The sequence below is a fragment of the Tricharina praecox genome (genome assembly GCF_024521635.1).
Source record: "Tricharina praecox strain CBS 144465 chromosome Unknown BZA05scaffold_16, whole genome shotgun sequence".
NCBI classification, from domain to species: Eukaryota; Fungi; Ascomycota; class Pezizomycetes; order Pezizales; family Pyronemataceae; genus Tricharina; species Tricharina praecox.
The window spans coordinates 386127-508478 of record NW_026250418.1 but is presented as its reverse complement, the minus strand read 5'-3'; the positions used below and the strand labels follow the sequence as shown (position 1 = coordinate 508478).

At 53.8% G+C, this 122352-nt stretch overlaps 35 protein-coding genes across 35 annotated transcripts; 18 read left to right on the top strand and 17 right to left on the bottom strand.

Moving 5' to 3' along the window:
• Nucleotides 1–3658: 3658 nt before the first annotated feature.
• On the top strand, nt 3659–5947 carry BZA05DRAFT_454686 (MFS peptide transporter; the record flags this gene model as incomplete). Its single annotated transcript, XM_051487526.1, has 8 exons — nt 3659–3791; nt 3854–3967; nt 4026–4225; nt 4290–4324; nt 4374–4528; nt 4582–4783; nt 4840–5000; nt 5062–5947. Coding segments are annotated over 8 exons (1662 nt in total), but the record flags the coding sequence as incomplete, so codon positions are not given.
• A 1795-nt stretch (nt 5948–7742) lies between these two features.
• BZA05DRAFT_474817 (Pre-mRNA splicing factor-domain-containing protein) lies at nt 7743–9399 on the top strand. The gene is made up of 2 exons (XM_051488147.1): nt 7743–7844; nt 7898–9399. The coding sequence occupies exons 1-2, from the start codon at nt 7836–7838 to the stop codon at nt 9158–9160; spliced, it is 1272 nt and encodes a 423-aa protein (XP_051338455.1). The 5' UTR covers nt 7743–7835; the 3' UTR covers nt 9161–9399.
• An 806-nt stretch (nt 9400–10205) lies between these two features.
• BZA05DRAFT_454676 (uncharacterized protein) lies at nt 10206–11292 on the bottom strand (the record flags this gene model as incomplete). Its single annotated transcript, XM_051487525.1, has 4 exons — nt 10206–10256; nt 10364–10376; nt 10409–10859; nt 10920–11292. Coding segments are annotated over 4 exons (888 nt in total), but the record flags the coding sequence as incomplete, so codon positions are not given.
• Nucleotides 11293–11746: 454 nt separating this feature from the next.
• On the top strand, nt 11747–12384 carry BZA05DRAFT_454670 (uncharacterized protein; the record flags this gene model as incomplete). Its single annotated transcript, XM_051487524.1, has 2 exons — nt 11747–12107; nt 12192–12384. The coding sequence occupies exons 1-2, from the start codon at nt 11806–11808 to the stop codon at nt 12382–12384; spliced, it is 495 nt and encodes a 164-aa protein (XP_051338453.1). The 5' UTR covers nt 11747–11805.
• Nucleotides 12385–15550: 3166 nt separating this feature from the next.
• BZA05DRAFT_474816 (uncharacterized protein) lies at nt 15551–16834 on the top strand (the record flags this gene model as incomplete). Its single annotated transcript, XM_051488146.1, has 1 exon — nt 15551–16834. The coding sequence occupies exon 1, from the start codon at nt 15719–15721 to the stop codon at nt 16832–16834; it is 1116 nt and encodes a 371-aa protein (XP_051338452.1). The 5' UTR covers nt 15551–15718.
• A 1640-nt stretch (nt 16835–18474) lies between these two features.
• On the top strand, nt 18475–19608 carry BZA05DRAFT_401594 (RNA polymerase Rpb4-domain-containing protein). The gene is made up of 3 exons (XM_051484004.1): nt 18475–18635; nt 18700–18846; nt 18919–19608. The coding sequence occupies exons 1-3, from the start codon at nt 18630–18632 to the stop codon at nt 19219–19221; spliced, it is 456 nt and encodes a 151-aa protein (XP_051338451.1). The 5' UTR covers nt 18475–18629; the 3' UTR covers nt 19222–19608.
• Nucleotides 19609–28140: 8532 nt separating this feature from the next.
• Nucleotides 28141–33181, top strand: BZA05DRAFT_77452 (uncharacterized protein). The gene is made up of 11 exons (XM_051488625.1): nt 28141–29013; nt 29070–29501; nt 29580–29607; nt 29680–30578; nt 30647–30718; nt 30776–30787; nt 30846–30897; nt 30980–31102; nt 31164–32445; nt 32516–32624; nt 32692–33181. The coding sequence occupies exons 1-11, from the start codon at nt 28258–28260 to the stop codon at nt 33031–33033; spliced, it is 4107 nt and encodes a 1368-aa protein (XP_051338450.1). The 5' UTR covers nt 28141–28257; the 3' UTR covers nt 33034–33181.
• A 415-nt stretch (nt 33182–33596) lies between these two features.
• BZA05DRAFT_401580 (ubiquitin-conjugating enzyme h) lies at nt 33597–35257 on the bottom strand. The gene is made up of 4 exons (XM_051484003.1): nt 34903–35257; nt 34642–34682; nt 34090–34386; nt 33597–33995 (listed from the first exon to the last, which is right to left on the bottom strand). Exons 1-4 carry the CDS (start codon nt 34965–34967, stop codon nt 33859–33861), a joined length of 540 nt encoding a protein of 179 aa, XP_051338449.1. The 5' UTR covers nt 34968–35257; the 3' UTR covers nt 33597–33858.
• A 53-nt stretch (nt 35258–35310) lies between these two features.
• On the top strand, nt 35311–37077 carry BZA05DRAFT_354896 (3-methyl-2-oxobutanoate hydroxymethyltransferase). The gene is made up of 2 exons (XM_051481373.1): nt 35311–36193; nt 36263–37077. The coding sequence occupies exons 1-2, from the start codon at nt 35810–35812 to the stop codon at nt 36983–36985; spliced, it is 1107 nt and encodes a 368-aa protein (XP_051338448.1). The 5' UTR covers nt 35311–35809; the 3' UTR covers nt 36986–37077.
• A 285-nt stretch (nt 37078–37362) lies between these two features.
• On the bottom strand, nt 37363–38842 carry BZA05DRAFT_419606 (uncharacterized protein; the record flags this gene model as incomplete). Its single annotated transcript, XM_051485601.1, has 3 exons — nt 37363–37722; nt 37774–38024; nt 38077–38842. 3 exons carry the CDS (start codon nt 38840–38842, stop codon nt 37363–37365), a joined length of 1377 nt encoding a protein of 458 aa, XP_051338447.1.
• A 6278-nt stretch (nt 38843–45120) lies between these two features.
• BZA05DRAFT_77325 (uncharacterized protein) lies at nt 45121–46045 on the top strand. Its single transcript, XM_051488624.1, has one exon. It carries the CDS (start codon nt 45249–45251, stop codon nt 45915–45917), a length of 669 nt encoding a protein of 222 aa, XP_051338446.1. The 5' UTR covers nt 45121–45248; the 3' UTR covers nt 45918–46045.
• Nucleotides 46046–46108: 63 nt separating this feature from the next.
• Nucleotides 46109–46394, bottom strand: BZA05DRAFT_401563 (uncharacterized protein). Its single transcript, XM_051484002.1, has one exon. The coding sequence runs from the start codon at nt 46353–46355 to the stop codon at nt 46137–46139; it is 219 nt and encodes a 72-aa protein (XP_051338445.1). The 5' UTR covers nt 46356–46394; the 3' UTR covers nt 46109–46136.
• A 94-nt stretch (nt 46395–46488) lies between these two features.
• Nucleotides 46489–49364, bottom strand: BZA05DRAFT_401560 (heat shock protein 70 family). The gene is made up of 4 exons (XM_051484001.1): nt 48850–49364; nt 48611–48775; nt 46899–48511; nt 46489–46830 (listed from the first exon to the last, which is right to left on the bottom strand). The coding sequence occupies exons 1-4, from the start codon at nt 49005–49007 to the stop codon at nt 46775–46777; spliced, it is 1992 nt and encodes a 663-aa protein (XP_051338444.1). The 5' UTR covers nt 49008–49364; the 3' UTR covers nt 46489–46774.
• A 1659-nt stretch (nt 49365–51023) lies between these two features.
• Nucleotides 51024–54261, bottom strand: BZA05DRAFT_401556 (P-loop containing nucleoside triphosphate hydrolase protein). Its single transcript, XM_051484000.1, has 8 exons — nt 54104–54261; nt 53841–54044; nt 53732–53779; nt 52899–53597; nt 52247–52845; nt 52007–52196; nt 51665–51932; nt 51024–51613 (listed from the first exon to the last, which is right to left on the bottom strand). The coding sequence occupies exons 1-8, from the start codon at nt 54144–54146 to the stop codon at nt 51280–51282; spliced, it is 2385 nt and encodes a 794-aa protein (XP_051338443.1). The 5' UTR covers nt 54147–54261; the 3' UTR covers nt 51024–51279.
• A 153-nt stretch (nt 54262–54414) lies between these two features.
• On the bottom strand, nt 54415–57264 carry BZA05DRAFT_474807 (uncharacterized protein). The gene is made up of 5 exons (XM_051488144.1): nt 56916–57264; nt 56712–56844; nt 56375–56653; nt 55518–56316; nt 54415–55458 (listed from the first exon to the last, which is right to left on the bottom strand). Exons 1-5 carry the CDS (start codon nt 56984–56986, stop codon nt 54668–54670), a joined length of 2073 nt encoding a protein of 690 aa, XP_051338442.1. The 5' UTR covers nt 56987–57264; the 3' UTR covers nt 54415–54667.
• A 714-nt stretch (nt 57265–57978) lies between these two features.
• On the top strand, nt 57979–61970 carry BZA05DRAFT_401552 (uncharacterized protein). The gene is made up of 7 exons (XM_051483999.1): nt 57979–58441; nt 58522–58722; nt 58785–59485; nt 59532–60150; nt 60201–60728; nt 60779–61594; nt 61648–61970. The coding sequence occupies exons 1-7, from the start codon at nt 58313–58315 to the stop codon at nt 61693–61695; spliced, it is 3042 nt and encodes a 1013-aa protein (XP_051338441.1). The 5' UTR covers nt 57979–58312; the 3' UTR covers nt 61696–61970.
• A 279-nt stretch (nt 61971–62249) lies between these two features.
• Nucleotides 62250–63949, bottom strand: BZA05DRAFT_77049 (uncharacterized protein). Its single transcript, XM_051488622.1, has 3 exons — nt 63494–63949; nt 63072–63442; nt 62250–63003 (listed from the first exon to the last, which is right to left on the bottom strand). The coding sequence occupies exons 1-3, from the start codon at nt 63686–63688 to the stop codon at nt 62361–62363; spliced, it is 1209 nt and encodes a 402-aa protein (XP_051338440.1). The 5' UTR covers nt 63689–63949; the 3' UTR covers nt 62250–62360.
• BZA05DRAFT_77052 (putative GTPase activating protein for Arf-domain-containing protein) lies at nt 63950–66083 on the bottom strand. The gene is made up of 5 exons (XM_051488623.1): nt 65731–66083; nt 65545–65667; nt 65446–65490; nt 65286–65391; nt 63950–65236 (listed from the first exon to the last, which is right to left on the bottom strand). The coding sequence occupies exons 1-5, from the start codon at nt 65889–65891 to the stop codon at nt 64211–64213; spliced, it is 1461 nt and encodes a 486-aa protein (XP_051338439.1). The 5' UTR covers nt 65892–66083; the 3' UTR covers nt 63950–64210.
• Nucleotides 66084–68141: 2058 nt separating this feature from the next.
• BZA05DRAFT_338985 (cytochrome b5-like heme/steroid binding domain-containing protein) lies at nt 68142–68728 on the top strand (the record flags this gene model as incomplete). The annotated part of the gene is made up of 4 exons (XM_051480914.1): nt 68142–68198; nt 68265–68326; nt 68381–68581; nt 68662–68728. The coding sequence occupies 4 exons, from the start codon at nt 68142–68144 to the stop codon at nt 68726–68728; spliced, it is 387 nt and encodes a 128-aa protein (XP_051338438.1).
• A 398-nt stretch (nt 68729–69126) lies between these two features.
• Nucleotides 69127–70751, bottom strand: BZA05DRAFT_401545 (uncharacterized protein). The gene is made up of 5 exons (XM_051483998.1): nt 70329–70751; nt 70160–70236; nt 69749–70087; nt 69632–69692; nt 69127–69578 (listed from the first exon to the last, which is right to left on the bottom strand). Exons 1-5 carry the CDS (start codon nt 70524–70526, stop codon nt 69525–69527), a joined length of 729 nt encoding a protein of 242 aa, XP_051338437.1. The 5' UTR covers nt 70527–70751; the 3' UTR covers nt 69127–69524.
• Nucleotides 70752–71462: 711 nt separating this feature from the next.
• BZA05DRAFT_316412 (uncharacterized protein) lies at nt 71463–72315 on the top strand (the record flags this gene model as incomplete). The annotated part of the gene is made up of 3 exons (XM_051480387.1): nt 71463–71921; nt 71976–72107; nt 72163–72315. Coding segments are annotated over 3 exons (744 nt in total), but the record flags the coding sequence as incomplete, so codon positions are not given.
• Nucleotides 72316–72836: 521 nt separating this feature from the next.
• On the bottom strand, nt 72837–74059 carry BZA05DRAFT_76899 (uncharacterized protein). The gene is made up of 3 exons (XM_051488621.1): nt 73984–74059; nt 73490–73902; nt 72837–73430 (listed from the first exon to the last, which is right to left on the bottom strand). The coding sequence occupies exons 2-3, from the start codon at nt 73888–73890 to the stop codon at nt 72881–72883; spliced, it is 951 nt and encodes a 316-aa protein (XP_051338435.1). The 5' UTR covers nt 73891–73902; nt 73984–74059; the 3' UTR covers nt 72837–72880.
• Nucleotides 74060–74118: 59 nt separating this feature from the next.
• Nucleotides 74119–75429, top strand: BZA05DRAFT_76825 (P-loop containing nucleoside triphosphate hydrolase protein). The gene is made up of 3 exons (XM_051488619.1): nt 74119–74826; nt 74890–74975; nt 75029–75429. The coding sequence occupies exons 1-3, from the start codon at nt 74262–74264 to the stop codon at nt 75281–75283; spliced, it is 906 nt and encodes a 301-aa protein (XP_051338434.1). The 5' UTR covers nt 74119–74261; the 3' UTR covers nt 75284–75429.
• On the bottom strand, nt 75160–77786 carry BZA05DRAFT_76839 (uncharacterized protein). Its single transcript, XM_051488620.1, has 5 exons — nt 76174–77786; nt 75918–76118; nt 75816–75866; nt 75438–75765; nt 75160–75375 (listed from the first exon to the last, which is right to left on the bottom strand). The coding sequence occupies exons 1-5, from the start codon at nt 77633–77635 to the stop codon at nt 75315–75317; spliced, it is 2103 nt and encodes a 700-aa protein (XP_051338433.1). The 5' UTR covers nt 77636–77786; the 3' UTR covers nt 75160–75314.
• Nucleotides 77787–86615: 8829 nt separating this feature from the next.
• On the bottom strand, nt 86616–88588 carry BZA05DRAFT_76781 (uncharacterized protein). Its single transcript, XM_051488618.1, has 2 exons — nt 88206–88588; nt 86616–88093 (listed from the first exon to the last, which is right to left on the bottom strand). The coding sequence occupies exons 1-2, from the start codon at nt 88303–88305 to the stop codon at nt 86655–86657; spliced, it is 1539 nt and encodes a 512-aa protein (XP_051338432.1). The 5' UTR covers nt 88306–88588; the 3' UTR covers nt 86616–86654.
• Nucleotides 88103–88790, top strand: BZA05DRAFT_76776 (uncharacterized protein). Its single transcript, XM_051488617.1, has one exon. The coding sequence runs from the start codon at nt 88316–88318 to the stop codon at nt 88706–88708; it is 393 nt and encodes a 130-aa protein (XP_051338431.1). The 5' UTR covers nt 88103–88315; the 3' UTR covers nt 88709–88790.
• Nucleotides 88791–94032: 5242 nt separating this feature from the next.
• BZA05DRAFT_401525 (uncharacterized protein) lies at nt 94033–94955 on the top strand. Its single transcript, XM_051483997.1, has 2 exons — nt 94033–94291; nt 94451–94955. Exons 1-2 carry the CDS (start codon nt 94105–94107, stop codon nt 94591–94593), a joined length of 330 nt encoding a protein of 109 aa, XP_051338430.1. The 5' UTR covers nt 94033–94104; the 3' UTR covers nt 94594–94955.
• Nucleotides 94956–98284: 3329 nt separating this feature from the next.
• On the bottom strand, nt 98285–99458 carry BZA05DRAFT_76725 (uncharacterized protein). Its single transcript, XM_051488616.1, has 5 exons — nt 99402–99458; nt 99065–99342; nt 98849–98927; nt 98645–98752; nt 98285–98591 (listed from the first exon to the last, which is right to left on the bottom strand). Coding segments are annotated over exons 1-5 (621 nt in total). The 5' UTR covers nt 99404–99458; the 3' UTR covers nt 98285–98437.
• A 1849-nt stretch (nt 99459–101307) lies between these two features.
• BZA05DRAFT_76713 (uncharacterized protein) lies at nt 101308–101762 on the bottom strand. The gene has a single exon (XM_051488615.1). It carries the CDS (start codon nt 101673–101675, stop codon nt 101433–101435), a length of 243 nt encoding a protein of 80 aa, XP_051338428.1. The 5' UTR covers nt 101676–101762; the 3' UTR covers nt 101308–101432.
• A 51-nt stretch (nt 101763–101813) lies between these two features.
• Nucleotides 101814–102366, bottom strand: BZA05DRAFT_401514 (uncharacterized protein). Its single transcript, XM_051483996.1, is given in 2 exon segments — nt 101814–101842; nt 101862–102366. 1 exon segment carries the CDS (start codon nt 102145–102147, stop codon nt 101917–101919), a length of 231 nt encoding a protein of 76 aa, XP_051338427.1. The 5' UTR covers nt 102148–102366; the 3' UTR covers nt 101814–101842; nt 101862–101916.
• Nucleotides 102367–104327: 1961 nt separating this feature from the next.
• Nucleotides 104328–105966, top strand: BZA05DRAFT_76686 (uncharacterized protein). Its single transcript, XM_051488614.1, has 2 exons — nt 104328–104604; nt 104678–105966. Exons 1-2 carry the CDS (start codon nt 104545–104547, stop codon nt 105806–105808), a joined length of 1191 nt encoding a protein of 396 aa, XP_051338426.1. The 5' UTR covers nt 104328–104544; the 3' UTR covers nt 105809–105966.
• Nucleotides 105967–109775: 3809 nt separating this feature from the next.
• BZA05DRAFT_76675 (CWC16 protein) lies at nt 109776–111410 on the bottom strand. Its single transcript, XM_051488613.1, has 3 exons — nt 111277–111410; nt 110692–111214; nt 109776–110630 (listed from the first exon to the last, which is right to left on the bottom strand). The coding sequence occupies exons 1-3, from the start codon at nt 111294–111296 to the stop codon at nt 110142–110144; spliced, it is 1032 nt and encodes a 343-aa protein (XP_051338425.1). The 5' UTR covers nt 111297–111410; the 3' UTR covers nt 109776–110141.
• Nucleotides 111411–111455: 45 nt separating this feature from the next.
• On the top strand, nt 111456–113724 carry BZA05DRAFT_354864 (uncharacterized protein). Its single transcript, XM_051481372.1, has 4 exons — nt 111456–111975; nt 112036–112955; nt 113017–113236; nt 113290–113724. The coding sequence occupies exons 1-4, from the start codon at nt 111615–111617 to the stop codon at nt 113325–113327; spliced, it is 1539 nt and encodes a 512-aa protein (XP_051338424.1). The 5' UTR covers nt 111456–111614; the 3' UTR covers nt 113328–113724.
• Nucleotides 113725–114374: 650 nt separating this feature from the next.
• On the top strand, nt 114375–117084 carry BZA05DRAFT_401506 (uncharacterized protein). The gene is made up of 10 exons (XM_051483995.1): nt 114375–114770; nt 114937–115066; nt 115156–115246; nt 115314–115347; nt 115413–115508; nt 115564–115671; nt 115752–115842; nt 115899–116552; nt 116617–116663; nt 116756–117084. The coding sequence occupies exons 1-10, from the start codon at nt 114757–114759 to the stop codon at nt 116775–116777; spliced, it is 1287 nt and encodes a 428-aa protein (XP_051338423.1). The 5' UTR covers nt 114375–114756; the 3' UTR covers nt 116778–117084.
• Nucleotides 117085–118232: 1148 nt separating this feature from the next.
• On the top strand, nt 118233–119856 carry BZA05DRAFT_374958 (uncharacterized protein). Its single transcript, XM_051481775.1, has 5 exons — nt 118233–118605; nt 118678–118873; nt 118929–118984; nt 119040–119496; nt 119550–119856. The coding sequence occupies exons 1-5, from the start codon at nt 118325–118327 to the stop codon at nt 119568–119570; spliced, it is 1011 nt and encodes a 336-aa protein (XP_051338422.1). The 5' UTR covers nt 118233–118324; the 3' UTR covers nt 119571–119856.
• The last annotated feature ends 2496 nt before the right edge of the window (nt 119857–122352 follow it).

Genomic DNA, 122352 nt, shown 5'->3' with positions numbered 1-122352 from the left:
CACCCAGCCCAACCCCGGCGACATCTCGAAAGCTCGCAACCGTGGAGAGCAGAAGCTCGTGTGCTCTCCATAGTACCTACAGCAGGTACGGCAGAGTAGAGTGATGTATAGTAGTGTAGGGCGCCACTCATCCGAACTCTCCCATCCCTCACCCATCCATCCTCCATCCCACCCATTCCTCACTCAAGGCTCACTCGCTCACGCACGCACGCACACCTGCCGAACCCCTTACAAACGGACTCGTGCACCCTCCTTCCCCCGCCCCCCCAGAAACAAACCACACCACCCCACTCCGCTCCGCAAAAATACCTTTCCCGCCGGCCCTTGGAGCTTGGAAGACGCGACTGTCTAGGTATCATAGTGTCCGTAGGCGGTAGGGTAGGCAGTGGAAGGCTGCCGGTGCTGACATCAGATGATACTCATGTATGTACCCAGATAGAGAGGCAGAGACTGGTAGAGACTAGTAGAGACCAGTAGAGACTGGTATTTACGGCACCATCTACGAATCACGACGCGTACTTATGGTATGTATTGTACTACACACGAGGCGTCGAGGCGCCGAAGGCGACGCGAGTCGCGAGTGAGTCGCGACTGTATGCATGGAATGCGCGTGCATATGGTAACACCGTGAGTCTTGGGTCTTGGGGTTTGGAGTCTTGGGTAGGCTGGGTACGTAGGCAGGCACGCTGGGCAGGTGGGCGGGGCGGGTGAGGTGTTCCATCGGCTTCTATCGATAGAGTATGTAGAGTGCCTGTGGTGCCTTCTCCCTACCGTAGACACCGTACATCCTACCGTACCATCCCCCAAGGAGAAACGAAAAAGAAAAAAGAAAACAAAAAACAAAAACAAAAAGCCGAGAAAAGAAAAACAAAAACAAAAAGCCGAGAAAAGAAAAACAAAAAACACCAGAAACCCGCGAACCAAATTCCCTGCCCGCAGAATGTTCGCGGCGGCTATGCTCTTCCTTCTCTTCTCTTCTCTACTATTCTTTCGCTACGTACCAGTAGGCAGTATAGTACTAATTCTGGTACGAGTCGCGACGAAACGAGCCACATTTGGTACCAGTAGTTATTCGGGAGAATGGTGAAACACGCCACACCAGGCCCACCTGTGGAATGGGAACCGGACGCAGGGGGGGGGGGGCTGGTGTGTGTTTTACGGGGCGCGCCGCTGCTGCTCCCTCCCTGGTGCCTGGAGGATGGGGCTGGGTGGCTTCGGGTTCGGGCCATGGCCAGGGGTAGGAACAGCAGTGGGGCTACTATAGGGATGGGGCTAGGTAGGGCCAGGGGTAAGGACGTGGCTGAACTGGTCTGAACTGGACGGAACTGGACTGGGCGGAACGGTGCCTGGAGGCATCGGGATGGCAGGGCTGTTATTGGAGAATTGGCCGCTGGTGGGATTGGCGGGATTGGGTGTGGGCGGGATCGGCCGCTGGCGGGGGTGGGCGGAATTGGTAGAATCGGGCGGGTCGGATGCATAACAATAGGAGGTACATAACTATCGGGATGTGCATGGCGGTTAATGTCAGCACCTACCGATGTACTCTAGCCACCGATAGTTATTCCGGTCGGTATCTCCCTGCATAGGTGCATAGGTGCATACCTAGAGAGGAGGTTTACTCCTGGCCACGGAGAGTCGGAGAGTCGGAGACGGCGATTGCTCGGCGGTTTTTGGAAGGATCGGATCCAGTGATAGCATAGGGCTGCCTACCGCACCTTCCACCGTCGGCACTGGACTTAGTTACCGCCGATCGTCCATCCCCATATTACGGAATTAGAATCATCGGAGGCTCGGAGGCTCGGAGCGTCATTTCACCTGCCACCTGTCACCTGTGGAAGGAGTACATATTGGAACGTGGAAGACTACGAAACATCCCCGTAACCCCGGCCTCGGAATTCTGGATGTGGATACCTATGGTTGTGGGGAATAGGGCGGGTTAGTGTTCTATGTATGGAGAATATGGTAGCGCTCCCCGAGTGCTGCTCATGCACGCATGCACGGACGGTTAGGTAGGTCCGGTGCATCGTGAAGTGGTTGATACCGTAGTGGTCCAATGACGAAATGGAACTGGCTGTATGTAACTACAGCGAGGTTAGCTGCTGGGAGGGTATTCTAGATAGAACGTGGTTCGCCAGTACCACGCGTGGTGGTAGTTACCGGTAACTACAAGTCTACAATGGCAAAAAGTGGGGTGCCTTTTCGAGCTACCTACATTGCCACGAGAGTGACGTCCCGTGAAGCGCTGCGGAAATGTCACGCCGTACCTGTAAATTACGGATATCGACCATTCATCGTACATATCAGGGACTTCGTTCCGGTATTTGTTTCCGCGGGGTGTAGTATGTAGTAGGTGGAGGCTTCCGAAATTTATATCGCCATGTCCTCGGGCCGACCTACTACGCCGGTCGCGGGTGGTGGTGATGATGTTGTTGCGTGTGATCACACGAGCTCACTCGACACATACTACGGTACGGTAGGTACATTAAACTTTACGGTCACGTCAGAGGTTTCGCCATATAGTCTAGATATGCTGCATGCGAAATAAATTGAAGATCTCTCTCTCTCCCACGGCAAAGGCGCGAACTGGAGCTAAGAAATGCCACGAATCGATATGAATGGCGGTACTCATAGTTGATATCTTTCCAAGAGGACCTACATATACCTTGTAGTAGGCAGCGCGGACGGCAACGGCATCGGCAACGGTAACCACTGCCTCCCTTTCACCCTACCCTCCTCAATGCTCGAGTGAGTCATTGAAATGCGTCTCTTCCTCACATTTCAGCCATGAAACCTTAAAGGCTAAGAGTTGCCATACCAAACTCTGCAGCATCACGTCGGATTCTCATTCTCCCACGTGATCGGAACAGTGAGCCCGGGTGAAAAGTTGCAAAGTTAAAACTTAAGGACGGCGGACTGTGCTCGTGCTAGTGCTAGTGCATAGGAGGTATTTGAGCCTGATATCCAGCATCACATCACGGTCAAAGAGCGGCCAGCACGAGAAGTAGAGAAAGAGAGGTGCATCCGGAGGAGTAGGATGAAGAGATTTAGATATCCATACATTGTCCATCACTCGCATCATTGGCTCCGTAAAACATCATGGAAGCCTGTAGATGGTTCGCAAGCAGCTCTGGATGGACACGCTCGGTTGCTTCCATCGAGTCACAGGCTGTAAGCCTCTCCGGTCGCTGAATTTTGCCGTCTCTTGCATGCTGCCCTCCCTCCCTCGCGCCAAAAGGTATAAAAAAGTCTTCTAGTCGAGACTATAGATAGCGGCCTCACCCATCTCCGAAGTTTAAAACGACCAGACTCCTCCAGCAGAATTTTAAACATCGGCCAAAAAAAAAACCTTAAGACAATGTGTTTAAGTGTCGCTCTATCCGCAGGATTCCTCCTCAGCACACCCCCTCTCAGCAGCAGAGCAGAACAGAGTACCTAGAGCATCGCAGCGACACCGATCATGACATCCCGGGACCTCGACCTCGACCTCGAGCAGCGAGAGCGCGATGTAGTCTCGGAAGTGAGTTCGAGCGTATACACCGACAAGATGGCATCCCGGGGCGTCGAGCAGCGAGACGTGGTCTCGGAAGCGAGTTCGAGCGTATACTCGACGCCCTCCGCCCCGGTCGATGTCAAGAGCGAGGCCACGCTAGAGCAGCGAGACCCCACCGAGCCGACGGAGGAGGAGCTCGCTACGCTTCCCAGGGTGCCCGGAAGATTGCCCCTGACGGCGCACACCATCGCGTTTGTGGAGATGTGCGAACATCTGTCGTTTTGTGGGACGATTTCTGTGTGTCTGTTTCTCGATCGCAGGGTAGGATCTGGAAAGAGAGGGAGTGCTGATCGTGGTCAACAGTTGTCAATTTCATTCAGCAGCCTTTGCCGGAAGGCTCGGTGACGGGGGCGGGGTTTGATGGGCAGTCCGGTGCCCTGGGATTGGGACAGAGGCTGGCAACGGCTATCACTACTTGTAGGTTAACCCCCCGTCCCCCTGCTGGGTGAAGGAAGGTACTGACTGAACGTTGGAGTTGACTCGATGTGGGTGTACCTTGTGCCCCTTGTGGGAGGATACATGGCGGACGCACACTGGGGCCGGTACACGACCATTTTGTACGCGTGCTTCCTCTCGATCGTTGGACACCTGCTGCTCATTCTGTCCTCGGTCCCGGTGGTCATCGTCAATGGAAAGTCGTCGATGGCATTGTTGATGACGGGGATTATTGTCACTGTGCGTTCCGAACAAGAGACTGGTGGGGTGTGAGCGTCGGCTTTTACTGATACGTTCTCGGTAGGGATTGGGAACCGGGTCCATCAAGGCGAACGTTGGGTGCGTGGCTTCGGTCCGATACCAGATGGTGAGTGCTGACTGGTGGCAGAACACTCATGGCCGAGCAGAGTGCCGACGCCCGACCAACCATCAAGGTCCTCAAAGACGGCAAACGAGTGATAATCGATCCGGAGCTGACGGTCTCCCGCTCATACCTCTACCTCTACCTAATGCTGAACGTTGCCGCCGTGAGTGGTGAAACCGGTCCGTCCGTCGCAGTCCATGACTTCCTCCTAGCATTCGCTGATATGCCGCAGCAATGGTCTACGCCGAGAAGTACGTCGGCTTCTGGCTGGCGTTCACGATCCCACTGTGCTTCTTCCTCACCTCGCCGTTCGTGCTGTGGTGGGGCCGCAAGCGCTACGTCCGCTCGCCGCCCAGCGGCAGCGTCCTCTCGAAGGCGATCCGGCTGTGGAGACTGGCGACGAAAGGGCAGTGGTCCATCAACCCCGTGACAACGTAAGCGCCATGTCCTTGCCGCAAGCACCTACCTGGGCTGATGGAGTGTCCCGCAGCTGCAAAAACCTCAAAAACCCCCTCCTCTGGGAGCGCGTAAAGCCCAGCAACATCCCGCCGGACCAGCGTCCCGCATGGATGACCTTTGACGACAGCTGGGTGGACGAAGTCGCACGCGGTGTCGGCGCATGCAAAGTCCTGGCCTGGTTCCCCGTTCTCTGTATGTCGTCCACCTCCACCTCCACCCTTTCCGTCCCACCCTTACTGACACCCGTACCCAGGGCTGGGCTACAACCAGATGCTGCACAACCTAACCAGCCAAGCGGCGACGATGCAAACGCACGGGCTCCCCAACGACTTCTACAGCAACGTCAACCCGTTCACACTAATCGTGTTCATCCCACTCTTCGACCAATTTGTGTACCCGTTCCTCCGAGACCACAACATCAACTTCAGTCCGCTACGACGGATGGCGACTGGCTTCCTCCTGGCCGCACTTGCACTAATCTGGTGTGCAGTGCTACAGCACTACATCTACAGCGTGGGACCCTGCGGTGTGCACGCCAACTCGTGCCCACCCGGGCCCCTATCGGTATGGCTGCAAGCGCCGGCGTTCTCGCTGATCGCGCTGTCAGAGATGATGGCGGTAACGACGGGAATGGAATACTGCTTCGCAAAGGCGCCCACGAACATGCGCAGCCTCGTGTACGCCGTGTACCTGAGCATGACGGCGATCGCGGCGCTCGCGGGACAGGCGTTTGTCCCGCTCAGTGACGATCCGCTGCTCGTGTGGAATTATGGCGTTATTTCGGTCTTGCTACTGCTCGGCACCGTGGGCTTCTCCCTGTGCTTTCGAAAATTGGATGGGCTGGAGAGGAGGGCGGGGATTGCGGGGTTGCCCCCGCTGCCAACGGAGGGGGCGGTGAGGGATCTGGAGAAGTGATGGTGATGGAGCGAGTGATGGTGCACGGTGGAGTTGGGGCGGATAATTTCTGGGTGGGCGGGTGGTAATATGAGGCGAGAAGTGGGCGCGGCTTGCGAAGCTGGATGGCGAGGAGATGGAGGGAGGATGTGAGGGTGCCGATTTTGATGGTAGAAATGGTGGTGAGGATCCGAAGGAGTAAAAGTGATTCATTATAGATATCAAATAGAATATCACAGGCATCGTACTTTCTACAATGCAAAATCATCGTTCACGAGCACTTCGGTTCGCCATAGCCTATGGTACTGGGTAGTAGAAAGGGTATGTGAAACGAATTGATGGTGGGAGGAGCACAGCACTCCAGACGTACGTACCAACCATACCACAAAAAATCACTCGATTTGGAATCTAGACTGCATGTTGGAATTGAGAGAAGAACTGAACTCGATTGATGTATTGATACGAGAAAGATGAGAAAGAAGACTGCTTATAAAGAAAAACGAGCTCATATAGACGATGAGGAAGCCGGGCCTCAGACAGAGGAATCAGTATGCGGCGATAACCGTCGCCGGACTGGGCTGAGGGCTCGAAGGGTTTAAAGAGGCTGACTCTGATGAGAAGCCATGGCCAATGAAGTGTGATTGACTCCGATTGACTCTGGGACAGGCCTAGTCAATTACCGCGATTGACTCCGGCACATGTTCAGTCAATTACCGCGGGTGCCGTCTCGAGTCAATAATGTATGATCCTCTTCCTGCGACCCTTTTTGAATCGACTGGGGGGCTCGATGTGAAGGGTGCCTTCACTCTGTAGAGGTAGCACTCTTAGGCCCCAGTTTGGTTCGCAGCTGCAGTTTGAATCTACCACACAAAAAGTGAGCTGCAGTTTCGAACCATAAACTTCCCCGAATGGGTGCCTGTTTGGCACACCACCCCAAGTTGATAACTCGAGAAACTGGAGATTGTCGACTGAGCCACAGTAAGTACAAATATACTCTATAGAAAATCACCAGTAGTACATGCCAGCATCGCCCCCGTAATCAACCCCACCATTGTCCCTCTTCATTACGCCTACGATGTCCGACACCGGCCACGTTCTACGGTTCCTCCGTTATGACTGTCGATAGGAGGAGTCACTTGCTGGTACGGCGCAGAGAGGGAGCCGCCGCTGTGGGATATGAGGGGACATCCCCTAAGTGACAGGAAGGGCCACGTCGCCGCTGTAGAAAGCTATGTAGTTATGGTTTTCTGGCGTAACTAGCCCCGAAGTTAGAGAAAAAGTGTGGCGTGCTGTCGAACATCTGGGTTGCCGAACGGTCACCAGGGGAGTTTGGCAGCTGCGAACCAAACTGGGCCTTATAATGAGCATCAACGTTGGCGGGGCCAGCGAGTCGCCTGCCCTCTCCGTCGTCTGCTTCGTCTGCTTCTTCTCCTTCTTCTTCTTCTTCTTTCTCTCCCATCGTCTACAGAATAGACGACCAACATCTACATCCTCTCTCCCCTTGTGTGTTCTCCTTCTGTCGACTCGCTTGTCGGTCTGGAGAGGCATTGGCAAGTAGACGGGTGTTTGAGTGATGGTGGTTTTACGAGGGCTCTTTGCCAACTCTAGGCCGACAGGAGTCCTCTTTAACTTTCTCCTCTCACCGACATCTCTTCCATCGCTCGCCACTGTAGGTTTGCGGGGTGGGTGGTGGTGGTTGGTTTAAGTGGTGGTTGGTTCAAGTGGTGGTTGGTTCAAGTGGTGCTGGGGTTGAAACGTCGAACAAAAAAACTATGGCATTTTAGATTATTTATTTTCTTCCAAACTATGGCATATTAGACTACGGTGCCAAAAAACTATGGCATTATAGACGTTTGCCGTAGTTCTAATTTTCTGCAGAAGGCTGTAGGATCTCTCCATACATGGCGAGTCACCGTGGAAATATACATCTCTGGATAGTCTTGAATTTCCCGCATACTTTATATAGTACACGTGACGAGTGTGGCTTGGCATGACTAACTACAACTACTCTACTGGGGCGATGCCACAGCGGCTTTCAAGCTTCATACACACACCTTGCGCAAACCACGACCACGACCACCACTACAACCACAACCACAACCACAACCCACCTAAACTCCGACACAATCCAAAATGGGAGGCGTAAGTCACGCCCGATCCCATACCGTCCCGCGCGTGTACTAACACTCCAGCAGGATCTCAATCTCAAAAAGTCCTGGCACCCCCAGCTGCTCAAGAACCAAAAGCGCGTGTGGGAGGAAGAAAAGCGCGCGCTCGACGAGCGCAAACGGACGGAGCAATGGAAGAAGGAGCGGGAAGAGGAGCGGCAGCTGCAGGAGCTACGGAAGATCCAGGAGGCAGCGGGCGGCAAGAAAGTTCTCGACCGCGTCGACTTCCTGTACAGCGGGCCGGCGCAAGGGATGGATCGGACGAGCGAGGAGATGGAGGCGCTGTTGCTTGGCAGGAGGAGGATCGATGGCTTGCTCACCGGAAAGGATAACGATATCCTCAAGAAAGATGCTGGTACGGAGGGGTTTTTGAAGGCGCCCACCGGCGTGGCAAATCAGAGGGATATCGTGGCGAAGGTGCGCGACGACCCGCTGCTGGCTATCAAGAGGAGGGAACAGGAGGCGTTGGAGGCGTACATGAAGGATCCGACGAAGAGGCGGAAGCTACAGGAGGCGAGGGGCGTCGATGACAAGAAGGAGAAGAAGGAACGGAGACATCGACACAGGCATGACGGCGACGAGAAGGACAGACATCACCGCAAGAGGTCACGATCACACTCAAGGAGGAGACATAGGTCGAGGAGCCCCCGGCGGGATAAAGGCAGAGATGATAAGGAGTATCGTCGCCGGTCGAGGGAACGAACGAAGAGAGCTGATTCTCGGGAACGAACCAAGAGAGCTGATTCGCGCGAGCGGTCCAGGAGGTCTGATTCGCGCGAGCGGTCAAGGAAATCTGATTCTCGCGAGAGACGACACCGATCGAGAACGCCAGAGAAGCGTGGAGAGTCTCACTCACACCGCCATGACGACGAGAAGCAGGACCGCACATCTCCGCACTCTTCACGTCGTCAAAACGATCGCCGACCTTCGCCCCCTCCGCGGCGCCCCTCGCCTCCGCCCCGTCCCCGCTACAGATCTCCGCCTCGCCACCACGCCAAGGCCACCTCGAACTCCGTTGCAGACGAGGAAGCAGAGCGTGCTCGGAAGCTGGCAGCGATGCAGAGCAATGCCAGTTCCCTTGACGCGGACCGTGCTAAGCGTCTTGCACTGCTGGCGGAGAAGGAGAAGGCGGCTGCGGCTGCTGAGGAGGACGCTAGGATGCGCAATAATAAGTATGGAGGAAGAGCACAGTTTTTGAATCAAGCTCATCGACAGGCTGGTGAGATGGACTTGGGTGAGAGGGTGGGGAGGTCAAGGCAGGGCCTTATTGTGGGTAGGGACCAGGACTAAACGTCATACTCATTTGATGGACTGGTAAAACTGAGGCCTCTTTTTGCGTCGAATTTTCTTAATAGTGGAATTCAAATTGGAGTTTGCGATTCGCCGGATGGCGGCTGTTGCGAGTGATATGATATGATTAGAACATGTGCGGTCTTCTGTTTCGTTTTTGTTAGAGCCACAGAGTAAATTCAAGACTAGTATCGACACGTAATAAACATCTCCTAGAGAACGACCTACATGTAACCAGCAAAGTCTAGAATGTGTTTCCTTACTACCCTAACTCTGCAGGAAGTTTGGCCCTTGCAAACCGAATCTTAGGCTAACACGGCGATACTTCATCCACAACCCCAAGTCTTACAAGCATAACGGGTGGATGATACCTGCTCCGTCCTTCTGGTCTGAAGTAGACGTCCGTTCAACCCCCTCCCACCAGCGATTCTAACACAGATCACGGGACGGAAGATACCTACCGAGGGGCCTGATGTGAAGTAGTAGTAACCGGAGACATACTCGCGGGATCACTTCGATGTATACGGTACTCGTGCCCAACGCTATGTGCTCGGGATGTGCCCTTGCTTGTCCTGGTTCCATACGCTGGCAGTCGAATACCTAGTATACTGTACCCACTCATCCACATATCAAACCAAGTCCGCCCAAGTGGATCGAGTGCTTGATGGTGTCATCTGACGGGCGAATTTTGGCGAGAGTGTGAACACGGAATTGAAAAAGTAACTACTATTGAAGCACCAGCGGCGGTAGGCCACCGTGGCTACATAGGTTTGTGGCCTCGGCCCCAAGAGATTAGTTTAGCTCGTTATAACGTCCTTTTGTACTCTCTTTTACTTCCATATCATAAACTGTCTTTACAAGGTATGTATAGTAGTCCGTCAATACAATTCTCACTCTCGCATCAACAACTACAGCCTACAGCGCAACGGTTTTCCCAACGCCGAACTTCAATCGCCAATCAAACCCTCAACTTTTTCTGTGGTTGCTACCTCAAGAGCTTGACCAGAGCGAAGACAGGCAATAAAACCATCGGACAGAACGCGAGTCAAGCGGCCCTCGTCATTTTGAAGATGATTGGCCTTTGCACGGCTGCTAACTATTTGCATTTAAAGGACATTATGTGACATTACATGGGTATTTTAACTTTTAAATAGGGTGATCAGCTCTAAGCACCTATTATGGTCCACATGATCAGTTACATACCACTATAGGGTGCCTACTTCCATTTCAGACAGATTGAATACATACCAGTCTGGCTTCGCAAGTTCATAACAAGCGAGCTCGATTCCCTGATCAACGGATCGATACAGTTCCAGCAGGCCCTGGCCTCCCGGATAGTGTGCCTCCTCGAACTCTTTCACTAATCGCCTCGCCTCGGCTGGCATTCTGGGTATCCGCCAGCTCACATCCCAGTCCTTCCAAACCATCCGAAGAAATGATGAGTAACTGCGAGGCACATCGGGGTCGCCGTCGCGGGATTTGCGAACCGTAGCCTGCAACAGCGGATCTATGTCCCTGCTGTTGACAGCGTACAAGTAATCGTATAGCGCTTTCTGAATTGAACGGTGGCGACACTTATCGCTAACACGGCCAAGATTGTGACAAAGCACCCTCTCGATTCGCAGAGCTGCGGTTGCAACGTTTCGCGCAGTGGTGAACATCTCTCTGTATCTTTCACCTCTAGTCATGCCGGAGTCACCTATTTGGAGGCGGTTAGTTCGGGTTCCGACAGTGGATATATCGGATAGCTTGCACGTACCATGGCAGAGGTCGTGCAGCCGGAGCGCATCCTTCCACAAGCTCCGTCCGATGTTGTTGGCGAAGACGGAGTCCTTTGGGGGCAGCATACGTCCGATGGTACCGATATTCGCTTCGTACAGGTACCCGAATCGACGGCAGGTATAGGCTAGGTTGACCGCATTGCCCAACCGCGGCAGGTTTTCGATGATCATCAACAGGAGCTCCGGTGGCATGGTAGTGAGGCTTTCGCGCATTGTTGCGTGGAGAGGAGAAGAAGAATGATGGTTGGCTAGTGAAACGAAAGATCGGTGTCGGTGTCGACTCCGGTTGGTGATCGAAAGCTTGTGTGGGTGGAGCTTGTTGGAGTGCGATGGGGGATGGTGATATCTTGGCTGGCGGTGATGTTTGCTTCAGCGGCAAGGAGGGGCAGAACGAATTTTATAGGACAAAGGTGGGGCGGTGAGCAGTCACAGCAAACAGCACTTCCACAGTACATACTACTCGAGCTCTGAGCTTAAAATTACTGGCCTTGCATATAGATGATGTCTCTGCCGTATCGGGTAATTTTGAGCCTGGCTGTGTCTCGTCTCCGAAAGAAAGCAAATTAAGTGCCTGGCCCTCTCGATGCACTACACCTAACTCACGGCAACCCTAAGTTGCCCTCGTGTAGCCGTCTGTGTCGACGCTAGGTGTTGCTGTGCGAGTGATATCGATGATGTTGTTCCTGGCAGCACTCGAAGTTGGATTGGAATAAGTCATTCTAAACCGCGATCTTTTTATGTACCTTCTTCCGCCTCTCCCCTCTCTCCCCCTCCCACCTCTCTTCCCTATCAGCCCTATCTACTACCATAAACAACCTTTTCCCACCACCATTATCTACCATCGATATAGCTTCCAACGTCAACATGAAGATCTATCTCAACATCTTGGTGGTCCTCTGTACGATCGCCGTCTTCACCTCGGCGGCTCCGACCGCCTTCGGCCCCTCCAGCGGCACCACCTCTGCGGTTCCGTCCACCTTCGACCCTTCCGGCGGCATCACCTCCAAGACCGACGAGACGAGAATCAATCTGGTCAACAGCCCTCGCTTCAAGATCCGGGACGACGACGCCATTAATACTCCATCCAACGATACCGACGACCCCTTCCAGGGACCCGAGGCCCAGCAGCTTACCTGCAAGACCTCGTGGGCCTCCCCGACTTATTCGTAGATCGACGGACTCATCAAGACTCTTAAGAAGGCGTAGAGCGGCAAGGGCTGTCGCTGGCACCAGTACAACGGGATCGGCAGCAAGTGCACCATGCTGGCGAAGTACAAGGGAGGCAATGTCTCGCTGTGTGGCAAGTCCAATAACAGCATGAAATGTGACCCCGTTATCTCGATGGTCAAGATGGTTAGGATGGGTTGTGGAAACGATGTGATGGGTAGGGCCGGAGGCAGCTGGGAGTGGTGGCTCAAGGATCTGAGCCTTATGGTTCATTAGCTGGCTGGGCGAGAGGGCTGGTGCATTGAGTCGGGGGTTTACCTCGGGAATGCTTGAATCCAATACCATTTCTGTCCTCCCCTATTGTTATTTACTGCTGCTGCTGTAGAAGTGGTCGATACATATCGCCATCATAGATGTCACTCGTAGAGTGCGAGTCGTGCGGGATGATCCATAGTTCGGGAGCCACACACACACAAACACGAAAAGCAATTTTCGCATATGGTATGCATAGAGGCTGTTCTGTAGAGTAAAACTGCTGGAGCTGCGCCCCATTACCTCCGTCTTAGCATCGCGGTGTAGAAGAACGGAATGACATTGACGGTGGACGGGAGGTTCGATATGTCACTACCAAAGCCTGTGTTCGGAGATTGCTTCTTTCGGACGGTGGGCTTCCATTCGGTGGAATGACCGTAACTAAACGCAGGCCATGTGTACCCATACCCTACCACGTTCACCGGTAGTCTTGGATATTCCTATCCGGCCCAATGAATAGTGAGCTGTACACTGCATCCACCACTACGTACTAGGAGCTGCCGATAAGTGGTGCCTCACCACCATTACGAATTATAAGCACTAGTCTATGTTAGAAGCGCACTAAGCCATATACAATCAAATGAGTGAGTGGATGTGACTAAGTTGCATGGGCAAGAAACGCTAAGTCGTATGGGGGAAAAACTGGTGAGGCAGCATTTACCCTTACACCAGTGTACATAGTTAGGGTTATCGGTCAGCCACGTTCGGTGGGCCACTTAGTCCAGTCAGTGATTAGGTAGAGTAAGATACAATTTTTTCAGATGGAATAGAGCCATAGCCGGGAGGCTACTTCTCCGTTAAAGGCAGAGAGATGTCATCACCTATCCGTGCATACTAACTTATGGCGCTGCGTATCTGATGTTTACTAGTTACATAGCTGATCCAACAATTCTGCGGACAGTTCGTGGCTGGTGATTACGGCGTTATCCGCAGGATTGTTGGACCAGCTACCTGGTAGCAGTCGGGAGGTAGTGATCAAACTCTGCACACAACAAATGTTATGTGGGACTTCTCATTTTTCTCCTTGCTCTTAACCGCGCGATTCACCACGACTGCCTGCAGATATCTGACCTCGCCTTGCCATCCTGCTACTAACAAATAGTAAATAGTAGGGCTCCTGGACAAACGAGGGCGGGGAAGCTCAATCCAGCAATCGCTTAACTAGAATTAGCTGAGCATTGCCACGGTACGGTATGTAGTGAAACCCACTCCTCACCGCTCGGAGAGATATAACACGTGTACTGGTTTCGCCTAACGCGGGGGCCCGCGGAAACCGGACGTCTGGCGTCAGCCGACGGCTGAAGCGCAGTGGTCCGAGGGTTATCGTGTTTACAAGTATAGTTTTAAGATTCCGACGCCGCATCGTTACATCAGGGGGGGCGTCACACATGGGTTTAGTGCGTGGGTCGCAAATAAGCGATCGGTAGCGGCGGTTCTTCCATGCGACAAGCACTGGCACTGCAGCATGAGGTAACTACCATTCTTCACCCAACGCCTGAAAGCCAGTTGGGAAGAGATCGACACTTTACTCACTGGCAGAACCCGTCGTGGAATTGAGATCTGACTCTAGCTCTTTCGCATGGGCGGCATGTTTTCTTTTCTTTTCTTTTCTTTTCTTACCATGTTCGTCATATCACATCCAACCGAATCCAATCCTGCAAACGAACTACATCTTTTCCGTCCCCTCCTAGTTTGCCCAATCGGTTACTGGTTCCACGGCGCATGGCGGGGGATTCTAAAAGCGAACTGGATCCGAGACACGAGTGACCACCCATGGAACGCATGGAAACCCCCACCCGTACCCATTGATCCGCCAAAAGGAGTTTGAGTCCTGACTCCCAACCTCGTGCGCGTCGCTTCATCAACCAGTCGTGTGGTGATCCATACTTTTGACGGTAGGAGTTGATCAGAGTGCTACTATACAGTAGGTAGGGTGATGCATGACGATCGGTTGTAATGCCCGGCAAGGATTGAGTGCAGCTGAACCGATTCGCATTTACTTCTAGAAAGTCCAAATTTCTTTTTTTCGTCGGATATCGCTCGAACCGATCAATGTCGGTCGTACGTACCATCGCGTTCCTGGTGATGTCTCTGGTTACCATCATGGTCTAACTATCCTCCAACGCCGTGAGACGGAATGGATCAACAGAGTCCCGGATTTCCGAGCTCTCTCTTTCCGTCGGGGAAGAACGCAAAATCCGGGGCATAAAGTGCAAGAATAGCACTGAGACTCCCGCTACAGGCGACGACTCAATGCTGTCGCCAAAGGAAAAGTGCGGTAAAGCAATTTCTGACCGCAAACCCCCAAATATCCGAGTCATGTGCAACGGGGGCCCTGAAGAATGTTCCGCTTGGGGAAGTCGAGAATGTTCGCACTGCAGCAGCCGTGTGCGCCAGCGAAATCCGTTGGGGAGGACCGGAAGGATTTTTCAATGAATCTGCCGCTTGACAGTTCACTCCGTTCATGCTGACCTCGCAGCCGGAAGATCGATCGTGGTAGCTATTCTTCTGGAGATAGCCACGCATCGTGCGACATTTGTAGGGCTTGTTGGAACTTATGCCTAGCCTGGACGTTAATCCTGGTACGCATTGCTGTTCTCCAAAACACAAAGCTAGCAGCATCCCCCAGGTTCCCATGGAAAGTATATTGCGCTCGGAATGCCGGACTCTAGAGTAGTGTGTGTACGGTGGGCACCAGGCCGCGTGAGTTTGTGGCTGAACATGGCGTTGCTTGTTTGTACAGCTACATACGTGTTGACCGAGACAGTCGTCTTGCGCGCCGTAGAAGAGCCCGGAAATTCGGTCCATGCTATGATGGCCTATGCTTTGTTTTTCCGAGTAAATGCATTAGCGGGGAGTAATCCATTACTGATTATGGATGCGTTTGGTGGTGTGGTTGTCAAAAAAAAACTCGCAAATAGCGCCCTACCATAACTTCTCACTCGTCCATCCGCCAGCGTGTACCCACGTCGTCTCGCCCGACTGCCGTGCCGTACAGCTGCGTTGGGCGTTTCTTCATCACCGGAATCAGCAGTCCTATGGATTGTTGATCGGTTGGCTGGTCAAGTATGTATCCTGAGGTATCAAAATGGGGCCATCCCCCACTGTTGTATCCAGGTTAGCTGGCAAACGAAAACAATCCCTTCCATCTGAACACTCTCGGCGGTGTCTACCCGGCGGTCCAAATATTCCGCCCATAGTTCTCATCTACAACAATCTTCCTATCCAAAGACTCAATTTCGGCACTAGCGGCAGCGTCCGAGAAGAGAAGGCTCTTAGGCGGGACATACGGAGCGTAATGGCCAGAACCATCGGCAGCGCAGATTACGACTTGCTCCAAAAGATTCCGATTGACCATAGCCAGTTGGACATGGATATCCGTCCACTCACATCGGAGCTCTTCACGTTTCACTCTTCATCTCCCGGCGGGGGCTACTACGCTCTCCACGAGCTCTGCGACTACGGCACCATGCGCTACCACATCCTCATTACGTGCAGTGACGAGACGGCTTCCTGTATTGAGAAGACGCTCCTACTAGAATGCAAAGCCTCCATGAGCCGCGACCTAAACGACGACGGCCGCGAAGACGCTATATGGAGGGCCTGGCGCGACCTGGAACATCTTTGGCATCCCGTGGTCAAAGCGGACTATCTCTCGCAGATGCGGCAGATGACGTCGGGGGCAACGACTCCGAACCTCATTGCCAGGAGGGGCTCACCCTTCCCCCACGGACGGAAGAAGACTCTTGTCAAGCTCCACGTCTTCACGGTGGATGGCACGATTGCGACCAAGGAACACCTCGAAACGCTCAGATGGCCCCGATACGACCCTCTGCCGAACACCTGGCCGAGCCTTGCAGTGTTTGGCCCCACACATGTCACCCTGGGCCCATTGGTGCACGGGCGGCTCGGCAATCTCGTCATCGCTGGCGGCTCGCGATACCTCTTCAAGTCGCTGCAGGGCTTCTTTGACACCCAGTACTTTATCCGGCTCGTCGACAATCTCGTCAAGCTCCAGGGTTCGCCGCGATTCCCGGTTCTGGCGGGTTTGGCCGAGTCCGAGGAAGGAGATGGAAGGATCGACGGACTCCTACGGGAGTACGTCGAGGGCGAATTTCTGGACGCAATCGATCCGACGGAGAAGGACCGGGCCACCAGACAGAAATGGAAGCGGCAGATCGTCGAAGCGGCTGAGATCACCCAGAGAGTTGGTGTGGCGTGGTCGGATGCGTGCGTCTCAGATATATTCATCAGGAGGGATGCGGATGGAGCGGAGAATGCCCTCGTCTGTGGTGTCGGTAGTAGGATCCTCCACACTATGGGATCCGGACGGCTCTTAGAGCCTGAAATCGGAGAAGTCCGGGGCTTGGAGGAAATCATGAACTACATTGATGATATCAATGGCGCCAATTGACGCCCTGTCAGGGTGGGCCAGACCATATGGGGGGCTGTTTCCTTTGTCATACTTTCCCAAATAGGATGAGTCTGCACGCCGGTCACACGTGTCTTCCACATTCTCTGTTTCTCAGGGGGCTTCACTTTCTCTCACCTTTCATGTTTTCAGTCATAATTATCTCAAAATATGCAAGCTGCCCACTTGTTTTAGCTATTTTCCTGATTAATTTTTAAGGTAAGCCCGAAGTATGGCGGTTGCGGAGTCGCACGTGGGTCGTGAGATGTTGTGGGGCGGGCCGGTTCATCACCCGGCAGAGTGATCCGTCTTATCCTCGACTACCATAATTGTTCTTCTATTTTGTTTCAGTGCTTTGGTTTCGATATGTTTGGCGGCTAACGCCTCATTCGGGCGCCAAAGACGATGCCTCGGTTGGCGGGAGCTTCCTTTTCAAGCGCAATATACCCCCGTTAGATCTTCCTGGCTGTCTGAAACCGAGACGCTCAGAGCATGATGCCAAGGCAGTTTTTTGGGGTTCTTCTTCTGCTTGCTTTCCCCCTGCCCCTGTCAGTCTCTACACCTTTCTTTGGATCTTGTCTTTCTGCTGTACTCTACCTTTGTTTCTGGTGTGAAGAAGTATCACTCTCATGACTAACGATGTATTCTCCTTGTCCTTCTTACTGTCGCTAGCCAATTGATACGGCACCAATGGGGGGTTGACCGTCTAGGTATTCGATAGATGATGATGAAAAAGAAGAAGAAGAAGACCCCGCCACTGCTGCCTGCCAATGTCGATTCCGACCAACGTTGATGCCCACTGCTAACCACATTGGTTTTCTCCCGCCGACAGGTGTCCTCCTTCACTTCCTCCTCTCGCCGACAGCTCCTACATCGCTCCGCCACACTACCTAGCCTATGTAGGAACTTCTCTTGTTTCATTTCACCTGCAACATCGGCGTGAGAGGACCAGTTTGGTGATCAGTGTACATCACGAAGCCAGGCACCACCAAATGGGATTGCATCCGTGCGGGTTCCCAGACATGAGCTTATCTAAGTCCACTGTTGATGTGCAAATACCGGTAGGGTGATGAGGAATAGGATGAATTGAGGCGTTCCCGCCCTCCCAGTTCCCAAGACCAATGGCATCTACATCTACATCTAGGTGGGCCCCGCGCATCACTAACCGCATGTCTCGTTCACCACCCGTGCTAACCTCGCGTATGTAGTGACCATACATACGCACTGTGGGGGCGCCCTATTGGCGGCAGCGACGGAATGCAATGTGCGCTTAACGAACTCATTCCCGCCGCGGTTGCCGATGTCTTCCCTGCATTGAGGTGTCGCCCAATGCTTTTTCCTGCCGGGGGTCTGGTTCCTGCACTTGCGTTCCATACGTTATGATTCGAGCTGTTCCTCCCTCTCCCCCGCTCCCCAGTGTCCAGGAATATTTGTTCTCTCAACGTCACATTTACCTTCGGATCATACACATCAATGGCCTCGCCGGTGGAGAACGTGGATCTCCAGCCTCGTCGCATCATTTATCGCTCCGCCGACACTGTGATTTTGTGATCTGGACCCCACCATGCGGACTAACCAAAGCTTGGAAGTTGATCAAGCGAGCGAAACAAAAATAGGACCGGCAGGAGTGCGTGCGCCGTGGGTAAGGTTTCCACCTAGTTTCCACCTAGTTTCCACCGCGTTTAACGCTACACCATCATTGACTCTGATTCCTCACACACTCCCGCCGTGACAGACACAACAACAGCAACAAAATCCTTACCAAACAACTGAGCACACTCACAGCAACGCATCCGCCATGAAGGTAGGGGGGCTTGCACTCCGGCGCTCCCTCACGGCACGTAACTGACCTGGCCTGCCGAACACAGATTCTCAACCCCCGCGTCGGAATGCTCAGCAACCACGAAGTCCTCGTGCACATTACTGCGATGAAAGCGCGCTACACCGAGATACACCACCGCGTCGGCGGCGCACACGCAATGAAGGCCGAAAACCTCGAGACCGTGATGAAAGAAGTGTGTATCGATCCCGTCCCACATTCGCAGTCAGCCGGTCGATCGCTAACCCGCGGGCCCCCGCCCTCCCAGGTCCGCGACTACCTCCTCGTATCGCCGTGCGCATCGCAAACCGACGGGCAGATCTCGACGTTCATGGAGGCGGTGAGCGCATGGCCGCTAGAAAAGGGTGAGCTGCTGCAGATCGTCAATGAGCGGCCCGAGACGATCGCGGAGCTAGACTGCATCGTCGAGGAGATGGATACGCGGTTCGATGAGAGCGTGCAGGTTGAGATCCTGGCGACGGTAAAACGCCTCCTGCCGCCGAAGCCGCTGGGCGGCGTAGGCAGTGCAGACGGCGGGGACATGGCGGCTGGTGCCGGGGAGGCGCAGTAATGCCCCACTTCCCCGTTTCTGCCGCTGCGTGGTTTGGTACGGAAGGGCTGGGGTATGGGACGAGAGGATATGGTTCGAGAGAGATGGAGCCGTCCACCCAAAATCCGTCACTCCTACTTCACTTTCAAATGCTTTGTTTACGGGCATCTTGGTTCCACCGTCTCTTCCGGGCTTTGGGCATTACTCACAGTGAGTGGCTTCGGGGGGAGGGCTTCCGGGCATCGAGTTCAATCCCAACGTGGCTGCTGCACGAAAAGGCGTGGGACTAAGCGAATTTGAGAGGCATAGTCTTATGTAACCGCCTACCCTCTCACCGCGAGTTCTCCAATATGAAATAGAGAGTTTGCGCTTCTTGCTCTTTTCCAATACACAGTCCATAAGGACCACCGAACATGCATGATATCAGAGTGCGAGATGAATCTTAGGAAGCAAGGCATAAACACATGCAGCCCCCCAACGAGGAATTTTCCAACTCGTGCCATCTGCTGTAGACCATCATGGCTCCCCGCCGCTACTCGGCCACTGGTCCAATGATCAACTTAACATCACAGACCCCACGCTGCAAGCCTGCAACGTCCTCAGCGCCTCCTCCGCCTCCTACAATCCCCAGGCACGACCTCTACCCTCGCCAGCTGCAGCGTCCCCTCGCTGATCCCCCGCTCCAGCCACCCCCAATAAAACCACCTCGTGAACTCTTCATGTTCCGGCTTCAGATAATAATCCAGGTACTGAAAGAACCTCTCCTTCACTCCCTCTGGCAGAGCAACAAACTCGCCCCGCCGTCCTGCGAGGCGGCGGCGGTGTTGTTGTCAGTTTGGGTCCTTTGCGGAGGAGATGCACGAATCCATGTGCGTAGTTGCTCGGAGCTCCCAAGGATAGCCGGAAAGACCAGCGGGATGTCCGATGTCCGATGTCCGATGTCCGATGTCCGATGTCCGATGGGCAGGATGCCGTTTTGTACGATAGCTTTCAGACTTCCAGTCGGCCGGCTGCACTGTGCAAGGCGATGGTGTGGTTCTATTCATCAGTTCATCTGTTCGGTGAGTAAGTTCCGCCGATCCGGCGAACTCATGCATACTATAGGTAGATAAGCGGTGTATCAATCACTAGGTAGTCCCCCTTCGCCGGGCGCGGGATACGGTAGGTATGAGGATTACTTGACCTCCAGTGCTACTGCTGCACGCGTAGGCCGTGGCCAGGAGCCAGCCTTCAGGCGACGATGTTTGGCGCACCTACGTAAGTACTGGAGAATTGTGAATGGCACTAGATGTATCGTGGTATTACATGTGTGGTTTGTATCCTCAGTCTCGGAGGCTGTGGTCATCACCATCAGAGTCCAGACTTACATAACCCCGACAGATTTGTCGGCTCCGATCGATCATGTTGGCAGTTGGGCTCCAACGATGCTCCAACGACGCGGGAGGCCTACATAAAGGTGCAACCACATACATACCATATAGAGCCAGGCAATAAAGTCATCAAGCTTGTGGCAGCCTGGTATGGGCACGATTTTGACACAACCCGCATGAAAATATTTATACTTATATTTGTATAAATTCTCAATAAGCCTATTCATAAAAAATGTTTGGTCAGGGTTTTCAGATTCCAGGGCATTTTGTTGAATAATCCTTCCTCAATCCTGGCGCTGTGAAAATGATTCGCGACTCCAAAGCTTTCTGCAAGGCTTACTCACCGCAAACCTTGTGAGCTCATAAGGCTCTATAAGGATGCCATAAGTCATTTCAATAAATAAGGGATAGTAAGGCTTATACGCTCATAAGGACTTTTTCTGCATCAAGCTTTACGCCATGCGATACTTCTCACTTATCAATGCTCTTCACTTATCAATGGTCTTCACTTGGCGATGCTCTTCTTCCGTACCTTTATTATTTATATACCTAAACTACTCCTTCCCCGCTCCCTCCCTCCCTGCCCCCTTCCCATATCCTCCCCCACTCACCAGCCCAGCCCACACTATCCTGTGAGTATATATACTAGATTCACAAATTTTGTACCGCCTCCCACTCCACCTACTACAAGCAGTAAGCTGCTTTACCATCACCCTGATCGAGCTTACCGAGTCCAGCGTTGACGATGTGTGGGCAGTGCTGCGGCGGGCCGCGGGATGGTAACCTAGTAGCTGTCGGCGAAAGGATCAGATGTAATAGCTAGTGAGGATAGTTAGGGCAGCCAATGAGGAAGGAACGAACCTGGGAAGCTTCTCGAGAGGCCTCTCTCTCTCCTCATCATAACGGAATAGACGATCAACCCCTACCTCCTCTTCATTCTGTGTGTGTTCCTCTCTACCCGCCCCAGCCTAGAGGTGTTAGCAAAAGAGCCGTCTGCAAAAATGTCTTCTCGCAGCGGATACAGCGCTGGCGGCGCAGCGAATTAGTAGTACCTAAAGTGAAAGAAGTGATGGAGGAGCTATAGTAGGCGAGAGGAGGGATGCCAGCGAGAGGAGGAGCTGTCTGCGAGATGAGGAAGTGATGGAGGAGCTGTCTATGGGAGGAGGAGTAGTCAGCGAGATGAGGAAGTGATGGAGGAGCTGTCTGTAGGAGGAGGAGTAGTCAGCGAGATGGGAAGTGATGGGGGAACTGCCAGCGAGATGAGGAAGTAGTGGGGGAGCTGTCTGTGGCAGGAGGAGTAGTCAGCGCGATGAGGAAGTGGTGGGGGAGCTGTCTGCGAGATGGGAAGTGATGGGGGAGCTGCCAGCGGGAAGAGGAATTGTCAGCGAGATGAGGAAGTAATGGGGGGAGCTGCCGGCGGGAGGAGGAGTTGTAGTGTAGGTAGTGTAGTGGGGAGGGTTGTGGGGGGTCGACGGCATGAAAAAGTTGGGAGTGCATACTTAGTGACGACATCCCTTACTCGGAGCGCCAGTGCTAGATGAACATAAGGCCGATGTAAGAAGTTCCGTGTCAAGCAGTCTGATTTTCGCATATGCGCCATGGATCCGTAAAGGCGATAGAACCCATGGTTTCGAATAAGCTCATTAAACGCTTATATCATGCTTGTGAAGAAATCAAGCCTGTGGCGCTCGAAGGGTTTTCTTGGATCAGGCCGAGATAGCTTATAATGCTTCCCAAAACCTGCTAGTCTCACAGTCATTATCATACGTCAGGGCTGTGCATGTCAACACTGACTACATATCCCTTAGGATGGCCTAAGTCTCACAAGGTGAGAAGGCTGATTTATGAACAGTGGTTTCTGTTGGGCCGGCAATATGTAGGAGCCATGAGAATTCTAGAGTTATGGGAACATATGCCTTATTTTGGCATTCCCCTTATAGAAACCCTACGGGGTTGCACGTGCTTATGACTGGCTTATATAAGAATTATCTGAATACCTCCCTTATGATAAGGACGACATAATCTTGATGACTTTATTGCGTGCCTCTATATGGTACATCTTACATACAAGAGATATGCATGCATAGGAAGGCAAGGATCCGCTGTGCCATATGTGACGATGCACGAGCTGTCAGAGCAGTCGGAGCAGTCGGAGCAGTCAGAGCAGTCAGAGCAGTCGGAGCAGTCGGAGCAGTCAGAGCAGTCAGATGTCAGCAACCTTGCTTGCATCGCCGCAACCGTGAGTCGTGACAACCGCAGCGGCTCACGCATCCTCACTCGTCGCAGTTTGCGGTTTGCGGTTTCCAGTTTCGCACTTTACCCGATTCGTTACGCTCCACTGTCCACTATCCAGTCGCCGCAATCTAGTCGCCGCAGTCCAGTCTCCACAGTCCAGTCGCCGCAGTCCAGTTGCCGCGGTCTAGACAGGTAGGTCGCAGTCTAGACAGGCCGGCCGCCGTATGCGACAACAACAGCAACAATTCGATGTTCCCTCATTGCCTCTTTGCCTTCGACCTTCCATCACATTCTATGATATCGATGCAGTGCTCCAATGGGGTCACAGCAATCGCAGCAATATAATCCAGGTAAGGGGCGGAGTGGGGGAGGGGGGAGGGGGGAGGGGGAGGGGCAGGGGATTTCGCGTAACTTCGTACCCGCCTCACCATACGGTACAGGCCCGGGAGTCCGACGACGACGATGGACGATGGACGGTGTGGTTCGCAAGGCTGACCTCCCGGGGAAGGGGGGGAGGCGAGGCTGCGATATTTGTGCCCTCACTCGCGGCGAGACGTGGCGGCAGCGGCTTGCTCGGTGGCCGGCGAGCTTCGGTAGGAAAAGGGCAGAAGACATTTCGAGCCATCCCATTGAGTCAACCAGCAGCAGCAGCAGCCCTGGGCCCTGGGGGGTCCGCCGGGCCTCGGCCCCGGCAGGTGCCGACATGCCGACGTGCTGTACGGTTCCTTTTCACATGCCTCTGGAGGAGATGGGGTGGGGTAGCCAAACAAGCCGCCTTCGCTTTCCGAAGCTCGAACTGCGCCCTCTCTCCTCTCAACACATGCTACCGTGGAGTAAGCTGACCCGTGATGATGGTTGGGATTCAACTAACTCCCCCCTCCCTCCCAGTCGGGTCACCGGGTGGCGCCACCATCACAAAAGCCCTGAGCAGCCTAACTAGAGCATCCATCCCGTGAATAACCCGGGAGTATCCAGAGCTATCTGCAGTTATGGGTGGCGAATGGCGAATTACGGCTCGGGTTAGCACTGCCTACCACCGCCTCCCCAAAGCCGACCCAGAGCCTACCCAGAGCCTATAGTAGTGTAGTGTGTGGAGCCATATTCCCAAGCCCGTTCCAAGCCATAATCCCAAGCAATAATCCCAAGTCACATGTAGAGCAGTCCCGCATTTCTGGATGGATGCGATGTTTCGCTGCGGTGTTGCGGCGTTGCAGCGGTGGCGCTCGAGTGAGATCCTGTGCTTTTACTACAGTTAGGTGGGGGTTCCAGAATCCAGGATCCAAATCTTTCGCGGGATCATCGCACAGTTGGTTGGATAGGTGTATGTACCTATGTAGAGTACATACGCCTGCTATAGAATAGAGAGAAGCATGGTCCGCCCAGTGGTGTTTCGGGCGCACTCGTGACTCGTATGATTTTGCCTACCTGGGTATGTACTTAGATAGTCTCCGTCGTGGGTTTGTGGAGCGCCCGCTACGTACCGTATGGGCGAGCCGCCCGTAACTATAGTTTGTAGGTACCGTATGTAGTTCTCCGATCTGGACGGACGACCTGTGCCTGCGCATCGGGGCGCCTCGGGGGTGTTCCGCTGGGTATCATACCTATCATTTCATACCTATCATGATTCATACTAAGAGCAGTGACAGGTAGGTATATAGACAGTTGTACAGTACAGCGTTTGACCGGCGAGCTACATACGTTCGGTTCGGCATCTGGTTTAGCCGGGGCCCGTGGAAAACTGGCACTGGCACTGGCACTGGCACTGGAGCAGTTACCAGTCCTTGCGTCGGAAGCCTAGAATCGAGGTTGGAAATCGAGCCCGCGGATTACATACCTCCCTCCGGCTTCTGCCTAACGGCGAGTTTTTGGTGTTTGGTCACTGGTGCCGCTCGCTATAGTACCTTGAGTGAGTAGAGTGAGTACCTCGTGCGATTCTTGCTACATACATACGCCAGCTGGGCTTTGGGATCTATCTATGTTGGAAATCTGGCGGGCCCGCCTCTCCGTCGTCGTCGGACATTCCGATTTCGGGGGACGAACGGGGTTGCAGCTGGAGACTGGAGTACGATCTAACCAGCATGAAGCTTCCGCCCCCGCGCAGCGAATCGAGATGTATCTACTCTGCTATAACTATAGCACTACTAATAGTTACTCTATTTACTCTAGTTACCGCCCCCCGGCCCGAGCACCTACCGTACATATCCCCGCACCCACCATCACGACCGCAACCACCACCACAGCAACTCCACCAAAACTGCACCAGCGGCATCCAGACGAGCGGACTGTGGGACGAGTGTCGTTCGTTTGCATGTGGCATCAAAAATAAGAGCGGCAAACCTGGACTTCGGGAGTCGGGACACGGGCGGGGGCATTGGCGTTTTGTCTAGGGATACCTGTATCATGTATCATGTAACTATCGCACGGTACGCCCAACCACTTGAGTACCTACTCCATGGAGGCACATGTCCAACAAGGGGAGGCACCTAGGTAACGTAGGCTGTACCGTAGCAGAGTAGAGTAGACACCGGTATGTAGGCAGCCTACGGACAGAGATACGGATATGTAACTATCGGTGGATGGGGATGGGAATGGGAATGGGAATTTTGTCCTTTTCGATGTCGGTGTTGCGGTGTCTTGGTGGTGCCATGGGCTCTTGGTGGTGCGGTGCCATGGTGGTGCGCCCGCACCCACCCAGCCGGCCAGCCAAGCGTCACACCCTCCCCCCCCGTCGGACAACGGCAATCTGGTATCGCGATAGTTAGGTTAAAGATCAACCACTGCCGATCGCCATCGACAGGGCCTACTGACTGCTAGGTATCATATCTACACAGTATGTACTCGTACATACCTTCTTCCTTTTCCTTTCCTCTCCCCCAGACACCAGAGGATAAACGCACCCCATAGTTCATAGTTAGCGGGATATGTGGGCAAGTGAGTTGGTATGTTTCATCCTCGACCTCCATAAATGCAGGAGGTCGTGTAGGTACTCGGCCTATGGATGGGTGGGACAACCGTCCATACATGGACCGCTCTCCATACTGCAGAGTACGGTGGAGTATGTAAACACGGTACCATACCTACCCCCAGAATAGAGCGCCTACTGCGGTGCATGCAGGTCTCGCTGCTGCCGAAAGAGAAGAGCCAGCCAGCCACCTGGAGTGGAGAGGCGGATGGGATGGGATTTATGTATGGGATGGGCATATGGGATGGGACGCAGTGGCGCGCCGGGAAAGGAGGGATGTGATTGATGGGAGGGATGGGATGGATGGGATGGAGCATCGGAGGCGAGTGGAGAGCGCACACAGCACAGGGTGTGTGCTTGCTCCGGATCGACAGATGCAATCTTGATGGGGAATCTTTGCCATAGATTCCGACTTGCTGGGGAAGTTGTTCGGCGTGTGGGTTCCACTCTATTTCGCTGCTGCGTGACGGTGCACGCTGACGTTGGGCCGGGCGGTGTGTAGGTAGGGTTGGTGCATACCGGCACATGGTAGGGTAGAGTCAGTAAACTCCATGCATCCGACTATCGAGTATCTGCTATGTGCTGCCGAGTCTGCTCAACGCGCCCCTGTGTATGCCGTAGTGCTATATTGTATTGTACGTGTCTGATCTCCATGCGTTTTTATACTGTGGAGTGTGAGGCTTTCGCCAGTCTGCATGGGATAGTCATCACTCTACTGCTAGATATGCTGCTCTAGCACCGGCAGTAGATGCGACGCCACACAAGCCTTGATGGAGATCTTTGCACCATCCACCTCCTCCGCTTCCTCCCCCCGTCCCCGCGTCCTCCTCCTCCTACTGCTCCTCCTACTCCTCCATGCTTAATCATCCTCGTAGTCCCGAACAACTGCTGAGATGGAGAGACACGGATTTTCCCTCCGGCATAAGCGATCCGCAAAATGTGCCCCTGCTAAAGGAATAGTATAGGCAAGTACTCTAGATAGGTACATACGGCCACATCGAAAAACCGCCAGCCCCTCCCGACCCCGTCGAGTCGAAGCAAAGCCGACGAAGAAGAAGAATCCTCTTGTCTTGTCGTGTCTCTCCTCCACATAACTAATCTACCATTCGTGCACCCAACAACTCTCGCTCGCTCGCACCGAACTCCGCTCTGTTCCACTCCACTCCACTCCACTCCACTCCACTCCACTCCACTCCACCGAACCTGCACTCACAACTCCACCACCACCACCACCTTCACCACCAACACCATCACCACCACCACCCATCACCACCACCACCATCTTCACCACCTCCACCTCCACCTGCAGCCTTGTATCCGCACTGACACCGAAAAGCCGACCAGGATTGCGTTCGCGGTGCTGCTGCATGGGAAGAGGAGTATCTACATAGGAGGAGGGTGTGCGCAGGGGCCTTACTCTTACTCTTACTATTGATGCACTTCCGCAATTATCATTTTTCTGTTGCGTCTTGCGCCTAGCACACAACGCCATCCCCCCAGCGAATCTGTAATTCGTCTGCTCATCGACGCGGGGCTTCACATTCGTGGCTTTTAAGAACCACGGCCGGGGGAGTGCCTTCCAACATACCCGTCCAGTGTCCGCACCTATCTACCTAGTGTCCTACCTATATACCGTACCTACCCACCTACCCACCTACCTACACATCTACATACATACCTACCCATCCACATACTCTGCACGAATAGTTATCGAGACCGGCTGTGTCGGTCGTTTCGTTAAGAAGCCACCGAATTAGCGTGCGAGGAGGAGGAGGACGGAAGGAAGAAGGGTGGTGGTGCGGGCCACATATCATTTCCTCGGCGTTTTCGCATAACCACCAAAACGGCGGGTGGCGGCGGACTGTGCATTAACTGCAGCCTCGATTGCTACCTAGCTGGAACGGAGGGCCTAGCTCTTCTAGCTTCTCATTTCCTCAAGCTCCGCACGCGTCCAATCCAGCCCAACCTTTGCGGCATACATATCTACATACATACATAAAAACTTCCACTCGGTTCGGTTCTGCTCGTGGTTGCACGATCTTTTTTTTTCCGGCCCTCTGTTCTGCTGCAGATATCCCTCAAAGAAAGACAGAGAGAGAGAGAGAGAGAGAGAGAGAGAGAGAGAGAGAGAGAGAGAGAGCACTCCATACCGCCCGCACAATTACAACTAGTCCGTCGATACGTCACCGTCGCCGCCGCCGCCGTCGTCCGATACGCATCTGCGGCCCTCGAGCGTAGCCACTCCACTTGCCACATCCAGCCCGGCCGGGAAACGGAGCGCTGACTGGAAAGTCGTTGAGAACGGATCGTTCAACCCCTCGCCCAGTAAGGTCCACCGACCAACAATAATCGACCGCCCCTCCCATCGGTCGCAGTACTCGGTTGATACAGACTGTCCATCCTGCCGAACCTGGCCCTACACCGATTGCACCGATTGCTTCGATAACGGTAATAGGTACTAGGTCGTGCTGTCATTGCACAGACATCTCGATGAGTCCCCCGGAGGAGGAAACTAGGTGCTCGGATGGGCACCTTAGCCCGTCCGAGACAGACCCAAGCGCCGCCACATGCTCGAGCATTACCGGTATCACGATTCCAAAATCTGCCTCTGCACCGACAGCACCGCCATTGCTGAGCAGTGTCTCGAGCGTATCGGTCTCGCGGCCGCCCTTTCCTGGCAACTTTGCCCCATCGGACAGAGAGGGGTACGACAGGGTGTTTCCGATACGGTCGGTCGTCAACATCGAGCCGCAGCCGTTCGGCCCGGAGTCGCCAGGTGCAAGGAGCAGCGCGAGCGTGTCTGGCAGCAGTGTTGGTCCCCTGAGCACCATGAGCCTCATGAATAGTTTGGTCGGGACGCCGGCGCGGGAGGACTCCGAGTCCTTCTTCAAGCTGGACAGCCATTCAAGATCCACCACGAATACGACTCCGTATCTGAGCTCTGCCGCACCGTCTACCGCAGCGAGATCGGCGAGCGTCAGTTATTTCACGGCGGAGGCTCCAGGGTCGCAGAACGGCGGCTCGGCCGATTCGGGCGCGGGGACGGGTTTCTACACCGAGAGACATAAGCACGTCATCACCGAAGATGGACATATGATAGTGACCGGGGTTGCGGGGGTGGAAAAGATGCAGCGTTGTGAGGACGAGGCAATCCATATTCCGGGAGCGGTGCAGGGGTTTGGTTGCCTTGTGGCAATGAGAGAACTGGAGGACGGGGCAATACTAGATGTCCGAGTCGTCAGCGAAGCATGTATTTTCATTCCACGGGGAGAAATAGCGTTTTCTAACCCTATTCCACACAGAATTCGAAAAGCATCATCGGCTACTCTCCCAGCGAACTGTTTGCACGGGGCAATTTCCTGTCCGTCCTGTCGGATGAGCAAGCCGACCACCTCGCCGAACACATCGAATTCGTACGGGACGACTCGGACGCGCGACTCGATGGCCCCGAGGTCTTTTCTCTCAATGTTACCGGGCCCGATGCAATTCAGATCAAGCTGTGGTGTGCGATACACTTGCCAGCGGGGGACAAAAGTCTGTTCATTTGCGAATTCGAATTGGAGGATGACAGCCTGTTTCCGCTCAGCCTTGCATCCGACAGTTCGGAGCCGTCCGAGACGCTCGACTCGAAGCCCACACACGAGGAGTTGCTGGAGAGCACAATGAGCTCGAGTAGACCACTGCGCGTGTTGCGGTCCGCGCGGAAAAGGAGGGGAGATGCCGCGGCAATGGAGGTTTGTTATTCCCATACTGCGGGGCGGATGCGATGCGCTATGTGGTTTGAATACTGGGATTGACTCGGCTATATAAAGGTTTTCAGTTTGATGAGTCAGATTCAAGGTATATATGCTTTCGCTTCTGGGTGCTTTCGTTATGGGTTGAGCATTGATCTGACTTGATCGGCATACACAGACCAACTGGCTTCCGCTGCCGATCTGACCACGTTTTTGAAGATCGTCGTGGGCCTGGTAAAGGAACTCACGGGGTTTCACCGCGTCATGATTTATCAGTTCGACGAGGCGTGGAATGGAAGGGTTGTCACAGAATTGGTGGATCCGAGGGCTACTAAGGATTTGTACAAAGGTCTTCACTTCCCGGCGTCCGACATTCCGGCACAGGCCCGAGCCTTGTACACCATCAACAAGGTCCGACTTCTTTACGACCGAGAGCAGACAACGGCCAGACTCGTATGCAATACTCGCGAGGATTTGGAGACTCCGCTGGACCTAACACACTCTTATCTACGGGCTATGAGCCCGATTCACCTCAAATATCTGGGCCACATGGGAGTCAGGGCAAGCATGAGCATTTCCATCACCGCTTTCAACCAGCTATGGGGCCTCGTTTCCTGCCATTCCTACAGTCCGATGCGCGTATCGTTTCCAATCCGGAAGATGTGCCGTCTAGTCGGCGAGACTGCCAGCCGCACCATCGAGCGTCTGTCGTACGCCCGACGGCTGCACGCTCGCAAACTGATCAACACCGTGCCCACGGAACAGAATCCGGGCGGCTATATCGTTGCGAGCTCCGATGACCTGCTGAAGCTGTTCGATGCCGACTGTGGTCTGTTGAGCATCCGCGACGAAACGAAGGTGCTGGGCAAGTCGGAGAATTCGCAGGAGGCCCTCGCTATGCTCGAGTATCTGCGTGTCAGGAACTTTAACACTGTTATCACCTCGCAAGACATGGTAAAGGATTTCCCAGATCTGAAATATAAGCCCGGGTTCAAGGTCATTGCTGGCTTGTTGTTGGTGCCGCTGAGCTCTGAAGGGCGCGACTTTATAGTGTTTTTCAGACAGCCACAGATATCGGTTAGTTGGTCGTCTAGGTCTGGGTTTGATTGTTTTTTCTTTTCTGACAAGAACTCTCGCGCGCACAGCACGTCCACTGGGCTGGAAATCCGTACGATAAGAAGTTGAAGGAAGGTACAGATGCGTATCTCGAGCCAAGGGTAAGGTGCTATGGATATCTTAGAAGTTTGGAATCACAGGCTAATATGTAAATTTAGACAAGCTTCAAGGTAAACTCGCGACCCCGTCGTAGTGTCGTAGTGAGGGGAGACTCATTGGTATCGACAGATATGGTCAGAAACTGTCGTTGGACGAAGTCGTGAATGGACCGAAGAACAAGGTGTGTGGATTTTATCCGGATGTGTCTGGGGGATGGGGGATGGGGAGGTTTGCTTTGCTAATCACTTGTGCGGGGAGAATAGTCGAAACCGCGGCGGTACTTTGCTTGGTGTATGGAAAGTTTATTGAGGTGTGGAGGCAGAAAGAGGCTGCGCTGAAGAATAGTCAGCTCACTCGACTGCTGCTTGCTAATGCTTCACATGAAGGTGAGGTGTTCATGAGTACTTACCTAGGTACAGCAGACGCTTCGTGCTAATCTGTTGATAGTCCGGACACCGTTAAACGCCATCATCAACTATTTGGAGATAGCACTCGAAGGACCGCTCGATACAGAGACTCGCGACAACTTGGCGCGGTCCCATTCTGCATCGAAGTCCTTGATTTATGTTATCAATGACCTGTTGGATCTCACCCGCACAGAAGAGGGCCAGGACCTGATGAAGGATGAAATCTTTGACCTTCGCCAGGTAGTATTCGAAGCGACGGACAAGTTCCGTGCGGATACCGATCGGAAGAAACTCACTTTCGAGGTGGTGGAATATCCAGGCCTACCATCGTATGTCAAGGGAGACCCGGCACGACTGCGACAGGTCATCAGCAATGTCACGGCCAACGCCGTCAAACATACGTCCGCGGGAGGACTGAGGATTGAGATATGGGCTGGGGGCATCCAAGGTGGGAAATGCGATATCGAAATCGCAGTTGAAGACACTGGCGAGGGAATCTCGCCCGCCAAGCTGAACATTCTCTTCGGAGAATTCGAACAAATCCACACGGAGGAGGAGGGGGATATCCTCTCGCTATCCCACGAAGAGAGCGCATCCTTCAATGCTCTTAGCAAGATGCCTGGCCAAAGGGTTCTTGGCTTGGGACTTGCTGTCGTAGCTCGTGCGATTAGGAATATGAATGGCCAGCTGCGACTGAAGTCCGAGGAAGGGAAGGGCTCGAGGTTTACTCTGTGTGTTCCGTTTACAATTCCCAAGGAGGAGTCTCCGGACAATGTGGCGATTCAGCAACCGGCCAGAACACCTCCGCCAACGCAAGGCGAGGTGACTCTGATCCAACCACCTGCCAAGTGGAACGCACCCGAATGGGGCGAAAGTTCCATGAGTGCCAGCTCGATTGAGATCGACCGGCTCGTCGATGCCATCTCGAGCCCGTCCATCGTCGGCTCGCCTTCCTCGACGAATGAATACTTCACTGCAAATTCCAGCTTGGTGGCGGATGGACCTCAATCGCCGCCCTCGCGTCCACTCGTACCGAGTCGACCGGCATCGGCGGGTGCAGCTAAGTCTTCCTACAAGGCCCCGGTGTTTGATCGGTTGATGGACGGCAAGTTCTCGCCAGGCAAGGAAATCCTCAGTGGAAGCCTGGCGCCCGTGAGACCGGTGCGGATTCCGTGTGAGGGTGACACGGTTCCGTCGGGTGCCGTGGTGCCTTTGCCGCCGCCTGCTAGGCAGCCAGCGCAGGTGCGCGCGGAAGATGCGGTCAAGTTCACCATCTTGGTCGCAGAAGACGATCCTATCAACAGCAAGATCATCAAGAAGAGGTGAGGCATTCTCGACGCAGACGCAGACCCCGTTTTGCGAAAGGAATTATGTTAATAGCGGTAATTCCAGGTTGGAACGCATGGGCCACAGCGTCGCCATGACCGCCAACGGCGACGAGTGTTTCCACAGCTTCAGCAAAGCCTGCGCCGACTACGACGCAATCCTGATGGACATGCAGGTGAGTCTATCTATTGCCATCCCCACCCCATCTGGAATCCGATCACTCACACTAACAATCCGCACAGATGCCAATAATGAACGGCAGCGAGTCGACGACGCGCATCCGCGGGCTCGAGTCGAACTCGAAGCACCCCGTCCCCCGCCGCCACGCCACCCACGGCCGCATCCCGATATTTGCCGTCTCGGCGTCGCTGTTCGAAGAGCGCTGGATCGAGTACGCCGACATCGGCTTCGACGGGTGGATCCTGAAGCCGATTGACTTTGGTCGGTTGGGAAAGCTCCTCGAGGGCACGAGAGATACTGCCCTCCGGCGCGAGGCAGAGTATGTCCCTGGCCAGTGGGAGCGCGGGGGTTGGTTTTTGGGCGCTGCTGTCCCCCCGGCGGCGGCGGAGGCGAAGAAGGAGTAGGTAATGTTAAGTGATTTCATACGGTATTTGCTGGGGATCTTTCTTTACGTCTAGGCGTTTTTTCTCTTTCCATCTTGAAGATTATTTTATCCTACCTACCTACCTTACCTACCTCTACACCAGTCGTTTTCTTATTTTCCTTTTCGGGGGCGACGGGGGGCGGCGCGAAAGGGGGGGGCTTCATTTTGGCGTTTTTGGGTTCGGTTTCGGGTGGTTTTCAATTCACCCTGTAAATATAACACTTATTTCCTGGCTTCTTCTTTGCTACAGTATGGTAGTCTATTCACACGATGTTTTACGGAGAAGGTGGGGGTGGGGGAGAGGGGGATAGGATGATAGAGGAGTTTTGCTTTTTTGCTTGAGGTACTGTCTGATGTTCTGTCTGGATATTTATTTGGAATATATAGCTTGAAACATAATGGAAGCGGGAAGCGAAAAGCTCCGGTATCGGCGTTCGTTTTTTTTCTATTCATCTTCGTGGATGCGACCCTCATCATGAGAGTAGAGAACGAGAAGACGGGAAAGGCTCGGGCATCGTCACCATAGTACTGAGTACTTGACGGACGGAAAGGTAAACACGAAGCGTGCAATCGCAACGCCGTCTCGACTCTCGAGATCTCATTCATTACGCGCACGTTCCACGCATCCATCAACCCGCTACACAAACAAGAAACAAGGAAAAGTCCATAAAAATACACAAAAACACCAGCGAGGCAAGGCAAGGCAAGGAACCCCATCATTGGGCCAACGGAAACAAACAGGCGGTGGAAAAAGGTAGGAAAAAAGGTGGGGAAAGGTGGGAAAAAAGATACGAAAACGTCGACGTCAGACCTCCATCTGCCCCGCGGGCTCGTCGTCCTCGTCGTCGCCATAGCTACCGACGGAGCTCATCTCGTCCTCCTCCTCGTCGTCGTCGGTGCCATCCTCAATCGCGTCCTTGGTCGCATACTTCTCGACATACTCTGTCCGCACACCTTATCAGCCTCCCTCCCCCCCTGGCCCCTCCCCCCCTAATCCCATCCCTCCCCCGCTCCCCCTCCCTCGACTTTCACATACCTCTAACCTTCTCCTCATACGCCTTGGGCTCGCGCATCAACAATGCCGCCGCTTCCCCATTGAGGGGATCGGTCGGATTCGGGTATCTTAGCAGCTGCGGCAGGAACACCTCGAAGATGTTAATCATGTCGTACATGGGCGACCACGTCTGGTTGATCACGTCGAGACAGACCGACCCGCTCATCTCGTCAATGTTCGGGTGGAATATGCGGTTCTGGAAGCCGATCGACGGAGACTTGTACGGGTACTGGTCCGGCAGCTCGACGTGGATCTTCCACGTGCCGCCTTTGAAGGGTGCTAAAGGAGGGGGGTTAGTGAGGGGGGAAAGGAGGGGGCGGGGGAGGGAGGGAGGGACGGGGGGGATGTGCTCACTCTCTTCCGGGCCCTTGAAGCGGACGAAGAATTCGGACCTGCGGCGGTGGTCAGCGAGTGCGATGTGATGTGCGATGGGACAACGGCGGGCTGAAGGGGAGAGTAGGTATAGTACACTGTGCACTCGCGGTCAGCGACGGCAGGGAGGGCGGAAGAAAGGTGAGTGTAGATGGAGCATACTGTTGTCGTTCACCAGGGTGACTTCATAGTCGCTCATCAACCTGTACATAGACACATTCACACGGTCAGGTCTGGTCAGGTCGGGGCTGGCTGGTCGAGCACAGGTCGGCGGGGGGAACGTACAGTCTGTACGGGAGTGTTAGCTATGGAGAGAGAGAGAGAGAGGAGCATGAAAGAGAGAGAGAGAGGGTGAGTTGCATACTTCATGACCTACTCCTCCCGCAAGCAGCACGCGTCATTACTATACACTATTCCGTACACCTGAGGAAAGCTGGCGGGCAGGGCGGGCTCACATCGGTCTCGATCCTTCTCCTTGGCGAACTCATTTCTGTAGAAGCTGGCTGGCTGGCTTGTGTGATCGCTGGTCGTTTGTTCGCGAATGGAGGCGAGGAAGCTCAAGATGTTCGCGAGAGCTTTGAAGAGCTTGTTGGCGCTAGCGGGGTGGATTGCTGGGATTGATGGACGGGGTTGATGGAAGGGACGATGGAAAGGCGCTCTGCCAGCTTTCTACGTGAATCGGCGGGTACGACTATTTGCTTATTGATGATTAGGTGTAGATATTTGTCGTGGAGGACGAAGAGGTAGGTGCTGGCGGAGGTTTGTGAGAGTGGAAGTGCGACGGACGGCCGGGAACGGCAATAAAGTCACGGGCGTCATGAAATACGCAGCACCCACATGACCTCCACCTCCATCACCAGTATGTACCACCATGGTCCACCACCACCACCGCCGCCGTTATCACCATGCACTGGCGGGGTCGCATTGCGGGGTAGGTACATAAGCTGGCTGCATCAGGGGAAATGCAAGGCGGGGGAAGGCATGGGAATCTTTGGTGGCGACATGACCACTACCCGGAAAGGCCTGTCACGGTTTTACCGAGGGCCTGGTCTCGATCACAGATTATTTTTTCTCACGGCGGGCCGACGTCCATCCGACCGACTAAAAAGGAGAAGGAGTTAGGAGAAAGGGGGAATGAGGATCTTCAGAATCTCTACAAAATCCCACCAAGAAAGAAGGCCCTTCGGAATCACACATTGCATCGCGCGGTCCACGGTATTCTTTCCGTCACGGCGCTTCAAAGGATTCAAAAAGAGCGATAACTAGCGGACGGACGGAGGACAAAGCCGAAGCGTGCGCAGCTGGAAGACAAAGTCGGCCCCGAGAAGATATGCCCCTCCAACCACCGACCTCGCTGCTACGGCGTCTGGCACCAGTCGCATGGCGCTCAACTCTAACGCCCATCGCCGCCCGTCCGTTATCCAACGTGATTGGGGTGTCACAAACCGCCCTGCGTCAACGTCGACAACCACCACCCCAGCAACAACACCGCTACACACAATGTCGATCGTCCTCGCACTCCCCACTATCGCCGACCGCTACCCCCACACGGAAGAAGGTCACCATCAACACGCTGCGCAACCTCCATGCCGCAAAGACTCCGATCGCGATGGTGACGGCCCACGACTTCCCGTCGGGCCTGGCGGCAGACCTGGCGGGCGTCGACATAGTCCTCGTGGGTGATTCGCTGGCAATGGTCGCCCTGGGCATGGAAGTGAGTTGACGCACATCACGCACGCAGAGGGGAAGAAGTTGCGGACAGCTAACGTATGTGGGAGCGCAGGATACCAACCAGCTAACCCTCGACGCCATGCTGCACCACTGCCGGGCCGTCTCGCGCGCCGTCAAGTCCGCCTTCCTCATCGGCGACCTGCCGATGGGCTCGTACGAAGTGTCCCCCGAACAAGCGATCCAATCCTCGATCCGGCTGATCCAAGAGGGGCGGGTGCACGCCGTGAAGCTAGAGGGCGGCTCCGAGCTCGCGCCGACGATTAAGCGGCTCACGTCGCTGGGCATCGCGGTGCTCGGGCACATCGGGCTGACGCCGCAACGCGCGTCGTCGCTGGGCGGGTTCCGCGTGCAGGGTAAGACGCTCTCGTCGGCGCAGAAGCTGCTGGCGGATGCGTTGGCGCTGCAGGAGGCCGGGTGCTTCGGCATGGTGCTCGAGGCCGTCCCCGCCGAGATCGCGGAGATCGTCACCAAGGAGCTGGATGTGCCCACTATTGGCATTGGCGCGGGCGCGGGCACCAGTGGGCAGGTGCTGGTCCAGATCGATATGCTGGGCCACTACCCCGAGGGAAGGTTCATGCCGAAGTTTGTGAAGCGCTATGCGAATCTGTTTGAGCATGCTAAGAGCGGCATGGAGGAGTATATGCGCGAGGTTAGGCAGGGCGAGTATCCGAAGAAGGAACATACGTATCCGATCGGAAAGGAGGAGCTGGAGGCGTTTAAAGGATACATGGCTGTGAGGGCGGAGAAGGAAGGGAAGACGGATGGAGAGCGGTGAGATTTAGTGGCTTTTTGGGTTGTGGATATACCGTGGAATATCTTTTTGCATGTAGAGCGTATTATATGAAATACGACTTTAGGGTTCTAGACAAGTTTTTTACAGTGATTTAGGTGCTGTGGTTACAGGAAAGATCCATCCCGCTTCACAATTGCCATCGTCATTAATCGCACAAAGCAACTTGATTAGAGTACAGGAGTGATATCATATGCAACTTCCGCCCCCTCGTACAGTCATAAAACACAGAAAAGAAAGAAACTCCATGGCTAGCAACATCAACAACAATACTGATCATCGCGTCGCAATCATAGAGTACTATTCGGACAATGCACCCTGCCCACTTAGTGCAACCTCTTCTCATCCCATCCAGCAGCCTCCTAAGCTGCTTTCTCAGCCACCACCGGCACAGCCGCTGTCGTAACACCGGACTGCTGGCCCGTCACTGCCGGCGGGGTTTTATCGTACGCCGGAGGCTCGATAGCTACGGTTGATGCGCCTCCGGGGGGAGTAACAGCAGGCGCAAGATCGGACTTGTGGTTAACGCACGCGGAGATGGCCTCGTACCAGCGCTGGCCTTCGTCGTGGGAGCTCGCTTTAAACGCGTACTCGTGCTTCGTGCTCAGCTTTGACCCCGCGTCTTTACCCGTGATTTGGAATTTTCCCTCGGAGTTAAGGGCGCTGAGGACGGTGTCAGGGAGGTAGAGAGAGAGCTCAGGCTCCGGCTCGCGGTTGAGGTGCTGCGAAGCGAGGGTTAGTCTGGGTGGTGGGAAGGGGGGGAAGGAACGTACATCGAGGTCTTTGAACTCGTGCAGGTACTTGCTCGGCGTGACGACGTAGTACGATTGGTTGTAGCTACGGATAATCTTGCCCTTTCGCATGAGGGCGCCCTCAATCAACGGCATAGTGCTGGAATGTTCTTCGTTCGGGAACCGGATGCTCTCCACTGTGCGCTTTGGCGCTGAGGGATCGATCATTGTCTCTGCGTTTCGGGAGAGGAAGTTGACCCATTCGATGTCGGGAGGGATAGCAGTTGCTTTCTCTGTGTTCCGTTAGCGGTGAGCAGTGAGGGTGGACGAAGCGGAATGACAAACCAACGATGTCCCCATACAACTGTTTCTGCAGATCCGCCTGTACATTCATTGTTTGATTAAACGCAGCGAGTGCCTGCTGGACAGTCTGGACAATCTTCGCCTCAAACTCCTGTGAGTGGGTCTGCACGCCGAGGAGGTCCTGTCTCTGTGCATTTTCCTCATGGACCTGTTTCACAAGGCGACTGAGGATTCCTCTCTTGAGCAGGTACGGGTCAAACTCCGGCTTGTTCTTCCCACCCGTGTTGGAATGATGCAGCTTGAAGTGATGGCCGTCGTGGCCTCCCGCGCTGATCCCGCCAGAGCTCTGAAACGCCGCAACGTGCTGTCCGAGAAGTTCAATGTGCGCCTGCGTGCTGTTCCTCGTCTTGGCGACACTCTTCGCGCTCTTCTCGCTCTCGCTCTGCACATGTTTCTGCCTGTCCCGGATCTCCTTATGCAGTCTCTCCAGGATGGGCAGGACGGTGCTCTTCAGCTCCCCCGCGGTCTCCTGGTGCGATGTGCTGAGGCGCACCGTGTTCGCGCGGATGTTCTCAAACAGCGATGCCACGCCGCCAACGGACTGCTGGAAATGGTGTCCTTCGCGCAATGGCTCGTCGACGGATTTCAGCACCTTTTGGTATTCCTTGCCGAGCGTCTTGTGCACGCTCTCGGTCTGCGTGATGTAGGACTCGAGGTAGGCGACCGCGTGTTTCCAGGCTCGTAGACGCTCGACGAGGAGTCCGCCGACGTCGCCAACCTCGGGAGGGATTGCGTTTTCGCTCTCCATTGTGCCGGTACGGCTTGTGCCGATTGGAGATGTGGGGGTGGTCATTTTAGGATGAGCTGTGTGGAGGTGTGTTGTGTCGGGTCCGTGATGTAGGTGGGGAGGTAAGGTATAGGTAGCTCGGAGGATTCAATCGTACGTTGCAGCAAGGAAGCCGGCGCCGAGTACTATATGTATAACAAGCAGCCAATTATTCCCCAAGGTGGGATGGTCCATGCCAAGGAACCGAATAGCCCAGACCTTGTTTGATGCATCTCGCTACTCGTCCGCTGGCGGTCGCCAATCGCAGTTGCACGCGCCCCGCCCCGTACAAAGGACCGTTATCCATGACGAAATATCTGAGAGCTGTTGTATGCGATCATCGTCATCGGCGTCATTTGTTTCACTTTTTTCGAGAGCTCCTCACAGGTGCAGCATAAGTAGGAAGGGATTGATACGTGGTGGTCGTGATGGACAACTATGGTGGGGGTTTATTTGTACCTAGACTGTCGGTTGGAAGGGTCCTCTTCGCTTCGTCACCCAGAGCTCCCCTGGTGGATGGAACCGCCGAGCCTAGGGGCACGACATTTTTCGGAATGTGTGACTTCCGGGAAGTGTTGACCCCGCAGACGATATATCATGAGATCTGTGGATTTTTAGTTGCGGATATATTTCCGCCAGGCTTCGCTGGATTCAGTAAGAGTTGTGTCTCTGCAGAGTAGAGGCAGCCTTCACATCAACCCCCTATCTAGTCGGTTCGAAAAGGCTCGCAGGAAGAGGATCATAGATTATTGACTCGAGACGGCACCAAGTCAATCACGATTATTGACTAAACATGTACCGGAGTCAATCGCGGTAACTGACCAGGCTTGTCCCAGAGTCAATCGGAGTCAATCACAATTATTGACTCGACAATTCGAGGATCTTGGGTTGTATGGATGTCGGTTGTCACGTGGAACCGAGTGTTGCACTTTCACTCACTCGATCTCAATTCCTGAAGAATCCTGAAACTTGATATTCACTAACTGACTGAGGTTGAAGGTGCTTTGGAGGAGTCACGAAATGGTGATAATGGCTTACAATAACCGGAAACCGTTCGTTGAAATATTAACCCCTACATGTCCTGGGCGGGAGTATATTTGTTGCACTGCAAAGTATGCCCGATTAGGCCCGATTAGGAGGCGGTAGTGCGTCTACACAACCACACGGCTCACTATATCAATTAGTTTGGTTGCAGCTGTGCTGGTAGCAGTCACGGTTGCTACTATGACAGTCGCTGTCGCCACCTCTGACCCACGGTACTTCAAACATCCGCGGTTCCAATACCAGAGAAATGAGCAACAGCGCTGATACAGAGGCTATCGGGCCGGGACTCGAGTTACAAAAAAGCAGCCATGTTGCAGACAGGCCACCGGCGAATACTACTACGCCGGTGGCGGACTCTACTACTACATACACCGAGGGCGGCGGCGGTGGACTTTACCAGGTACTAGGTGCACTGTCAAATGTTTAGAAAAGCTTCGGAGAAGGGAAGTGGGAATATACGCTGCTAGATACATAATGTTGGAGAGCCTGTTTGTACTAATTCACACATGTTGCTTTGCGGAAGAGCCCACTCGCCGAATGCTTTTGATATCACTCATTGCCAACCTTTCTGCGTCAGTTCAAATTGGGGCAAGCTAGGGAGGTCCAACAGATATACTACCGCCGGACATGTATTTGCCATTAGAATTAACATCCTCATCTACACCTCTGTTTTTGAAACATACTATGCTTGTAGTATACATAGACAAGACGTGCGGCTCACGGTTATCTGAGTACCGTATACGGCGGGACAAATTCCTTGCGAATATCTACAGTAGAGTACACTTTCTAGAGCTCCGTTTCCAGGCAAAATCACGAGCTGATGCCAGACAATAGATATGGGGGATAATTATGCTAGAGCACAGGACGTTGCCGATAACTCGAATCTTTGGTCAGAGCTTAGCGCGTTCGGCAGCGATGGTCGGCGTCAGACGCAGCGGGTATTTACCGCGACGATCATCCGGCATAACTAGTAGTTAGCAGGCACCGCGCCAGCCGTCTCCAATCTGAGAACTTGTTCCTTCCGGCAGCGGGGAAGGCTCACCTCAATGATTCGATTGGATAGTTTGACGGTGAGGCGGTTAACGAACGAACGTCTGGCCTGTTGCCACTTGCACAACCTCAGAATAAATAGTTCGACCAATTTTGGTTCGGTCAGGACTTAGGAAAAGTAACGACGGTAGCTCGCAGCCTCGACAGTGGTATGTATGGTTTCCTCTCAATTCAGAATACAGCTACCGTCACCGACACTCGAAAAGATAGCAGATGGGCGAGTGACTACGAACGTTCGAAGCACCTGCACGCACCGCACACCTGAACGAGTGCCCAATCCTTCCATGCATCCAGCGGCAACTCCTAGATGGATTCTCCACCGCCAACACGGAACACGAACTGTCCGGATTTGCTGCCCACAACTTACCCAGAGCATTCAACGCCCATATGCTTATATGCTCATGTGGTTGTGTGGAGAGCGTAGAGAGTTTGGAGACCCCCGCCCCAACGTGGACTGTGGCTCTCGAAAAACCCCCGCAGTGCCCACGGGCCCTTGCTTCGTCCATTCCCGGAGAGCGGACAAGGTCACAAGGTACATCGTTGGGTAGTTCGACCTAAGTTGTAGCACGATGGGTGGCTAAGTAGGTTGGCCAAGGCCATCACGATATATGGGACGCCGGTCAGACTCCAGAAGCCTGCTTAGCCATAACGATTCAGCTGCAGGAGTAATAGCCATGGGGTAGCACGTGAATCCCATGGACACTTTATCCGAGCAGGAGATTGTTCCAGTCGAGTTTTTCAATCTTAAAGGCAACCGTGTTTCCAGGTGTAATGTGGAATATACCTAGTATCAGCTAAAAGTTAGCAAACAGTCGATAGGATTCTTCCGATAGGTAGCCATGTCCGAGTGCTAGGTATGTGAGGAAGCAAAGTTCTTCAGCGAGCTGGTAGCAAGTATAGGTGGAGCAGGAAGCGTGGATCCAGGTGAAACTCACACACGAGGTTTTAAGATTTGGTGCTGGCTGGTCGGGGTAAATCTATCGAATGTAAAGTCTAGACTATCGTAAGGAAACCCACTGAAAGCCTGAAACTACATAGAGCACGACGACGACGGGTCGTGCTCAAGTCTCGACTCTCCCTCTGCAACCCATCCTCACATGCCCCCTCACCATCACATCCTTCCCCATGTGGGTCATGGTATCTCGAACGGTAACGGGGGGTGCCACCAGCAAGATGAGATGGAGTGTAGGTAGGTAGTTCGTGATCTGGTCCTGTTTCCCGAAAATGCTGTTGGCATCGAGTAGTTTGGCAGGCAGGGTCCAGGCTGGATGTGATGAGCATAGGTAGATGATTCGTGCCACCGTGATGTTGCGACTCTTTGATATATCGATCCAAACTCTCTAGGGTTAGTTCATGATATCCTTTCTGCTTGGGGTGCATCGATACCCGAATACCTAGACCGTCAAGCTGCTATCTATCCTTCACGGCAGAGTGCATCTTCCAGCTCAGCTCGGAACGTGTAATACGAGAGAGATCCGGACTTGGTAGTTGTACATCGGAACTGCAGTGCGTGATGATAAATCTAGATTCTATCGAGCGGGCTAGATGGGACTCGGGAGGTGTTCCTAGGAAGTCTGTATAGGTAGCTTCACAGAGGAGCACTCTGCCAAGCCTTGAGCGGGCTCGTTTGTAGCACCACGAGGCTACTATTTCTTGGAGTGGCTTAGTGGGAAGGATATGGGCTGTAACATGCCATGATCTGTGGGTTGTTGTTGTAGGTGTTACTATGGTTGTGGTGGTAGCTGTGGTTAATTTCGTTGGAAGTAGGAGGAGGAGGGGGTGGAGGAGGAGGGAGAGGGGCCAGCGTCTTCTCTAAGCTCACAGGTCTCGTCGGAGAACGCTATTCGGCTTCGGAGGGCCTGGAGACAGTGTGGTTGTGGCTGTGGTTATCGTTCTTGGGTGGTGCATGCGTGGTAAGAAGAGTCGCGACAGGGAGCTGTGTGACGATGCTCCTGAGTGCTCAACCATTGACCCAAGCCGTCTTGCCGAAGATAGGTATTGGTCTCCTCAGACTGCTGATTCGATGTATGTAGAGTATCTGCCGATTTCCGACGAGCCGTTCTCCTGTTTTTGGTCAGGGTCTCCTGCTCCTGGTCCGTATCCAACTCCGTCGACTCGTCCCGTGGATGAGTGGGAGCGCCAAACGCTGCCAATGGTCATTGGTAACTGGAAGACGAAGAGCGAAGAGCGAGACGCACCAGACCCCGAACTGAATATCGAGGGAATATGCAACGTGCTTGTGCTTGTGTTGTGCTGCTCTGACGTGGAGAGGCGCGTGGGGGCTATCAATAACTGAAAGCTCAAGGTGAGGTGAAGAGGCGGGTGCGGCGCAGTGAGTGAGTGGGCGCCTGAAATCATTAGAGGTTGAGAGGCGCGTGGACCATTCCTTATCCAAGCCGGAGTTCTAGGTCGTTGCTCTTGGAATCCCACGCAGCCTATCCTTTGCTGTGTCCTCCCACCCCGCCGTGCCGCACCCCACCCTCCACCCAGCCTGTTCCTCCCCGCCTCGAAGAGGCGCGATGCCAAATCATCGCTTCCGATATGACGAAGAACCATGACGCACGGTAAGCAGCTTAAAAGAACTCTGCATCTCCGCTTGTCGCCCGAAGAGCCATGTTGGAAATGCTGGCTGCCTGGATAAATCCTGTCAGCGGACCGCAACAACAACACAACATCTCTGCGCAAGTCCACTCTGCATCATCAAGCGTTCGAGCAGGCGTCCGTCCATCCATACATCCGTCATCACCCCCCGTTGCCGATCCTCTCCACTCGTCGATAAGATGTATGTATCATGCAAGCGGTCACTGGAAAACTCTGCCGGTTGCGAAGTGTCGATTGGCAGTAGATATTCCCCAGTTCGAGACGGTTGTCCTCGACTCCTCGGGGCAAACGCCCCGAATGCAGCCTGAGTCCTGGATCCAGCAGTCGGTTCACCGGATAGCCGCCGAACTCGCCCCAAAAGGCTCGGCGTGGGCAATCTCATGGAAATCTACCCGTCTTGGAAGTTGGGCATCTAACTACCGATCGGTCTCTGGATGGCCTGACGAGTGCATACGGCCTCGCATCGACGACTCGTTATTCGCCTCGCTTCCATCGACCCCACGAGAGGACTGACTATACGTAAGCACCTGGCTGCACTCGATGTCTATCAGCGGTTGTAGTGTGACAATTGATTGTAGATACTGACTTATGTGCATACACTACGTCTTGATTCTCCAGCCCGGAAGATCCTGAAGAAAAGTATACATATCGCCGGAGCAGGGGTCACGCTTTGCATGGAGGGAGATCCCGCAGCCGAAGTGCATTTCTGCGAGATCCAAGATTTATGCGTTTGGCCTCTTCAGCACGGCAGCAGCCCAGTTTAACCAGCCGCTTCTCTTCCTTCCTTCCCTCGACAGATGCCAAACCGCAGCCCTCAATGCGACCGGCCGTCCGGTCCTCTGACGTCGCGACTTCGATTCGATTCCCTATTCCGTCCTCCGCCGAAGCATCTCGCCTCCGAAAGAAAAACTCGCCTTCCCAGCCAGCCGTCACCAAAAAAAAACAATAACAAAAAAAACACCACTGACCAGCAACAACGCGAAACCCACGGGCGTGCATCTATGCAACCCAACCCAGCTCTCCAGTCTGACTGGCTGCAGGTCCCAAATCCGAAACTGTTCCATGGCTGCAAACGAGCCAATCAGCTGTGCGGCCCAGCCAATGTTGTGTGCACTTGTGCTTAAGCGCCCGCACACCCACCACCGGGAATAGATGGCAACCCAGCACCAACATCTCCTCCATCCCTGCGGATCCTACCCCCCCCCCCCTCCCATCACCATCTCCAGCGTCTATCTGCACCTAACGATGGGACGGCGTAGGACAGCTTCGACTGCCAGGCCGTGATCGAAATAGGAGAGAGTATATGTATTGTACGTAGACGCCCGCCCCGCAGCCAGCTCCTCACACCTGCCTGCCTGCCTGCCTGCTACTGCATCGGAATCCTCTGCGCTTTCCTTTTTCCTGACTTGTCTGCCGTCCTTCGTCTTGTCTGTCATCTTCGGTTCCGTGGGTGCCAGCGCCTACCATAGTATATACCTTTCAAACACCCTCCCTTCATACGATAGAGTAAACACTCCCGCCCTCCTCGTTCAGTACAAGAAGGAGAAGCCGCCCATTTTTCCCCACCGGAAAACGCATACACCGTAGCAGCAGCAGCCTCTCCCCAAAGACATACATCCAGCAGCTGGCCTCCATTCGAATAATCCACAACCCACAACCCACAACCTAATCGACCGCCACATCCACATCCACCATGCGTCTCCGACCAACCCACCTCCTCCTCCTCGCCTTCCTGGGCATGACCGGCGTGCTGGCACAAGACTCGCCATCGCCTACACCGACCGCATCCAGCATACGCAGCTCTGCCATCTCCGCGCGCTCCTCCTCCTCCACCCCCAGCGCCAGCGCCTCCGCCTCGCGGGTGAGCAGCACGCCCTCCACCGTATCCGCCTCCGCCTCCGCCTCCGAAACTCGCGAGTCCAGCGAGTACTACCCCTCCGAGCCGGGCCTATCCTACGACGACCTTGTAGGCTCCGACGGTACGGTAGGGGGCAACAACCAAGTCTCCGATTCCGACGGCGGGGGAGCGGGAAACTCGGACGCATTTATGGGGGTGGGGGTAGGCGCACAGATCGGGATCATCGCTGCGGTTGTCGTCGTCGCGCTCGCGCTGTTCATCGGTATCATTGTCTACTACTTCCATCGCAAGAAGCAGTGGGAGCGCGAGGTGAAGCGGCGCAGCGCGCTGCCAATGAATGCAAAGATCATTGTCAACCGCCGTGGAGAGGTTAAGCTCGCGGATCGGAGTTCGAGTGCTAGTAAGGTCGGACTTGAGGAGCTGGAGAAGGGAGGACATAAGGTTACCGCTATTGAGGGCGAGGTTAAGCCGGGCGTTTGGAAGATGCTGCTGGGGAAGTTCTAGATGCGATGGAGGGTGGGGACGGGGGACGGGATATGGGATAGCGCGGTTCGTTGTAGATACTTTATTTCCTTTTATTTCTATTTCTTCTTTCTCTTCTTCTTCCTCTTTCTCCCTTTTTTTCTTCTTCTTTCATTTTCCCTATTTCCTCTATTTCTTCTTTCTTTTCTTTTCTGCATTTACCTGGTTAACTTTTTTGCTTATTACTCTCGCTTTACTACTCTATTTACGGAGGGACTGAGGGAACGGAGGGAACAGAATGACTGGACACTGGACACTGGACACTGGTGGGTTTGGGCAATGGGAGTCAGGGACGGTTCGGTTTGGTGGGCATTTTATGGGAACGAAGTTGCGGGCAATTGATGAAATGAAAAATGACCTCTTGGAACCACACACACATAAACACGCATACACACATGGACTCAAAGAGAAGAGACACATCGACTCAAAGAGTCAGAGAGTAGAGTCGGTTATCAGGCATCCACCTGGAATCCACCATATGCAGTTGGAACTCTACGCGCCCAGTCACAGTGATCACTCGGCGCTAGCCCCAGCGAGATCCCCTTTTCAGGCAAGTGGCGGGCACAAGTGGCGAGCTAAGTGGAGTTGCGGGTGACGGGTCTGGTGATCAGCCGGTATCTGCACGCGAGTGTGATATGATAAGATTCGTTAACATCGCAACACTTTGCATTTTTACCATCTTCCTCCAGAATGAACATTATCACGAATACACTGCTGCATCACAACAACAAACAGAACAGAAGGGTTTACACAGAAAAACGGTAACTCCATTTCTAGAAGCACATGTAGCAAAAAAAAAATGATAGCCTAAAAATAAGAAAGCAACAAGTCATACGAATTTACAACTCATCGTGATCATCGGGCTTCGACGAATCGTCTCCGGCACCACCGTACACTAAAGAGCGAATGCGTTAGTTTAAAGTTCGGAAGAATAGTCATGACGCGAGGTGGGGTTAAACTTACTCTTGGAGGTGATGGGGTAAGCGACTTGGCTGAGCTTCTCCTTCTGCTCGTCAAAGTCCTCAGTGGTGGCGGTAGCTCCGTTCTCCTCCAACCAAGCGGTAGCCTCCTTGACGGCGGTGAGAAGAGTCTCCTTCTCGTCGTCGCTGATCTTTCCTCCGAGACCCTCCTTGTCGTTGACCTGGTTCTTGAGGGAGAAGGCGTAGTTCTCGAGCGCGTTGCGCGCCTCGATCTTCTCGCGGTTGGCCTTGTCCTCGTCGGCGAACTTCTCGGCCTCGGAAACCATGCGCTCAATGTCCTCCTGCGACAGGCGACCACGCTCGTTGTTGATGGTGATCGACTCAGACTTTCCGGTACCCTTGTCGGCGGCGGAAACCTTCAGGATTCCATTGGCGTCGAGCTCGAACGAGACCTCAATCTGGGGAACTCCACGGGGAGCCGGGGGGATGTTGGTGAGCTCGAACTTGCCCAACAGGTTGTTGTCCTTAGTCAGCGAGCGCTCTCCCTCATAAACCTGGATGAGAACGATGGGCTGGTTGTCGGCGGCGGTCGAGAAGATCTGGGACTTGCGGGTGGGGATGACGGTGTTGCGGGGAATGAGCTTGGTCATGACACCACCGGTGGTCTCGATACCGAGAGTCAAGGGGTTGACGTCCATGAGGACGATATCGTCGGTACCCTCCTCACCGGACAGAACACCTCCCTGGACGGCAGCACCGTAGGCAACAGCCTCGTCGGGGTTGATACCCTTGGAAGCCTTCTTGCCCTTGAAGTACTCCTCCAAAAGCTGCTGGACCTTGGGGATACGGGTGGAACCTCCGACAAGGACGATGTCGTCGACATCCTCACGCTTGACCTTGGCGTCCTTGAGGACCTGCTCGACCGGCTTGAGGGTCTTCTTGAAGAGGTCTAAGTTGAGCTCCTCGAACTTGGCGCGAGTGAGAGTCTCGGAGAAGTCCTTGCCGTCGTGGAAAGCCTCAATCTCGATTCTGGTAGACATCTGCGAAGACAGAGTACGCTTGGCCTTCTCGACCTCACGCTTCAGCTTGCCCATGGTCTTGAGGTCCTTGGTGATCTCGACGCTGTGCTTCTTGTTGTAGAGCTTGGTGAAGTGGGAGATGACACGCTGATCGAAATCCTCTCCTCCCAAGTGGGTATCACCGGCAGTCGACAAGACCTCGAAGACACCCTGGTCGATGGAAAGAAGCGAGACATCGAAAGTACCACCACCAAGATCGTAGACGATGATCTGGCGCTCGCCCCCCTTCTTGTCAAGACCGTAGGCGATAGCGGCGGCGGTGGGCTCGTTGACGACACGGAGGACGTTAAGACCGGCGATGGTACCGGCATCCTTGGTGGCCTGACGCTGGGCGTCGTTGAAGTAGGCGGGGACAGTGACGACGGCGTGGGTGACCTTCTTGCCCAAGTAGGCCTCGGCGATCTCCTTCATCTTGCCCAAAATCATGGCGGAAATCTCCTCGGGAGTGAAGACACGCTTCTCTCCGGAAACCTCAACTTGGACATTGGGGCTTCCATTCTTGTTGATGACCTTGAAGGGGAAGTGCTTGATGTCTTGCTGAACGTCCTTGTCGTTGAACTTGCGGCCAATGAGACGCCTATCGGGGGAAGCATGTTAGCGACACGTCACTCACATCACACACTCTCTGCAGCTCACTCCAAAGCTCGCTGCTGACAGGGAGGGGGAATCCACTTACTTGATATCGAAGACGGTGTTTGTGGGGTTGGCGGCGTACTGGTTCTTTGCGGCGTCTCCGACCAATCGCTCGTCCTCGGTGAAAGCGACGTACGACGGGGTGATACGGTTTCCTTGGTCGTTGACCATAATCTCGACACGGCCTCCCTTCATCACACCAGCACAACTTCGAAACGTCAGCACACGAAACACTTCAGATCCGCCGCCACGGTGGTCGTTTCAGAGGAGGGTGTAACTTACGAGTATGTAGTTCCCAAGTCGATACCAATAACGGTTCCGAAGTTCTCGGTATCATTCTCGGCCGCATTGACCGGCGACAGTAAAGGCGCCAGACATACAAACAAGAGGTAGAACAGTGAAGCCGCCCAGGCGACTTTGCTGCCCTTTGATGAAATCATCGGGACTGGAGTGGGGGTGTTTGTGACAACGGGGGATGGTATAGAAAGCAAGCTCTCTTTGGCGGATGCAGATAGGTAACAACACGTAAACGATGTTGTAGGAAGGGCTGTCGGAGTACTGAGAGAGGATCTAATCACTCTCTGGGTACGTTGCTGTGTGTTGTGTGTGGGGAGTTGAACGAGGGAAGGAGAGGAAGAAGCGGGAGGATTGGGGGATAGTTATGGACAACTTAAATGCAGCTTGGATGTGTAGAGGACACTTTTCCCACAACTCGTTCGCTGTGTCACAGGTAAGTCTTGGCGCAGTAGCTTAATGTTAAATTGAATCTGTAGAAGAGCATAATTCCTTGAGAGAAGCTTAGCGTGGCGTTGGACAAAGGAGAAAGAACACCGTGTTAGCAGCCAGCTACCTACTCCACACAGTTCGATGATCATCTGCAGAGCAGAGCCCTCCTGCGGGAATGACATTCTACCTCGACGACCCAGTAACTTGGTCTCTTCCTTTGCTTTCCCTCTTTTGCTGATTTCTTTCTTTTGCCACAGTCCACAGCCCACATCGACCCCATTCATTCCGGCTGAGTACACAGTAGAGTATCTACTGCTTCCTTGCACCACTGCCTAGAGTATTGAGATGTGTACACAATTGCCAGAAACACAAACCTGTCCTCTTCGTCAATCGATGAAACGAGAAACTTCGAAATGTTTCGGCCGCACTAGTGTCGAAGCGATGGAATTTTCGGCCCGCGTCTACTCTAGAGGACTAGTAACTATCACCTAGCCAATAGCCAAGTAAGTCATACCCACCTCCTCAGCCACATCTAGACCTGCATGCGAACGTCTATGGATAGTACTGTACCCACCCTCCCTGCCCTGACGGGTGGACTGTGGTGTAGACTCCGTGTATTCTAGAGTGCTCTTCTGTCGTACTACATATGATACCTATCCCATCACGAACCACGCATCAGCCACTTCTCATTCGTGGCCTCATCCTCATCTTCATCTTCAGCGAATAGATAGCGTCCAGTGGCGGGGCACGTACCAGCTCGCTTACTGTGTCGTCCCCTTCCCCTTCCCTTCGCCTTCAACGTGCACCTCAGCACCCGTAGGCTGTCGAAGAAAAAAAGAACACATTTCTATTTCCAAATCCGAATCCCAATTCCGCTGTCACTGGAATAGATTATCATGTACTCTACATTGTAATATACATACCAAGGTTGTTAAACCCCGCCGACTACCGGGCATTCCGGCTGAGTAGGGAGGGTACTCTATTTACCGTAGAGTAGGCACCTGAATAGAAGGTGAAATGCATAGTCAAACCTGTCCTCTTCTCTCGGTCAACGTGCACCGTGGAGTACATGTTCCACGTGGCATCTACAAGTACCGTACCTACATGACACATGTAGTCATTGCGGGTTCGCGGGTCCAGAGTGTATGAGGCAGGGATAGAATAGAGAAGAGCTTATACCGGTATTAAGGGTAGGCCAAGTGACATCACGTGCACACCTAGCATCGAAGTTGTCACGAATCCAGCCCCACACCACGGCCCAGTTTATGATGAGGGAGAGTATGGTGCCGGCGGTCAAGAAAGATACAGTTGTCATTTAGCTCTGCACCCGGGAAGTTTAATTGTTGTCTGCATACATGCCAACAGCCGGCCCAACCAAAAAAAACAGTACTGGAAACTTGACAACTCAAAAATGCAACTCCGCCAGCTAGCAATGACCAGTACCAAGTATACACCCGTTCCTTTCCACCACGAGGATCGATCACTGCTGGTGGCTGACTACATAATGCATATCCTGGGACAGGCTACCTATCTGCTGGTGAAGTCCATATCAGCAGCCCGTATTTCAGACCATACCTAGTTGAACAGCTGAGTTCCGGGTCCGAAAAGTTCTCTGAACTTTCAAGTTCAAACTCCGACCGAGTATATGTAACCACTACATTTGACTTCAGTGAAAATCAGTCGCCATCTCGTGAGAGTTTGGTGCACTCGAGCGTGATTTCCATACGAAACCCAGTGTTTCTTCTCGTAAAAGAACTTCACACCAATATCGGACTAGGAAACTAGATCTACAAGAAGGTACATGACCCGTGCCTTTTTCACTCCATGGATTTCATATCTGCTGCCGGCCGCTAGCTAGCTTGAAATTACATAGAACCGCAAAAAAGATAGCCTTTCATGACCGCAGGCACCAATGACCATAGGTACTCTAGAAGCGGTACTTCAGTATATGAATCCTATATACCATTCACCGTCCCTTCTCCGCTATCACTCAACAATCCCGGCCGCAACACTAACACCATTACTCCTGAGCACCACGCGATTCCCCTTCTCGACTGGTATTGTTTCACCACCAACGACAAGCTGCACTTGTACCCTGGCCAGCGCTCCGGGTGGCACATGTCTCGGCTTCTTCTTGACCACTTGTCCATTGGCTTTATCCAGCGTCCCAATCATGGCGGAGATCTTGCCGGCTGCGTGGAGTCGTCCCTTGTGGACGTCCACTGCCATGGGCGTGAGACCCTCGAAGGCGAGGAGCTTCACGGTGAAGGTGCTGAGTGGTTGTAGGGGGGAGGAGGGGCTGCAAATGACGTCGCCGACGCTATTTCACTTCATCAGTTGATACTCGGAAAATTGGATGAATAGGTGTTACCGGAGATGGATGGGATCTATCCCGGAAAGGTGAATGACGACATTGTGACCTGCCACAGCCCACTTCTTCGGTTCCTCATTGATGGTGATACCCTTGACTGTGGCCTGCTCCTTGCTCGGTATGCTGACTAGCACATCTCCCTCCTGGAGATATCCCGCGTCTATGCGCCCTGATATCGATACGGGATTTTGCACGCCGCCCCGGAAGACGTCCGAAATTACTAGACGCAGCGGTTTCTCAACTGCTCGGCTCTGGGTGTTTGATGTTTCTGCGGCCGAGGGTTAGTGGGATGAATGTTGACAGTGGGGGGGATGAATGTTGACAGTGGGGGGGATGAAGTACCGAGAATTTCCAGTAGTGTCTGCCCTTTATACCACGGGATGAGGCCTTTGGCAGGCTTCTTTACCACGTTGGCACCTGTGAGACCACTGAGTGGGACAAAAGTGACGTTCTTCATGTTGAAACCAGCATTTGTAAGGAACTGCTGCATCTGCTGGACGATCTCCTCGAATCTCGCTTCCGACCAGTCAACCTGTAGATATTAATACCAATCACCCTCATCGCTCGGCAAGGCAAACTCACAGTATCCAGCTTGTTCACCGCAACCACCACCCTCTGCACGCCAATACTCCTAACCAACAGGGTATGTTCCTTCGTCTGGCCCTGCCGATGGAAGCCCGCCTCGAAAGCACCAGTAGACGCATCGATAACGAGCACCGCAAAGTCCGCCTGCGACGCCCCAGCAATCATGTTGGGAATGAAGTCACGATGTCCTGGCGCATCCAGGATAGTAAACGCCGCCTTGTCGGTCTCGAAGTGGTTTGTTGCGATGTCTATCGTAATGCCCCGTGTCCGTTCCTCCTCCGTCTGATCCATAACCCAAGCCAGTGCAAACGACCCCTTGCCAATCTGCTCACTCTCTTGTCGGAATTTCCTCATGGACCGCTCGTCGACCGCGCCGGAATCGTATAGCATTCGCCCCATCAATGTACTCTTCCCAGCATCGACATGCCCCACGACAACAAAATTGACATTCTCCTTAGCATTCGACTCGCGATGTACCTTCAGGACATCAATCTTCTCGACCTTCTTTACCGGCGTATGATCGATGGTCAGCGCCTTTAGGTCTTCCCCAACCTTTGCCGCCGTCTCCCTGGCAGCGGGCTTGCCTTTATTCAACCCTACCCCACACCATTAGAACCTCCCAAGAGAAGCCATAATCTAGACTACGCACCTTTACTAGAGCTCTGTGCAGCCACGACAACATCATCCGGACTCGGCCCCGCAAACGGATCCGGCTTTCCCGATGTTTCTTTGTTTCCTGACACGAAGAACAAACACCCGTCAGCAAAACCCATCTCATGCCGCAAAGTAATCCTCTCCCCAAAGATAGATTTCGCAAAGCTAGAAGGTGATGCTCCCAGTGGCTTTTGCTGGGTAAAGCCTTCGGGCACGGATATGGGAGTGGGTTCAAATGCATCCCGTGTCTTCTCCTTCGCCTTCGGCTGGTCAAGGTCGACGGTGGCGGTCTTCTCTTCCGATGGCGTCGGCGTCAGCGTCGGTGGAGCAGGGGCCGGCACTGCTTCTTGTTGCGGTGGTGATGGCAATGGCAACGGCGGTGTATCTCCACCCGTAGCCTCCGCCTTCTGATTCAACCGCGACAGAATAGCCACGGAAGTCTTCATCTCCGCGGCACCACTCGCGGCTGCCGCGGTCGCCGCAGCCTTCTCCTTCCTTTTCCTCGCCAACTCCGCCAGTTTCGAGCTTTTCCCCGAGCCGCCCAGCAGACCGCTGGTAGCCCCCTCCATCGGCACCCCCACCAGCTCTCCCATCCGATCCCGCGGCACCCTGCCCCACGGACAATCCACGAAAAGCCCCTGTTCCGTAGCTGACGACCACCGTTCCGGAGAAGACCCGAACGCGAACCCTAGACCTTGACCAACCGCTGAGCCTGTGATATTACGTCAAGTACCCACCCACCCACCCACTCCCCCAAGCTCTTGTCCGAGGTATGGTATGCATGAATTGTGCAGAAAAAACAGAGAGGGAACGGAAAGTAATAGCTACCTTTCTTCTTCCCCTTCTTCTTCTTCGCTCCGGCATTCATATGTGTATCTTCGACCATCAGCCTGCACTCGCACACCACTCACGCCCCCCTCCCTCCCCCAATACTCACTCAAGACGTAATCCACCGTTTTTGCGATATCGAAATAGTAATACCACAGCGACTCTTCGATATCCTTGTCCGACACGACGGCTTTCGACTCCTCGCCGCCGAGCAGCTCTCGCACCGCCCTAAGCGCCGTAATCATCTGCTGTTTCTCCTCCTCGGTCATGCCGTCGTCTTCTCCGTCGTCATAGTCATAGTCGTCGTCGAGTTCTATCGCAGACGTTATTTAGCTACGGAATAGACCGATCGTGTGGAGGGATGAGACGAACCCGCGCCAAGATCCATGTTGCGGACAAACTTGTGGCGAGACATTGCGGTGTGTGTGTGTGTGTGTGTGTGTATGTGTGTGTGCGTATGTGTTGGTAAGGAGTAAAACGGCGGGCGGAGAGTTGTGATGGTATGTAGTGGTGAGGTTTGGTGGGGAAGCTCAATGACGATGATGATGGTGGGGCCCTACAGGGTACTTAAACTAAATACGCGAATGCTTGGCAAATACGAGAACTCCGCTCACGGTGTGTAGGTTTGTTTGCAATGGCAGAGTTTCACAGACGAGTTAAGGCTGATGATATGACTCTCAGGTCTCGGAAAAAAAGCTTCTCGTAATATATATTACAGGTCATCGAGAAATCGTTTTCTCACCTAACTCGAGCCCACATGGTGAATACATGGCATTTTCAAATGCGTTGTACAACCACAGCCGTCCAAGTCATGCGATGCCATTACCATGATACTAACTAGAAGGGCCCACTTGAATTCCAAATCCCCAGTCGTCTCCAACACAAACAACCAACATCAGAACGCACAGAAAGAAAGAAAAAAAGAAAAATAATAGTCTACAACTCGATCAAGCTCTCCTCGACCACCGCCCTGGGTTGCGGTTGGTGGTTTGGCACTATGGGATAGTCCCTTTGTTCGACAGAGGGGTATGTCGAGTTCTGGGGGGGATATCCGTGTTGTGGTGAGGAAACGTGCTGCGGATATGCTGCTGCCTGGGGAGGCGGAACATGGTGCACTTCCTGGGGTGGAGGAGGGTACGAGTATTGGGGCTGAGTCTCCGTACCGGGAGTAGAAGGCTGATACTGCCAAGCGGAAGGAGCCGAGGGTGCCTGCGAGGGCAGTTGGGAGGACTGCTGCTGTTGTTGGTTGGGGTCTGCGATAGTGCTGGTCTGGCTAGACGGGGGAAGGTGGGGTGGTGGCATGTTGGCCGGAGGTGCACCTGGTGTCTGCGATGTTTCTGTGTGGTGCTGCGGGGTTGCTGGCGCATTGTAACCGCCATACTGTTGGTACTGCGGCGCACCGGCGTAATTCGCATTCGAGGGGTCAAATTGTGGCGGTTGGGAGTAGTAGTTGCCATATTGGGGCTGTGTTGGGCCCATTGCCGGGCTCTGCGGCGATACTGGTGTTGCCGTCGCCGCCGGATGCGAAGGTCCTCCGCCATAGAAACTCTCGGCCGGAGGTATTGACGGATACGGATTATTCGTGAGAGGAGGGGATTGGTAGGCAGCTTGGGGGATCGTTCCACCCAATCCGTGGCGACCATATGTGTAGCTCATCCGCTCTTCCAGCATTCTGTCGTAATACCTGACGACTGTTCCAAGCTTCGCGTGGAGATCACATAGGGTTTCTAAAACGCAGTAAGCATGTTGCGTGCTTCAACGAGAAGAGGGTTGAATATCAGCGTACCATATCTGCTCATCGTCTCGCCGAACGTCCTAGCCAACTTGGGTCGCAGCGCGCCGATGCTCTCGTACAACTCTTGTATTTGGGGTTCCCGCAAGATTGTGCCTGGTGGTTGTGTTTGTAAACGATCCACCAGAGTTGCGAATAAGCTGATGTTTTCGGCCTCCGCAGGACTCAACTCGTGATCGGGTCGCTCGATCCTGGCAGGAGTGCCTGCCGCCGCGCTACTGGCTGAAGCCGAAGGCATCGACCACGTTGCCTTCGCTTTCTGTTCTTCCATATCACGCAGACTCGCCGCGATCGCTGCCTTGAGTTCTTCATCTTCGTCGTCGGTGGCCGCTACCGGGGCAGGTGTGCTCTTTACCGGTGTGCTCTCTGGTACTTTCGTGGGCTGTTGATATTGAGTTTGATGCTTCTGATGCTGCTGGGGATGCGGTACATAGCCGCCGCCACCCTTCATGTCGTCCAACGACATTTGAAGCGCTTTCTTCAAGTCCTCATCATCGTCCTGCTCCACCCTGGGGTTCCTCGGCTGCATCATGGGTGCAGCCATAACCCTCTTGATGGACGGAACCCTTGGGTGTTGAAGTTTTGGAGGTAGCTTCCGTTCGGTCAGTTTCGTATGGCATCCATCACACACTCTGACCGGTTGAACGATGCCGATGTGAGGAAGGGGTATCGATTTCGATGAGCAGGCTCCGCAGAAGACGCTACCGCAGTTTCGACAGTGATGTTTGCGGTTGGTGAACGTGAAAGTGGTTCGACATCGCATGCACACATCGGCGTCAGACCAGTCCGGTGGCTGTAGTGGTATTAGTTGAAAGTGGTTCCTAGGGGGTTTGGGGGTTTGGGACACCAACAGCTGAAGAGTCTATGAAAGTGGACGAGACTCTTGTGGGCGGAGGGAAGTCAAATCCCTCACTCTTCAACAGCCGGTAAACATCTCCCGCGTATGACAAACTGGAGTTTCCCTCGAACACCGAGGCCCAAAGTTGGATCAACTCCAGCATCTTTGCCCTGACTTCTGGGTTTACGGCACCGGGTGCTCGCAACAATGAAACCAAGTTGTCCATAAACTCGCGGGAAGCGATCTCGACCAGAAAGTGGCTACCACCATTCTTTACGCAGGTATCGGTGAGCTAAACACATGTTAGAAAGCTATACCTCAACGCGCGCGTTAGACCACACGAGCCATACCCCGAGAGCGGCCAGCTGAACGTTTGGATTCTTGTGACCTATCCGCTTCTTCAGCGATCGCATAGCTTCCTTCGGCTGCACCGTCTTGCTGCGAATGATATCGGAAATCTCCAGGTTCAGGGCGATATCCTCTCTACGTGATCGCGCGCCACAAAAGTTAGTATCAGGCTCTAAACGACGGCAGGTCGGGGAACCAAGACGTACAGACTGGACGATGTAGCTTTCTCCACCTGCTCGTCCAGATTTGAGTTAGAAGCGCCGAACCAGGACGCCATGTTGTTTGTGATTACGGTTGTGGTTGCGGGGAGGTGGTTGTTCGTGGAAGGTTGGGAGGCGGACGTGGGGATGCAATGAGCTGGTGGGAGGAGCTAGGTAACTGGTCGGTGAGAGCGCTCGCCGGGATTTGCCTTTGAAGTGTTTCGACAGTTGGTTAAGCTCAAGAGGGGATCTATTCAGCTTTTGGCATCAATCAGGGTCTTTATCGCGGTTCTTGATGGATGGGCTTGGAGGGCAGGACAGTGGTGAGCGAGCGAGGGTGGTTGGTGGGGCTATGGTTTTTAGGTTGGAGAGTGACGACGCAATAGTGGACAGGCTGATGAGGCCCTGCGCACGCTCTTCACGTGACAGTGTTACACCGCAAATAAATCGTCCCCGGTGTCCGCCAAATGGCATGAGTGATTTCAGATAAAGTGGCTACATTGTATTGCTCATAGGCTCTATGCCACTAGCTTCGGGGAATCCCTTATCCCAAGACAGAGGATAGAGGCTTTGGATGGAGATGAAATGGATCCATGCGCCCGAACAGCCCGATACCTACCAGTATCGATCCGCTGCGTTAGAAGAGCTCTGTAGGTTCTGATTAGACATCTCTTACGTGGCTGAAGACACCACATCTCCGCTGACAAGCTTTCCCCGCAAGTACATACCGGTAAAGCATTGATTTAATCGCGTGAGCCTTCTTGATGGCCAGATATCGTGGCGCGGCAGCGATATGATGAGGCTCAGTGTCCAAACTCCGGGCCTTTACTCTACTTCAACTTCAACGGCACCACACACACGATACCAGCATCAAAGAGAACTCGATGTCCTCACCGTTGTAAGAACCGGGAATCTCGGATGCTCTCTAGTTATTGAACTCGCATTCTCCAGGTGCAAGTGGTATCATCGCGAGTGCTTCCTCGTGCCTCGACTAGGTAACTCCACAACGCCGAGTGGCACATGTAGACAAGGTTGCGCGTCTTTCAGCCTCCTTGGCCCCCCTGCCCCACCCTCGACACCCCACACGCCAGCCTTCTGTTTCCCAACTATCGCTTCTTGGTTGCCAGCTTTACCTGCTTGCTGGCTTGCTTGCACCTTCACTCCACGGTCACCCTGATCCCTCCTTCCATTGTACCCACTCCCAATACTGCTACCCTTGACCCGTCTTCACGTCCCTATATAGAAACTACCTCGCCAGGTACCACAGAGCGGCAAAAAGAAGGGTCGACGATAAACAACTACTCTTACCTTCCCATCACCAACTAGCTACTACTACTACCACTACCACTACCAACTACAACTCTGTCCGTCATGCGCGGAATTACCGCTCGCACTCTCTGATCATGCCGTCCAACCCCCCGCCTCCGCATAGCCGGTCAGCTCCTGCTCTTTCGAAGCGCACCGTTCCTTACCCGCACATCAAAGATATAATCGCCCGGACGAACCACCTACATCCCCAGGACCGTGCAACGGTCTGTCTCTCCTTGAAGCTGTCACGAGCATGTGTATGCGTATGCGCGTGTATAAGGACCAGGTCTAACGCTTGGGGCAGATCAAATCGTGGATAGAAGAGGCGAAGACGCACTGGCATCAGGCGAAATGGTTTTATGACCTCAGCACGCTGGATAACGCATATGTGGAATATCTGTTGGCGTTTACCATACTTGTGGATATCATACCGAAATGCTCCGAATATGCCACATTCCACGCCGAAAAGGCACCGCTCTTCCACGAGTACGCGAGGCTCCGCGGGGTATGTCATACTGTCCCCCGGGTGCTGACGTACGCCGCCGGATCATTGCTTATGTTCTACAGGACGTCTCCAGCCGGGAGGCTGATTTCCAGCGGGCTCGGAGAACGATCGAGGAGGACAATGCGAATTCCCAAGTGCCGGCTACATCGGATCAGCTGGCGGCAGTACAGAAGGACCCGGCGGCGGCAAAACCGAACGGCACACCTTCACAGCCATTGCTGAATGGAGCCAAAAGGGCGCCGGATATCCGGACAAAACCAGGACATCTATCTTCAAAATCACTCGTAGCCAATTCGGGGGCGGATAGAAGGAGCTTGGATGCTGGAGCAGAGCTTCAGGCCCGGTTTGGCCGCCTACGCGGTGACAGTGGCGTCTCGGTGAAGGATCTGCCTGCATCGCTAGTTCCTGGTCTCGGCCGTCCTCAAGGGCCTCGGTCAATGCCCAACCAAGCTCTTCACATCGATGTAGAAAACGTACTGCCGCAGATGCCACCGCCAGTATACTCGCCGTCTACTAGCTATGGCTCACCGAGGGGACTTGAACCACCTCGAAGCACTAGGGCTACGCAGGCAGATGTTGCGAAGCCAAAACTTCCGCCGCAAACTGAAATACAGATGACTGCTGAAGTTCTGTATGGATATCTGAAGGCCAATTCTGGGGTTACAGTGCTTCTACTCGATGTTCGTCCCCGAGACGAATACGACCAAGGGCACATCTATTCACGCTCTATCGTGTCCATTGATCCGATCGTGCTCCGAAAAGAGTAAGTGCCGAATCCTCAAGTTCCATACCTTCTAACTCGCAGCCAGAATGTCAGCAGATGATCTAGAGGATGCCTTAGTCCTTGCCCCTGCTACTGAGCTGGAACTCTTCAAAGCTCGAGCTCAATTTGACCTCGTGGTTTACTACGATCAACAGACAATTGATACTACCTATATACAATCATCAATGGGCAGTCCGCAATCGAATGTTTTGCGGATTCTCCACAATGCACTCCATGAGTTCAACTACAGCAAGAAGTTACGCAGACCGCCATTACTCCTTACCGGCGGACTCAACGCCTGGGTTAATATATTCGGACACACATCTCTCAAGACCGAAGAAGCCCCGGCTCCATTTGTGCCTTCCATGCACAGACGCTCTCAACAAGTCGTAAGAGTACCTACTCCCCTCCTCCTCGAATGTAGATCACAGAATCCCCCTCCGTATCCCACTCTTGAAAATGGTGTCACGTCCCAAGCCGTGACGATGCCAGCTGAGCCCGGACCTATCAATATCGAGGAAGAGAAGGTGTGGATGGAGCAGCTTCGGAAAGAGAACGAGTATGGATCCGTCTCAACTATGGACGGCAATACCAAACGGAGGAGGACATCGCTCACACCCAATTCCGCGGGGGGCGCGGTCTTTGCCAGGACGGTGGAGGAATACGTAAAGCTTCCTGTTTACTCAACCACTGCTAAGGCTAACACCAACTCTAGTTCCAACAATACCCAGGAAGTCCACACGGACAGGAGAGCATGATGCCCAGAATTCCCGACTCTCCCACACCAAGGCGTAGCGCAAACACCATTATCGATCATCCATTCAACGTGTTTACCGATGTGCGGAATCCTGAGTTCAATCCTCCAGTGTCACCGGTACGACCACTCCCTGTGGCGGCACGCAGGAGCTATAGTGGGGTATCGGATCCGTTAGATGCAGCAGGTTCTCACCCAATGCCTATCAGGCCCCCCAAAATTGCGCTCGCTCGCAGTGTCTCGGGGGCAGTCAGTAATGGAACCACCGGCCTTAAGAACTTGGGAAATTCCTGTTACATGAATTCGATATTACAGTGCATGAGCGGAACAATACCACTCTCTCGATACTTCCTGGACGGTAGCTACAAGCAGCATATCAATAAGAACAATCCCCTTGGCTCGAGAGGTGTCTTAGCAGAGGCTTTTGCGGGCCTGATACGGCACTTGTGGAGCGGCGAATATCCTTTCATCGCTCCTGTAACACTCAGGGTATGTATACCGCCATTATCCATCGCCTCCAACTTCTTACATCAATGCAGGAAGTTACTGGACGGTTGAACGAGACGTTCAGCACCAGTAGCCAGCAGGATGCCCAAGAGTTCCTTGAGTTCCTGTTGGACGGCCTCCACGAAGACCTCAACCCCCACGCCAGCAAGCCCAAGCTCAACCCGCTAACAGAAGGGGAAGAGCGTCAACGCGAACTCCTCCCGATGCAAGTAGCCTCGCAAGTCGAATGGCAACGCTACACGCACCAAAACTATTCCATAACTGTCAACTGGCTACAAGGCCAACTCAGTAGTCGCCTCACCTGCCTTACCTGTCGCGTCACTTCCACCACATACAGCCCTTTCATGTACCTCTCGCTGCCGATTCTAGTCGACCAACGCGGCACCTTCACACTTCACGACTGCCTCCGCGAATTCACCAAAGACGAGATCCTCTCTGGCGACGACGCTTGGCACTGCCCCAACTGCAAGACCCGCCGCAAAGCCACAAAAAAGCTCACAATCATGCGCCTCCCCCACATCCTAATCATCCACCTCAAGCGCTTCACGAACCAGGGGCGGTGGCGAGACAAGCTCAACACCCAAATCGATTTCCCACTCACTGAACTCAACTTGACTGAATACGTTCCCCCGCCCCTCTCCCCCGAGGCCACAAGAGGGACAAGAGTGCGAATGGAATCGAGCCCGGAAACTACGCCGCCGTTTTACTACAACCTGTACGGCATCGTGAACCATTACGGATCCCTCCAGGGTGGCCATTACACGGCCGTTGTTAAGGACTCGTTTAGAAAAGTGTGGAATACTTTTGATGACTCGAAGACGTCTCCGATCGATGAGAGTAGGGTTCTGGTTAGTTTTCTCTCCCCGATATTCCCCCCACTTCTCTACTAATACCACGGCAGTCGAAGAATGCATACGTTCTGTTTTGGGTCCGTACGAAGGTTATGTGATTTCGTTCTTGTGTTTTGTTGGCGCATATAGTTCAGTTGTTGTAGTTGTTTCATACCCGACCAGGAGAAATATCTGTTGTAGTTTGCTAGCTGTTCTGGGGCGGGGGCGGTCTTCTTTCGTCTGTGCTGGGTAGATGTGGGTGTATTATTAGCGAGCGGGAAGGGAAGCAGATTTACGTGAGATGAAGCTGGAGCTGGATGGGATAGAAATCTGGATCTGGGGAAATTAAACAACGTATAGCAACAGCCCTCGGAGAAGTGGTGTGTGTCCAAAGCATCCATCACAAATGGGATTACAGTAGCGACCATATGGCAATTTTTGGCACTACAATCATGCGAGTGAGGCAGCATGATCAGAGTCCTTTGATTTGCACTTCGCAATAACCAGTCCAAGCTCCTTTACGCCGTCCAGGCCCATAGCACTCGCATCACCATGCCACTAATACGCAAGAACAAAAATAGTGATGACGATAAACCTAAGTTATGTACCATCAACCAACTCATATTACGCAGTCACCTTTCCATTCGTCTCGTGGTTGCCATTCATGGTAATCGTCAAGTAATTCCAATCTCACCTCCCCCATCCAAAAACAAACGCCCCATTCAAGCCTCGTCTAGTAAGCTTATTCCCAATCCGCCTCCTCGTCACTACTCTCGTCTCTCCGCTATCTTCCATCAGAACAGTACGTAGGGTAGGTGGGGATGTAGGGGATGTAAAGTACCTTTCCCTTTTGCGGTGGGCTACCCGCAGCCTGGCTGGGTGCACCGGAGACGACGTCGTAGCTTGCCTCGCTGTCGCTGCTAGTCTTCGGTTTCGTTGCGGGTTGGGGCTCTGGCTGGGGCTGAGGCTGGAGGGTATCGGTTGAAGCTTTCGGGGCCAACACTGGGGCAGCTGGGGCAGCTTTGGGTTCGGCGACAGGCTTAGCTTGCTGCTCATCGTCCTCATCTTCCTCTTCATCCTCGTCGTCCTCCTCGTCCTCGGAATCATCCTCATCCCAGCCGACCTCTTCCTCCTCGATCGCCGCGCCCTTCAACAGCTCCTTCCTCTTCTTCTCCTCGAAATCCAGCTCATTGCGGAGGAAATAGTATCTGATCCAGAAGCGCGTGTACTCGACCTCGTCGGGCACCAGCGCCTCCATGGTAGCGCGCAGCTCCGGGTACTTCTCCAGGTCCGCCGCGATGCGCGACGTCTCCTTGTCCGCCGAGAACGAGGCCGCAAACGGCGCGAAGCTATCTACCGCCGGGTCGGTCTTGAAGAGGGCGTGGTTGCTGTGGAGGAGGTGGAGTTGCGCGTCGAGGCGGGTGGTGCTATTCCGCGGTTCGGTCAGCATTCCTCTCCACACGCATGCAAACAGGAGAGGAGGGGAGGTACGCACAAGATCTGCTTCTTCCCACCCTCTTTCGCCGCCTCGAAGACGACCTCTCCCTTCTCGCCGCCTTCACCTTCTGCCGCCACCGGCGGGGCAATCGTGATAGCATCCCGCAAGAACCCACCTATGCTAGTCCCAAACTTGAGAAGGTACTCGTCGGCCCTTGCCTCGACCGCCTCGATCTCCGCCACGCCCTTCTTGATCTTGTCCAGCAGCCCTGGCGCGGCTCCGGCGCTCTCACCCTTCTCCGCGCCCTCGTGTTGCGGGGTCGACAAGCTCAGGGCGCGCGTGCGCGCCACCAGGTTCGTCCGCAGGTCGCCGAAGCCCTTGACGGCGGTGGGGTACTCTTTGCGGGCGGCATCGTAGTAGCTCTCGCCCTGCCTCCATCAGCCCTCGCTCCGCTCGAGATTGGTATAAAAAAAGGTTACCTGTTTCTTGACAGTCCCAACAAACGCGCCCAGCCGTGCGCCCCACGGAGAACTCGAGATCGCCTTGTACGCCTGCTGCAGCTCCTCGTTGAGAGACTCTTCTTCGGCCGAGGCCGCGGGCGCAACCGACTTGCCCTTGCCTTTGTCGTCGGCGGAGACGTCGTCCGTGAACGTGTGGTCGTAGGCTACGTCCATTGTCTGTTGCTTGTTTGTTGTGTTGTGCTGGGTGAAGGGAGGGGGAGAGGGGGAGAGCTGGGGGGGAGAGCTGGGGTGAGGTGATCAGGCACAGCACATAGAAAGGAAGCCAAGACTTTAACCGTGCTTTTTGGATGGGAGCTGTAGATAACTTGAAAGAGCTCGGTGATGGGTTGACACGAGACACACCTACTTACGCAAGTATTTACAGGAACGACGCTTGGAGTGTAGCAGCATTAGAGTAAAGTATGTAGATAGAAGAAGGAGTAAATAAGAATAAGATGACGATACCCCCAAATGAATGACAGTCTTATATCCAGTAGCAGGTATTTCATCCTCATAGCATCCGCATCATGCATCGCCAAGTAAAAGGAAAAAGGAACGAAAGCAGAAAGAAGAAAGAAGAAAGAAACCTCAGCCAGCACCTCGAATTAATACACAAGAAGAATGAGAAAATGGGAAGAAAATGAGAAGAAAAGGAAAAACTATTTTCAAGAAACAAAGGACCTCGTTCTGCACAATCTACTTCCACACGTTCCCAAACAGATCATCGTCGAGTCCCGAAGCCCCAGGGGTGACCTTGACTGGGGCGACTGGAGCAGTAGTGGTAGTTCCAGAGCTAAAGTTTCCCCAGTCGTCGTCGGTGGTACTCACGTACGACTGCTGAACGGGGGGTCTCGAAACTGGCGCGGACGAGCCCCAAGCGTTCGCTGAGGAGTTGGAGGACAGTGAGGGGGTTCCCCAGGCGTTGCTGCTGTTGGCGGCTGCGGACGTGGTGGCGGCGGGGGTTACCCATGCGTCGGCATCGAAGGACAGCGAGCTGAAGCCGTTATTCAAGGCGACGGGCGCGACGGGTGCCTGTGCTTGGGGAGCTGCGGAGGCCCCGAAATCAAAGAGGCCTTCCAGACCGGAGGATGCGCTAACGGGAGAGGGCTTTGCCGGTGCGGGGGTGAAAAAGCCACCGGATGCGGGCTTGGATAGCTGTGGTGCAGCTGCGGTCTTCTTCATGCTAGCGGTGAGGTTGGCAAAAGGAGATGGCTTGGGGGGTGCGGCGGGGGGTGCATCCGTCGCGCTGAAGTTCAGACCGCTGAAGGAGCTGTTCAGGTCGCCATATGCGGACTGCTGCTGCTGTTGTGGCGGCGGCATCATGGATGTCTGCAGGGGTGATCCGAAGTTGCCCATGGTGGGACTTTGCATCTTGGGTTGCTGCGGCTTCGGAGAAGATGCGTACAGCGAGAGAATCGATCTGTTGAGGTCGGGGCGAGAGGAACTCATCTTGCCCGGGTCCGAGTTCACAGACGAAGGTCGCGGCGAAGGGGCCGGCGCGGTGCCGAAGATATCAAGACCCAGCAGCGAGTTGGTATCGGGCTGCTTCGGCTTCGGGGGCGATCTCGGCATCGGGGAGGACCTTCCGGCGGGCTGGTCGTCGATGAGAGTGTCGAGCGGCGACTGCTGCTGCTGAGGACGGGCAAGCGGGGCAGTGGCTGCCGCAACAGCTGCCGCCGCCGATGACTTCCTCTCGAGCTTCTCCTGCACCTGCTTCAGAGGCTACATATTCAATTAGCCATATCTTCAAAGGGCGGATATCTAGTCTCACCACATTGTCATCGTCAGAGTCCTCCAGCGTCGATGGGTCGGGCATGCCTCCTTCCATCACCCAGCGCTTGGATTCGTATTTGGTCCGAATGAAATTTTCAATCTTCCTGTTCCTCCGTCAGCGCCATCGCATCCATACATCGCAGCTAGCGACTACATACGCTTCTGAGGGAACATGTCCCGGTGCGAGGTTGGCTTCCCAGTACCTATCCACACGTCAGTCCCGACTCAATTCATAAACGCAGCACCCATCAACTCACTTGTTCGCGCGAGTGTTTCCCCACTTGACCACACTCTGCACCTGCTCGTCCGTCCAAGTATCCAAGTCCACTGACTTAACCTTGCTGATGTGCGTTCCCATCCCACGATGTATTCCCGAACATCTATCGATCCGTCAGTCCGAAAGCTTCACCTAAACCTCCCGATCTCCCACCACCACCACTCACCTGATGCAGATAAAGATCCCCAAGTTCCAGCTCGCCCATCGTGGCAGCTTATTGCGTTTACAGTCAGCGCAGACCCGGTTCGCCGGCAACTTTAGGAGGTTCTTGATGACGGCCTGGTTTGCGGCCGTCTTGTCTGCGGCTGGATTCAATCGTCGCGACATGGAGAAAGGGTAGTGAGTTGAAAGGGGTGTGTTTGTTTGTGCGGGGTCGACTCGCTGAAAGGAGGTTGTTGGCTGTGGTGATGCCCGCGTGTTGGTTGGTGGTGGACGGATCTATCGTGGCAGTTTCCTGGAACACAGAAGCTTGGGAGGACAGGGGTAGTGAGTGGCGGTGCAAGCGGCGCAGTTGTCATGTGGCTGTACTGGGGAAACATAAGGTATCAAAGAGCCCAAACGCCTTGTCTAAATCTGATCAAGCTTCGGAAGACTCCGAAGACGCGGCGGGGTGGTTTCCGAAACAGTTGCATGAGACTCTGCTGATTCACTATGACCAGTATTATGCAGCTCGCTCTATGTAGAGTACTTCTTCTCGAGGACTATGGTCAGCAGTATGCAATCAGCTGTCTCAATTTACCCATGCTGCACAGTTAATCAGCCTCATATACCAGTTGCACGGACATCACCTACAAATAACCTATCTTCAAGCATTGTCCACAGTCCATCACTCGTCCTCGTTTCCCTCTATTTCCTCCCAACTTCCCAAGCCCCCATGGCCGACACCGCTCGCTATTTTCAACATTGAAGCCGAGCTTTAGTCCACCGCACCTACCACCGAGCCATCTTCAATCAACCATATCGGTCCAGACTTTCGGCAACGCTACATTCCCGCGCCGCCACCGGCAGGGATGCCCGGAGGATTTTCAGGCTCCGATTGTATGCTGGTTCGACTATTTTGTTTAAGCTTATTCTACGCGTTCAGATCTAACGGAGAGGAGATATGGGTGGTGACAGTGTTCTATCACCTTCGGTTCCAAGCTCGGAGTTGAAAATTGTAGGTGAGAGGTACGAAGGAACGAGAAGTTTAGATTATTGGTTGCTCAGGAGCTGTATGATTGGAACAGGCAGTATATTCGACCAAGTAGAAATAGAGCACTGACCCGCAGTATTGGACCGCTTGTATAGTCTTGTAGTGTTGGGCTGTCGTATGTACCGGTGCTTTACAGTTCCGCCGGGATTTCTGTTTAACCACCCTCTATATTTACCATCTATATTACTTACTTCAAAGATCCAACCAATATTCTTCACCTACAATCTTAGGAACCTTTGGATGGAGGTTGCTAGCCGAGGAATCGGAGTTAGAGTTGGGTAGTGGGTGTTCCACATACCGAATCCCGAATCCCGAATACCGGATTACTGCAAAAAGTGACATTACAGTATATTTTCCGTTCAACAGCCAATGGTAATCGCTTAAAATAGAAACGGAGTACTGTCTGGATCACAATGCACCGGTACTCCTCGGCCAAGCTCAGCCTCGATATTCGGCCGTAAGCCTCGTGTCTTGTCACGCACTATCACTCGTCTCCAGTCGACTCGTCCACCAACTCACTTTCGCGAAATACTCCTGCCAGGGTACATACTCGCAATACCTCTATGGCTCGTCCAAGCGAATCTCACTCCTACTCTTAGGGTACCCGGTTACAAGCTGCCGGGTACTTACAGGCCAGCCAGCTTCTCCCTTCCGCATGTGAATATCCGGCTAACTAACCCCCACCACCACGCCCGGAAAACGCGGGGAGGATCACGGCTGCAAATTCTCCTTCCAGATCCCCAGCCGCGAGACGGAACATTCCCCGCTATTGCAGATAATCCAGGCTTGCATCCGCACCGTAAACAGGGTATGGTGCTTTAGAGGTCACTCGCTGACGGGATCGCTGACATCGAGGTTGGTGTTTGCCACGTGTCTTCAGCTTTCAGTGATTTCCGAAGTCTCGGCCGTTGCGATTGTAGAGCGAGGAGCCCGATGAGAGTCAATCTGTTACAGCCCAGAGAGCCCAGAGTTTATGTCAACGATCTCGAGACCAAGCCGGAAGGAGCGCAACCCGAGTTAACTACATGGTCAAAAGTCTCCGGGGAATACCGGTGGAGTGCTGCTCGTAGGGGACAGATTATCGACCACACTCGGCACTACCCCACCCTCCAATCACCCAGCTTGGAAAAAAAACATCCATTACCCGACGCAGCTTTCGCGGCTGCAGGGGTGGCACCGTACCTTCCCTCGGGGCTAGAGAAGTTAAGGTAGTTCCATAAGTTCGTTCTCTGATCCATCCCTTCCTTCTATCTGTCAACTTTCTTTTCTCTCCACCACCTAACCAACCCGCGACACAACACCTTCGCTCACCACCCAACACTCACTTCGTACCTCACTTCGCGATAACCCACCATAAAACCAAAAAACCCACGATCCAAAACAACATGTCGGAACTCAAGGAGTACTCGTACGATGACATCAAGTCTCACAACATTAAGAAGGTTTGTTCCCGATCCCGCTTCTCCCGATCCCCTTCCCATCCCCGGCAATGCTAACAACCGCAACAGGATCTCCTTATGGTTATCCACGACAAGGTCTACCAGTGTTCCGGCTTTGTTGACGAGCACCCGTACGTCTCCTTCCTCGTGACCCACCTGACCATGCCTTACTGACACCTTCGCAGTGGAGGAGAAGAAGTCCTGATGGACGTCGGAGGACTCGACGCTACCGACAGTTTCGAGGACGTTGGTCACAGTGACGAGGCTCGCGAAATCCTCGCTGGACTGTTGGTGGGAACTCTCAAGCGCACCCCCGGCGACCCGAAGCCCAAGCTGTCCGCTTCCGGTTCGCAGGCGGCCAACACTTCCTCCGCCGATGCCGGAACGTCAGTGACCCCCCTTCCACTTCCACATCTCCTTCCTGTGCAGTGCACGTGCTGACGTGTCCCCCATGTGTGAAAAACAGTGCGATCTACGCTTTCATCGTCCTGTCGATCATTATAGGATTCGGCGCGTTCAAGTACATGGCGTAAATGAACGAACGAAATGAAAACGCGGCGTGCAAATGGTTCCAGTGTGCTTTTTACTTGTCGGGTTTCGTAGCTTGCTTGCTTGGGGGATATCCGCGTGTTTGCTTTTGTCATCAAGGGCTGGTTGTAAATCATAGAACATAATGATCGTTGTGGCGTGGGCTCAAATCTTTACTGCGTCGATGCTCAGGGACGAGAGCAGAAGGGACGGGCTGAGATTGATACCATCTGTCCTTACCATACTGTACAGTGCCGTGGTCCCGATCGAGTGGCGCGACCGTGGGGATTTCAAACCATCGCTCCGCGTCAATGACTACCATACCCTGGATTTGGAGTAGGTAGGTGGACAGGTGATCCACCTAACCTCCATACAGCAGCGATTGGTTACAGATGCCACTCATATCCTGAAGAATCGAACTCAATTTAACCGGTATCTAACGATAAAAAGCATTGCACGAAGGGAGGTATTGCACGCAAAAGATGGCGAGAAACAAAGTAGATACAGGCGAGTAACAGGAAGAAGAAACTAAAACACAAATTGACTCCCGTTCTCCTTGTCATGAGCCCCCAACTGCACCCCCTTTCCCGTATGTAAACACCCCCATTGAGAAAAAGGAAGGAAAAATAGACCTAAACCCACAAGAGAACCGCGACATGAAGAAATTGGTGGTACAAGAAAGACGGATGGACATGAAAAGACAAAGGTGTAAAAGAGCATACAGTCGTGAAAAAGTGAAGCGTGAACAGTTGCGTAACACTATCCCACCATCTCATTTCCTCGGACGTCGTGGATCATTCGTTACAACATTCCTGTCTCTTTGAAGACAAGGTGCTGCTCGTAGAAGGTCAACATCTGTGGATGATTGAGGTTAGTAGTGAATTGATGTGGTGGGTGGGTAGGCATACCCTCTGAGGACACTTCTTGTAGACGACCGAGACATCGTGTTGTGACTTCCTTCCATTGCTCCTGGTACCGCACCGTTAGCCGCAATTATTATTCATCTTCGTTCTTCCGCGACTTACCACTGCACGTAGCAGACCAGACCGGCATCAGTCTTCTCGATCGTATCGATATGAGAGATGACATCTTCCCAGTTGCCCGCAGGAGGCTTCCACTTATCGCCCTTGGTCTGCTTGCGGGTGTCCTTCTCTTCATCGGGGCTCTCCGCGCGGAAGGAACCAACCGGGCTAGCAAGGCTGGCTGTCACCGAAGTCCTGGGCTTCTTCGCCGATTTGGCAGGAGTACCAGCAGCGCTCGCTCCGACGGACTGACGGCCACGCTTACGCACCGCCGACATTTGCTGCTTGGGTCGTCCACCGATCGATTTGTAATAGTCCTGTAGGATCACATCCGAGCCACCCCTGCACGTGAAACCATTAGCCATCGCATCACACGAAAACTAGCTGCAACGTTTGGTTGAAGGATAAACTTACGTGAGGTGCTCTTCTGGTTCCCAGGTCCAGTCTTTCTTGAGAGGATAATCTACCCACTTTACGTGGAAGAAAAGCTTCTGTAGATATCAATGTTTCGTTAGCTTGGTTGCAACGCGTCGCGTGCGCGACCGTTAACGCGACAAGCAACATCGTAACCATAATTACTTACGGAGCCCACAAACTTGTGATCCAGAATCGAGTGGACCGTGTACAGGTTGTCAGCTTCATCCACGTCGGATCCCTCATCTTCGCTTCCGTCCTTAGCAGCGACTTCGTCGTCGGACTCGTCGGAAGCTACGTCGGTCTTTTTTGGGAGGATCACATCGTCGTCACTCTCCTCGTCCGACGAGTGAATCTGGGGAGGCATGGTGTTGGTAGTTGTCTTGAGTTGTGAGGGGAGAGCGGGGCTGAGAAAAGATGGTGGCGAGTGAGGGCGGGTGGGGGGTCGAGAGATGGGGGAGGTAAAGAAGGCGTCGAGGATTTGTGGATTATGGTGATGTTGGTTGGGCTGAGACAGAAATAGAGAAACGTGACAAAGGAAAGGACGCGGGTTGCGTTAAGGTAGAAAAGCTTGGCGCGATTCTGATGTCGCTAATGACCGTCAATGGAGCAGTGAGGCAGCCAACACGTAAGCCGCATTCACTCTCGGGCAAGCAGACGATGGCGACAAACAAAGAACCAAATATATAGAAGGAATGGGCCGTGACAGTTTTCTTTTAAAGTGTTTCGATTTCTCATATGTAATTCTCTTCTGAGACTATAGTACAAGTATCAATCGTGAAACATAAATCTAACCGTATGATACTCGCAAGGATGCAGCTCATGAGATAGGACTCGAAGAATGGGCCGTGTATAGGCTGCGGATTCGACCCCATACGATTGCACATTACCAATAGACGAGAAAAACACTTCAAAGTACTAGGTATGTGATTCGCGAGAGTATGCGGGGAGCTCGAGGCAGCCTCGATTCCGGCACTGGGTATCACTCGGCTGTTACCCGGATCCGCCTCGTGCCTGAATCTATCCGTCGCGTTTTCCCAGCTGATCGCCGTCAATTTGACCTCTACACGCCCCAATTCCACCTCACTCTCCACCGTAACGACAATCACCACTCAGAACCTTCAGTACCAACATATCATTACAAGCGTAGCCCCTAACAATCATCGCAATGGCCGCTGGTATGTCAATCTCTTCCTCCTTCCACTGAGTCGTACTGACGCTTCCTAGAACAGCGCCGACTGCTCGAGCAGGTAAACCATCTCCGTGTTCCCTCGTTTTCCGACCAGTCTAACCCGCGTAGTTGATGGGCACGCCCAACGCCTCTACATCAGGCGGCCACTACACCGACCCCAACGTGTGCCGTTCCTTCCTCGTCGGCACCTGCCCCCACGACCTCTTCACAAACACCAAACAGGACCTGGGCACGTGCAAAAAGGTACACCTCGAATCGCACAAGCAAGAGTACGCAGCAGACAAAGGGCGGGGACGCGACCCCGGCTACGAAGTCGACTATGCGCGCGATCTGTCCAAGTACATCGATGACTGCAATCGTCGCATCGACGCGGCCCAGCGAAGACTCGACAAAACGCCGGATGAAATCACTCGGACCAACGCCCTTCTGAAGATGATTGGCGATTTCGATAGGAGTATTTCTACGGGGTTGCTCGAGGTGGAGGTGTTGGGCGAGCAGGGACAGGTCGCAAGGGCGCTTGAGGAGTATCACAAAGTGCGCGCGGCGAAGGCGGAGAAGGATACGAAGGAGGTATGTTACACATCTATACGGTGGTGTGCCGGTGTGGACGCTAACAGCAAGTAGAGGGAGCTAAAGGCGTTGTCGGATAGTGCCGGACCCAGTGGGCACCAAAAGCTGCAGGTGTGTGATGTTTGCGGCGCATATCTTTCGCGACTGGATAACGACCGACGACTGGCAGATCACTTTTATGGAAAGGTATGGTTGCACCGCTGTGCTAGGTTTTGGAGGGCTGGGTACTGATGGGATACAGATGCATCTGGGATACGCACACATGCGGTCGACGCTCAAGAAGCTGCAAGAGGAGCACGGATTGCACACCGGTTCTAGGGGCGGTCCTGGCGGTCCACCGCGAGACTACGATGGTGGCCGGCAGTCGCATCATGGTGATGGCGGTTACGATCGTGGGGGTTACCGCGGAGAGGGCAGAGGCGGAGGTGGTTACAGAGGCAGGGGAGGAGGTGGATACCGTGGTCGAGGTGGTGGTGATTGGGGTGGAAGAGGTGGCGGAGGTGGTTATGAAAGGGGAGGTGGTGGTGGTGGCTACGAGAGGAGAGGTGGAGGCGGTGGATACCGTGGTGGTGGTGGAGGCGGCTGGTGAAGGAACGGCGTCAGGTCAGACTGTACCCACCAGCACCTTCATTTTTAACGCCATCTTCTACTGTATTATAGCTGTAACGACCCGCGGTTTCCTGACGTCGGTTGGTACATACCCAGCCGCCCTAATAAGAAGGATGACAGAGCTCACGAGGAACATTCAGAGAGAAAGGGCACCTGTATTACTCCAAATGGGAAATCCGTTACTCGCTCTCAAAGGAAAACAACTGACCATACCATTCAAATCCAGTACAAAGATGTCATCATCAATGCAAGAGCAGCAATAAGAGCAGCAACAAGAAAAACAACCGACCCTGAACTCCCCTACCACCGTACATACAATCCATAACAAACATTACCCATTCACGTCACAATCACGATCCCGGCGCAGCAGTAGGAGTGGCCGGACTACCGGCCTCAACCTGATCCGCCCAGGACCCCAGTGCAGGCGAAGCCATCGGCAACGCAGCAATAATCTTCTTCTCCTTGTCGGTAGTCCCGGGGAGGTCTGGCCACTGGCTTTTATCTTCGACTGGTGGCGTTGGTTTCGCTGTCGCAGCAGCTGGCGCGGCGGATTGTTTGGTGTCGGCGTCGGTGGGTGCGTAGGCGGAAGAAAAAAGATCACCTCTCCCCCCTCGTCCCTCTCTGCCTCCTCTACCACCGCGGCCACCGCGGCCACCGCGGGAATCATAGCTACCGCGGGATTCATAGCTGCCACGAGGGCGGCTCTCGTCGTTCCTTCTTGAATCCCAGTTGTTGCCATGCGCAGATGATTCTGGGGCGGGGGTGATTCCTCCGTTCACACCACGACGGAACTGCGAGCCTGGTCCACGCGGGTTATAGTCCTCCTCCTTCTTCTCGCTATCCCACTCCCTCGTTTGAACAGCCTTCATCTTCCGCGCACGGTTCCGCTCTCGTTCATCACTGTTGCCCCACATATTAGCCTGCACACTTTCCACCTCCCATAGAGCGGTGATGCATACTCAATCTCCTTCCGATTCTTCATCTCCTCGACCCTCATCCTGCCCTCCCTCGCGCGCCTCGCCGAATCCTGCGTCTTCCTCTGCTCCTCCAGCACCTGATACGACGTCTGATCGTCCGCCGCCTTTTGTGCGCGCTCCGTCAGCCGTGCATTATTAAGTCGCACGCGCTCCATTCGCGCGGCGAGCTCATCCTCCGTAAGTTTTGGCTTTTTGATGCCGCCGGAGAGCGTGCGCTCGGCGCTGGTGGCCGCGGGCGTGTGTGGGTGCCGTGGGTTACGGGGTGCCGAGGGCGCGGACGGGGGTGGCGGTGATGGGTGCGCGATAGGCTGGATCTCGGACTCGAAGAGATCGTCGGCGCCGCGCGTTTGCGCAAAGTCGTCGAGGTCTTCGTACTCGGGCATGGGCGGCGGCGGCTGAAGGTGGGGGTTAGATACGCAGAGCTACGGGCAGGTAAAAGTGGGGTAGTTACGGGTTGGGTGGAGAGTTCTTCAGACATTGTGATTATCGCTGGGTGGTCGTGGTGGAAGATGGTGGGGGGATGGAGATATGGTTGCGGATGTCAGATGGGATGAACGCTAAATGCGGGGGTGTATGTAGAGTATATAGACTACTTTTGTGGGGTTCCGATGATCCCTCCCATGCAAGTTGTCGCCGGTTCTGCAGCATCGATCAGCTTGCGGAATAACCTGCATAGGCTCATCCCGATTGTCTATACGTCACCTCAGCCGGCCACAACCCCACCACTGTCCGTCCCACCACCTGCCCCACTAAAATGCGGCCTCCCCACCTCTCCGCGCTCCGGCGCTTCACCACCTCCGCCGTCTCCCACCACGAAAACCCGCTCGGCCTCCCGCACTCCTCGTCGGGCCCCAAATTCTTCCCGCGGGCGCAACACGCACCGCCCAAGCCCCGGCGCCTCCCGGGGATCTCCAAGATCATCGCCGTGTCCAGCGCCAAGGGCGGCGTAGGAAAATCCACGCTCGCCGTCAACCTCAGTCTGTCGCTCGCGCGGCAGGGGCGCCGGACCGGGCTGCTCGACACGGACATCTTCGGGCCGTCGGTCCCGCGACTGCTGAACCTGTCGGAAGCGGGCGAGCCCCGGTTGACCAACAAGGGAAGACTTGTCCCCATGGAGAACTATGGCGTCAAGAGCATGAGCATCGGATATCTGGTCGGCGAGGAGAAGGCGGTCGTCTGGCGCGGCTTGATGGTCATGAAGGCGCTGCAGCAGCTGCTTCATGAGGTCGAGTGGGGCGAGCTGGATGTGCTCGTCCTCGATCTGCCGCCGGGCACCGGTGATGTTCAACTGAGCGTTGTGCAGCAGGTTGTTGTCGATGGTGAGTCTTCTTTCTGCTGGGGGACCAAGGGGAGGGGATGGCTGGGCTGATGGTTGGGCGAAGGCGCGGTGATCGTGTCCACCCCGCAGGACATTGCGTTGATCGATGCCGTAAAGGGCGTGAATATGTTCAAGAAAGTCGATGTTCCAGTATACCATCCCCCACTTCTTCTTCCCCATTTCACCAGCACTCACGCGCACAGATCCTAGGAATGGTCCAAAACATGAGCGTATTCACCTGTCCTAATTGCAGCCACACCACACACATATTCGGTAGCGAGGGAGTTGCACGGGAATGCCAAAAGCACGAGCTAGAACTACTGGGTGATATCCCGTTGGATGCGAGCATCTGTGAAGATGCAGATCGGGGAAAGCCTACGGTTGTGGCCAGAGATGGACCACTGACGGATGCATACAATAGTATTGCATGGAAGGTTATAGGAAAACTGTGGGGATAGGGAATCAGGATCGATTGCTACGGATGACTATCTACTCCTCAGGCTTTTTGCCCAGACGTTTGTATTTCCGTGGGTCATTGCGACTCATCAACCTGTTGATATGTCAATCAGCCACTGCGCGATAGACACTATGATTCCTCCGGGAAAGACATACCGTTTATCCCTCGTCCCCTTCCCTCCCTCCCAGTAATGTGACAACTTCTTCGAAAGGAAGGCATTCCCGCAGAATCTACATTCATCTGGACGGTAATTCTGTTCCCTCGAGCAGAGACCGCAGATCATTCGGTTGGCATGTTCGGATTTGTGCTTTTCTGCTTCGTCGTGGCATTTGTCGCATGGAAAGACCTTGCTGCAGCACGAGAACCGGAACCAGCGTGTGCTCTTGCGGTAGTGCTTGCACCGGCCTTTGTGAGGAAGCTCGGTGCCGGCTATATATCGCGCTTTGTCGGTTTTGGCCTTGAGGGGGATTTGTTGGAGGCCGACTGGGAGGAGTCATGTTAGACGCAGTTGGACTGGAGGACGGGAGACATACGTTTATCGTTCTGCGTAATCCTCAGGAGCTTGAATTCGGGAATATAGAGGCCTACATTCGTTAGCAGCTATATAGTATGCATGCCGGACAAGGTGAACGAACTCATTTTCCGGTAGCATTCTCGACAGTTGGCCGAAACGCTCTGCCCACGCACGATGTCCTTCATTCCGGGCGCTGGCAACGGCGTCGAACAGATACATTGTGGGGTGAAGGAGCTGGGGAGAATCTCGGCGACGGTGCAGCCGTCCAGGTCGAAGAAACCAAGGCGGTGCGAATTCTGGTGGATGAAATCCTTCCGGAAACCTGCAGAGGTATTGTGAGCTTCCAACTGCTGTGGCTGGAGAGGGGGGAAGCTTACCAATTCCCATGATCTCCGAACATTTCTCACACCTGAACGCTTGGGGCTTCCCCACCATTCCCGGGGGTGTTCCTAGCAGATTCAACGTCTCCCGTTCCTGCTTGCACTTAGTACATTTGATGTTGACATTCAACTTCAGCACCTCAAGCAGCTCCACACCGGACATCTGGATCCCAGGACATGACAATGAAGTGCCACGTTCTTGAGCAGCATGTGGAACATCATCCGCAGTTGCGGCGGTGTGGTCCTCAGCCGCATGCTCATCGCCGGATGAGTCTTTCAAGTCCGAGTAGTCGTCGGAGTCCTCGTCATCGTCCCCGCCGTCGGGGAATGACCACTCTGGTGGGCGAGGGATCACTTTGATATGGGTTTTAGTCAGGGGGTCTTTAGGTGCGGTCGGTAGCCCCTCTTCCTCTGTTGTGGCCTCTGCTTCGGCCTCTGCTTTGGCCTCTGCTTCTCTTGTGGCCACTTCCTCTGCCTCTTTCTCTAGTTTCTTTCTCGCCGGAACTTTCTCTTTCTTCTCTGCGGCCCAAATGTGCAGCCTGACAGCCAAAATATTCACCGCCGCGGTCAAGCTCACATTCATATTCTCCTCGACAAACTCGGTAAAGCAGTTCTGGATTCTCTCTTTAATCCCGTCGGGCACGCCAACGAGTTCGATCCTCGCTGGTTGAAGATCGTATCCCATAGGCACAACAAGCCGTACGCTCCGTATCGGAAGCAGCGGTACGGGGAGTAAGTCCTTCCGCCGCGACTCAAGTGGAACGATGTACTCGATCCCATCCGCAGACTTGGAGAATACATCGGAGAGCTTTAGTCGCGCTTCGAGCTGTCGCGTTTCCGTGTCACGCCTCGCTTTTGCTGCTGCGCGGCGCTCGGCACTGACCGGCGAGGGTATTTGTTTTCTCACATCCACCTCAGCTTTCTTTTCCACCAGTGGAGGCCGCGGTGTCTGAGGAGATGATGGCGGGGGTGTAACTGCCGGCGAAAAATTCGGAACAATCTTCAACGTCACCGCCTTCTCTTCGGAGAGCATGGCTTCGAGGCCTCGATCGAGCGCATTCATGAGCTGCAGCAGTGTCGCCGTGCGTCTCCTCTCCGCCAGCTCGGTAAATCCCCGCTCGACATTTACGCGGTAGCCTAGCGGAATCTCGGGGTTTAGAACTTCGATACTCGGAAGAGGGGGATTCGGGAGTGACGGTTCGCGGTAGGAGGCGGGGACGATCAAGCGAAGTTTTAGGACGTTGATTGAGTAGACGAAATCGGGATCCGAGGGCTTAAGCGAGAGGGTAAAGGTTGTCCCTGAAGTGGAGGAGAGGTTGAAGCGGCGCTGGAGCTGTGAGAGCTCGAAGGTGCGTGGGTCGGCATCTGGCGTGGGCCTTGCGGCGATTTTGGAGGCTTCGACTATCGGGTAGTGGCGGCGTTGGTCAGGCACTGAACCTGAGGGGCCGGAGGAAGTCATGTTAGGCGGTAATGTGAAGGACTGAAAGAGTTGACGGAGATGTTTAATTCTTCATGGCGAGCTCGAGATATGGTAGATTCAGTTTGTAGTGTCGATTCACGATGAGTGATGCTCTGTCCCAGTGACGCAGGGTGACGTCGATCGGAGCGTATGCACTATGTATTTCTATTGGTCACGTTTAAGCTGCCTTACAATAGTGAGACACAAAGCTAAGCTCTTCATAGAATATGATAGGAAGCTCCTTCATGTCATATCTCGTCGAGAAGTATATTCCCGCAGCATAACTGACCAGAACTCACTCCTTATCCTATACAAATCCGTATACAATCAGAATTAAAAGCCAGAACCACTTGACCAGAACCCAGCCGCAAATTGCAATCAAACCACAAACTTCCCCATTCCCTCCAACCCCCAACATGCCAATCCGCCCAATCCCCATTCTCTCCTCTAAAAACCACAATATTTTTCCATTCCATCCGAATTCTGTAACACCCGATCCCTAACCTCTCGCTGTCATGCGCGGGCGCTGACCGAAGTATGTCGAACGCCCGACCTCTGGCCTGATCGATAACTACGACGGTAGCAATCCCTGAGAAGTCTACGGCTTCTGCGAAAGTGAAATTCCCCTTACCGCGCAGGGCAAAGCCGACGGCCGCACCTTGTTCCGAGACTTTCCGTAACAGCTTGGGAAAAGCTCCTTTACTAACTTCTATGTAGGGCTTCTGCTACCGGTATCCCTTGGTCCAGCGGATACATGGAACAGTTGTATCGTGCAATAGGCAGTGCTTATGTACTTTCAATCACGCCGAGAAAGTCTTCGTGGGTGCGAGGATAGCGGTTTGAGCCTTTGTGACCAGTTCGTCCGACCTGGATGCAATGGTCCTCGAATCGGTGGGCAGACTCGAGATATGGAGGTACCGTCTGATCTGCTCATATAGTTGAGCGAGAGCGTTACGTTTGAAAAATCGACGAAGGCTCGAGACCAGCAATGGTGAAGTTGCGGCAACTTGGCGACTCCCATGGGGATTGTCGTGCTCAGAAAGCACCGTAGTTCTCTGATGGACAACGGTTTCTACTCGCGGAGACGAACAAGCCCAGAAGGTAGTGGGTTCCACATTGGCTTCGCGTAAATATTAGTGGCATCGACGATCCGCTAAAGGATCTTGTCACTCCAGCACCTAGTAGAGCGAGAAAATGGCCTGTGGAGACAGTTCTGTCCCTTCGGGAACTCTTGGCGGACCGATATGTTTTGGTTTGTGATAATGCAACGGAGGGAAAGTCTCTGGTGCTTCTAATCTCGGGTTCTTCTGAGTGTCGGGGGATATCTCTGTGACTGGTATGTGGGCTTGTTTGGCAGACATGATAGTTGGATCTGATGGCTATGTTTGAGCATCCCATGAGATGATGTTGCTCTTCAAAGCAATACTAGGCTACTTAGCTCTAGCTCATGCGCACCGAGAGACCCAAAAAAGGGTGAGGAAAAAAACGTGATCAATTGAAGAAGATGATGATAAGAAAACAAGACGAGACGGACGAACAGAAACAGTGACAGCAGAAATATTCAAACGTTGAACGACCGCATTGGATCTCTCCTATAACACTTGGTCTCACCAGGTCCCGACAAGGCCCCGCTTCTTCAACAGTTGGTCTCACCGGTGACGACAAGTCACCTCTGCCTCCGCGTTCATCAGCACTAAATAATACAAGATAGAGTACACATTTTCCGTGAATGTATTCGCCCGACCAAGGGATACCTAGATTGGTGCGTAAAGTGCCATCATTCGGCGTCTTCGCCTGGAGCAAGCCACTGACGGAAAACCAAACCATTGCTTTATCAACATCAGCAGGAGGAGGGGTGTAAAATTGACCTCCGCAGCCAGGGCGGTGGTATCGATGAACTCTGTGGTCTCCGGACTAATCCACCTGGCTAAAGAAGGCAGTAATAAAGGTAAAGGCGATGAGCTCTGGGTACAATAATGTGTTATGATGGGAGAAAAAGGAAAACAAAAAGGTATAAGGGAGATATGGGCAGCCCGGTAATAATGATGTTCTTCAGTATGGTTAGGCTGGTGGGCTCCGGGCCACCGTGTAGTTATCGAGACCTTCCGAAAGGCCTCCGTGAACCACCCCGCACCGTCCTCCACTGCCAGCACCATCGATGGCCGTGAGCACCGTACGAATGACTGGATAGGCTAGGAGTTATCCGCATCAAAAGCCTTCCTTTCTCTCATTACAGAGCTGTGAACGTCTCTCTCGACAGCTGATTTCGTATGTGTTGAGGGATTACGTCGTGTTGCGCGGCGTCACATATTGTCACTCACATAGCATAATAAAAGCTGGACTCTCGATGTGGGAAAAAGTCCGGCCAATCGCCGTGGTAATTGGAGGCGAGGAACTCTATGGATAGTTGATAACCCTTTCCTTCCAATGGCAGCTGTCGTCGTGTACTCTACGGGCTCCTTGTATCTTTATGTGACGGTGTTTTAAGATTCATGTTCGAGTGAACAACCATGGGGCAACCTGGTACTACCTATACACAAACCACTGACCGCCAACGCCCATCGTTACGTCCGAAGTCAACCGTCTAATCTACTATACCGTAGAATACTCTGTTCACCCGATAGGTTCCCGAAGAAACCACCAGGAAATATCACGTACCTACTGTATAGTGAAGGGGGGGGTAAAAACTACGCTTTTTGGCGTATCGGTGCGGTCAAAATACGTATTTTCACCGTATCGATACGCCTTTTTCCGTATCGGTACGGTCACAAAGCGTATTTTTTACCCTCCCCTTCACTATACAGTACTTAGGTATGCTACCTTGCTGCCATTGCATTCTCCCAGTGCTCTCTACATGTGGATATGGATATATTCTCTAACAGTCGAAGGTTTTAGACTTCTAACAGTGGCCACTGCAGCCTCCTGTTGGATTCGAACGAAGGGTTGGTAGTAAGCGTGTAGAAAATCTTGGGATCACTCGCATCCATTGACTCCACCTGCGGGAGCAACCAATCGCCCCCATTCCGTTCGAGACACCCAAAAGCTCTCAATAGGGACCTCCGCAATTCTAAGCTTCTTCGATTTATCGCTGTATTGCTTACTACTCACACCTTTGCCTATCGTCTCGCCGGACGTCCATTTACCCCGGAGTAGGCAGCCCAGCAGCGTTTACACTGGATGATCGTCTGTGACAGTCTCCAGCTTCCATTCCGATGCGTGCACTTATTTGCTTGCTTAGCTTCTGCGGTTTTCTGACGTCGCGAAGCACCAAGGAACTTGAAGGGCCATCTTTTGCCCCGAACCACCGAAGTACCGGTATCCCAGAGCATCACCATAGGGGCCTCTCTATGCAAATCCCTCTGGTGATTAACCTCATGAGCCGTGGCGCATGAATGGACTGCGTTCAACTTGAGCCCTCTTCCACCCAGTTTTTTTTTGCCTACTTCCCATCGAATCGGGACCACCTTGTGAGTCGTGACGCATGAATGGGCTGCATTATACGTGAACCCTCTTCCATCCAATTTCCTGCCTACTTTCATCCAGTCGGGCCCACCTCGTGAGCCCTGACGCCATGCGAAAATCCCAAAAGCCGATCCCACATCATCCATCAGCCAAACGCCGGCGAAGCCCAGTTCCCACGGTACGGATCACTCGATCGAACACCTCCCTCACGTAGGTAGTTGGCTACCCCCCTACCCACCCACCCCCGCATGCCTCACGCCCACGTTACTCCGACGCCTTGGGGGCGGGCGGAGATTCCGCATCTCACTCCGCCTACGCATATATAGCGGTGACATCTTGGGTCAGCAGTCGCACACCTTTTAACCGCCTCGACTCGCCATCTCGTCGCACAGTCGATCGAGCTCGCATTAAACCTCCGAGCCCACCACGCATCGGTCACGAATCCCACCGGCAATCCCCTCCGAAGAGTGATCTTCCCACGGTGAGTGGTAGAGAAACGAGCAGTGGAAGCTAGGTGGGTGTGCTCATCCCTCCCCCCAAATCTCAAGATCTCGCTCGATAATCCCTCAGGGTATGTATGTGCAGTAACGTCCCGTCAGCCGGGGTACTCTACATAAGCACCCTACCCGCAGTGGTGAGGGTGCTCGTCATGATCTGCAGGCTGCAGCGCCCAGCCGCGACTAGAGATGTCGATCAATCCCACTCGCGAGTATGAATCCGCTCCGCAGCCTCCTGTAGATCATGATGTATCCCCCTACCAAAATCGCGTCGACTATGTACTAGTAATCCAGGAAACCCTCACGGCCGGCGTCGACGACGATGGGCGATGAATTCGCCCGTCTGATGACTTCCCCACCCTACCCGATGACTTGCCCATCCCAGCTTCCCCGCAAGCGCGAAATCTGAAATCCGGGGTAAAAACCGTAAAATGACGAAGGTTCTCCACATTCAAGGACCCATGGACGGAACAAGGATGCTACATAGCTAGGCACCCAATTCGCTACCCAGCAAAGTATGTAGCTATTCACAGAACGCATGTGCAGGCCAGACTTCAGAGTTCAATCTCACGAATCTCGATCGCATGAGCTCGTGGTTTGCTGCTATGTAGGTAGGTTGGTAGGTAGGCGAAAGGGAAGGCGGCACGGTCGGTTGGGGTGGGCAGGAAACGTTCGTGCAATAGAGTAAGTATCGTGTATGCATCGTGGGGGGGCACTTACCAGGTGGAATTGACCACGCCCCGCATCCTTCCTAAGGGAGAGTCTACCACTTAGAAAACACACAGGCAGCTTAGCCAAGTACCGTACACACTCACGAACGTCAAAAGAATCGAGCATGAGTCTGAGTAGGAATGCATTCTTGTGCCGGAAGCATCGTTACGCCTTCATCATCATCATCATTTTTTATGCCGTAGCGATAGGATTAACAACAGCCAATCCCCATCCACCCGACCCCCGATCCCCCGCCCTTCCTCGCCTCAGAACCTCACGGGCTCGCACTTGATGCCGTGCCACCGCTCCAGATGCCGAGCGACACCCATCTTCGTGGCGACCGCGCCGCACACCTTGCAGATATATAACACTAGCTTGTCGGTGCTCGGATCACTGGTGAAGTAAGTCGAGACCCATTCTGGTATTGAGGTAGACGGCGACGGCGGAAGTGGAGCTGGAGGCTGCTGCTTGTCGACAATCGTGTCGACACTACCGCTGCTACTGCTGTTGGCGCTGCTGTTGCTGCTGCTGTTGCTGCTGCTGGCGCTGCTGCTGTTGCTGCTGTTGCTGCTACCTTCGTCGTCGCTGCTCATAGTGTCGATGGTGATGCTGAGTTGGTTGCTCATAGTGTCGATGTTGATGCTGAGTTGGTTGCGGTGAAGTTGAAGTCGAGGGCGTGGAGGGGTTGAGCACCGTGGTTCATTACTAGTCGTACTTGATTAGGGCTAGAACACAGCGAGGTTGTTGAGGAAAGCGAGTAGAAAGACGGTTTCTAGGGCAAACTCTGATTGAGGAGGGAGGTGAAAGTAGCGAAGGCTTGGGAATTTACTGGAAGTTTGAGCAGGCGAGTGATGGCTTGTGCTGGGGTCTACCCATCTCAGTCAGCTTCGACCATCCATCGTAGGTTCTCGAAGCGTCCAGAAAATATACTAACCTCTTGGACTTCAGTATACAAGCCCGTATAACGTGGTTCGTTCATGGTCTACATATCCGGTGGTTTTATTACGCACTACTTACTCGTGTTCCTCTTCTTCCCCATATGAAGAGATTGCTGTCTGTTGCCCTACGTCCCCAGGCAGCTACACTGTCATGCAATCCACCATTTTCAATACTCGTCATCTCTTCCGTAAGACATCAGGTTTATTCTACGGATACTGAGGATGAATTTCAGTTGGTTGACTCTCTAGACGTTGGCAACCGCGCTCTGCTAGTTAGTGCTTACGATACCATATGAGCGCCAATGTAGGAACACCATCGAATCGAAATCCCCCACCTCCACCACTGAACGACACCAGTGAGTGTAGCAATTCCAAAGCAAGGAAAAGGGGGTTGAAGACTCGAAGTAGATGAAGCCGGAACCCACCATGAGATCAAGCAGAGAGGGCTGGGAAATCAGATCACAATATGTACCTTTGCCAGGCTCCAGACTAGATGAGTTAGTCCACTCGACATTCTCAGTCAGTTGCTTGGTTTTGCTCTCGTCGATACTCACTCTCACTTTGTGTAGGTATCCTCCACGGTTACGTCGTCCACACAAGTCCCAACCTCCCAGCTCTCGCTGCGCAAATCAATCATCCACGAGTACCCAATACCTTTCCGCGTGGGTCGTGGGTCCACAGTGATGGATGGGCTGTAACTGTGATTCCAACTTCCAAGACGGTTGAGCCATCGTACATAGTAGTACACACCTAAAGTACCAGGTCAAAAGTTATCGCCACTCGCCCCTACAAGACCACCACACCACACATCTAAACCTCTCGAACACCACAACCACACAATAGAAAGTAATACAAATTTGTACACAGGATGATTAGATACATATTCAGCTTCGACAAAATTTCCAGCCAAAAGAAATCAATATTTTATGCGAAGTTATGCGGCTAACCCAAGTCCCATTGTCTCCAGGCTATCCATTTTCAACCACAGATTCTGCGTCCCAAACACACTGTAAAAAATATTGGGCAATTGGAAGTCCTTGTTAACTACTTAGGTGACCGTATAAGAAACTGGCTCGCAAATGTAAGCAGTTGTGGTTGAGCAATGCGGCTCAGGAGAAAAATTTATGGTTTTCGCTGGTTGTCGTGCAACTTTTTGTGTGGGAGCCCCATACAAGATGCGAAATCACTTTTTAAGTCATGTGCAAATCACCACTAAAAACCATCAATCTTGACTAAAAGCGGTCAAATTTTTTTCATATATGAGAGGGCTTATGATTTCACGGCGTCTGTGAAAGACACAATATTTTTCTGTCAGAGGAAGGATGAGTTTTAGTCGTGTGAAAGTGGCCATTTTTGGTGTAAAACGGCCCCCTGGCGTTAACTTTTGACCTAGTACTTTACATAGTAGAGTAGAGTAGAGTAGAGAGCAAAGTCTTCGAACCTGCTTGCGAAACCTCACACTATCCCTTGTGGCTCGTGGCTCGTGAGCCCTGACGCCATACGACAATCCTAGAACTACATAGAAGCTTACTAGAAGCCGATCTCGCATCATCATCAGCCCACTGAGCCCACTGAGCCCAGGGGCCAGGTCCGAGCAAGCTCTTTGTGCATCACTCGCCTCCTCCTGCTCTTGCTCACCCCCCTGCCCCCCGCCCGACGCCCATCCGATCCCACCCCGAAGCCGAAGCCGAGCCCGGGTGCGGGTGCTGGCTCCAACCCCGGAAGTCACAACATCTTACGGTTTACCGTGGGATTGATATCTTAGATCAGCACTCGGCTCCTCCCCATCCCCCCCCTTCCTCCCCCTCCCTCCTCATCCTGCTCCTTCCCCACACCATTGAGTTCCCCACAGGGCCCCGGCTCCAGCCCCGGCCCTGGCGCCGCACCGCCGATCCCGATACCGTCTCATCCCCATCCCAAGCTCGGCAATCCCCTCGAAATCTCGCGAAATCTCGCGATCTCGCACGAGCCCTAGGGCGGAACGTGCAGTCGGGGTACGGCGGAGCGGAAGTGAAGGGAAGGGAAGGGAAGGGGACGAAATCGATATATCCCTCACGGTATCTGGGCATGAGGTAGGTACGGTACCCGGATATCCTATCAAACCGTGGTTTATGTAGATACATGTTCGTCATGATCTACACATCTCCCAAGCACGCGACTTATCTTCTGCCCTTCTGCCCTTCTGCCCTTCTGCCCTTCTGCCTTCTCTCCTCCGGGTGGTGGGTGGTCGGTAGTGGGTGGGTGAGTGGATGGCGATCACTGCCAATGTCAATCCCGAGTCCCCACCCAACGTTACCCAACCGCCCCAAAAAGGAACCATGAATCCACACTCTTCATGCTCTGCGCAGATCATGATGTATCTTATTGTAGGAAATAATCCAGAAACCACCACCCTATGTACCACCCACCCATCCATCCGTCTCGCCCATCCACTCCGATCAAGACGGATTTCCCCGTCCCACCCCGTCACGTCCCACTCCCCACTCCCCGCAAACCCGTATGTATGTAAGTGCCGATGTCGAAAACCATAGCATTTGGATTCTGGGGAAGAATGACGATATCCCCCTCCCTCCTCCGCATTCTCGTTACTCGTACCCTGCTACATACAATCCCTCCACAATCCCTCCCACGCAGCACCACATGTATGTATAGTACATAGATCGTCACTGCACGCACGTGGCTAACTACCCACCTAGGTAACTAACGACATATCATGCAGGCCAGAGTTCAATCTCACGATGGGTGGGCATGGGCATGGGTAAGGTAGGTCATAGGCGAAAAGGAACAGCAAGCAACAGAGTTGGGTTGGGTTGGGTGGGGCAGAAAACGCTCGTGCATGTGCAGTAGTTACAAGTACCGTATCATACATGGCATCGTGAAGGATCGTGGGAACGCAAGCAAGCGTGAGTTTGTTTTGTATCATCTTCATATTCCGTACTCTCCACCACCTCCACCTCCAGCTCTCATCTCCCAAGTACTAGATACAGTGGCCAACCCGCCCACATCCATTCATCCTCCCTCTCAACCAAGTAACGTACAATACACTATGAATTTTAGACTCCTCCCCACCTTTGCCGACCAAACTGGTATAAACTCCATACAAAAAATAAAAAGGAGGTTTTTGAAGAGTAGACGGACAAAAAAAGGCAGATATATGATGGCTCGCGCCATCTCCCGGTGTGAACAATTAACAGAATGCCAAACCCCATACGACGCCGAATGCAGAGTATACACCCCGCCCCAAGATATTAGACAGAAAACACAAAAACACCATCCGCCCCCACTGATACACAAAAAAAGGAAAGAAAAGAAAAACCGAACCCTTATGTACTGAAGCTGAGAGAAAAAAAGAAAACGAAAAGAAGAAAAAACGCTCATTTGTACAATCCCCCCACTCCTCTTTTTATAACTCTACCACCCGGCCGCGTGGTATTCGTATTGGGTCTCGTCGAAGGGGTTGTTCCAAGAGTTGTTCTTGGAAGTGCACCCTTTACCGCGAGGCTGTGGGTAATCGGCCAGCTTGGTGACATCGGCGGCGGTGTATCTCCGCTTGAGATGAGCCGAGGCGGTCGTGTTCTTCTGCTGCCTCTCCCACAGGAGATGCTTGCGCAGCGACTCGGTGAGCTCGGTAGCGAGCATGTTGCGCCGGGTGGTTCGCGGGGACAAGGCGAGCGGATGAAGCGCCGTGTTGATGCGGCGGATGGGCTTCGAGCCCGGAACCTCGTCTTCCCTGGAGGCGGGCGTACCGAGCGGGGGCTCACGGGGCGAATTGCATCGACGGAGGGCGGGAGTCGACTTCGAGGCTACGCTGGCGAGATGCGCGGCACGCTCGGGCTCGTGGAGCATCGTGGACAGGAGAGATCGGCGGGACGCGATCAGATTGGGCCGACTTTCGACACGCTTGAACATCGAGTTGTCGTCGTAGCTGGATGAGCCACTCTCGGACGAGGATTCCCATTCGAGGTCGTCATCGTCGATGGCGCTCTCAGAAACCTCGTCGTCATCCGAATCATCATCGTCGTAGAGGGTTCGAGTTGCAACTTCGTCCATGAAGGATGTCTTCTTGTCGTTCGGCTGCCTGTACGAACAGTAAGACTCATCTGGGCTGCCGTCGGACGAAGGAGACGAAGCGAAGAAGAAAACGGGCTGCTTCTTCTTCTGTGTCGACGGTGCTGGTGCTTGTGCCGGTACTGGTTTCGGTGCGGGAGTAGCGATCTTCGCTGGCAACGGGGCGACGACTACCTTCGAGGAGGCGGCAGCAGCGAGGTTCGCCGATGATCGATACGACGAGGACACCCGGCTGGGCGAGAAACCACGAACGACGCTGTGGGTGCTCTTCGCTTCCGTACCATCATCGCAGCTCTTGGACAACGCGGCCATCGCAGCGGGTACACGCTCAGTGGGCATGGAAGATGCTTTCCGTCGCATGCGCGCGCATTGAGCCTTCCACTCCTCGGCCGCGGATTTGCTGTGGCTCATATCCTCCATGATCTTAGCCAGGTGGACCGGAGTCATGTGCTTTTCTCTGCCTCGGCTGGAATCGCTCCTGGTCAGACAAGGGCGTTTGATCCCGACTGCTCCCGATCGCTGTTCCGGCAGTTCGTCGTCCGATGGTGCTGACACCACGCTCGAGGAAAGCTCTGGCATGTCTAAAGGCTCCTCCTGACGCCTCGGTTTCCTTATCGGTATTGTCGTCGCTGGCGGTGTGGTTGTGTTGGTAGTGGTGGTGGAGGCAACGACAGTAGCCGGGATGCCATTGTCGCAGCAGAAAGTTTCCCGATTCCATAGCCTCCAGCTCAAGTTTTCTAGCCGACGGCCGTTCTCAAGTGACTCGGCGCATTTTGAAAAGACTTTATCGATCCGATGGTTAGCCTCCTGATCGAAACTGGATTGACGATGCTTTTTTCATTCTTTCATTCTTTTTTCTCTTTCTTCGTTCTTTTTGGATAGGTGCCTACTAACTGGTCCACATGCTGTAGAGATTATCCACATTACTAGGGTCGACACCGGCGACACGGTTCATATCGACGGCGAGAATAGGGCTATTTAGCCGCGAAGGCATCTTGAGGTGTATGTATGAGATCGATCACTTGCGGGAGCGCGAACGAGGTGGTGGTGGTGGCAGGGAAGCGGGTGGTGGAGGACTAAGATTGTTGATGTTATCGGTGCCGCGGGAAATCCAACGGCTTTGTATGCTGAGATTCGAGGATGAAAACCCCTTGGAAAAGCTTTCGAGGATGGTTTGCGGGGGTGAGCGGGTGTGGGGAGTAGATGAGACGGGTGGGGTCTTTTTCTTTTTTTTCTCGCTCTTTTTTTTCGATTCGATCGATTCTCGGGTAGGAGTTTGCGTGCGAGTGATGTCGATGGTTTTCTGGTCAGTGGCGGCGGTCCTGTTGGCGGTCCTGTTGGCGGAGATGTATACGGTATATAAAGTCGGAAGGAGTAGTGGTGGGTGTAGATCCTGAAGTGAAGGAGGACTGGTGACCGGGTATATAGATTCGGAACAGTTGTAGTAGTTGAAGATGGTTGATGGTTGTGGTGGTGGAGGTAGGCGGGGGGGTGGGAGGTATATGTAAATAGACGCAGAATCAACGTTAGGGAGAAGTGGAGAAACCGAGGGAATGGGTAGTTATGTGGGAGCGGGCGGGTGAAGGGTTATAGGCTTTGTCTTTTGGACGACGACTTCTAGATGTCCACCACCTTCATGCCGGCAAGTCTTCTTTTCTAGCGTACCACCCGGGAGATTGGGGGGGGGGGGACGGGGGGACGGGGGGGTGTGGCCCCGGGTGGGGAGGGGGGCGGTGGGTGGCCATGGGTAATCGGGGGGGGTTAGGTGTTAGTTGAGGCGTGCGTGTGTGCGTGCTCTGCTCCGCTTGCTTCGCTTTTGGCCTGCTGGGCGGGCTGGCTGTCTGGCCACCGATAAATAAAAAAAGAAGGAAAAACGTGAGATATGGATGGACAGGACAGGACAAGACAGGACAAGACAGGACAGGACAGGACAGGGCAGGACAAGACAGGGCAGGGCAATCGCAACCCACCACGGACTGAAGTAGAACCTGACTTGTTGCCGTACTGTCCAGTGGAGTGGGCCCGTTCGGGCAATTACCAGGTGCGAACCGAATTTAGATCCTGTTACCTACAAAAAAAAAGAAGAAAGACGAAAAGAGAGCCCGTGAGTTCCTTCAGAGTTCGCTGGCTGGCAGCTGGCTGGCTGGTTATGGCTGGCAGGTATGTAGGTGGCCCATCGGGTGGGGGGCTCCTCGTCGCACTCACGCACCACACGCACTCACTCAACTCACGCACCGCACACCATGCTTTCTTTTTTGCTTTGGCTATCTCGATTTGCGATTTGCGATTTGCTTTGCTTGCTCTGCTCTGCTATGATTTGCTATAGGTAGCACATGGTTGGATTCACTTCTTATGCTCTGCTGAGAAGCTTGCTACGATGTACATACCGTTCTTGCCATGCTTCATGCAGTCCATGCCTCCTGCCTCCGGACGGATGGCCAACGTATGTATTCGATGAGCCTGATGATGATGCTGATGATACTGGTGATGCTGGTGATGCTGGTGATACTGGTGATACTGGTGATACTGGTGATACTGGTGATGCTGGTGATACTGGTGATGCTGGTGATGGCGCCGCGAGATGCTGACTGTTTCCATCGTGGCCACGATGGCCACCCCTCAAACGGATGAGAACCCGTTTTTGCCTGCTACCATGTAACAAACTGCTAAAGAACTTGAGGGGGCCGATAGGAACCAAACGTACTGTACAGTGCTATGTACCTTGGTACCGGTGTGTAGAGCGAATGTAAATCCCACCCGCCACGTTCATTTTCCCATTGCCCCACCCACATCTCCAAATGCTGTATGTGTGTGTGTGTATGAGGTATGTACTCTACTCTACTTGCCTCCACCTATGACCGTGACTATGACCTCCTCCTCCGGACTTCGTTCCTTCCTTCCCTCCCTCTCTCTCTCTCCCTCCCTCCGGCTCCCCGTCCGCTCACTGCCAGCGAACGAAACAAAGGTCGCTTGGTGAGCAACAGGTACGTACCAGCAGCAGTAGGTAGGGTAGGGAGGAAGGTTACGGCGGCAGTGCTCCTGTCATGGGAACCGTCACGAGGCCTCTCTCTCTCTCTCTTGCTGTCTGCTGTCGCCGTTGTTGTTACATACCGGTACTTACTCAACCTCTACTCTACTCGACGGCGGCGGCCGGTCTCTCCCTGCTCTGCCCTTGTCTTGTCTTATCCTTCCCCCGTCCACGACTCCCCGTCCCCCAATTGTTTCCCGCTCGTTCGCTCGCGTCCGTTCGTCAAGCTGCTTTGATTGAACGCAAGTGGGAAAGAAAGAAAAGAAAATAATAAAATAATCCCGCGCGACATTCCAAAGATGTCGTGGATAATAAGAGCGAGAGCAAACCTCACAGAGCACCGTAAAAGAAAGAAAGAAAGAAACAAAAAAAAAGAAGAAGAAGAAGAAACTCCACACCATGCCAGCCAGCCAGCCAGCCGGCCGGGCGCCCTGCCAGTTTCCCCGGGAAAGGGAAAGGAAGGGAAAGGAAAGCAAACAAGCCCCAAACCAAACCAAATCAAACCAAAAAGGCACTCTATCCTCTCAATCCTCTTCTTCACCACTTTCGCATCTCGTGTCTGTCTGCCTGGCTTTTTCTTTTCTTTTTCTTTTCTTTCCTTCTTTCTTCTTCGGCTTCTTCCCGTTTCTTTTTTTTTTCCTGCTTTTTTTTCCTCCGTCCGTTTAGTTACTCTACTCTAGTCGAGTCCTCCAACCACAAGTCCATCCATCCATCCATCCATCCATCCATCCATCCATCGAGAATACCTGATCGGATGCGTGCTGTGTGCGTGCTGTGTGTGCTGTGGTGGTGTGTGCTTTGGTCTCCACATCCCCCCCCCCATCGAACTTCGAAGCCATTACTCCTTGGCGCGGGCGGGTGGGGGGAGTAGGGAGGGAAGGGAAGGGAAATCTTGGTACGCCATTCCGAGATGGTTGTCTTTCTGTCTGTCGTTTCTGTCCTGTCCTGTCTGTCCTGTCCTGTCTGGCAGGCAGTAGTTGGGACCTCGAAACGTCCGGTTCAATTCAACTCACCGGGTAAAATACAACACCAGGAGGAGGCGCTCCGGAGGGAAGGGGAGGCTTACATACATCATACCTACAGCGTACATACAGCATACATATCATAGGTTCTACATAATTCGCGGAGTTTTTTTTTGCTTGGAGGTTTTTCCATCCATCCCCTACCGTGGGCTACCGATACTCTAGAGGGAGTGGAGTGGAGTGGAGGAGTTGGTGGTGAATCCTCCACCCTCCGCCCTCCACCCTCCACCAGCTATTTACATACCGGTATCTACGAAGCGAAGGCAATTCTTCGGACTGCCTTCTTCGGTATGTTCAACAGGACAGGACCGGAATTTTTTTCGACATGTGATCGGTACATAGGTCGGTAGAGTAGGGTCGGGTCGGCCAGAGCGATATGTATGCCCCCCCTTCCCCTTCCCCTTCCTCTCCGGCACGAACCCCCCAGCAGAAAGAACGGTTATCTAGAGAGTCAGAGTTCTTAGCTGAGCTGAGCTGCTATCTATCGTACCTACTAGGTATGATAGAGCGAGTCTACGGCAGCAGGAAGTATCGCAAGCAGCAGCAGCAGCAGCAGAAAGCAGTACTCTAGTTCTTCCGCCAGCTGGAGCTGGAGGAGGGTGGATCGAAAAGAAAGAAAGAAAGAAAGAAGAAAGAAAGAAAGAAAGAAAGAAAGAAAGAAAGAAAGAAAGAAAGAAAGAAAGAAAGCTCTACCCACCACCACCACGACGATGACCACAAGGCACCGTACACACATACACTCGTATCACCTGTCCACCGTCGAGTGTGCACGCCGTTCCGGGATAGTTAGCGAGTACCGTAGGTACTCTATCTCAATTGCTCACTGCCACCTCCGGAACACCCCCGGACCATCCTCCCCACCCCGTGATGTGATGGCCGTTTGCGGCGATATGTATCTAGAATCTAGATATCGAATTGGGATCCTACCAAGGACTCGAGGAGGAGGAGGAGGAGGAGGAGAAGAACTGAAGGTAGAGTACTCGTGACGCCTCAGCCAAGGTACTCTAAACGTTCAAACGCCCCATCACACCACGCACCCATAGTGCACACACCACGCACACAACTCGCACAGGTGATGAGCCCGCGCCCGCCAGCCAGCCAGCCAGGCCGCCTTGTTTTTGCTTTGCGTGGCTTTGCTTCACCACCACCTCCACCACCACCCTGTGATCGTATCGTGAATGCGTCGCGTCGCGTCGCATCCCGTCACTCGCTTAGGTCCACCTCTAGGCATGTGTGTATATCTAGTATGTGGGTAGTCCGCACGTATGATATGTATAGGTTAGGCACAGGTACATACATACAGGTACCTAACGTACCTAACCCAAGCAACTACATATTTCCAGCGATCTACATACATACATACACCGCAGGCGGTTGAAAATAGCCCCATGAACGAGGTGGTAGGTGGCAGGTGCAAGCCCCAGTTCCCCACGGGCTCGAGTCCAGTCGAGTCGAATTCGGCGGACGTGGAGGAGCCAGGACGTGGAGGGGACGTGGACGGACTTGCAGCGGCAGCAGCAGCTAGGGATTACTATTACTTCATACTTCCTCCTCCACCTACCTACTCTACTCCTCCTCCACGTCCTTCTCCACGTCCTGCTCCTCCACGTCCTGCAGTTCCTTTTGCGATTGCCTTCCCCCTCCCCCCTCCCCCTCTCCCGGACGAGCAGGAGTAGAGTACCTAGAGGACCTACCTAGAGAAGAGAAGATAATATTCAGACGGCTATCACGTCTCGCCGCGAAAAGAAAAGAAGGAACGGCGAGCGAGGAAAAGAAAAGAAAAGAAAAGGAAAGGAAAAATTTCTTCCTCCCGGAGAGAAGACGAAGACGGGAGGGAGGCAGGCAGCGAGGGAGGGAAATTCGCAATCGACCGCAAGCAAGCAGCACGCAAGCAGTCAGGTAACCCAGGCAAGCAAGCAAGCAAAGCAATCAGGTAACCAAGAAAAGCGACCGAACGACTGAGGACTCATCACGATTCACCAACCTATCCCATCCCATCCCATCACCAATGCCTTGCCTTGCCTCACCTCACCTCACCTCTACCCAGGTAGAGTAACTACTGCTTGAGAGTTGAGAGCTGCGACTCACCCCGCCTCTCACATTGATTCATCCATTCGTTCATTCGTTCGTTCATTCGTTCGTTCATTCATTGATTCATTCATTCGTTGATCCATTCGTTGATTCGTTTCTATTCCATTCCGTTGTGTAAAAACGACATGACAATGATGACATGCAATAGTTACAGTACATAGACTCATAGAGTAGAGTACTTTCTATTGTTATCTCGCGGCATCATTCGTCGCTGCTCCTTCCTCCCTCCACCCCGTGGGGTAAGAAGGGGAAAAAAAAGATGAGTGCGTGCGTGCACGTGGACATCGCTCAATGCTTCGCTGGCAGTGGCAGGCAGGCAGGCAGGCAACTCAGCTGAGCTCCTCCTCCTCCCCGAGGGGTGAATGATCGACACCTCACTTGACTTGACTTGACTTGACTGTTACTCGCGCGGACGTCAAAGGGGCGGGGCGGGGGGGAGTGTGACGCCTAGAGTCTACATGGTAGTGACTTCTGCTGTCCGGTCCCGTCCTGTCCTGTCCCCTGATGGATGTGGGTTGGGATTCTCCGCATTCCGACGTCGCTCGTCCTCCCCCGTCCCCCCCACTCCCCCTCCCCCTCCCTGAAACGGGACGAGACGAGATCGCGCCTTTGAGCTTTAAGCTTGCTTGCTTGCTTGTTTGAGCATTGATTGATGCCTGAAGCATCAGTTCTTTTTTTTTTCCATTTCTTATTTCTTTTTCCCAACCGGACTGGCCATGCGCGAGAGCGCGCGCCCGCGCCCGCGGCAACCGAAAAAACCAAAATCAAAAAGCGAATCGCATTGCATTGTGGGGAAACAAACGGGCAAACAAACGGAAGTCAATTCAAGTCAAGCCAAGGCAGGTACTCTACTCTACTCTACATAACAAGTATGATATGGAGAAGAAGAAAAAACCGACCTGGCTGTACTCGTACATACCATGCACTGCTACTAGAGTACCGTATCATATTACTTCTTACATACCTCTCGAGTCTCGACTAAGCACGACGAACGGCAGGACGGACGGACAGACATGTGCTGTGCTGTATGTACGTACGTGCAAGGACAAGCCCTGCCTGCTTGCCTGCTTTCCTCGACCTCGACCTTGAGCTTGAGCAGCCCCCTGGGCCCCGGAGGAAAGCGAACATCATAGGTACATAGCCTGCCCGCCCGCCCAATCCGTCTCGGGTGTAGTGTATATAACCGCTTCGGGGCGGGCGTTTCACGTTTGCTTCCGAGAAGAGAAGCGGGGCTGCGGGGAGGGAATCGTGGACAGCGGAATCGTGGGATCGTGGGATCGTGGAAATCGTGGAAAAGGCGCCGTTCCCTACACGCGCTGTAACTGCGGACAATACTACTATGGAGTACTCCTCCGTATTCTGCCGGCCGGTCGGCCGGCTGCCAGCAAGTACATAAGTTGCAACCAAAGGGCTGATGTAGAGTTAGAGTAGTTGCCGTCCGGATATCATACGTAAGCCACAACTCGGTACATCAGACAAACCAGACTCAGGACCAGTGGGCGGGATCCCTTGAACCTTCGTCATCTCCGGGAGCAACCGTAAGCGCCGTCGTCGCACACACACACACGCGCACGGAACGGCACGGAACGAAACGAAACGCAGCGCAACGCAACGTCGAGGCAGGCGGACAGGCAGGTGAAATTGATCCCGTCATCATCAGAATCATCAGCATCATCAGCATCAGTCAAGTTGGGCATGTACCTGTGTACCAGGAGCTGCCAATAAGTGGTGCCTCACCACCATTACGAATTACAAGCACTAGTCTATATTAGTAGTGCACTAATCCAGATACAATGAAATGAGTGAGGGGCTGTGACTAAGTTGTATGGGGGAAAACGCTAAGTTGTATGGGGGAAGGTGAGCTTACACCCGAGTACTCTAGTTAAGAAACCCCTGAGCATCGCCGCGGTGGTACATAACACATATCGAGCCTACCGTACCTATCATAGGTACATGGACGTCTGGTCCCGTGAGCGCTGTCCCGGTTGTATTGGATTGAATCGGATTGGACGGCCAAACACGGCCAGCCGGACGGACGGACGGGGGCGATGGTCACGGCCGATTAGATCACGACCGACTGACCGATCACTCATGGGCGCGCCAGTACTCAAGTACGGTATAAGGTACGTAGAGTACGTAGTACGAGACTCCCAGCCAGAGGATCAGCTCGCATGAACCCGTACCATACATACCGTTCCTTGCTGTACCCAACACAACAACTGGTCGAAGTTCGAGCGTTCCAATACGTTCGCCGGTTCGCTGGCTGTATGATCATACTCATGATAACTTGGGTACAGGTACGTGTGTAGTGTAGTGTAGGTAGTGCACCTACTAGTACCGGTATCTAGTGAGGTGAAGTGTAGAACTCGTGACACTCGCCGCTCGGTAAATCCGGTCCTCGAGCCGCTGTGCCGATCACCCACCCACCACCCACCCACCCCAGTGACCCCACGCACGGCGACAGCGACATGACATGACATGACATGCCCCACCAATAGCATGCTCCCCCCGCACTCCGCATCCTGGGCGCATGGGGCATTGGGGATCGTTCGTTCGTTCGAGCTCGAGCTCGACAAACAAAGCTCGCTCCCTCCCTCCCTCGCGAGCGGGAGCCGCCTTGCCTTACCTTACCGGCGCCGCACCGCGCCGGAGAGTGGATGCTGGAGCATCATACATATGGATGCTCAAGGAATTCTGGGATGGAATAGGATCACGCTCCGGGCCCGTGGGGGGAAAATGAGGGTGTGGAGTGGTGAGTTGGCAGTTGTATTCTAGGTACTCTACTCTACCTGGGTAGGTAGTCAGGCGCTGGTTCAGTCGGTCGGTCGGTCAGTCGGTCTGTCGGTCAGCTCATGAAACAACCGCATGTTAACTATGCGATGGATGCATGGATGGCTGGCCGGGTTCGATATTCTGGATTGGGCACGCACGCACACTCGCATAGGTACGGTAGTTACATGATGTATGTACCTATCAACCGCGGCGCGAAAGCGCGCATATGTATGACGGAATCCCGATACCGAGACGGGCGGGTGGACGGAAGGATGGATGGAAGGAAGGAAGGAAGGAAGGAAGGAAGGAAGGAAGGAAGGAAGGAAGGAAGAAAGGAAGGAAGGAAGAGAGCGAGGGAACGTACGATACAGCATGCTTACCCAGCGCCGCATCACGACGGACATCTATATTGGCCTCGTGTAACGATCACGACGTTCACAGTGCACACTGGGGGGCAGTACCTACCGGTGCCTAACATGTATGTAGAGTAGGCTTCCAGCCCGGCGGCCGGAGCCGTTGCAACTTGCAACTCTACATGGAGACACACTGACACAGCAGCAGCACGGCAGTGGAGTGGGAGGAATGAGTCGCAAGGCGTGACCTCTCACAGGGTACCCCCATCTTCCGCACGCAAGCACGTCCCAGACTCCAGACTGCGGTTACGGATTGGCTCCTGGAATGGGCAATGGACAATGGACATCCTTCACTCCACTTCACTCCACAAAACGGGACAAAACCACTCTCGCAGTCTATTCTCCGACGATAACGGTGTAGGTAACATGATACCTACATCAGCTCAGCCTGATATGTCTGCATCCCGCAAACCGCAGGGCGTATGTCATGTATTAGCAACACACTCTATGTAGTAACATGATAGGTAATATGGTCTCCCTTCTTCTTCTTCTTCTTCTTCTTCTCCCTTCCCTTGATCTACCTAGAGTACATACAGTACTAGGACAAAAAGGATTGGACAGTGTCCGCTTTACACCAAAAATGGCCATTTTCAACTATCGATACAACAGCCACAACGTATCGAAAAAAAATCAGAGACCATCGGGAGACCTCTATAATTACACCAACAACGATATGGGAACTCCTCGCGGAGTTCTGAATCGTTGTTGTGGAACAATACCATATGGGGGAAAAGTTAATGGTTGCCAAGTAGCCTTTTGTATGGGGGCCCCATACAAAATGTCATGTCACTTTTCAACTCCTGCACACACAACGTCATACAGCCCCAATCCGTGATGAAAGTCGTCAAAGTTTTTATTGATGAAGAAGCTTGTGATTCTAACGCTTCTGTGAAAGAGACGATTTTTTTCCACCAGGTGGAGGGTATGTTTGGGTTGCATGGAAACGGGCATTTTTGGTGTAAAACGGGCTTTGTCCAGTCCTTTTTGTCAGGGTACTTTACATACATCGATATTCCCCGATACCATGGATCAAATGTGAGGCGAGAAATGAAATGAAATATGAATGCAATGCACATTATACCATACCTCCATTACGCATTGCACATTGCACACGAAGCCAACGGTGACGGTGACCACTGACCACTACCTAACGACGCCTCAATGCGCGGGGCCGAGACCGGAGGCTACTCGCCTACTACCAGGTAGATGCCGAGAGTAGTCACGCGGAACTTGGAAGCGTGGGGCCGGCTTGGGACGAAAGAAACAATGTGCGGTGTGCAGTGTGGGGTGTCTATGTGGTGGCGATACTTGGGGTTCCAGGTCGGTGGTTGAAATGGCCGTACCTAGTACTCCAGGATGGTAGTTACCCATATAGATACGGTGCCTGGTGATGTCCGTGACCAGCCCGTGGCGCCGACGCTCGAGGCTCGAGGCTCGAGACTGCAGCCGAATATCGCCACGAAAACCGGAACACAACATCACCATGCCATGCCATCACCTTCACCTTCTCGTGAAGAATCCGCCACTAGCCTAACTAACTACCTACTAGTTATACTAGGTAGTAGCACGTACACATACCCCTTCCGCATCCTTCACCATCTCCGCATCCTCTCACCATCTCCGTTTTCAATTGGTTCTTCAGGCTTCAGGCTTCAGGCTTCCCCCGTTCGAACTTCGCCGTTCCCCATCCAGCGCCGCCACCAACACACACACATCGCAATCCCACCCCACCCCATCACATCCCATCACATCCCATCCCATCACATCGCATCGCATCGCATCGCACCACAGCATTCCCTCTCACTGCGAGCGGGAACGGGCCGCGCAAAGATCACGATCACGATCACGATTCAACCCCTTCGGACGACCCGTGATCACTGGGCTCTGTGGGCTCCGTGGGGGGAACGGCGACGGGGGAGTGGGCGGTGTGCTGATGCCAAGGCTTCGGCCTGACCTGACCTGGCCGTAAGTACCCGCTCCGGATGTGGAAGGAGGAGGGGGATGCACTGTGTAGATGCTCTGCTCTGCTCGACTCGATTCCGGGGTACATACAAAGGCTCTGGAGAACCAAGTAGAGTAAGCAGATGTTTTCGCCGTTTCGACGCGTCGAATCGTCTATGCGCATAATTAACCTCCAAGTACATATGGGGATACCTTATATCTACCGTACACTATGCACACATATGCAGCTTCCAGAGGTACAGTACATACATCATAACCAGTGACCCCCTAGACACCTGCCAATCATCCTCCACGGGAATCCGCGTTCGCCTCGCCTCGTCTTGCCTCGCTTCGTAGTTAGATGCCTATGTCGATATGTACCTGCCAGCTTCCAAGTTCAAGTTCTCACTTGTAGCAGCTCCGGTCCGTATTGCCGGAGGCCGGAGCTGGAGCCTGGGTTCGATTCCCGCTAGGGACTCTACATACTCCACCCTACACACTCTAACTCTAGCACTCCCGCAGCCCGTGCCTGGCTTTCGGGAGAGCTCATATCGAGGGAGCAAGGAAGGAAGGAAGGAAGGAAGGAAGGGAGGGAGGGAGTGAGTGAGGGAGGGAGTGAGCGGCTGCGCTTTGGGCACCTGCTACTTATGACCGACATTCTCCACATCACATCACGATCGTTTCTTTCTTTCTTTCTTTCTTTCGTTTTTAGGTAAGTGGGATGGGATGAGATGGGATGCTGGGGACATCCGAAACGCGAATACCTAGAGTATCTATGCTCGGCCTGGAGAGCCGCGAATCAGAACCAGGGATGGCTACGTACATTTGACGATGTCCGCATGGGGACGTGAGCGTGAGCGTGGGCGTCGGCGTATGTAGGCGTGGGCGTGGGCGTGAGCGTGGGCGTGGATGTGGGGGACAGCCACCACCACCACCACCACCACCACCACCACCACCACCACCACCGGCAGCTGATGGCCGTCGACTGCCAGACATACAAAAAGGAAACATGAGAAGCATACGATCGGGAATCGCGAAACAGAAACAGAAACAGAAACAGAGACAGAGACAAAAACAGAGACAGAAACAATCGGACGGACGAGCGTCGGGCGGACAGGCAGGCACGCAGACAGGCACACAGACAGGCAGACAGGCAGATGCAACGTTAACCCCCATCCCCATCCTCATCCTGGCAGACAGATGCCTTTTCAATTGCAGCCCAGCACTTCCCCGGAATTCCCCCCACACCGCACCGCTCACTGCCCATGTTCCACGTTTCGTGCGTACTCGAGGTACGTACCGAGTGTGTGTATGTGTGCAGGGAAACCCCCTCGAAGCAAATCCTCCCGGCGTCTCCCCGGTTCCCCCGTACATATACCGTACATACAGCCGTGGCTATCGGAAGCCAACCATACGCCCAATTCCGATTCCGATTCCGATTCCGCCCGGCCAACAACTAAATATCCGAAACGCGGCCGTGGGAAGCAGCAGCAGCAGCAGCAGCATCGGGGAGTTCTTCGGGGGGGGGGGTATGTAGAGTACATGTCGCTTCCTATATGTGTATGTATGTAAGTATGTGCGGTAGCACGTGCTGAGTAGAGTACCGCCTGCGGGGGCCTGCGGCCTGCACAAGTGCACCGTTCACTGCTGCTGCTCCTGCTGCTGGCTGCAGGCGATCGCGATCGGATATGTAGCTGCAGAGTCCACTCTACTTGGGGGTTTATGTAGAGTATGTGGAGTAGTTAGATTGTATCCGGATAGCGGGTTTTGTTCTCGAGCAAGCAGGAGAAAAGATGCAAAGGTGCAAAGATGCTAGGCCTGGAATAAGGTAGGTAGCCGATGGGTTGTGGCTAGTGCTGCTGGTGGTGGAGGCGCAGGCGCAGGCAACTACATACGGACTCGTGGTGACAACTGACAGGCTGACAGCACCAACACGGTGGTGATGGTAACGACAGTGGAGTCGCACTGCCACGAGTTGGGTACATACCTCATAGAATTGCCACGGCGAGAGAGATTCACCGGTGCAGTGAGAGAGATTCGGATCCAGAAACTTTACTAGAGTATCATACCCAGATTGCAGCCCACTTCAACCTCGCCTGAAAGCTCGCTGCTCATGTCCACACAGCTACCAGTAGGTACTGTATGTACTTGAAGCGCGAAGAATCTATCAAAACCGGCGACGTGGAGTCGTGGACGGATCACGGAAGATCTCGGCCTCACCAGCAGGCTGCAAGCTGCAAGCTACAAGCATTCAATCCTGTCGGTGTCGGTGCCGCCGCCGCCGCTTCTGAGAAAGAAGGATGCAGATATCACCGTCGCGTTCCTCGCCTGAAGCCGTTCGAACATCTCTGGAGCTACATATCCATACCACCTAGTACCCTATGCATACCTGGTATGCATGTACGAAGCGGAAGCAGAAGCGACTACATACCGTAGATTCCCCGCCGTGATCCATCATCCATCATCCTCCTTCCAAGTTCCTCCTTCCTGCTGGAAATGGAGCGCTCATCCGTAACGATACACAACGATACCTACCGTACTCTAGAGAACCTGTTTCCGATCCTTCTCCTCCTTCACGGCCCAGCGCGCTCTCGCTCTCTCTAGGCACCGAGTAGATACATACCTAAAACATAGTACCAACTAGCACATACGTGGGGAAGTCCATCCATCGGATTCCATCCATCCAGATTCCCGATTCCATCCCGTGCCCCACCACAAGTACCCGGATAACTCCCCGCGCCGCTAAGTCAAGGCTTGGGAGCAGTGCATCCTTCCGAAACCGAACCGACATCTTGTCTTGTCTGGGCGTGTCTGGGGTGTCTGGGCGTGTGTGGGGTCGGGTGGGAAACAAACACTAGAGCATGGCATTTGCCGATTTGTCTGTCCTGTCCTGTCCTGTCCTGTCAGCTCGTTCGCTCGCGCCCAGCGCCTGCACGGCCGACGACGACGACAACGACAACAAAGAAGATGGAGATGGAGGAATGGTGACTCCGTGACGGCGACGACGGCAGCTGACCGGTTTGTACCTACCGACAACAACAACAATAGTTAACGACAACAATAGCAGCAGCAGCAACAGCAACAGCAACAACAACATCCTACGGCGACGGCGATGGCGGCGCGGTTGTATGTGCTGTAGATGACGGTAATATGAAACCCGTCCGTCAGTCAGCCACCCGCTCACGCCCCCCCCCCCCCCCCCCCACATCGAACCCCACACACTGTTCCTTCGTCGTTCCTTCCTTCCTCCGTTCGTTCCTTCCTTCCTTCGTCGTTCCTTCCTTCCTCCGTTCGTTCCTTCCTTCCTCCGTTCGTTCGCTCCAAAGCTGGGGCATCGACTATGTAACCAAGGAGGAGGAGGAGGAGGAGGAGACGTGGCTAGTGTTCCGTGACCTGTCCCTCCCACAGCGAAGTCGGCGTTGAAGTCGAGCAAGCAAGCGGTGACAGCAACCCGGCAACCCAACACTACACCACCAGCATCCGCAGCTGGATCCGCAGCAGCAGCAGTAACAGCAGCAGCAACAACATCGCCGGACGCGCGCCAGCACGGCGATGGAACATTGGAACATTGGAACGTGACCTGAATACCTGCTAGGTAGTTGGTTACTACCTAGAGTAGAGTGGGTGTACACAGCACGGGTTGCTCCTGAAACAGGTAGGCAGGTAAGCTAGGTACTAGGTAGCAACTTGACTTGTCAGCGCATTGCAAATACATACAACCTCAATCAATCAATCAAATCGATCAAATCAATCAATCGATCAAGGAAAAGAAAAGAAAAGAAGAAAAGAAAAGGAAAGAAAGAAAAGGAAAGAAGGAAAAAGGAACCTTCAGCTCGGAGAGTCGGAGGCCATCTGCCTGCACAGTTCACTGTTCCAGCCAGCCAGCGATTCGAGCCTTGTAACTATTCTAGAATACACAAGTACCTGTACCTGTACTCTACATACACACAGGTACATAACGAAACACGCACCGGGGAAGGGAAGGGGAAGGGAGGGAGGGGGGCTGGACTGGGCCGCTGGGGGGGTGACTCGGCAGAGAGAGAAACGAAGGGAACAGGGCCTGCCAGGCATTAACCAAAGTCCAAGGGTCCACTCCTCATTCGTTCGCTACTCTCCCGTACCTAGCATACCTACATACTCTACATACTCTCCGCCATGTTACGTGCCCGTCGTGGTACGAAAGCACGGTACTTGCGGCCTTACGTGAGTCTGAGTGTGGGGCGTGTGTGCGACCCGGGCGTGAATAGTTAAACACATGATGCGCTCCGCGACAACTGGGGGGTGGGGAGGGGGTGGGGACGGGGGAAACGGGGCTCAAAGGGGGCAGTGGATTCGCGCATGTATGTACCGTAGGTACTCATGTAACTGTGTAGAGTAATTACGGCAGGGAGTGGATTTGCCGTGACTCTCACTTGTATCCCTTCCATCCATCCACACGGGATATCTACACAACTTACTCCACATACATACATATCATACACGCTTAATCTACGTAGAGCATGTGTGTGTGTGTGTGTGCTAGACTGACGGAATAATATCGGCTCCCTTCCCCCTGCCACGGAAAAACTGCGAGAATATCCGGATCCGAGACGAGACGAGGAGGCGAGGAGACGGGAAATAGGTTATCCACTTTGACTTGACTCGACTCGACTTGACTCAGCACTGCTCTGCTCTGCTCTGCTCTGCTCTCGTTCCGCACTCTAGAGTAGAGTACCCAGCTTCCCTGAATTCTACTTTCCCATTTCGATATATATGTATCAGGTATTGATCCGGATTGCCTCCGTCGCTCCGTCCCCCACCCCCTCCCCTCCCTTCCGTCGCTCCGTCCCTCCCTTCAAACGCAAAATCCGGGGGGCGGAGGGAGGGATTGCCATTGGCCATTGGCACACACCGAGTCCACAGTCCACAGTCCAGTCCGCAGTCCAGTCCGCAGTCCACTATCTATCAGCCTTATCTACGGGAGTGCGGTTCGCGAGTGAGCACTCTACTCTAGTTACTCTACTGTAGATAGGCATCGAGAGCTAGGTAATACTATATATCTGCTAGCATAATGCGCATGCAGAACGACACTTGCGGACCACGCGGATTCATCGAGAGCGTCCGGACTACCTCTCTCCACCCACTCTCCCCACCCCCGGATGCCGCGATGGCCCTACATACATACGGTACTATGCTACCTACCCGAGTGGGGTATGTACATACATAGTAGCGGGGGCGGAGAGGAGAGGATAGGATATGTAGTTATCTTGTTTGCTCGGGTGTGGGTTAGTTATCTGCCTGCCTGCCGTCGGGAACCGGGAGGGCGCTGCTGGAACTACTGCATTGGGGTGGAGGCGGAGGAGGAGAAGGAGCAGGAGAAGGAGGAGGAGAAGGAGGAGGAGAAGGAGGAGGAGGCGGCGGAGTCGATCGATATCAGGTATGATATGTATGCAAATAGTTACATGCTTACTTGGTTCCGGATGCGCATGTCATGTCACGTCGCATTAGAGTTCGCCGCACGGAGAGGTGTCGATAGTCGATAGATACTCTACTCTACAGTAGAGTACACACATATACAGGATCACTGCTGCGGTTTCCCCGATACGTAGAGTATCTACGCCCCTCGATCCGGTGGCGCAGGCTCTCGATTGGAGGGCTCCCTGAGTCCCCTCCCCATCGCAGCTGGCAAACCGGATGCTAATTCTGGACCTTTCGATCTTGACGGCGGCGGCGGACAGGGCGGCGGACAGGGCGGGCGGGATCGTCACTGGCCTGGTCTGGCAGGTTGCGCTGCGCTGCCGTGCGGAATCGATAAAAACCTGCTGCTGCTGCTGCTGGTTAACTACCCGCCGACATCCGCTGGCCCTACGTACAGTACGTACAGTACAACAACAGGTATATTCACGTATATTCACGTATATTCAGGTATGTCCAGGTAAAGTACTTGCTTGCTTGCTCTGCGCTGGCGGAAGTTTCTGGATGGATGGATGGATGGATGGATGGGTGATGATGTTTCCTTCCTTCTTGCTTTCCTTCTTGCTTGCTTGGTAATGATGTTTCCCTCTTGATTTCCCTCCCTCCTGCTTGGATAAAATCTTCGATGCTTACCATCCGGTCCAGTCGCGCGCGCACGGTTCAATCCGCAATAGATATGATAATATCCGTCCGAGCTTCTCCGGCTGCTGCTGCGTTCACATCGTCTATGTATGTACCGTATATGTACATGCATACACACACATATACACCGGCACAATGGCACACGAAGAACCGAAGAACCGTCTAGAAACCTGCCAGCCAGCCAGCCAGCCAGCCAGCCAGCCAGCCAGCTCGCTTCCTCCCGCCGCCGCGAAATCAGCAGCAGCAGCAGCGTCTTCCCCCCCTCGCCCCACTAGCACTCGGCTTGCTCGTGAAACCCCAGCACCCCCCAACTCATCAGCAGCCAATACTCTACAGACAACCCCGGATCCACACGAGGCATGCATACGGTATGGCATATGGCATATGGTTCGACGTCCGCCTAAGCAAGAAGTAGAGTACTCTACTGAAGAACCCGCAAATCCCTATTTGGCACTGTGGCCTCGCCCGAGTCCTTGCCCGAGCCCCGCGGCACAATTACAACCGAGCTCGTGGGGCCCATGGTGCCCGTGGGGCCCGTCAGTGGGATCCCTGGTGCCCGTGGTGTCCGCTGGGGGGTGGGGTTTGATTCAATCACAGGTTCGATACTTGAAGGGGGGAGGGGGGATCGAAACACCGGCTAAACCCTCCCCCATCCCAGTACTCGAAAGGGGTGATGCGAGCCGGGAAGCGCTGGTGATCTCTGTGTTGTCCATGGTTGTACGGGCTGATCGATCGCACGCGGGTAAACAACGAGAGATCGCGAGCGCGAGCGCGAGCTCCCGGATGACCACCGGTCGGTGGGCCTGCCACACACACACACCCACGCTCTCACACACACATACCCACGCTCTCACACACAAATATCGAGTACTGACACACACACACACACACACACACACACACCCACGCTCACACGTAGCAGGCCTAAAGCCGAGCGAGCTTGGGCGTGCATTCGCTTCACCGAGGTCTATCTACATACTCTACATACATAACGTTCCATACATATCTGCCGGCAGCTCTCCGGTCCGGGTACGCGTGATCGTGATGCATACATATATACACATACACATACACAAATACACACACATACTGGTACACACACACAATACATGCACACATACCTATACACAATAAGTACGCTGGATGGAACAGGCGCATGGACCCCCCCCCCCCCGGGTCAGTTCCGGAGAGGGTGTATGTTCTGGAAGCCGTCTCGAATCGCGCGGGTAAATAGGCTGCTACTGCGCAATTGAACGTCCGCCGGCCAGTGTCCACTATCCAGATTCCAACGTCCAGCGGTATTCCCGGTTGCGGAGCTGCGGAGCTGCGGAGCAGGCCACTCCCAGTCCCCCTCCCACTCCCAGTCCCAGTCCCACTCCCGGTCCCAGTCCTACCGTCCCATGGGTTCGTAGAGTAACTTCGTATGGACTATGGACGGCTGGGGCTGGAATGGGGCTGGGCCTGGGTGCTGGCTGGGGATGGGGCGAGGCGGGGGAAGTGGGCGAGGCCCGCCGGAGAGTCTTCGATTTCAAATTGGAGACTCGTTGTAATGTAATGTATGGATGTATGGATGTACCTGGGAGGAAGAGGATGAGGCGGAGGCGGAGAAGGCGGAGGCGGAGAAGGTGGAGGAGGCGGAGGACAGGCTACAGGGCTATAGGACTACAGGCTACAGGCTACAGGGCTACATATGTATGTATGGTATGTATGGAAGGTATGGTACGTATGGTACAAGCTTTGCCTTCCTTCCTTCCTTCCTTCCTTCCTTCGGCCATGCTCCGCGTAGAGTACCGGTATACACCTATACGGTTCGGTAGGTAGTCTAGGTACCGGTGGAGTATGGAGTATAGAGTATGTGGGAGCCGGTGGGGCATGCGTAGGGCGTAGAGCACGGCACGTAAGCAGGAGTGGAGTGGAGTGCAACGGCGACAGCGACGTGAGAGCGTGGCGAAAACGTGGGTGGGTGGGCGGGCGGTGATTCACAGGGCGCTCACTCGGCGCGGGATCACCAGGTGCTCGACCAACACCTTTCATTCTCATGATGCGCTGGGATCGCCGTTCGTCCGGGTTTGGTCTTGGGTTGGTTTGTTTAATGTCACATTCGACCGTGGTGGATCGTGGCAGATACTACATACATAATAATAAGTAATTATCCGTTTCCACCGGCTCGCTGGCCGCTGGCCGCGAGCTCAATAGATAGGTACCTACCGGTTCCCTAGGTATCGCTCTCCGCCCGGCCAGCCACCGTATGACACAATGAGGAAAACCGGCATGAAGAGGAAAGAAAGCAGGAAGGAAAGGTATCCAGTTCAACCAGCTCTCGTCCCGTCCTGTCCCGTCCAACCTCCTGTACCCAGTTGAGCTCGACCAAGAAATCCAGTTTCCCCGTCTCTGCCAGTGCTGCCAGCCATGTTTTTCTATAGTAGGTCCCGTGTTCCGTGTCCCGTCTCCTCGACCGTTCAACCGGTTCTAACTTCTGGCTGGCACACAGCTAGACCCGCTCATCTGGGGACGGCAGTTCTCAGGCCGAGTGATATATCGAGGAGCAGCGACAGCGACAGCGTTCCCCGTTCCCCGTTCTCTAAACCGTCCGTCCGAACTCTGCGTACGACCCGGAAGCGATTGGCAGATGAAATGCCGCGTACCTAGGTTACGCCTGGTGGGAGTGGTCTGGAATAGTAATCCCCAGCGGTCAGAGCACTGTACTCATCGTGCCCATCCCCATCGTCTCACGGGTTCAGTTGCGGTTACAGTTACAGTTTGCGAACCCGTCCGGAAATTCCAGGGGCTTCGCCGGCTTCGGACTGCGTGGTACGGTAGTAACGGTGCCACCACCACCCGCGGGCCACGGCTGATGCACCAGTGCCGTCACGATCCCTCTCCCGCCTCCCCCCTCCCCCGCCTGGCAAAAGCAAAAGCAGAACAAAAACTGTGGAATGATTAATCGCGTCCACGACTCCACGACTCCACGGAACGTCGCAGATCTCCCACGCTGCTGTGGGCATATATTTATTGGCAATGCGGATGGATGGATGGATGGATGGATGGATGGATGGATGGATGCAGCCTCGTCGTCGACGTCCATGCCACGAGCGATCTCACTATCCCCGGGTGGAACCGGCTGCTGGTGTCTGGTACCTACATAGGCAGAGTACTCGACCGCAGCGGGTGCAAGTTCCTGCTGCTGCTGCTACTGGTGCCGAAGGCTGGAGGCTGGCCGCTGGAGCGGGGTGCCTGCATGTCTGCATGTCTGCCTGCTTGCATGCTTGCTTGCATGTGCTATTCCTGTCCGCGATGTAACGCCGCACGCGTCTTGCGGAGGCGGAGTCGCTCACATGCTGCTGCTGGCTGCGGGCGCGCGCGTGAGAGAGCATGGGGAGCATGGCCACGTTTTCTGCTTCCGGTGCAATGGGGTCGTGAGGTCTTCACTTGGCCTACTGTGGATATCACTGTCCGAGAACGCAACAAGATGACGTGATGTACGGTAGTAACGGTGCTCCGCGTCCGTAACTCCGTGGTGGTTTATGGTATCTGCGACTCTGCGACTCTGCGAGGCCTGGACTTGCGGCACCACGGACGGAACACAGTCAGTCACAGTCACAGTCACGGTCACGGTCGTAAGCGGACGGCGGACGGCGGACTTCGGACGTAACTACCGGTAGGTATGGGTGCTCCTGTAGTAATCAGTAGCTGTACCGTACCGTATACTGCGTGTACCTCGACAGCTCACTCGGATACTACCTATTGTATAGGTAGTAGTACTGTCGACTTTCCCCACTGACCACCATAGAATCTATGGGTCGTATTCATAGCAAGGCACGGTATGTACGGTATGTACGGTACAAACCGGAGGTCAAATGAGCACCGTATTCCACGAACCTGTGCCCCCAAGCGACGTCTTTCATACGCATGATACTCCACCTAGGTACATGGGTTTCTTCAGCAGCAGTGGAGTAGCTAAATCCACCACGAACACTATGGCCGCCTCCCTACCGGCAGCAGGAGTCATCTGCCGTCTACGCTCGCTCGTACAGGTAGGTAGCATACCTATGTAGAACCGGACGTACAGTATCCAGTCGTCGCAGTCGACGCATTTTTTCGTTTCGTCGAGTAGACATCACGAGTGAGATCCTGTGCAAATCAGCAGGAGCCGGGCCCGGTTGTCTCTCAACTTTGCACAGCGGTCACACGAGTGGAAAGAAATGGTTCCCAGGTTACCATGATCCACGGTCCCTTGCCGGCGATTTGCGGCCTGAATGGAGATGGCCTACCGGTACTGTGTGTGAGGCCAGGACACCCGCCTTTATGCTCAGAAACGTCGGCGAGAGTGGATGGTGCCGAAGCCTGAAGGAATCGGCCAAACTGACTATGTGACGTAGATTGCTGGAACCCACCGAGGGCTTGAGACATAACGTCGAGGTAGTGATAGAGCATCTTTGTATAGAGTATCGTATCGAGGAGAGTTCGGCCTGCTTAGCGAGTTTATTTTTTTGCTTAAATCATTAATTGCATGCGACCTTAGGTAGCTAGATTATGGCAATATACACACACTCCGTTTCCATGTTCACTATCCAACTCAACTTCCATCAAGCGGCTTGACGTGGCTTCCCCTACCCTCCGCCCTGGCCTGTACCATCGATATGTGTAGAGTGCACCAAGGAAATAACACTAGGAATGTCCGAATTCCACCCCTCACACCACCGAGACCCCTGCCTCTTCACCAGGAGATGCCATGAAGGGGGTGACCCCGACTCCTAAGCCTCAGCGCCCTCCTTCTCCTCCTCTTGACTCCTCTCCGCCCGTCTCTCTTCCCGTTCCCTGAGATTCCACACGGAAACTTCACTTGCTGCATCTTTCCCAGCGACCTTCGAGATCCGCCTGCCCACATCAATGGAGGCGAGAAATCCTAAGATGGCCTGACTGCACTGTTCGTCTGCAAAGACATCACGAATTTTGAAACGGTGCTTGTCCTTCCTGTCTCCTTCTGAACCTCTGCCCACGGAATCTTTTGCTGGCTCTTCCGTTCGGGGTAGCACTTCAAGAGATTCTCTCGGGTCTGGGACTTGTAACGGCACTATCTGTACTGGACGTCGGCGCGGCTCTTGGTGCACCGGAGGTACTGGCCGGTGAGGCAGTACCCCGTCTTCGGCCGGTAAACTGTGAGGCCAGGCGTTCGGGGGCCAGGATCGGGTCCGGTTTCTGACAAGGTTTCCGGCTGCACCGGTACTTTTGGTTGGTGACTTTGGCGTCAGACCATGCTTTGACCTCTTTCCACCCTGCCTTTGAGATGCCGCGCTTCAGGTACGCGAGCGACAGGGGCTCTCTCAGCAAAGAGGCATCTTTGGACGATAAAAAAAACAGTACGAGTGAGATATTATGATGTAATGACATGCACGATGGAATTCAACAGGAAAACACCGTGCACGAGGGTGTATTGATTCCTTGCTCTTAGAGGTATCATCAAGCCTCAATCTGAGCTGTAATCCAACCCTAGCAACCCATGCGTCTTCTTCTCGTCCACCTCTCCAATCTTCACGCTATCTCCAATTTCAGCGTTCTTCGTCTCCACGTCTGTATCTCGAGCCTTCCTCTTATTGATCTTGATCCCCAGGCCTAGCCGCGGCCGATCTTGAGATGTTAGGAACGGATCAATTGCTGCCCTCGTATTCCGCATCAAGTCTTTCTTCAGGGCCTCCCTCGTCTTGTCCATCGCTTGTTGACTCTTCAGCTTGCCTTTCGTCTTGGTCGTATCTGTAGTCTTCGGTTCCGTCTTCTTCTCAAAGAGTGGCTTAGAGTGTGCTTCAAACACCTTCTGTTCGTGGTCAGGCCCAAATGTGACGAGCTTTGCGCGGACGGAATCTTCGGAAGCTTCATCCAGCAGCTCTATTGACAGCCCGGCGCGATCCTTGATGGCTTCTGTTGCAGTCGCTTTCTCTTCCAACACTTTGCGCTCGGCCTATGCCACAATTAGCAGGCATACAGGCGTGCCGTGAAAGAGGAAGACGGTGGGGACTTACTCGGAAAACCTTCCTCATTTTCCGCGAGTGCTGCCACGGGTCCGACCACTGACGATCGCTGAGCTCCCGGAGCTCCTCAATTCTCGCCGCACCCTGTTTGATTTCCGTTTTGTCCTTGACGTTTTTCTCCATCTTTGCGAACGGGTCTTCCACCGCGGCTTCCGCTGGGTCGTGTATCTTGATAATCCCAAGTGCCGGTTCGTCATCTGCCGCCTTTTTCTTGGCACCCTCCGTCACCACATACGCCGTATTCTGCGGATCGGTTCGAATTTCGATCCAGCCCGAGCAGACCGTGTGGCGCATTCGGAAGGCAAAGATCGGAGTCGAGAAGTAGTTTCCAACCTTCTTCTTCTCGGCGTTGAACCGTACACCCTGTGCGATGTGCCCCTCGCAGGTGCTGCACCAGATGTTGAAAGGCATCTCGAACCGCACGGTTTGTTTGGAGCCATGTAACCCGGGCGCTTTCTTGCCGTGAAGCTTGTTACCCGTAACTTGCCCCTCGAACTCGGGAGGGACATAACGTCTGTGCAGTTGGGGTTTCGGGTGATTAGCTCCCGTGAAGGTAGCGGGAAGGGAAGTCCTCACCCCATGTTGAAGCCCTGCATCGTGAAGTCGCGTTTGGTGTTGGAGCTTGTAGCTTGGAACGCGGCGACGTCGTGTAGAGAGTGATGCTGTGGTGTTAGAGCTTGGCTGTGGCTGCACGCGGTAGAGTCGATAGGTGTGTCAGTGGTCATGAACTCTCGGTAAGCGGGGAACGTCACTACGCAGCCCAGCAGGGCAACCACTCGCACCTCTTCACATCAGCCCAACCCACCAACCACCATCGCCGAAATCAGCCCACTCACAGCTCGCCCACCACCCCGCCTCACAGATAAGCAAGCAGAATGACTGTTTGGCGATATCGACTCCAATCCACCTAGAGAATGCAGCCCAAGGAACGAACCTCTACGTCCAATACCGGCGTCGTGGTATCCTCGCTTTCGTCGCAGCTCGCCGCCGCCGCGCACACCGATCCCACCGCCGCAACCAGCCCGAAGCCTGCGACTCCCGATAGCAAGAAGGACTCTCCAACGAAGAATTTAGACATTGTTATGAATACCACTGCAGCTACAGCTACAGACGGCCACGGGAGCAGCCCAGGCGTCCCATTGACACCGCGTCGATTGAGCGTTTCCAACCGCCTATCCCTCCAAATGCCGCCGCGCAATCCACTCTCACCCGTTCTCGATCCAGCGCTGGGCTACTCCGTTGCACGGCGACCGCGATTGGACTTTGCGCGATCATGTGTGCAGCCATCATCCCGCTCACGCTGTCAAAAATCACGGTACTGACTATTTCTTCCAGGTACGTCATTACATCATTCGACCATTGCGGAATCACCAGACTCGTCGCCTCTAGCTATCAGTGGTGGATATCCCATACCTCGAGGAAACTACAGACCGCTAGAATCCCCCATCAACAACAATCACGGCCACATTCACCCGGGATCGTCCCATGCGTCGTCACTTGGCTCCACCTCGATGCTCGATTACGCCCCGTCCGGAGACGATAGCGATTCGTCGCTCGATGACGACTTGGACGGTGACTTCGATCTGATGGATGCGGCCACACAATCTGCGAATACACCTACTAACCCCGCACCCATCGAATCCGCCGCGTCGATGTCGCTTCTCAACCACCAGAAGGCACGGTTCGGGACGAGACAGAATCGGCGGGCGAGCATCAGTAGGCCGAGACCTATGATGTCGCCCTCGCCGATTATGCAACCCATCTCACACAGTTCGATGATGAGCGGAGGACTCGATTTCATGAGGCGCAGGGACAGTTTGACACTTGGGCCGTCGGCGCTGGAATACGAAACGGACCGCCCAGACCCCGTTCGGAGACCGGTGTCACGACGCGGATCGTTGCTACCCAAGACGAAAAATTTCCAGCGGATCAAGGCGGCGTTGATAGAGGAATCGTCACCAATCGATGTGGAGGTTAAACGCGAGGCGGAAATCACTAGGCAGATCCGTGAAGATGAGGATCCGCAGATGTCGCCACAGATGTCGCAAGAGAGTCGAACGATGGAATCCGAATTGGCCAATCTGCTTGACGACGAGCTAGAGAGCGGAGACAGTGGACGCGGAGTTGGGATAAGTTTCTCGAAACAGGCGGAACGTCACGGTGGATTTTGGTTCGGCGATCAAATGGAGGGCATCAGTGGAAGCCCGCCTGCATATCCAGGGCAGCAGCGAACGGGCAGCGACGGAGACATTATGGTTTGTCAACTCCATGCACCCAAACTTCCAGTATCCAGTATCGACAAACTGACAGCTGCAGATGCATTCCGATTCATCCTGCGTCAACTCGCCCAATACCGTTCCCGCGGACATGCGCCGGCTCAAGCGGAGACGCATGGATACCGAGGAACGCTTCGAACCAAATGTTTTCAAAAGAAGGGCGGTGTCTCCAAGCCTCTCCAACAGCCCAAAACTTGCCCAATCGCCTCCCGTTGGGGGTAATGGAGGAGGTAAAAGGCTTAATTTCCAGGGGTTCAGCGGTATGTTACTCACTCCTTGAAGAGTTGCGAGGCAGGCACTGATTGAAGACCAGATACCCACGATGGTCTCATGAAGATGAGCCTCCAGTGATCCAACATTTGTCGTTTTCTTTATTTCTATTAGGTTATCGTTTTAAGATGTATCATTACATTCGTGTTTGGTTGTGGGCAGGCGGGCGGTATGGACGCCATGGGATGGTTTTGCATTGCAAGTTTCGTTTTGTTTTGAAGGAGTTCTTAGGGCAGGCAGCTGGTCATGTTTATGCGGAGTTTCGTTATGTGGGTTTGGCTGGGCTTAGTTATTTGAACGTTTTCCTTGCTTACTTGTAGGTGGGCAACTACATACAATTCTTTACGACCTCACGTCATGTCCCGCAATGCATATGGTGTCGCGGATTGAGTGCATAAACGGGGCTTACATAGATCTCCTGCGGCGGCAGCAGATCCTATGTAAGTAGGCAGGAGGTAAAGAAAGCTGGGGAATTCGGTAGCGAAATCGATGGGTGGGGTTGTGCAACTCTGCACCACAGTAAGGTCCACCTCGTCCGCCTACGTGAAACTTGAAGCTCCGCCGCCTCCCTGATATGCCTGATATACGGTTTTCATCCCGGAGGAGGCGGGGTCTGGGCATACATATGAGCCTCTTGGCGATGACTATACCGGTAGTTGGCCGGAGATGTAAAGTATAGTAATCTATGGAGCACATCATGCCTTGTTTGCCGCAATGCCTCTGCTTTGTTTGAAGTATTACCGGTTTTAGATCCGGCCTGAAAGCAGTCGCATGTCCCGAGAACTCCGCATTGAAGTTTGAACAGCCACCCCCGTGGGGCGCGGAAATCATTGGCCGCGAGAACACCCCGCCGCCAGCGTCCCAGCGGTCTCTTGTCACTTGTCAGGTTCCCGGAGCTGGAATTGGCATGGATGCGGGTGCTCCGGTAGAACTCGCCGAGCAACCCAAAATGATTGTCTGAGGCGGACACCTGCCGTGCCCGAGGCCTGTCTGTCGCAATTCGCCTTTGTTCATGTCTCGAATCGGCCGAACCGCTGTGGCTGAGTTGTTTTATAGAGTATAATATTTGCTTGGAGCCCAGCCTCGTAGAGTGTAAGCATACGCGTTCTCGCATTCGGGACGGAAGTAGGCTTTCTCCGTACATACACGGCTCAAAGGCGGGGCTTCCGGGCTTCCCCTGCGTAGTGTACTATGCGCAGGTCTCGGCATCTTCCGCCAATCCATTACTGACATCACCGCCTCCCTCGCCTTCCGGCCTTGCTTATGTACTCGAATTCTCTTCGCCCGCCGCGTCCACGTATTCTACAACACACACACACCTTATCACCTGCAGCCAAGAAGGACTGAGGCCGAGACGTAAAAGCAGAAACGTATTTCATATACGCAACGCACCTCTATCTAGCATCGACTACTCTACCAAGCGCCCACCCACGCACGCAATCCCACTCCCACAACCGCCCGCCAGACAGACCGACAGACAGACAGACTACCCACGTTTCGAGCTCTAGCCATGCCTATCTTCAAGTGCGTAACTATACGACTATCTACTACTTTCTTTCTGTTCCTCATCCCCACAGACGGACGCAGCGGAGTGCAGTCGTCCGGACGTGTTCATGGGCATTTTGTTTCCCCTGCGATTGTGCATGTGTATGATCTAGTTAGCTAATGCGCACTCTACTACTACCTACAGCAATCCCATACCTTCGAGCTTAGGCAACGAGTGCCGCAAAGCGGCGCGGATCCTCACGTCCTTCGTCGATCCGAAACAGTCGTTCGGCCCTGATAAAATTATTCCGCCATCGATCCTGGCGAATGCAAAGGTGCGCTTGTCCCCCGCGTTCGAATGAGGGAGGGGAGTGGGGGGAAGTGGGGGAATGTTGGAAGCTGAGATGGGGTGAATCGTAACTAGGGCCTGGCGATTATTTCAGTTGCCAAAGCGGGGTTTCTCTTCTCGGTGAGGGCGGGCTCGGGTTTGGTCATTGCTAAGAGGCCGGATGGAAGTATGCTTTGTCCTCCCTCACGAATGATGTTGGTTTGTTCTACGATATTGACGGCTGTGTTCGGCAGCTTGGTCTGCGCCATCTGCAATCGGAACTGCCGGGTGGGTTTATCCTCGGTTTATGGGAATTTCGGTGTTTGGGCGCGATGGGGGCTGACGATGAGCAGCGCTGGATTGGGAGGACAGCTCGGCGCCGAACTCACGGATTTCGTCTTTATATTGAACGATAGCAATGCGGTGAGAACATTTGCGCAGTCTGGAAGGTAATCTATCTACTCTATTTCAGCGGGTCCGGTCCAGCTCACAGACGCAATTTAGCTTGACCTTGGGAGGCAACGTATCGGTGGCTGCAGGACCTGTTGGGCGCAATGTCGAGGCCAGTGGCGCCGCAAGCTTGAGATCTGTCGCTGGTGTCTTCTCCTACAGGTATGTACTCTGCTGTCTGCACTCTTGCGGATAAACCACGTGGAAGTGAATTCAAGTGAGGTACTAATATATTCCGCCAGCAAAACGAAGGGACTTTTTGCCGGTGTATCGCTAGAGGGATCGGTGATTGTCGAGCGCAAAGACGCCAACACCAAATTCTATGGAGGACCGGTAAGTGAAGATGCAGAAACGGAGTTGGAGTCCGAGACGGATATCTGATTTTGCAGGTTGCCGCACGACAACTACTCTCGGGAACCGTCCAGCCGCCGCCAGAAGCAGATATTTTGCTCCGAGTACTCAATTCGAAAGTGTTCGCTGGTAATAACACGGGTGGTAACTACGACGACCTGTACGCCGACGTCCCCGTATGCGAAGACGATTCCGACCGACAGGATGACTTCTCATGGAACAGAGACAACCGGCGGAACCCCGAACGGTCCGAATTGGTCGGCAATCCGAGCAGAAACAGAGCGTCGATGGGAAATTTCGGTACTACCCAGCAATCGTCGGCCGCGGCGGTAGGGAGGAATAGAGCTTCTACATGGGGTGATGACCGCGAGTACTGGGAACGCCATCAGGCTGATCCGAGCACGACATTTGACGATATCGAGCGCTCAGTCCCGCAGCAGCAGTCCCGCAGCGCTAGGTTCCAGAACCGTGGTAGCACTTACTCGGATAATCCCTCAGCGGCCAGATCGAAGGGTCCGCCACCAGGGCGACCCACTGCCCCTAAGCCAGTTTTTAAGGCCCCGCCGAAGCCTGTACCTGGCGTCGCCAATCAGGCGGTGGCGTTACACACATTCGCGGCCACGCAGGACGGAGATCTGGGCTTCAAGAAGGGCGATATCATAACTATCGTCAAGCGCACCGACTCCAAAAACGTGAGCTTCTATTGCGTACATACAACTAGTGACATGACATGACTGACGTGCCGGCGCGGGGTAGGATTGGTGGACTGGTCGAATTGGAGAAAATACTGGAATATTTCCCAGGTACGTTTTGCTCCTTCGTCGCGTCATCCGCACGTGCGGTGGGGGGAAAGGAAATAAGGTGTCTGCTTTTCTTGATGCTAACGAAGATGCAGCAACTATGTGGAAGCGTTGTGATGTGATGGAAATGTCTATGTCTGGTTGAGGTGGGGGACGGTCGATTAGAATCGATTTACAACTCTTCGATGGCGATGAGAGTGGATGTTTTTTTCTTTTTCTTTTGTCTCTTTCTTTTTCTTTTGTCTCTTTCTTTTTCTCTTCCCTTCGGTTGTGGTATGTTGTGATATGGAGCTAGCAGAAGTCGCCGTGATGGCGAAGGAACCTTGGAGGGCAGAAGGCGGGGTGGCCAGGGCCGCCGGGCGGGTGGAGTTCGGAAATAGGAGTCAGATCTGTTGGAACTACCAAAGTTGATGTGATTTGCGCTTCGCGCTTTGTTCCTCGACTAGTTTTTGCGCCAGCGGGGATGTACAGGGTCCAAACGCCGCCGCGCCGCGCGTGACCTGTGCTCGTTTCCGCCATCGCAGCCCGTTCCTCCGGGCAGCGGAGATCTCACCATTGCGGTATGGTGGTTTTTTTTCTTTCTCGGAGCTCGGAAGGTGGCGACATCGTGAACAATTGTGTCGAGTGATGCGACGTGTGCTGCTCAACCTTTACGGAGCCGCACAAAACAAGCTTTTTGTTACCCCTGGCCATGCGTCGGGAGGAACGGGCACGGACCAGTCCCACCCACACCACCCTTTCGCATTTTTTTTATTTTTTGTTTTTTGTTTTTATGTACGATGGGTGTGTGTGCTGGTGGCGAGGCGAGATAAGGGGACACCACCACAGGTGGGAAGCAAGGGAAGGTGTCGGAAAATTACAGAAGCAATAGCATTGTATCGTCTCGTCTACTCGCCGAGGCGAGTAGAAGGATGGGATGAGGAGTAGCAGCAGCGGCGAGTACGGAGTACATCCCACCGCCGATGTTGTTGTTTGTGGCGGTTTGTATGTAGTGGTTTGGTTTTGCTTTTTTTGGTTTGGTTTGTTTTTGTCGTTGGAGCGGTTAAGAATGTGAGTGTGTGGGTGGGTGTGTGTGTGGGTCGAAGTGTGGGTGAGACCGATGGATGTGACAAGCATCCATCACTTCACTGTCATGTTGTGTCACAGAAGCTGCCTGTCTGACCGCTGGGACGGCATTTTTTTTGCTTTGGATGTCGGCGAGAACAGGTCCCAGCTACGCGAAATGTCGAGCGGGACACGCAGAATCGTCGTGACGATGCCGTCAATTTTCGGACGACACGGTTTCCTTTGCTTGCGTTCTCGGTGTTGTCGAGTCAAGTGTGTCTACGCAAGAGATGTAAACATGTATCAGATGCATCCCATCAGACTAGAGCGGCCAAAAAAAGTGGATTGTTTTGAAGGGGTAGCGGCGTTGGGACCCACGCTAGGGTGGGGGACCCTCTGTAGGGTTCGGCCGAGGGGTCTCCGCCAGGGGGAGCGAGCTCTTGGGAAGCTTCCCGGAGCCTCATCGCCTCCCCCTCAAATAGCTCGCAACCCGCCCTCCTCCTCTCTTTTTTTTTTCCATCTCATCATCCTCAAGTCGACTCCTCCCTCCCCCCGCTGCACATTCAACCAATCTCTCCCATACAACTCCTTTACACTTCTCCTCTCTAACACAAGAAAAAATGTACGCTCGCCGCATCGTCTCCGTGTCGAGGCCTCTGGCTTCGATCAAGACCGTCAAGATCCCCGCCGCGTTCGTTCAGAGGGCTCTCTTGTCGAACGGGCCTATTCGCAACGATCCGACCCCGACCGCACCCAAGAGCTCCCAGAGCTCTGTCGACGCGAAGAAGATCTCGAGTCTGATCTCGGACATCAAGGCTTCGGCTACTCCCAAGATGGCTCAGACAATCACCCCCACTTTGTCTAAGTTCACCTTGAACGACAAGGTTGCCGTTGTTACTGGGTAAGTTCTGTCTTCCGAATCCATTCCAACTGGAGCCTGCTCGGATGTCACAGCGATTCTAACATCTCTTAGTGGCGCTCGTGGCCTCGGAAACAGCATCGCCGACGCTCTCTGTGACGTCAATCTCAAAGCTCTCGTCATCTTCGATGTCCTCAAGCAACACGGAGACGAGGCGGTCATCGAACTGACAAAGAAGTTCAACATCCCGGTTGTCTTCCACCAAGTGGATGTTCGCCAGAAAGATTCTGTTCAAGCCGCAGTCGATGCTGTAAGTTATTCGATATTAATAATCACAGCTGGCATCCTTACTGACTCTTTTGCAGACCGTTAGCGAGTTCGGCAAGATTGACATTTTGGTCGCCGCAGCTGGTATCGCCGAGTAAGTTACTTCTTCTGTCGATCTATCGTGACGAGCTTTATTGACGTGTATGCAGTTCCAACCTTCCTGCTGAGGGCTACGATGTCGAGATGTTCCGTCGTCTTATCGACATCAACCTCACCGGTACCTTCGTCTGTGCGCAGGCGGTTGGCAACACGATGATCAAGGCCAATTCTCCAGGTTCCATGATCTTCATCGCCTCCATGTCCGGACATATCGTGAATTGGCCACAGCAGCAGTCGTGTTACAACGCATCGAAAGCGGCTGTGATCATGCTTTCAAAATCGCTCGCAGCGGAGTGGGCTCGTTACAACATCCGGGTCAACTCGATCTCGCCTGGATACATGGACACCGCCCTGAACCGCGTACCCGCTCTTGACGCGCAGAAGAAACTCTGGAAGGAGCGCACCCCCATGAACCGTCTGGGCAACGTCGACGAGCTTAACAATCTGGCTGTTTTCATGGCTTCGGATGCCTCCACCTACATGACGGGCACTGATGTTATCATCGACGTAAGTTAATCTGCTTCTGAAACTGTGAACTTACTCGTACTGACATATCTCAGGGTGGATACTGCACTTGGTAGACGGATCGGAGACGCGACGACCACATTAGACGGAGTTTGGGTCATGGTGTTTTTTTGTCGGACTTTCACAAGTTTAATGGTTGTTTTTCTGGGTCTTCTTAAAAAGCGCGGATTCCTGATGCTGGTTTTTTCTTCATCTTTACTTTTCTGGGGCACGGTTTCGGGGCATGGCTGTTTTTTTCCTTTTCTTTTCCTTTGTTCTGCGCGTCGTACACCTTAGATTCTACTACACATTGTACATCACGATCTGGATGGTTCTCGCGAATAATACCAGCAAACAAGCTTCACATTCAAATATTTACATTTTTCATCCTCGCCTCCCCCCCGCTGTGATGGTTTGCCACCTTGTGGCTTATACATAGAGCTTTAGCTAAAGCTATGGGTACTCCACATAGCTCTTGCAATTTTCTCTGCATGGAAAAATAGAAGGTTGGGCTCAGCTAGCTACCCCTGCCTTGTCCTTGTTCTGAAGAAATCTTACGAACCGAGCAGGGGCCAGTTTTTCGGATCTCCATGGACCGGTGCTGCAGGGTAGCCCAGCCCTACTAGGGCGGGCTATGTACACCTCAAGCCTGATTTGACCGAGGGTGGGGGGGGGGGGGGTGGAGGGTGAATTCGGTGATTTGAGGGGGGGTTCGCGGGGGGGGGGGGGGGGGGGGAAGTACGGAAGGAAGGAAGAAGGGATACTCGATTCAGAGTATATACATACGCCGGCGTTCAGCGCCTCGCCTCGCCTCGCCGATGGGTCTGGCCTTTGGCGGCGACATCTACATACATACGGTACCTACACTTTCTGCCTTGTAAGAAGCGGTTTTTTCTTTTCCTTTTCTGTTCCTTTTCGTTTCTTTTGGTTTATGTCGTGGATACGCTGGAGTCTGGAGTCTGGAGTCTGGGGTCTGGAATGCGTACGTATCTACTGGGCTTCTGGCTTCTGGCTCCTGGCTTCTGGCTGCTGACTTCTGGCTTCTGGCTTCTGGCTTCCGGCTTCTGGATGGATGGATAGCTGGCTAGATGGCGGCAGTCTACAGAGTACACGGCGTGTATGCGGAAAGCCGGTGCTCTACGGTGCTCTACAGCGCTCTGCTCTGCTCTACGGACGAGAGGAGTGTGTACGTAAAGGCTGACGTTCGGGGAAAGTGTTGTTTCCTTCCCGCTGGAGGATATTTTTTGTGACCTTCTGAGGTGGGAGGGGAGGGGATTGCAGATATCAGGTATGTAGGTAACTATGACTGTAGCGGTTTGTGACCGGTTATGTAGAGTAACCATGACTGCGTGCGCACGCAGGTCTGGTGAGGATAGAATAAGGAATAATGAATAAGGAATAAGGGAGTGTGGTTGAGATGATTACTGTCGTCGCTGGCTGGCTGGTGGGCGAGGGATATCTCCTCCAGTCGGAGATGGAGGCTGGAGATGATGGGCTGTCTGCTGTGCCATTCGCCAGCCCGCCGTCTCCCCACGGGGGGATGAGACGAGACAGCAAGTTCCGTCTTCATAGTTCACCGTGGTCTCTGGTCTGTGGTCTGTGGAGACCATGTGATCTGGGGAGATTTGGGAGATTTGGGATTGGAAGACATGGGCCTGAGATGAGACACGAACTGCATTGAAGTGATGGTTTCATTTCGGGGGCAGGCAGGCATTCATGTTTGTAATAATCACTGGTTCATCCTGAAGCATACCTGTCTACGGAGCATAGCATTCCGCCATCTTCAACCAACATCTCCTGTGGTTCTTTTAGCGATCTCTTTGCGGATACCTGCCTTAGTATGGTCGCGGGTGGGTTCTCCATGTCTCACTCCCTCCCTCCCGCCATAAGTCTCGACGCAACGATTCCTCCTCGTATTCCTCCCTATTGTGTTAGCATATCCTTCTCACAGAGGCAATCGTTGGCTGGCCAGCCCTTTGTTACGCGCTGTCGGTGACATGTAGATAGCGTGGTCGAATGTCGGCACTTCAAACAAAATAAAAAATACGGTGCCTATTCGCAGACGTTAGCATCGGACCTGAAAAGTAAAGTATCCATCAGGGTGGAGCAGACGTACCTTCCTATCCAGCCACGCAGAAAACTCTTATCCCTCAAGTTGTTTATGTATGCGTTATCGGACAGTGGTAGTTAGTTTCCCCCACCTTCCAGCAGCGCGGTCATTTTGAATGGTCGTCTTTTTCGCGCAAGCGTAAGCTCTAACTCCAACCACTTTCCCCCACAGCACAAGTGGCCGTCCCGAAAGTACCGCTCTAACGACGGGAGTGGGAAGTGATCGACAAAGTAAAGTGGCTCAGGGGGCGGCCGGGCGGGGATCTGCGCGCGGGCTTGCGGGCATGCCTCGACGTCCGTACTGGCCAATCACCTGCGACGGTGTTTGTGCGTGCGGGGTTACACGGGACCTGCCTTCCCGACCCGACCGGAGGTGGCCGCCACATAGGAAATCTTCGCACGTCCGGATACGGCACGTCGACACCTTCGCACTTTTTTATTTTTTTTCCCGGGTGGAGGGGGGATGACGGTGGTGAGGAAAAGATTTTCCTGCGACAGCCATCTCGCTAGTCGCTCGACGTCGGTGGCGGGGAGGGGGGGCTTCTAGAAGCGCTCTCGTAAACGAAGGAAGAAAAGAAGGGCTTGGGATTTTTTCCGTATCCGCCGCAGGCCAGGCCTCCTCCACCGCTTATCCATAGAGTACCTATGCATGATGTGGTGGTGCAGACTCTTGGGAGTTGCATGTCCGACCTGAAGCGGAGTGTTCTTTGCGACGAGATACAGGCGTGACGTGCTGGTTGGCTCTGGGCG

What these genes read in the sequence shown, in the direction of transcription:
- BZA05DRAFT_401594 (XM_051484004.1), top strand. An exon ending in TCGAGACCGTGATGAAAGAA is followed by an intron (nt 18,847 to 18,918) that starts GTGTGTATCGAT and finishes CCGCCCTCCCAG; the next exon opens with GTCCGCGACTACCTCCTCGT.
- BZA05DRAFT_77452 (XM_051488625.1), top strand. Translation starts at nt 28,258, where the DNA reads ATGAGTCCCCCGGAGGAGGAAACTAGGTGCTCGGATGGGCACCTTAGC. An exon ending in ATGTCCGAGTCGTCAGCGAA is followed by an intron (nt 29,014 to 29,069) that starts GCATGTATTTTC and finishes TATTCCACACAG; the next exon opens with AATTCGAAAAGCATCATCGG. An exon ending in TTTGATGAGTCAGATTCAAG is followed by an intron (nt 29,608 to 29,679) that starts GTATATATGCTT and finishes CGGCATACACAG; the next exon opens with ACCAACTGGCTTCCGCTGCC.
- BZA05DRAFT_401580 (XM_051484003.1), bottom strand. Translation starts at nt 34,967, where the DNA reads ATGAGTTCGCCAAGGAGAAGGATCGAGACCGATGTGAGCCCGCCCTGC. An exon ending in CACCCTGGTGAACGACAACA is followed by an intron (nt 34,387 to 34,641) that starts GTATGCTCCATC and finishes CCCCTCCTTTAG; the next exon opens with CACCCTTCAAAGGCGGCACG. An exon ending in GTATGAGGAGAAGGTTAGAG is followed by an intron (nt 33,996 to 34,089) that starts GTATGTGAAAGT and finishes GTGTGCGGACAG; the next exon opens with AGTATGTCGAGAAGTATGCG.
- BZA05DRAFT_354896 (XM_051481373.1), top strand. Translation starts at nt 35,810, where the DNA reads ATGCCCCTCCAACCACCGACCTCGCTGCTACGGCGTCTGGCACCAGTC. An exon ending in TGGTCGCCCTGGGCATGGAA is followed by an intron (nt 36,194 to 36,262) that starts GTGAGTTGACGC and finishes GTGGGAGCGCAG; the next exon opens with GATACCAACCAGCTAACCCT.
- BZA05DRAFT_77325 (XM_051488624.1), top strand. Translation starts at nt 45,249, where the DNA reads ATGCGTCTCCGACCAACCCACCTCCTCCTCCTCGCCTTCCTGGGCATG.
- BZA05DRAFT_401563 (XM_051484002.1), bottom strand. Translation starts at nt 46,355, where the DNA reads ATGTGTCTCTTCTCTTTGAGTCCATGTGTGTATGCGTGTTTATGTGTG.
- BZA05DRAFT_401560 (XM_051484001.1), bottom strand. Translation starts at nt 49,007, where the DNA reads ATGATTTCATCAAAGGGCAGCAAAGTCGCCTGGGCGGCTTCACTGTTC. An exon ending in GACTTGGGAACTACATACTC is followed by an intron (nt 48,776 to 48,849) that starts GTAAGTTACACC and finishes GACGTTTCGAAG; the next exon opens with TTGTGCTGGTGTGATGAAGG. An exon ending in AACACCGTCTTCGATATCAA is followed by an intron (nt 48,512 to 48,610) that starts GTAAGTGGATTC and finishes TTCCCCCGATAG; the next exon opens with GCGTCTCATTGGCCGCAAGT.
- BZA05DRAFT_401556 (XM_051484000.1), bottom strand. Translation starts at nt 54,146, where the DNA reads ATGTCTCGCCACAAGTTTGTCCGCAACATGGATCTTGGCGCGG. An exon ending in GAAGAAGGGGAAGAAGAAAG is followed by an intron (nt 53,598 to 53,731) that starts GTAGCTATTACT and finishes CGGTTGGTCAAG; the next exon opens with GTCTAGGGTTCGCGTTCGGG. An exon ending in CGGTGAACAAGCTGGATACT is followed by an intron (nt 52,197 to 52,246) that starts GTGAGTTTGCCT and finishes TAATATCTACAG; the next exon opens with GTTGACTGGTCGGAAGCGAG.
- BZA05DRAFT_474807 (XM_051488144.1), bottom strand. Translation starts at nt 56,986, where the DNA reads ATGGCGTCCTGGTTCGGCGCTTCTAACTCAAATCTGGACGAGCAGGTG. An exon ending in AAAGCTACATCGTCCAGTCT is followed by an intron (nt 56,845 to 56,915) that starts GTACGTCTTGGT and finishes GCGATCACGTAG; the next exon opens with AGAGGATATCGCCCTGAACC. An exon ending in CGAGACGATGAGCAGATATG is followed by an intron (nt 55,459 to 55,517) that starts GTACGCTGATAT and finishes ACTGCGTTTTAG; the next exon opens with AAACCCTATGTGATCTCCAC.
- BZA05DRAFT_401552 (XM_051483999.1), top strand. Translation starts at nt 58,313, where the DNA reads ATGCCGTCCAACCCCCCGCCTCCGCATAGCCGGTCAGCTCCTGCTCTT. An exon ending in ATCCCCAGGACCGTGCAACG is followed by an intron (nt 58,442 to 58,521) that starts GTCTGTCTCTCC and finishes CGCTTGGGGCAG; the next exon opens with ATCAAATCGTGGATAGAAGA. An exon ending in TCGCTCCTGTAACACTCAGG is followed by an intron (nt 60,729 to 60,778) that starts GTATGTATACCG and finishes ACATCAATGCAG; the next exon opens with GAAGTTACTGGACGGTTGAA.
- BZA05DRAFT_77049 (XM_051488622.1), bottom strand. Translation starts at nt 63,688, where the DNA reads ATGGACGTAGCCTACGACCACACGTTCACGGACGACGTCTCCGCCGAC. An exon ending in TTGGGACTGTCAAGAAACAG is followed by an intron (nt 63,443 to 63,493) that starts GTAACCTTTTTT and finishes TGATGGAGGCAG; the next exon opens with GGCGAGAGCTACTACGATGC. An exon ending in GGTGGGAAGAAGCAGATCTT is followed by an intron (nt 63,004 to 63,071) that starts GTGCGTACCTCC and finishes ACCGCGGAATAG; the next exon opens with CACCACCCGCCTCGACGCGC.
- BZA05DRAFT_77052 (XM_051488623.1), bottom strand. Translation starts at nt 65,891, where the DNA reads ATGTCGCGACGATTGAATCCAGCCGCAGACAAGACGGCCGCAAACCAG. An exon ending in GGGATCTTTATCTGCATCAG is followed by an intron (nt 65,668 to 65,730) that starts GTGAGTGGTGGT and finishes ACGGATCGATAG; the next exon opens with ATGTTCGGGAATACATCGTG. An exon ending in GGAAACACTCGCGCGAACAA is followed by an intron (nt 65,491 to 65,544) that starts GTGAGTTGATGG and finishes ACGTGTGGATAG; the next exon opens with GTACTGGGAAGCCAACCTCG.
- BZA05DRAFT_401545 (XM_051483998.1), bottom strand. Translation starts at nt 70,526, where the DNA reads ATGCCTCCCCAGATTCACTCGTCGGACGAGGAGAGTGACGACGATGTG. An exon ending in CTGGTCTGCTACGTGCAGTG is followed by an intron (nt 69,693 to 69,748) that starts GTAAGTCGCGGA and finishes GTGCGGTACCAG; the next exon opens with GAGCAATGGAAGGAAGTCAC. An exon ending in ACAAGAAGTGTCCTCAGAGG is followed by an intron (nt 69,579 to 69,631) that starts GTATGCCTACCC and finishes AATCATCCACAG; the next exon opens with ATGTTGACCTTCTACGAGCA.
- BZA05DRAFT_76899 (XM_051488621.1), bottom strand. Translation starts at nt 73,890, where the DNA reads ATGCCCGAGTACGAAGACCTCGACGACTTTGCGCAAACGCGCGGCGCC. An exon ending in AAGAATCGGAAGGAGATTGA is followed by an intron (nt 73,431 to 73,489) that starts GTATGCATCACC and finishes GTGGGGCAACAG; the next exon opens with TGATGAACGAGAGCGGAACC.
- BZA05DRAFT_76825 (XM_051488619.1), top strand. Translation starts at nt 74,262, where the DNA reads ATGCGGCCTCCCCACCTCTCCGCGCTCCGGCGCTTCACCACCTCCGCC. An exon ending in GCAGCAGGTTGTTGTCGATG is followed by an intron (nt 74,827 to 74,889) that starts GTGAGTCTTCTT and finishes GGTTGGGCGAAG; the next exon opens with GCGCGGTGATCGTGTCCACC. An exon ending in TCAAGAAAGTCGATGTTCCA is followed by an intron (nt 74,976 to 75,028) that starts GTATACCATCCC and finishes TCACGCGCACAG; the next exon opens with ATCCTAGGAATGGTCCAAAA.
- BZA05DRAFT_76839 (XM_051488620.1), bottom strand. Translation starts at nt 77,635, where the DNA reads ATGACTTCCTCCGGCCCCTCAGGTTCAGTGCCTGACCAACGCCGCCAC. An exon ending in AGAATGCTACCGGAAAATGA is followed by an intron (nt 75,867 to 75,917) that starts GTTCGTTCACCT and finishes TAACGAATGTAG; the next exon opens with GCCTCTATATTCCCGAATTC. An exon ending in AAGGGGACGAGGGATAAACG is followed by an intron (nt 75,376 to 75,437) that starts GTATGTCTTTCC and finishes ACATATCAACAG; the next exon opens with GTTGATGAGTCGCAATGACC.
- BZA05DRAFT_76781 (XM_051488618.1), bottom strand. Translation starts at nt 88,305, where the DNA reads ATGCCTTCGCGGCTAAATAGCCCTATTCTCGCCGTCGATATGAACCGT. An exon ending in TCTCTACAGCATGTGGACCA is followed by an intron (nt 88,094 to 88,205) that starts GTTAGTAGGCAC and finishes GGATCGATAAAG; the next exon opens with TCTTTTCAAAATGCGCCGAG.
- BZA05DRAFT_76776 (XM_051488617.1), top strand. Translation starts at nt 88,316, where the DNA reads ATGTATGAGATCGATCACTTGCGGGAGCGCGAACGAGGTGGTGGTGGT.
- BZA05DRAFT_401525 (XM_051483997.1), top strand. Translation starts at nt 94,105, where the DNA reads ATGCCTGAAGCATCAGTTCTTTTTTTTTTCCATTTCTTATTTCTTTTT. An exon ending in TCAATTCAAGTCAAGCCAAG is followed by an intron (nt 94,292 to 94,450) that starts GCAGGTACTCTA and finishes GACGAACGGCAG; the next exon opens with GACGGACGGACAGACATGTG.
- BZA05DRAFT_76725 (XM_051488616.1), bottom strand. An exon ending in GTTAGAGTGTGTAGGGTGGA is followed by an intron (nt 98,928 to 99,064) that starts GTATGTAGAGTC and finishes CTAACTACGAAG; the next exon opens with CGAGGCAAGACGAGGCGAGG. An exon ending in CAGAGCAGAGCATCTACACA is followed by an intron (nt 98,592 to 98,644) that starts GTGCATCCCCCT and finishes CGGCCAGGTCAG; the next exon opens with GTCAGGCCGAAGCCTTGGCA.
- BZA05DRAFT_76713 (XM_051488615.1), bottom strand. Translation starts at nt 101,675, where the DNA reads ATGTTGTTGTTGCTGTTGCTGTTGCTGCTGCTGCTATTGTTGTCGTTA.
- BZA05DRAFT_401514 (XM_051483996.1), bottom strand. Translation starts at nt 102,147, where the DNA reads ATGTTCCAATGTTCCATCGCCGTGCTGGCGCGCGTCCGGCGATGTTGT.
- BZA05DRAFT_76686 (XM_051488614.1), top strand. Translation starts at nt 104,545, where the DNA reads ATGGATGGATGGATGGGTGATGATGTTTCCTTCCTTCTTGCTTTCCTT. An exon ending in CTTTCCTTCTTGCTTGCTTG is followed by an intron (nt 104,605 to 104,677) that starts GTAATGATGTTT and finishes CATCCGGTCCAG; the next exon opens with TCGCGCGCGCACGGTTCAAT.
- BZA05DRAFT_76675 (XM_051488613.1), bottom strand. Translation starts at nt 111,296, where the DNA reads ATGCAGGGCTTCAACATGGG. An exon ending in ATGCAGGGCTTCAACATGGG is followed by an intron (nt 111,215 to 111,276) that starts GTGAGGACTTCC and finishes CCAACTGCACAG; the next exon opens with ACGTTATGTCCCTCCCGAGT. An exon ending in AAATGAGGAAGGTTTTCCGA is followed by an intron (nt 110,631 to 110,691) that starts GTAAGTCCCCAC and finishes ATTGTGGCATAG; the next exon opens with GCCGAGCGCAAAGTGTTGGA.
- BZA05DRAFT_354864 (XM_051481372.1), top strand. Translation starts at nt 111,615, where the DNA reads ATGCAGCCCAAGGAACGAACCTCTACGTCCAATACCGGCGTCGTGGTA. An exon ending in GCAGCGACGGAGACATTATG is followed by an intron (nt 112,956 to 113,016) that starts GTTTGTCAACTC and finishes TGACAGCTGCAG; the next exon opens with ATGCATTCCGATTCATCCTG. An exon ending in TAATTTCCAGGGGTTCAGCG is followed by an intron (nt 113,237 to 113,289) that starts GTATGTTACTCA and finishes ATTGAAGACCAG; the next exon opens with ATACCCACGATGGTCTCATG.
- BZA05DRAFT_401506 (XM_051483995.1), top strand. An exon ending in TCTGCAATCGGAACTGCCGG is followed by an intron (nt 115,348 to 115,412) that starts GTGGGTTTATCC and finishes GACGATGAGCAG; the next exon opens with CGCTGGATTGGGAGGACAGC. An exon ending in AGCGCACCGACTCCAAAAAC is followed by an intron (nt 116,553 to 116,616) that starts GTGAGCTTCTAT and finishes GGCGCGGGGTAG; the next exon opens with GATTGGTGGACTGGTCGAAT.
- BZA05DRAFT_374958 (XM_051481775.1), top strand. Translation starts at nt 118,325, where the DNA reads ATGTACGCTCGCCGCATCGTCTCCGTGTCGAGGCCTCTGGCTTCGATC. An exon ending in AAGGTTGCCGTTGTTACTGG is followed by an intron (nt 118,606 to 118,677) that starts GTAAGTTCTGTC and finishes AACATCTCTTAG; the next exon opens with TGGCGCTCGTGGCCTCGGAA. An exon ending in GCCGCAGCTGGTATCGCCGA is followed by an intron (nt 118,985 to 119,039) that starts GTAAGTTACTTC and finishes ACGTGTATGCAG; the next exon opens with TTCCAACCTTCCTGCTGAGG.